At 38.7% G+C, this 105,128-nt stretch overlaps 6 protein-coding genes and 1 pseudogene across 7 annotated transcripts; 3 read left to right on the forward strand and 4 right to left on the reverse strand.

Annotated features, from left to right (window-relative positions):
- The first annotated feature begins 3,865 nt into the window (after nt 1-3,865).
- On the forward strand, nt 3,866-5,870 carry NST1 (NAC (No Apical Meristem) domain transcriptional regulator superfamily protein). Its single transcript, XM_077390076.1, has 3 exons — nt 3,866-4,314; nt 4,423-4,700; nt 4,990-5,870. The coding sequence occupies exons 1-3, from the start codon at nt 4,143-4,145 to the stop codon at nt 5,716-5,718; spliced, it is 1,179 nt and encodes a 392-aa protein (XP_077246191.1). The 5' UTR covers nt 3,866-4,142; the 3' UTR covers nt 5,719-5,870.
- Nucleotides 5,871-35,023: 29,153 nt separating this feature from the next.
- Nucleotides 35,024-36,163, forward strand: LOC143886116 (Glutaredoxin family protein). The gene has a single exon (XM_077390086.1). The coding sequence runs from the start codon at nt 35,162-35,164 to the stop codon at nt 36,032-36,034; it is 873 nt and encodes a 290-aa protein (XP_077246201.1). The 5' UTR covers nt 35,024-35,161; the 3' UTR covers nt 36,035-36,163.
- Nucleotides 36,164-37,124: 961 nt separating this feature from the next.
- LOC143876308 (transcription elongation factor 1 homolog) lies at nt 37,125-50,045 on the reverse strand. Of its 2 annotated transcripts, none has more exons than XM_077378050.1 (5): nt 49,903-50,045; nt 38,736-38,875; nt 38,242-38,312; nt 37,418-37,439; nt 37,125-37,322 (listed from the first exon to the last, which is right to left on the reverse strand). In XM_077378050.1, the coding sequence occupies exons 2-5, from the start codon at nt 38,846-38,848 to the stop codon at nt 37,262-37,264; spliced, it is 267 nt and encodes an 88-aa protein (XP_077234165.1). In that variant the 5' UTR covers nt 38,849-38,875; nt 49,903-50,045; the 3' UTR covers nt 37,125-37,261. The 2 variants fall into 2 exon arrangements, with proteins under 2 accessions (XP_077234165.1, XP_077234166.1); XM_077378051.1 differs by having other exon boundaries at nt 38,736-38,867; nt 49,903-50,019.
- Nucleotides 50,046-51,192: 1,147 nt separating this feature from the next.
- On the reverse strand, nt 51,193-59,937 carry LOC143892678 (protein LATERAL BRANCHING OXIDOREDUCTASE 1-like; annotated as a pseudogene).
- An 8,570-nt stretch (nt 59,938-68,507) lies between these two features.
- LOC143892684 (uncharacterized) lies at nt 68,508-69,182 on the reverse strand. Its single transcript, XM_077397479.1, has one exon. The coding sequence runs from the start codon at nt 69,180-69,182 to the stop codon at nt 68,508-68,510; it is 675 nt and encodes a 224-aa protein (XP_077253594.1).
- Nucleotides 69,183-72,961: 3,779 nt separating this feature from the next.
- Nucleotides 72,962-76,090, reverse strand: LOC143892691 (uncharacterized). Its single transcript, XM_077397490.1, has one exon. The coding sequence runs from the start codon at nt 76,088-76,090 to the stop codon at nt 72,962-72,964; it is 3,129 nt and encodes a 1,042-aa protein (XP_077253605.1).
- A 21,380-nt stretch (nt 76,091-97,470) lies between these two features.
- Nucleotides 97,471-102,122, forward strand: LOC143886125 (putative L-gulonolactone oxidase 6). Its single transcript, XM_077390092.1, has 3 exons — nt 97,471-98,393; nt 98,838-99,093; nt 101,112-102,122. Exons 1-3 carry the CDS (start codon nt 97,710-97,712, stop codon nt 101,930-101,932), a joined length of 1,761 nt encoding a protein of 586 aa, XP_077246207.1. The 5' UTR covers nt 97,471-97,709; the 3' UTR covers nt 101,933-102,122.
- Nucleotides 102,123-105,128: the final 3,006 nt, after the last annotated feature.

Below are 105,128 nucleotides of genomic sequence, written 5' to 3' on the forward strand. Positions count from 1 at the left end.
GATGTTAGGCACCATCGACGTCAATGAAATCCTTGTCTTATGAAACAAATCTGCTTATTTTTGAAATCTCAGTTGAAAATTCAGAAAACTTTGGTATGATTTTGAAAATTTTGAAAAGCATAGCTCACTGGAAATTCGTACCTACGTACGAATCTGGATCTGTTCGTACATCTTGAAAACATACGAACGGAGCAATAAATGTTTGTTCGTACAAATTTTACCACCAAGTTTGAATTCAGAAATTCATGGGAAACTTGAATTTGTACGAATTCAAAACCCTACGAATTTCACTCACAGTGAGAATCATCCAAGGCATGAGGGAATTCTTAGTCCATACAGTAAAGACTCTTCAATTTAAGGGAAATGATTTCAGTACTACTATGGTTTGATAAAGATGCGCGACACATCTTGTCGTTTAGTATTTAAAGCTAGTAAGAGCTTTTTGAGAACCAAAATATTCTTCTGATTGCTCTTTAATTACTAAACGATAAGATGCTTCACGCATCTTATCAAAACATGGTAGCGCTGAAATCATTTCCCTAATTTAAATGCCAATTTAACAAAATATCTAAAACTTCTCTCAAAGAAATAGCACTAACAATTCAATATTATCCCAATGTTGATGAGGCTAACAATAGGTAGGAAGAAAATGGGTTTTCTCCTAAAATCACTCTTTTTCTCCCTTGCTTTGAAAAATGCCCTTCTGTTTCCCTCTCCCATTGGTTAAAAATCATGTTATAATTGCCCTTTTTTGGAAATCATTCAGTGTTAATAAAAGTCTCAAATACCCCTCTTATTCTCTCATTTGATTGGGTAAAAATCACCATGTACTATCTTTTTGGAAATTGAAAGTGCTACAGTTATTCTTAGAGTAGTGCTAAATCGACCCCTAATGTCTTAAAAGCAACTTTCCCATTCATATTTGGAAACAAAGCAACTTTCCCAACAAGCTTCGTCCTTTTATTATTTATCCATCTATTGCATTTCTTTATTTGTTTCTTTACTATCTCATAAAAAAATAGTAATTAATTATAGTCATAGTCTATATATGGGTTTATTAGCTCCTCAAATAATCTTTTATATTTCCTATGCGTGGGCCTCTAGCATCTCATTCACCCTGTGTTAAAAGAATATGGCTGGGACATGTTTAATTCATGGGTTCCTGTGGTAGATTCCCTGGTAGTCTGAAAGAAAGAAAAAGGAAGGTGGATGTGGCAAAAGAAAAAAAAGAAGAAGGAAACATTCCTCACTAATTAGCTGTATCTGTTTGGTGTTTTGAGGAATCCAACATTCCAGAATAGTTCGTATTCCTGTGAAATGAAATGAAATGAAATGAAATGGAATGGAAGACATGGAGTTTGATTTTAACGCCGCATAAGAGATATTTTTTATACAACAACAACCACAATTTTGTTTTTGGTCTTTGCTTCCCATGCAAATTTACACGTCGAACACATGTATGGGTACGAGTTGAAATAATAATAATTAAAAGGAATATTCTCGTATGTAATACAGAGTGTTGATACTGAAAGGCTTTTGACAAATTTGAGGTCCCCTTAGAAAATGTCACCCCGTGAGACGTTACACCCCACCATATGGAAAAATCGTCAACTGTGATGGCGGAAAAAAGAGAGAGATCAATCATCTCTACAAACCCATTTTGATTTTAACGGAATTTTCCACTATCTCTCTCTTACCCAAAGTGATGTGGAGATCCACATCGGTTGATGTTTAACAAAAGTGGTTGCTCCATCAATTGTCGGCCAAAATCATTATTATCGATAGAATTTGCAGGACAACTGAGCATGATTAATATTGAGAAGGAAAAAGGCCATAACTGAATAAGATGGTGCTTCTGTTATACACAGAGGGAGAGAAAGTAAGAGTAAGAGTGTGCTTGTGTATGTGTGTGATTTTTATTTACATGGGATATGGAGTTATACCTACTTTATTTGATAGATAAATGCGTTTAAATTTAAACTTGTCATTGGTTGTCAAGTTCGTTGGGAATTGTAGCATCCAATGGATATGGTTCTGAATAAAGGAGTTTGGTTCAGAAAGTGTTGTGAGAGTATGAACCCTTGAAATGAAATTGTTTTCTGTCTCCCTTTACTTTTTTCTAGCTAATGGACACGTGTATGGGTGAGAGAGAGAGATTGGGTTGATGGGTATTAGCTAGGGGTACAGATTGGGTGGGGCCCAACCCGAACCCGACGGGTTCAACCCGAGTGAGATTGGGTTGATTGGTAATTTGGTATAAATTCCGAGAAATTATTTGGTGGACGGCCATGCATGAACGTAAAGTAGTGGCCCCACATGTTTTGGATGGTTCAAACCATTCGTTTGTTGGGCCCTGATGTAGATAGGGTGTGCCCAGAAATTCTCTTCCATAGGATGTTCCTAACCCTTTGATTTGTGAGGTTTATAGGAGACGGCATAGGATAAAAACCTCCATAGATCGGAGGGTTGAGATCATCCCACGGAGAAGATTTTCTGCTACATCAGGGCCCAACAAAACAAATGGTTTAGATCACCCAAACAATGTAGGCCCCACTGTTTTTTTTTTTGGGGAGTGGGGGTGCAGACCATCCACGATATAAATTCTCATAAATACCTTACGGGGGATTCATATAGTGAGACGGCAAGTTTGAGATGCAGTATGATTTCTAACGAACCAAGGTCATGCTGTATGACGTCGGCTCTTTCGTAACTTTCTCTAGAATGACATCAGGTACTTTGTCTTTTGTAAGGAGTTTCACCATATGTCCATGTTTTGTCTTTAAGGCGTCTCACTATGGAGTCTGGATTAATGCTATTATTAATGATTAATATGTAGGACCATAAGTGGGCGTGCATGTATCATCGAGAGGTTGATCTTGTAGACTATCATGAATCGACCCACATGGCTCTGGTCCCACCCCCAATAAGAATATCTCATCTAGAAGGTAGAAGACTACAAAAAATCTAAGTTTTATCTTTTTATGGTTGAATCCTAAATGAGGCTCCATTGATCAAGGGCTTGGATTATATGTGTGTGGTCTTAATTACAGCTACGGTCTCATTAGATATCTTACAACTAGAATTTCTCTTATTTCGGGCCATGTTCTTCCTCAACCGCCATACCCAGTTACATTGAGAATCAATCTCAATGGGCAAACCTTGAAGGAGAACCCATTGATTTCAAAGCATTTGTTTCTCCGATCAAAGTGTGGTCATCGGATTGAATGGTGTTCAATGTTCTGATCGACAGTTCAATAATCACGTCATGTGGCACAATTGGGGGACAATTAGAGATCGAAACGTGTATCGTATGTATGCAAATATCTTGGGAATTCTTATATAATCTAAAAAAAATTGAAAAACTGAAGCACCCAACAAAGAGACAAACACTAAGATCAATACGAGGAAAAAATGTTAAAAAAGTTAATAAATATTATATATTTCATAATTCTCCTTTGCAATAAGTAAGCTTCTCTCTCTTTCTCTCCATGATGTAGAAATATTGTTGGGGCCATGAAAGCGCAATGCCTCCGACTCCATCATCTCTTTGGTCTCTTGTTGTTGCGGTGGTTACATAAGAAAAACGAGTGATAAGGTATTGAGATTCTTTTGGGATGGTGTTAGTTTCAGGTCTGCTTTTCTCCAAGATTTTAAGGTCAAGTGTCGCCCTTCAGATGGAGGCCTGCCCCCTACACACACTAATGCTTTAGATGGGACCCATTCTTTGGGCCCCACCACACCAACCCAACACACCTCTCTCTCTCTCTCTCTCTCTCTCTCTCTAGGTGGGTGGTTCTTCTCGAACCTATTATATCACCCCACTCTAAGTACACCAAGCCCATGAAATATAAAACTTTTTCCTATGCATTTCGTCCTTTATGTCATGTGGATATAAATATTTCCCTTCATGCCACCTCTTTGCCCCACGTCTCCTTCTTTTCTAACAACCTTCTCTCTTTCTCTGTTCTTCTTCTTCTTCTTCCTTTACCTATTATCAAAAACCAAAAAAAATAGAAGCTGGGCCTTTGGGATGAGTTCCACCTAAATGCCTTTCAGCTTCCCCTTCTCATTTCTCATCTTCTATTAGTGATTTCTTCGTCTTTCTTACAATTGTTAGATTCTATCTACTACTTAGGGAAGAGATGAGTCTCTCCGTGAACGGTCAATCTCGCGTTCCTCCAGGATTCAGATTTCATCCAACGGAGGAGGAGCTCCTTCACTATTACTTGAGGAAGAAGGTGGCCTATGAGAAGATCGACCTCGATGTAATCCGAGACGTCGATCTTAACAAGCTCGAGCCATGGGATATACAAGGCGCTCCCTCAATAACTTTACTTTGTTTGTCTCACATTATTATAGAATATTGAAATCGAAGTTTGGGTGAACCAATCTTCTTCTCATGTTTATTTTATAATTATGCAGAGAAGTGCAAAATCGGATCCACCCCACAGAATGATTGGTACTTCTTCAGTCACAAAGACAAGAAGTACCCAACAGGCACTCGAACAAATCGCGCAACAACTGCCGGGTTCTGGAAAGCCACTGGTCGTGATAAGGTCATCTATAGCGGATTCAAACGAATTGGAATGAGGAAAACTCTTGTATTTTACAAGGGAAGAGCACCCCATGGCCAGAAATCCGACTGGATCATGCACGAATACAGGCTTGATGATCAGATCGACACCAACCCACAATCAAATGTAAGCCATCTTGCTTATTTGTTGTTTTGTAATCCTATAAGATATTGTGAAACAACCCATTACCCTTCACGTGTGGCCCCTCGTCTTCTGGGTTGGATGTACACATGGATTTTTAATATCAAGGAATTGTTGGGTTTTGAACTCAGGACCTCCCGTGAGGCAATAGCACTGATACCGTATGAAACAACCAATGACTCCAAAAGCTTAAGCTGTTAAAGTTGGTATTATCTAATTAACCATTTATATTTCAATAGATATTTTCTGATACATGTTATATGATACAATTCAGGCCTCCAACTTGGCGGGGGAGATGACCCAAGAAGACGGATGGGTGGTATGCCGTGTTTTCAAGAAGAAAAACCATCACAAGATCCTAGACAGCCCTAAAAGCTCATCAATTAGCAGCGAAATGAACACCCAATTACTCCATTCCAGCTCTGATGGCGCATTAGACCAGATTCTTCAATACATGGGAAGATCATGCAAGCAAGAAGCAGACCCAAACTGCCACAATAGCTTCAACAATTTCAACAACAACATGAGATTTCTCCGGCCAATCGAGACGAACATCGGAGTCCATGATAGATTCATGCAACTCCCTCCACTTGAAAGTCCAACTCTCCCATCTCTTCACAATGATTCAAACAGCCAAACTTGTTACACTCCAGTCAATATTCAAATCATCCAAGATGGAGAAACTTCTGATGCCAACCATATTAATCTGAACCCGGTTTACAATCCAGAACAGGGTCTTAGCGATTGGACCGTCTTAGACAGGCTAGTCGCATCCCACCTCAACGGCCAAGCCGAGACATCGAAGCAACTCGCGTGCTTTAATGATCCAAACCTCACCTTTTGCTCAATCCCAGAAAATGAACTTCCATTACCACACCACCTTCGTTCTACCAACAGATTTAGCTCTCAAGACTACAACAACGATATGGATTTGTGGAGCTTCACACGATCCTCATCCTCATCCTCAGACCCTCTTTGTCATGTGTCAAAACCCTCCATGTAACTTAAATATTAATAGTAGTAGAAAATGAGATTGTTGTTATTTTTAGTTCTTGTTATTCCAACATTATAAAATAATGTAAGATAGATAAAATATAGATATAATAAATAGAATTCAAGCTGGGGTGGAATTATCAGCCACTATCTTTTTCATAATCACTGTGTCTTCCATTTCCATCTAACTAATGCTGTCGAGGAATATGAAATTATGGTTGGTGTGCAATAACGTTCTCTCTACCTCTAATTATTTCCCATCTTTTACGAGTAATAGCAAATATTTTTTGCTTTGGTTTTTTAATTCCAAAGAAGGTATCAAAAGTTCACATTTGACCTCGACCTTGTATGTGAAAGAGATTGGGAAAATTCATGAAAACTCTTATGTCATTAGCATACAAAATACTCTCAATAATGGCAACAGGGATTCGGTCCGAGGACTACGACTACGTAAAGACAACTTTCCATGTATTCTTGGTTAGGTGAGAGTAGACAGTGAGAAAATTGAATAAAGAGAAAAGGGAACAAAACGACAAAGGGTTTGAATTTATGTTATGACTATCATGAACGATAATCATGGCAGGGAATAAAAAACGTTGGCTTCCTCCGTCGCAGTCAAGTCACTTGTCCATGACACCATTTTCGCTAATCATATGATTTGATGGGGTTTACTCCATCTATGGTTAAATTCAGTGGAATTCAGCTTAGCTTTCTAGTCCTTGAACCTTTGTAAATTTGATTCATGATATATATGTGGCTAGTCATCTGAACCATCGATCTTGCTGCCTGCGTTTGAACGATTGTGATCACCACAAATGTGTACCACTTGAACGAATGGGCCTGATGCTCTAATTGCTTGACAAGTGAGCCAAAAAAAAAAAAAAAAGGCCTTACTTACATCACCATTTGAAAATATTAGAAGATCTAAGTAGAAATGATTTTGATAAATCAATTCGAAAAATGTCAAGGTGGAGTTTTGGTGGTGCCATTGTGTCACAGAAGAAGGAAAGGAGAGGAAAGGCTAAATTTTTTCTTAAAAAAAAAAGATCTAGGGAATCTAGGGTATAGTTACATGTTAAAGCGAGTCGGTTAAGGTGGCCCAAATTATTAGATTTATTGAATGAGAAGAATAGGGGTTCAATTATTTCATAGATTTACTTAATGGGCTGGAGTGAAGGCAACTTTACAAAAGCAATTTGGTAGCCCTTCACTAATGTCCCACATGGGTTGACTTTAATTTTTTTTCTTATTTAACAACATATATTAAGAGAAAAGTGTCCCACATGAAGATTCTTGCCGTTCATAAATGAGATCCACGAGATTATATCAGGGTCATCGGCTGTCTTGAAGCATGTGAGGAGGGCAGCCAAGGAGAAGGCTGATCTGTTAGCCAAGAGGGGTGTGAATAGTGACTCTTTACAATGGTTTGATTATCAGCCCCCTTGATCAGCCATGTCTTGTTTAGTTGTTGTTGTGTTTTTTCTGTTTCTGCTTTCTTATCTTGTAATCTGTTCTATTGGGCTGTCCCACCTTGGGCTTCCCTTTCCATTCTAATATGATTCACCATTTCAAAAAAAGAAGAAGAGAAAAGTGTTCCTGCGCTGCAGCGCAGGGACGTTATCTGTGCTTAAGTGGTTTATACCTCCTCCCATTGGTTCGTTTAGAGGGTCCACCTTTGCGGGCCCACCTTTGCGGCCCAGAAAAGGCGACCAATGGGAGGCGTTATAAACAACTACAGCGCAAGAACACTTTTCTCTATATTAATGCATTTGTTTTGTGAAAGAGAGGAACTCCCAAATGCGTTTGGCAAAATTGCCAACTTATTCTCAAACAAGACTGCTAGGAAGACCCAAATCCATTTTGTTAATAAAAAACGACTAACTTTGCCATGCCACACGAGCACAATATAAATATATAATAAGGCACAGAGGGCGAATCCTTAGAAAATACCAAAACAGGAGTTCCTTTCGAGACTTGTTTTCCATTAATTAGCATTTAATAATTAGGGATTTGCTAGGCCAATTTCCACAAAGCCATATTTCGGCTCACTTTTGTAGGAAAGCAGCCACATGGGCTCCTTTTTTAGCAGATTTTGTCTTATTCATGTCATCAAATGAGGTGGCTGCTCTCTCCTGCAAAAGCGATTGGCAAAATGACTTTTCATGAAGTTGCCTAGCATAATAGTTAAGTGTGTATATGGTGTAAGCCCGTATAGTCTAGTATAAAAAAGTATTGTACGGCTTACACCATAGGATGATCCAAACTGTCCATTTGATGGGACACAACGTAAATAGGCTGTGCCCAAAAAATCATTCCATAGGATGATCCCAACCCTCCAATCTAGAGAGGTATCCATAACATGCAGTTCCTTTATCGATCGGAGGGCTAGGATCATCCTATGGAAGTGAGATTTTTTTTTTTGAAAGATGACAAATTTCATTAATATCCATAAAGCATTTGGGACCAGTAGTCCTATCCTGTGATACAAAATATTAGTTTGTCCTATGGAAGTGATTATGGAAACCACTCTAGATTGGAGACCGGTGGGATCATCCTATGGAAAAGATTTTTTGGGCACATCCTATTTATGCTGTGACCCATCAAATGGAGGGTTATAGTGTGAGACGTACAATACTTTTTGAAATATTGGACTATAAGGGCTTACACCATATAAAAACTCTTAGTTAAGGTATATCTCAAACAGTGCATCTCAATGCCCTGTGATAATGTGGGCCCTAATGATCTATCTTGCTACTTACATCATCATTTTGATCATATTAGATGATCCAAATAGGAAGGCATTTTGATAAATACATTGGAAAATGTAAAAGTGGAATTCGATGACGCCATTGTGAGATTGAAGAAGCAAGAAAACAATATGAAAAAGACCTAGAGAATCTAGGCCTCTTTTACATGTCTTCTCTAGGTCTTTTACATGTTAAGGCTGTTCTCTTTCCATGTAAAGGCCCAATCGTGAGAAATGTTCCTAGTGTCTTTAGTGTGAAAGAGATGGATTCTTTTTAAAGGGATTACGTAGGTAAGATTAGTGTTTGCCAAGAACACAGCCCAGTTGGAAAAACATGGAAAACAATTCTAAGGGATTTGCCAGAGAGGCATTTCGTGTAGCGGCTGTTGCATGAGAGAGCAGCCACATAAGGCTCAAATTTTGTCTAATTCATTTAATTCATCTGAGGTGACTGCTCTCTCATGCAAAAGTCGGCTTACAAATTGTTTTAGGCCCATTTCAGATCAAAAGAAATGGAGCCTACGGACAAAAAAAAAATAAAAAAAAAAATACTCAACTCAACTCAACTAAGCCGGCAGCCTACACAAAAAATAAAAAAATATACCAAGTGGCTTGTATCCCACATCTGATGCATTTTGCATGTGAATCCAAAGTGATGAAGCAAGTCTCCAACATACTACACGTTTTTAGTGTGTACAAGACTCCTCGGCGGCCTAGCCTTTTACGGGCAGCATCAAATTAGTCGGCCGGTAAATACACCATCCCTAAAACCTATACCGACAGACAAATTAATATTCCCTTCAAAGCTACTCAAGTTGAGAGGCAATCGTGTTTGATGGTAAGGGAATCCCTTGAAAAATCTAGGAATAGGATGCACAAAGGTGTCAAAAAGAAATTCACCGAGCCCAATGCTAAGAACAAGGCTGAGAAGGTGTTAAAATAAATGCATTGTCTGCGTGCACGGTATGGGCAGTGGTCAGTGGGGCACTAGTTCCTTTTTTTTTTTTTTGGCACATTTTGCACTTTTCTTAATTTTTCCTAGAATGGAAATGAGTTGCTGTTCATGGTCTTGATGACCGGTGTGCTCAGATGATGATTGATCCCGACCCAATACGATCAGGACCACAGGATTGTGCTCGGGCATCATTGGATGGTTGGACTTGATCGGCTGTGATCTGGACAGTAGGATAGAGTGGTAATGGTCAGTGCGTGATTGGGTGCTATCTGGACCATAGGATAGCCACTAGTGGTGCAGCAATGATCAAATCCCGATCGGGTGTGCGATCTAGGCCACAGGTTGGCTATCCAGATTGATCCAACTCGTTATGGGAAGGACAAAAATTTTATACAAGCCAATTGTCACTAGTGAGCCTTTCTGGCCTGTAACAACATGTGGGGAGTGTACAGGCAATTTCGCAAAACTAATACTAATGCCACATCTGTGTTGATTTTAACCTTTTTTCATTTGATAATAAGCTTAATCATTGCTTATATTACATTTGTTTTATGGAATAAAGGAACTGCGGATTTGCGTGGACAGAGCCTTGATATTTAATTGACAAGGTATGGTTCAAAATTTTCGGAAGAGGAAAACAATTACATGTTTGGTTAATGGAATACTTGTGGGCCCAGTTGTGTGAGAGGGACTGAGACGGAATGAGGGACAGAATTGAATGTCTACTAAGTGGTGAGAGAATGAAATCCCTAAAAACTAATGATTGCCTATTAAAACTTAGCTTTTTTTGTTTTTTTGTTTTGGTGGTTTCTATGAGTTTTATAATCTATTTATGCTCCCCTCACTCCCACCCTATGAAGTCTCTCTCCCATGCCCATCACTCACGAATAGCCCCAAAAATAAATATTTTTGGAAAAAAGTACGGAATGTGGGCCGATATTTAGTGAAAATACGGATTGCGAGCACCTTTTAAAACAAGAACAAAAAATGGGCTAATCTTCAAAATCGGGTTGGAAAAAGACCCTGATACCCTTCTGACATCAACATAAACGTTATTCAGCCTCCTTTTTCATCAGTGGCGTGTTTCACTAGGTTCTTTTGATTCGTCTAGTGTTTGAACTGACAGAAGTCACAGAACCCTGGGTACGTTTCTATCTTGGCCGTCGGAAATACCTAGAGACGGATGGATGCCTGATACGTGTTGAAAACCTTTTTGGAATGCTAGCGGCTCTATACACAGTCGGTTTGGTTTGGATTCAAATCTTTCTGTGAACCCAGAGTCCTTGGGTTCCTTTAAATCTTGGTCGTCGCCAATATGAATAGACGGTCGGATCCACGACACGTGGATATCAATATAAAACAGTGGCGTATTCTAATAATACCCCTATCTGTAACCATTATTCCCTTCTCTGTACCCATTATTTCGGCCGGCGTACCCATTATTCTTATTCCCCTCTCTGTAACCATTATTTCCATCGGCGTACCCATTATTTCCGCCGGCGTTCCCCTCTCTATAATCATTATTTCCATCGGCGTACCCATTATTTCCGCCGGCGTATCTATTATTCCTATTCCCCTCTCTGTAACCATTATTTCCATCGGCGTACCCATTATTTCCGCCAGTGTACCCGCCGACGTACTCATTATTCCCCTCTCTATAACCATTATTTCCATCGGCGTACCCATTATTTCCGCCGGCGTGTACTATTCCCCTCTCTGTAACCATTATTTCCATCGGTGTACGCATTATTGCCCTCTCGATCTGTAACCATTATTTCCATCGGCGTACCCATTATTTCTGCCAGTGTACCCATTATTTCCCTCTCTATAACCATTATTTCCATCGGCGTATCCATTATTTTCCGCCCGCGTACCTATTATTTCCCTCTCTGTAACCATTATTTTCCGCCGGCGTACCCATTATTTCTATCTTGGCCGTCGGAAATACCTAGAGACGGATGGATGCCTGACATGTGTTGAAAAGATAAGTGAAGAGATAACGTCTACCGTTCTAAGCAAAAAGATAAGTGAGAAAAGATAACGTCAGTGTTCCAAAAAGTACAATAACGTCGGGGTTCCAAAAAGTTTTCCAACACGTGTCAAGATCCATCCGTCTCTAGTTATTTCTGACGGCCAAGATAGAAACGAACCCAAGGTTCTCTCGGTTCAAATACACATTTAAATAAACCAAAAGAAGCCTCGTGAATCAGGCCAATTTAAGAGGCAGTAATGAAAAAGGAGGACTCTGTCGATGTCAGAAGGGTATCAGGGTCTTTTGACCACCCGATTTTGAAGTTTAGCCCTTTTTTTGTTCTTTGTTTTAAAAGGTGCCCGCAATCCTTATTTTCACTAAACATCGGCCCGCATTCTGTACTTTTCTCATATTTTTTATGGTTGCCAGAGAAGGCATTAAGTAATGAAGAAATCATAATATTTATGTTAATCTATTATCCAAAGATTGTCTAGAAGTATTTTAGGATCAAGTATAATTTGAGAAAGGAATATGATATATGGGCCAAGGTGTTTCGATAAACAAGCACTCCACTTGTTTGTCGTGTAGTGTTTAAGGGGATATCAGAGGATGTTACTGTTCTCAAAAAGCTCTTTAAACCCTTTCAATACTATACGACAAACAAGTGGAGCGCATGTTTATCGAAAGACTTGGCGAGATAATAATTCCCTTTGAGAAAATATCTCTGCATGCAATGGTGGATGGTGTTTGTGATGCTAGAAAGAGACATGTCATTACATACATATATAGAGACACCTAGTCTACTAGTTAGGTACCGTGGATCTCTGTTGGGCTGTCCATTCTCATATTAAAATTTGTTATTTTTAAATTCCCTTATCCACAACAGACTAGGTGTCTCTATTACAAGAAAACAGTATTACTTATAGAATTCTGTTAAGCAAGTTACACGTGAAAATATCTCATAAGAGAAATTATATGGTGCCAGACTGTGAAGTAGCGTCAAGGTGGTACTTCAAAAGTATCACCCTTGAGCCTTGATATTTGATCCAACAGCAGCCTCTTAAAAAGTGTACGGGTGTTAGATCAAATATCAAGAGCGGTAGCTTTTCGACGCTACTTGACGGTCGGGCATCACATAAAAACTCATATTTTATGTATGTGCAAAAACATTTGTTATTATGTATCCAACCTGGCCCTCATTTAATCAAAATCTGTTCTCGCCTTCAGTTAATAAAAGAATAAATAAAGGATATGCTGATCTCACTCGATCTCTGTTTTCTGCGTTCTCGTTACTGAGATAAAAGGCATGAAATCATAGATATTTTAGCTTATAATCCTTTCTAAACAGATTGAATAACCCACATTCGTTTCAGATTCTCTATTTTATTGTTTTTTTTGTCACTTTGTCTTTGTTGAAGCGTACATTATGATAATCGAGCTGATGGGTATTAATTCAAAGCTTATCTCTAATTTTTAAGAGGAATGCTAAACTCAGGGGTGCCCTTGCAAAAATGGGATGAAAGGGCGCCCTATTGGATATACATCACTATAGAGAATTTATAGTAGAGTAAATGTGAAAAGATGCATGTTAAATGCACCATCGCAAGAGCGCCCCGAGTTTAGCATTCCTCAATTTTTAATTCTCATTTCCGATTCTTGATTTGTCCTGCTAGGGAGACCCACGTGCTACTATTTTTCTTGACAAGTTGTCTGGCATTAAAGAATTTGGGACCCAAATGGATTTGTTATGAGACTAGTTATCTCGACCGGCTGGTCATTACAAGATCCGAATCAATAATCTTCTTGCTAATCATACATTCTTAAAATAGATGATATGTGTGTGTTTGTGTGTGTGCTTTTCAATTCCTTTGACAGACTCTTTATGAGATTAGTCACATGACTGGTTGCTCAGGTTCTAACTACATCATACTCCTCAGTGTGGATATTACGTTATTTGCCTGAAAGGATCATCTTTATGAAAATTTAATAAGAACCGTTGTATTACTTCACCAGTGAACGTACATATTTATAGAGTTGTTTACAAAATCAAATCTTCAAAGTCAAGGGATGTAAAGAGGTATAAATCCCCTCAATCAAGGGATGCACAAACATATAAAGAAATACAGAGAATTACATGATACTATACAAGGAATGTACACCAACATTTGGTGTGAGCTTTAAGTTCTGCTCCATTGGGGAATGTGAAGTCTTGGCTTTGAGAAGACCAGCATTGTTTAAAATTTCCAATGTATATTTTCGCTGTGAAAGAAATAACCCTTTCTGAGAACGGGCCACCTCAATACCAAGGGAATATTTTGCCAAGGTCATTGATATGAAACTTTTTATGTAAGAAGGATTTGAATCGGGGAATGATATATGGGTTATCGTTAGTGATGTTGATGCCGTCATTATATACCAAGATGTAAGTCTGACCTTTCTTAGTACGCTGAATAAATAGGGAATAATCTGCCTTAGATTGGGCAAAAATGGTATCGAGTAGAGCATGTGAAAACTTGGAAAACCAATTTCCCGTGGCTTGTTTTAGGCCATAAAGGGACTTGTTTAACTTGCGAACACGAAGCTCCCCTGTCGTGAAAAACCAGGTGGAAGTTTCATGTAAACTTCCTTGTCAAGATCACCATGTAAGAAAGCGTTATTGACGTCTAGTTGATGTAAGGCCCATTGACGGACACTGGGTTACAACGAGAAGGAAACGCACGGTGACTAATTTTGCCACAGGTGCAAAAGTTTCATTATAGTCTAATCCTTCACATTGTGTATCGCCCTTGGCTACTAAACGGGCCTTATATCGTCCAGTGGAACCGTCTGCGCAATGCTTAATTTTATACACCCAATTGTAGCCAATGGGGTTTTTGCCAGGTGGAAGGGTAGTGAAAGTCCAAGTGTTATTTTCCTCCAAAGCACGAATTTCGGCTGCCATGGCTTCTCTCCAATGGGGTTCTTTAACCGCTTGAGTAAATGTGGTAGGTTCTGAAACATGAGTTATAGTAGCTAAAAATGCACGGTGGGCAGGAGAAATGTTGGTATAAGATAGGAAATAGGACAAAGGATATAGTGTATCTTAAGGAATGCCCTCTGAAGAAGATGATGGAGGTGAGCTTGAGACAACAGTAGAACACTCGAAATCTGCAAGGTAACGAGGGGCGGTCCAAGGTCTTGTGGAATATTGATGGATGGGAGCCTCATTCAAAATGGGAAGAGAGACATCGGTGGGAGGAGGACAATTGGTGGTTGGGGATGGGGTGTCTAGTTATGTTGCATTGCATGGATTGTTTGGTGAAAAGCCAAGGTAGGTTAGATGAGGTATGATAGCATTATGGGGAGGTTTTGGTGCTAAAGTTTGAAATGGAAAAATGGATTCGTGGAAAACAACGTCTTGACTGGTAAAAACTGTTTTGGTATCCATATCATAGACTTTGTGACCACGTTGTCCATATGGATAACCAATGAAAACGCAACGACAAGCTCGCACATCGAACTTATGTTTATGATGTATATTATATATGTGCATAACATAAGCAACCAAAAACTCTCAAATGTTTATAATTTGGTGTAACTTTAAATAAAATTTCATGAGGACTTTTATTTTGTAAGAGAGGTGTTGGAAGTAGGTTAATCAAGTATGCAGCAGTAAGGACGCCTCTCCCCAGAAAGACAAAGGCACATGAGCTTGAAATCGTAAAGCTCTAGCAATTTCAAGTAAGTGTCTATGCTTTCTTCCCCCCCCACCCCCCATTTTGTTAGGGGTAGACACACAACTTTGTTGGTATGGTGAAGAAAGAAGAGCATGTCATTACCGAAAAATTCAGAACCCTTATCTAATCGAATGATGTGAATAGATGAGTTAAGTTGAGTATGCACCATATTAACAAACATCCATAAAAGGTAAGGTGTCCCAGATTTATATCACATACACCCTAGCTCACACACCCGGACCAAAGGAGGCTAAAAACTGGACGCCCACAAGATGGCACATTTCCCACACAATGGGCCACCACCACCCCTCATGCTTTTCTACGAGCTACACTTAATCTAACAAATACCTTTCAATTTCCCTTCTAATAGATGTCGATACATGCATGCCATATGCATCTCATTGCTAGTATGCTAAAACAGGCCAGTGAAATTAATGTCTTTGACCTGCCGAAGGGGGAAAACGCACATAGTGCAAAGAAACTGTAGAGGGCCTGCTCTCATCTGTGAGAGAAAATGGGACCCTCTGTTCAGTCACTTCCCAAACAAAATTTGAATTAAATTTGGGTCCACACCGTTCAGCGTGACATTGAAAAGAATATACAGTCTTATCATTTGCTATCATGCTTTTTTTTTTCTACCACATGAATAGCTTCTTACCAATATAATCTTATCATTATTGTCGTGTGGAGATTACCCATCCCTATCAAAAGTTTGAGGAAAACTCTCTCTCTCTCTCTCTCTCTCTCTCTCTCTCACACACACACACACACACACACACACACACACAATCATCTCACCTTCATAAACTTATCTTTCATTGCACCCACTCATTGCTTGACAGGTGACCTTTCATGTAAGGTTTGGCCGCACCCAGTGATGATGTGGGTTCTGCCGACGGACACTGTTGTGGTGAGGCGAAATGAGCATACTCTAACCCACAAGACCCACAAAAGGAGACCGATAAGGTTGGCGTGTCCCTAGTTGTCGAGGCCCACGCATTATTTCTATAGATGACCCTGTGGTGCATATAATAATCAGAGTTTTAAAATACCCCGTGTATTATTGACTTGCCCGAGTTGAATCCTTTTTACTAGCCGTGTTCTTATACGAGTCCCCTTTTTTTTCCTGCATAGTTAATCTTAACTCTTCTAGACCCCGAGTTTTGATCATGTCAAATGAGTACTCTAATGCGCCGAGTACTAGGGCCGAGTCAACAACGATTTACTTTGGCCGCGTTTTGGCCAACATCTACATTTTGTAACACTAATAATAGTAAAAATTAATAATCAATACATAATCTTATGAAGTTAATTGCTTAAATCTTATCAACAAGGAATTGATTAGGTTGGGTAAGTTGGCCCGGCCCCAGCTCCGTTTGGTTGCCAGTTAAATTTTAATTTGTCCCAGGAAATTTTAGTAAAATTTTGGTCCCATCCCATGTTTGGTTGCCTTTTAGCACTAGGTTTTTTTTAATCTGAATCTTGTAATGATTGCTTGTGTGGTGAATTTTTTAATCCCACCTTTTAATGATTGCCTTTTCATCCCATCCCAAAATAATCGCAGGCACAAAAATAAGTTTGAGAAGAATTTTTTTCTTCCCAACAGTTCAAGCAACCAAACAAAGTTTTTTTTTTTTTTACCACCATAGTCCGGTCAACCAAACATGGGATTTTTATTTTACCGGGATACTTCTAGGACTTTTTTTTCCCCACCAATCTCCTGGGATTTTTTTTCTCCCACATAAATCCTAGGAACCAAAAAAAACCCGGCAACCAAACAGAGCCTAAAAAGAGTGTTACATCTAGTTTTAGGAAGTGGGCCTATAGCCTTGAAATAAAGTAACCCTAGAAAGCTTTTATCTTTCTAAAACGTATTCATCTCTCCGCAAGTCTTATTCCTTTTGACAAACTTACAAAGGAATCAGAATCAAATCTCGGCGGATTTTGATGTGATTAAAGGGGGAAGATTCTTTTTTCCTCTTCTGTTGAAGCATTGCACCAAACATGTTTATGCTCTTCCGCTAAGCACCATACACCAAGAAAACATTAGAGTTACATTAAAAAAATCAATATCATCTTTGTATGGTGAGTATAATCACAAGGCTTTCCATGTATAGGTGTGGCTAATCTGATAAGGAAGTCTCATCATTTCGTATGCATCATGATTTATAGAATATATTATCAATTTCAGGTACACTATAGTCTTTTAGAATATTTATCCGTAATTATGTTTATGTCTACTTACTGTTTAATATTGACTACCAGATAGGGAAATGATTTCAGCGCTCCCATGTTTGATAAAGATGCGCGAGGTATCTTGTCGTGTAGCATTTAAAGGGTTGTCGGTAGAATATTACGGTTCTTAAAAAGAATTTAAGCCCTTTTAATACTACACGGCAAGATGCTTCCCGCATCTTTATCAAAACATTGGAGCGTGGAAATCACCTCCCCCGATATATTGCCTATAAATTAGGGGTGGACATGGTTCCGGTTCGAACCGAACCGAGCCGGCACATTTGGTTCGGTTCCAGCTATATATGGTTCGGTTCTGGTTCGGAAAATCTAGAACCAGTTGAAATTCGGTTCGGTTCTGGGTTTGGGATCCCGGAACCGAGAACCGAACCTACTTAGGCATTTGATAAAATCACCCATCCCCCTTTTAATTCACCCCCCTTTAACGTGTTCCTTTGCCTTTAAAATTTTAATTCACCCCCCTTTTACCGATTTGCTTCGACTTTAAGTCGTAAAAAGTTAAAAACCAACAAAAATCACAATCGTAAAATAAAAAAAAAAGAAGAAACCCTAGCTTTCCACTCTCGCCGCCTCCTTCTCTCCAACCTCGCAACCTGCAACTTGCCTTCATCTTCTCCGATTTTAAGTGAAAAACCAGGTATGCTCTGCTTTTATTCAAGGTCAATGGGTTTAATCTTCTTCATGTTCTTTTCTAGTTGCATGCCCACATGAGAAATTCAGAGTTTTAAGATTTTCAATATGCATGGCTCTCTGTGAGGGGTTTACATGGTTTTTCAGAGAAGAAAAGGTGAATATGTCATGAGATTTTTGTGTTCTGTGAATTTCAGAGGCTATTTTCTCATTGGGTTTTTCTTTTCTGTTATTTTCTTTCATTTTTCATCATATGTTGTGCTTTTATTCAAGGTTGGGTAAACCCAGAACCGAACCAAACCGATTATATATGGTTCTGGTTCGGTTCGGTTCTGGTTCCAATTTTAGGGAACCGATTATATATGGTTCGGTTCTGGGTATGCCCCAAAACCGAACCGAACCGAACCATGTCCACTCCTACTATAAATTATGCAAGGACTTCTAAACTGAAGGGCACTTTTGTGAAAGCCCACACATGAGGAGGCCCTATTGGATCCATGTCACACATCATAATTCATAACTGCACTGGAAAATGCAAAATTAAAGGAATGATAAATGCAATTGGACCCCGTGTGCGGCAGGGCTTTTGTAAGGGCACCCTTCAGTTTAACACTCCTCAAATTATCAATATATGTGGCATTTTAATCAATTTAAAACAAGGTATGGATTTGTTTGTGAATATGACTCTGGGTAATGGGCAACACCCGCAGCAAAGGCATTTAAGAGCTTAGGATCGCTCTTAGAAAATTTGACCAAGATTCCAGGAAATTAATTTTATTTTACTGCTGATATATTTACATATAGCCAAACAGAAATAAAATACAAAATTGGCTTCTGGCTAGTCTACAATCTGGTCGACGAAAAACAGTAATGGAATCTTAGAAAGGAACTTATAAAAACTTAGTTCACGTGGATAGTGGTGAGTTTCTTTCTCTAGTGTTGTTTAGCAATTTGAAAATATTTTTTAGGATTTTGAATAATTTATTCTCGCTTTCTTTCTAGTTCAGTCAACAATTGGATTTGGGTTTTGGTACCAAGCCTTTATATTTTCCTTTCAAAGGCATGCGAAAAATCAAGCTCTCTCTCTCTCTCTCTCTCTCTCCAAATGCACAAATTGCATGTACTTGCGTTTCTATAGTTGCTTTACCATTATTTATTTTCTTGTGTCATTTTTTGGTAGGTTCTTTTGTTTATTGTTCGTAATAAAACTCACTTATCTCATGTGTAAAATGACAATAAGATTCTCATATATTGTACAAAATGTGCTCAATCTAATATCAACATCCATTGGTTTGCGGTCAAGACCCACCACCAATAACACCAGTCAAACTACCACTGACGAACACATGGAAAAATCTAAGATCTTGCCCAAATAGGATAAGAAAAATATGCCAAACAACCACATTTACAAAAAAAAGCAAAGAATATAAACACAGACAGTCACAAGACGAGAATATACATGGTTCATCAGAATGGGTTACAGTCACGAACAAGGCAACAAAAAAGTCCACTATTTAAAATTAAAATAGTACAATATTACCTCAACACCAATAAAACCTCTAATACCACTAGTGAGCGTAGCCATTGCATTATAACAGTTGATGAACATGGATAAGTGTGTTATATAAAAGCCTTCCCCTTTTTTCATTTCAGGTTTATAAAACGCACTAAAAGCAAAGCCCTCAGTTGAGAGTCTCTCTTTCAATCAGACCTCGACGACGTCGGTTGGCCATTAAGAAACTCGAACTAGTGTAAATTTCTCGTTAGTAAGCACTAACGTAGGATCGCCTCACGATCACTGTCACAAGGTTCTAGATGCTCTGATACAACTTTGATACAGTTAGGATCGACGAAAACCAATCCTTTGGGTTGTGGAGGAAAAACAAGAAATAGAATTCTGGCCAAATACATAGAAAAAGCTTTTCTTCTTCAACTAAAAACTCCATTTACAAATGTTTGTCGGGCTCTTATAGAGAAAAACATGAGAAATGACGTTCAAGCTAAACCACTAAGGGTGTGTTTGGCGTACCGTTTGAAATAGCGTTTAAAATGCCGTTTTGCAAAATGACATTTTGGTTCAAAACGGCGTTTTGCCAAACGGCGTTTTCATGTTTGGTTGGCCAGATCAAAACAACGTTTTAAACGGCAAACAGATGTATTGTGTGTTTGGTTGCAAATGCCCCAAAACAGAGTTTTAGTGGTAAAATGACCAAAAACGGCATTGTTTGGTTGGCCTCAATGTAACTCAACTACTCTCTCATTAGGCCCAATATTAAAAGGTCATTAGGATCTTTTTCAAACACTATTAAAATTAAACATCATTGCCAAAAAAATAAATGGCTATACCTTTGGGCTTCTTCTCTTTCTTCTTCTCAACAGCCAGATTTGCCGGATTTGACGGACGAGTGTAGGCGCTGAGGCAGTGAGGCGTGAGAGGGTTTGCAATTTTGCAAAGTAGATGAAGAAAGTAAGAAACTAGGGTTTCTTTTAATTCTTCTGTCTTTAGAAAATCGAAATTAAGAGATCATATAATGATATCAGCAGTCCCTTGTTTTGAATTAAATATTAACAATTTAACAAATTTGTGTCCTCAAGAATGATATTAACACCCCCATTTTTTTGGTATTTGACGTAACGTATAAAACCGCGCATATACGTAAAAATGGATTTTGGTGAGGGCAAACATGTAAAAACCCACAGCCCAAAAACTCCGTTCAAAACGGTGTTTTGCAAACGGACCTCCCCCCCCCTCCGTTTGCAAAACACCGTTTTGAGGGTTCAAAACGGTGTTTCAAATGGTGGTTGCGCACCCAAACTCTCCCAAATGGCCGTTTGGCCCCAAAACGGTGTTTCAAATGCCAAACGATGTTTTAAACGGTACGCCAAACACGCACTAATAAGTTTAGGGACTTACAAACTCTTAAATAACTTAGAAACTCAAACAAAAGTTGATAAGTCAAAGAGCTAACAAACACAGTCAAATAAAATAGCTATAACTTACTAACCACTTGGCCAAGTTGAGTATCTAAATACTCGTTGGAAACATATTTCAAAGGGCTACAACTTCCTAGTTTATGACTTTTCGAAATTCTTCCATCTAATGGTACAAAAACGGGCTTGAAAATTGGCTAGAAACATTGTGGCTGGAATGCACCTGTATCAGGTGTTGCTTAATGGGAGCAACTTTTCCATCAATAAATTGGGCTATGGGTTTTCTCTAAGTGGTCCCGGATCTACCAAGAATAGTTGGTGATTCCATTGATCCAAGCTTAAGGCTTAGATAGATCTAAAAGCTACATCAAAATCGAGTTCGTCGTACTCGTCGAGGAGAGTCTTCAACGGTCGGATCACGTGCTTCGTCATTAGCTTTAATCTCATTATCATGGTATGAGGATCTACCATGCCCCACCTTATTCAAGATACGTTGTACAAGTCCCCACAAAGGAGCACTCCCTCACCATAAAACACGAGGCAAGAAGACAACCTCACCCACTAGTTCTCCCTTTTAGTGAGTACCTTGTAATTTTCATTATGTTGAGAGATATCTACACTAAAATATTTGCACTTCATTTTACACTTTATTTTCTTTTCCTATTTTCCTTTTCTTTTTCTGGATTTAAAGCTTTATTTTTGGTCTTCCTCTTCTTATTTTTTTATTTTTTTTTCTTTTTTCATTTCCACTTTTTCTTTGTTGTGCAGATGTTCTATTATTTTATTATGATTGTTTTGTAAAGCATCTCATATTCTAATATTTTTCATCACTTGAACGGACTAGTGTGTGCAATGCAGATGTGGGCCGAGATGCGTGGTCAACTCACTGGGGTTCAAGGGGTAGCATGCTGCTGCCGAGATTTTCGGGGCAATACCCTAGAATGAATATTTAGTTATAGGTTCCTATTTCTTTCTATTCTTCTTCTTCTATCTCCTTGTTTAAGGTTTATTACAAGTTTTGTTTTCTTCTTGTAATTTTTTCCTGAAGTATAGTATAGCTGCTGAAGCCTTCATAGAGAGAACAAATGATTGGGACTATCAAAAGAAGAAGATGATGAAAAATAAAAATATGAAAAAAATAGGGAAATACAAAACCGAAGAAGAAGTTGAAAGAAACGAAAAAAAGTTAAAAATTTGAGGTTAGGTGGTGAAAATGTGTTTTGGAGAAAAAAAATTAGTGTAAAACATTTAAGAGTGATAAAATAATATTTAATGCTCTAAAAAAATTTAGAGTTATAGAAATATATTTAGCGCTGCAAAAAAAATAATTTACGGCTATGGATTTTTTTAGCATCAGAAAAGCTTTTGCGTGGTTAAAGTTACATAAGAGCAATAAAATAAAATTTGTGCAATAAAAGTTATATAAGAGTTGTAAATCTGTTCTTTTAGTATTTTATAAAAGTTGTATAAAAAATTTTGGGAAATGATTTCAGCACTCCAATATTTTGATAAGCATGTGCTCCACATGTTTGTCGTGTAGTACTCCTCTGACAGCCCTTTAAATACTATACGACAAAAACTGCAGCGCATGTTTATCAAAACATTGGAGTGCAGAAATCATTTCCCAAAATTTTTAACATTTTTTTTGGACATATTATGACTGTGATAACTGCCAACTTCGAAGAATTTAGCCACTTTATTTCATAAAAGAAGAGGCAGAAGAAAAGACTAATTAGAAGAAGAAGAAGAATAAAATGTAGAGGTAGAAAAGAAGAAGAGGAAGTAGAGAGGAGAGAAAAGAATAGAAAGGAGAATATGGAAGAGAGAGATAGAGAGAACCACAAACCTTTCATCATACAAGTAAGAGTGAAAGGTCAAAAAGTTTTATAGGTATTTGCAACTTTTTCTAGTTCGACAAACCTCTATTGTTAATAATTTGAAAGCGAATCTAATTGATATTTTAAAGTAACTTTTCAAATTTAACTTGTAAAATTTTTACGTAAATAGGGCTGATTAAGTAGCCTGACTGTCGTTCGTAGTCGTGAAGTACGTTAACTCTAAGCAATAGGCCTAAATGCATTTAAAATTAGAATTTAATTAGTGGGTTCTTACATCACCGAGCATCATAAATATTAATCCCAAATTCCCATATAGTGGGATCTCACATCATCGATGACAAAGATGCAAAGATTATGAGATTGTATAATTTAGGGAAAACGCTTTTGAAAAGGGGGCTCAGTTATTGAAATGAAAGCTATTGTGAAAATGACAAAAGCCTCCTCATCTAACCCTGATTTTGCCTGGAGCTCTCCCTTTGTCTTGTTGGGCATGTGTCGCGAAAATAGAAACCATCTTTTTGACTAAAATGGGTTCACAATTTGCCAGCGGCTCACATGACTAAATATTCATAATTGAAAGCTTAAATGTATGACTTCAGTATCCACATAGATTGAGGCCTTCAATACGGTGGATTATCTTGTGGTGACCTACTTGATCAGGGCCTATGAAGACACCTTATTTAATAAGTTTGTAGGACTATCCAGTTATGTTGGGACTAGATACAATTGTGTACACATGACATGCATGAGTTCTAGAATCACCTTTCTTTCTTTCTTTTATTTTTTGGTTAATGTGTTTGCTAGAAAAAAAAGAAGAAAAAAAAAACAAACCCCAACTAGTTTAGGACAAAGCTTAGTTGAGTTGGGTTGAGTTGAGTTGAGTTGTGTTTGCTAGGAAAAAAAAACTCACTGGATATAGATGCCAGATAGTTACGTTTTACGAAAAAACATGAGATTTGCTAGGGACCATCGCAGAAGGCATTTATTGGACCGGCTGTTGCAAAATGGGAGGTTTGTGTTGGCGAAACCGAATCGAAGTAAGAACTTCAATGGAACTAAAACAAAGGATTTAGGATAGTTTTTAGGAGGCAAAAGGGGAAGTTTTCCGGTAAAAATCACATAAAAAGGAAGGAAACTGAGATCTTGGAAAAAACCCAAAATCGCGCGTTCAGTTGACCAAAGGAAGATTCATTCGGTCGACCGAACCCAATGGGTCAAACTGGAAAAAAATCCAGTATGTATGTATTGCTCGGTCGAATGTCAACTCTTGGGTTGGTCTTCTGGGGGGGTGTTCCGACAGCTTGGTTTCGCCCCGAGTGACGGGATTTTGCACAGCTAGAATCAGCTCTTCCGATCCTAATATGAGGATGATCATGATGTTAGGTGACTTTTGTGGAGTTTCGAATACCGTGGTTAGAGGTCTTTTGCGTGATGAAGTTCTCGATCAAAACCACTGTCAGTAGAGTCGTCCCTTATATAAGCTATTTCATATGGAAGATGATTTTTGTGCTAGATTATGCATGTACTAAGATTATATTTGATTGACCAGTAGTGTGTTGAAATACAAGAAGGCTTATGATATATTCATGATACGTAGTTTACTTCGAGTTACTTATCAATAGATTCTGAATTGTGAAACTACAAAATAGGCATGGTTACGCTAGTGTTGACTTGGAATAGTCAAGCTTAAGCAAGGGACATGAGTATGTCCAGGTTCTCCAGGAAATAGTAGTGGTCCCTATGGGACAATCTTGGATCCAGATGGATTGTCACGGTGACATCGGGAATTTTTCCTAGTCTACGTTGTGTCTTGGTACGATCCACATTTATTTTAGTCTCTTGCAGGTTTAGTGAGGATGATATCTCTCGCCGGTTTTACGTGGATATGATCTTCCACATGTTTAGCGGAGATGGTATCTCTCAGAGTTTGTGAGATTTGGTCACTCACAGGTTTAGTGAGGACATGATCTCCTACAGTATCACCCGGATAAGGTCTTCCACGGGTTTAGTGGGGACTTGGCTTTCTGCAGGTTAGCGGGGGAGGTACCTCGACTATATAGACTAGTGGGCTAGTTTCATTGTGCCATTTTATACAATAAATTCATGGAATGTCTGTGAGATTGCTTGATGCATGTGCTAATTCTCAAAGTCCATGATATTGATTCCTTATTGTCGATTTTACCTGTTTATGAGACTTGTTTATTATTGAGCGTTAGCTCACTCTTTATTACTGATGTTAGTAATGTTGAACAGCAGGAGATCTTTGTCTCGCGGAATAGGGAATGAGAAGGATGGACTCTAGGACTAAGCTTTTGATTTATTTATAGATAACATTAGACTTTCAGTTATTTTATTTATTTATATTATTCATTGTAGTCCAGATTGGACTGATGATTTGATTTCCACAATAGACTTTCATTTATGACAGTTCATTTAGTTTTGATTATTTCATTTAGTTTTGCTCTGTGTATTAAATGGTTGTGGAATGCCTTGCATGTGTGTGAACTCATGTTCATGTACGCTGGCGCAGGCACTCAGAGCTCCGCACACCTACAGGTAAAGCTCGCAAATATATGCAAGGCTAGGAATAGGATATCAAGCATGTAACTCAACTAACTGCCATTATTATCAGTCAAACATCCAAACTAACATGGTTCCAACGCTAAATTTTAAAACGATAATCAATCAAACTATAGAAGTCATCTCACCCTATCCCGATAGTCAATAAAATCAACACAGTATTTTATTCAATGTACTCACTGAAATAAAACAAAGGTGTAAATAAATCTAATAGATCCTGATATGCCTCCGCAACACTCCTCTTGATCTCACCCAAGTTCAGCTCTCAGGATCTATAAAATGTTCAACGGGCTGAGATAATGCTCAATGCATCATATGGGGATCCTTAGTGGATCCAGGCATGCCAAAAAGTATGAGACCAATGTATAAATAAACATGCATTCAATGAAATAGGCATAATTGGAAATCATCATGGACAACAACAATACATATGTTTAGTGCTTCTGAAACCCTTTTTTCCTCGAAACAGAACGAAACTAGCAAAATGCTACAATGAACAATCATGCATCGACACCACCTAGGTACCCAAGCTAGAGACCTCACTTAACTAAAAAATCGGTGGCACTGCTATTATCACCGACAACTCGATAATGTTGACTACTACTCGGACCGGCAGTCTGGGGATACCCTATAGGTATTGCTGAGATTTATATTTATACTTAGGGTTAATTAAGTTTACCCTAATCTTTAATTGACCCAAATACCCTTTTCAATTCCATAAATCCCCAAGATAGGTTTGGACGAATTTGCCCCCAATTAGGAGAATTCATTTGGGGTATTTCACAATCTAACAAGTGAGACAGATTTATAGTGGTACTTTTTGGTTCTCTAAATTACTTGTAAATCTAAAGTTTGGACTAAATAAGTTTTAAAGTCATTGATATAAAGGAGATTCAAATACATTAATCCTGATTGGTAGTGAAAACCAAATCAAGGGTGTAAATTGAGTTTTACTTTGTTATATGCTGGAGATAGTATTGCCAAAATCATTTGTAAAATTAAGATGCTCCAACTATCATCCAAATTGACTTAATTTAGCTCGAGAGTCTAGGCTAAGATTCAAGGTTAATAAGTTTATTTGTAAACGATGTCTCATTGAATATGAACCAACAACTTCTCTAACGAATCCCCCACCATTTTTTAAACTATAAAAGGTATGGAAAATGAAGTCTTACCCATCGGCTATTATTGTGATTAGGCTTTGCAATGTCGACAGGTCTTGTAGAAAGAAAACCATAGATCCCACTCCTTGACAATGATTAGTAAAAGAGATAGTGCTTAGCGTGCTTGTCACCAGCCGTGTGAATGCTAAAGTCCCACCAATTTTAGGCAAGCACTTTCTTCTCTGTTTAGTTATTTATGGGAAGATTGTCTTCTTATCACTAATCAGAAGACTAGCTGTTATGAGTCACGTAACACCTTATCCACTGGAAAAGGGATAAAATATTTATAAATTCAATGGCATAAATCAGTGCTCAACGATAAGCATAATTCATACAATTCAGATTTCTTTCATTCAAACAAATACTCATGCATTTGTATGCAATGATGCCACTGTTCATATGGCATATGACCCTAGTACATCCCAAGTAATTATCATGTGATAGTAGTTAATGGAGTAAATTAGTTTGATAATGGTAAATTTCAACAAATAGAGTTAAATCTAGATTTACAGTGGAAATGTTATACCCGGCCCCAGGGGCGGAGCTACATGTAGCATAAGGAGGGCAGTTGCCCCAGTTGAGTTGGGCGAAATCCTTAATAGGCCCAACTCAATTTGGCCTAACCCCCTTTAAAATTTGAACGCCTCCCCCCCCCCCCCCCCCCCCCCCTATGTATAACCCTGGATAAGCTTGCCCCCCTTATGCATAAATCCTGGCTCCGCCCCGGCCCCATGTGTGAAGTTTTTGTTGTATGGGTGTACTTGTCAAAATTGGACTTTAGTGTTGTTAAAGTTGTAAGGGGTGTTGTTATCAAAATGACCTCAGAATTTCTTACATTGGTGCTTCCCTTTCAATTTCGTTGGGAAAGAGTCCTCTTAGAACTCTAGGAAATCCAATGAGGAATGGGCTGATAAAATCCTAATTAAAAGGAAAGGATCTCTTTAAACTCTATTAGGCAATTGATTGTTTCATCTATGGTTTAGGGCAATCGATGAGCTTCCACTATAGGTGAACATTAAAAATGCAAGATACTCAATCTCCACCCTGAATCTTGTATAGAGTCCAACCCAAATCATGATAAAACAGTTTTTCCAAAGCATAAATACTACAATTTTCACATGACTAAAATACTATTATTTTGTGCTTCATTTTCTTACCTCTCACATAGAGGTGGGGCAGAGTAAAAGTCAGAACAACCCTGTAATCGTTATGAGTGCCATAGGAATGATATAAAATATTATACATCGGATAAAATTCGAGACATAAACATAACAAGTAAAAATAAGTTTAATTTACAAAAAAATGTGTTCTAGTTCTGAAATGACAAGTGAATGACTTGTTATTGGATTTAACATCCGTCTGGCGGTGTACGATGAAAAAGACCAAAATGTCCTCTTCTTCTGCTCTAATTTTCTTTGTTTTTTCATCTCCACCCCAACTTTTCCTAACTCGACCCTAAACTTTTCACAACTCAGCCCCAGCTCTTCCTACTTATTCTTCATATTTTTTTATTTTTCCCGATGTATTCCATTTTTCCTGACGTTGATTCTTCTTGTTTCCTTATTCTTCATTCTTTATTCCTCTTCGTCTTCTTCTTCCTCTTCTTTCTCTTTTTCTTCCGAGTTGCAGTGATAGCCTTCGGTGGTGGTGAAGACAATGAATAAAAAACTGAAAAAACTAAGGAAAAAGAAGAGGTAATTTTGTTCTTTTTGCATCGTACGATGCCAGACATACGTTAATTATAATAACGGTGTCATTCACCTGTCATTGCGGAAATAAAACACATTTTTTTCTTAAAGTACACTAAAAATAAAAGTAGAGGTTTTCCTAAAGTGCCCTAAAATTAAAAGTAGAGTATGTGTAAACAATACTCTAAATATTCTATGGGTATTAATATTGGCACTACCATGTTTTGATCATTGGAGGAACTCACCTTGTCTTTTCTATCTTAAATGGCTTTGGAGAGCTTCTCGAGTTAGTGCAATTATCAAAATATGGAAGTGCCAATATCATTAGCCTATCCTATTAAGCCTAACATTAATTGGGGATCATTGACATGATACCATATCACCGTGCTGTGATTTATCATTATTCATTTGTTGATATGGGATTGGTTGCAGGGATCAAAGCTCAACCCAAGCAACTTTCAAATGTAATCACACTCAAGAATTGCTATTATTTCGCAGTAGTTGTATCAACTTAGCCAACTTAGTAGTGTTTCGAATATTCTTCTACTTTATTATGAATTTTAGTGGGTACGAAGAAAATTAGAAGCTTTGCAAATGTTGTGGTCGGTAGTTGTTAAATGAAATACCCTACCAAGAGGGTGTAGACCATCTCATGTCTTCGGTGTTCACGACCACTTATTTTTCATGGCGAATCGAAGTAATGGGTCCAAGGGGCAGATTTTGTGTATCATGTGGGATGGTGTAGTGGGGAGACCTTTTGACATGGAATACAAGACTTTCTATGCCTTAAGACTGCAATTTGCATATTAAAACCTTTTCTCTTCATAACTTTAGCAAGTTGAGCCACATTCACAACTTAATATGGCAATGACAAGAGTAGCTCTATATATAAAGGGAAATTAAACATGTTTTGATACCTGACGCTCATGTTTCTTGTCTTTTATATTTAAGGAGCTGTAAAAGGATTTTTATGGTCCTCAAAAAGCACTTACGTGACAATTAAATGCTAAAAGACAAGATACATGAGCGCATGTATCAAAACATAGTTGTGCTGAAATCATTTCCCTATATAAATGGCAAAGGTGACGCCTTTTCAACGTCATGGGGATGCAACTACCTGGTTTATTTAAGGCTATGAGATCAATAATTTGCAAAAAAAAAAAAAAGAGGTGGAATTTGATTAGGCATTTTTTTTTTCATGGGTTGATTACGGCTCTTACCGTTAGGCTATGAATGACAGTGGAAAAATACATGGAAGAAGTACAAGGTGTTCTATAAACCAAGAAGATTGAGGGCCTCATCCTCTTAAAAAGATTTTAATAGAATTATTAAAATGGCTTTATATTCATTTATCTTTAAATGGTGTAGTTAATGACTTCTAAAGAAGCCTTGCTGTTTCATTTACAAATACATCAAGGGCCCATTTGGATGCCGAGAAGATTTTGATTTGGAATTCTTACATTTGCAGCCCTTTTTGCATTGACATTTGGATCCGGATCAAATCCTTTAATTTCCAATTCAGCCAGTGAAAAAAATCATATTTCCAAATAAGCTGTGGAAATAAGTAATTGGAACTCCACAGATCTGGCAGTTTCCTTCACCCTCTTGCCTCCTCAGCCTCTCCCCTACAGTAGGAAGTAACGCCCCCCTCCCCCCGCCCCCCGCCCTCTCAACATGAGCTGGCAGATCTATTCATTTTGTACTCAAAACTCAATTCCAAATCCAAATACAAAATATGAGGTATCCAAACGGGCCCTAATTTAAAGGGAAATGATATTTCCAACTAGGGCCCCTAGGAATTAGCTCAAGAGCAAGCGACAGAGCCATGAATTAGCTCCACGGTGCAGAGAATTGGTATTTCATAATCAATTAATTATTAGAAAGACAAAAAATCAATAGATGGCATTAATTTCAATTTAAATATCTTTAATTTAAAAAATCCTTTAATATTTATTTTTTCATGCCTAGAGAGAGTTTATCCCATTGTCCTTGTTGACTTTTCATATGGGACTCACGATAAGGAATTGGAGATCATCTTAGCCATTGAATATGTTATGGATCGTTGATCTTTATCATGTGCGGCCGCTAGGTTGGCCGGGTAGATACGCGCACCATGGTCGTAGTGTTAATGTGTCATGCTTTGTTCATAATACTTCCTTGAGGAGGAAGGGGAGTGGAGCCAGCTAAAAGCCCGGACGTAGAGTGGAGGGTTCCTTTCTAACCGGAGGTTTCGTGTTCATGTGCGTGATGTGACATGTTATTGTGATAATCGCTGGTGAAGCGTTGGCGCTAGAGTTACACGATAGGCAGGGACGACTGGTCCAGACTATGTTGTGACAGGTGAGGGAAACTATCCCCAATAGCGGCTGGGAGATGTTGATGAATCGTACGAGGATGGTAGGTCTGTATCCTGTACGCTTTATCTCCAGTGATGGGACTTTACGTGATCTCCCAGGTTAATGGAAGCGAACTGGTCACTTGGTGACATCATGAAGGGCTCCGGGCATTCCGGTCTGTGAAGGGAAAGCCTCACGAGGCGTTACTCGAGCAAAGGCCTTCGGCCCCTATGGTCCTTTGCCCAACCAGCCACTCGGCTCCTTGCTTTGTTGGGATGGGAAGTGCCGAGCACTGTAGCTAGACGAGTGGAATTGTCTCGCCCTTGCGAGTGTTGCCATGTGTCATCGGGTGGTTTGTAGTCTAGTTTCACCCCAACACGTAGGGTTAAGCTTATGATAAAAAAGGGAATTTGAATCAACCCGAACCTGACCTGATTTTATTATAAAAGCTCAACCCAAATTCCCAAAAGTCGACCTGAGTTGCACCTTTATGGGCAGCAAGGGATGAAAATTAGGCCTTTAGTGGGCTTGCCTCAACAAGAGTATAAATACTATGGAACATTGATCCAAGTCATTGGATATAATGAAAGTCGATTTTGGTATACATAGAATCCGAAGTCCAAAAGATGCTTTCTTCGATCAAAGTTGGGATTCAGGTGGGCTTATATCTCATTATGGATCTTTAATTGGGCTTGGGCCATTTTCCTTTCCTAATTACTAAGCTTGAATTATAAATTTTGATAATTCTAATCAATCTTCGCTACAATTGTGCCAATCTATGGGTCTGACTTGGGGTCATGTACGTGCAATTGAGACCATTGATCTTGTAGAACATCATGAGGTGACCCACATGGTGTTGGGCCCATGACAAACGAACAAACTATTCTTAAGATAAAGGACTCCAGAAATCAGTAAATGTGGGTGGGAGGATCAAGTGCCTGATCATACAATTAAGGTGTATCCAACGGCAGTAAAACCTGAATATAGTTGTGGGTTGAATAGACGAAATGTAATTCTTAGCATTTTCCACCAGCAATGAGTCCTTAGACGAAATGTCTGTCATAGTTTAAAAAACCCCATGGATTCTGTCACGCCCCGAACCCAAAATCCAGGGTCCGGCGCACGTGACAGCCGCCGCACACCGGTAGGGTCGCCCCCACAAGCATGCAAGGCTTCTTCACAACCAACTATTCTCAATATTTAGAGCGACTAATAAAAGCGGAAATTTTAGTCTCAATTAAAGCTCAAACGAAATACATATATAGGTCCAAAAGTCTAAATCCAAACAATTCTTATTAGACGACAATCACCTTAATAAAGTAACAAAAGTCTCTAACTCGAATAATGAAAGAAAGCAAGAAATTTCCTAAGCTCCAATCCAAGTGCCTGATTTCAGCAAGTCTACTGAAAATTGTTAAACTACATAATGAGCTAACAGCCTAGCCGGTTTTCCAAATCCAAGCCAGCTAATAGGAAAACGAAAACAATGCTGGTGCGGAAAAGAAGTAACATGCCATAAAATTTAGCCAATGCAGAAATTGATAAGAATCAAGAAAATCATTTATACATAAGCTATATAAGAAAAATACATGTTTTTACAAAAACAGTTCCAACCACTCGGTTATGCAGTTTTCCACTTTGAAATCAATGACAAAGAATATATATTTTCAAACACTTGGTTTTGCATTTTTCCACTTGGAAATCAAATACTTAACAGTCTTCTCTGTGGCCAATTTCCAACCTTATTGGCAAGTAGCGTAACCCAAGGCGAACACTCGTTCGCAGGACTCACAAGTCCAAAAGCGCGCAATGTAATATTATCAATAGCCAGAGGACTCCCTACTGGCCGCCCGAAATCAACCTTACGGGCAGATAAAATTTGACCGGTTTATGTGATCACGTCCAGTGTACTCACCCACTGGCAGGTTGGGCACTTGATACCCACCAGAGATCAACCTTACTGGCGGAATCCATTCCATACCAAGACTGTATACAAATATAGAGAGAAGCAATTTAATGTTTGCAATACCGTGCCATAAATTTTGTAGACGTTTCAAACCATTGGGGGCTCCCCCGTTCCAAACTATTGAAACCATATCATATATAAAATGCTTTTCAATAGTGTTTCATGAACTTGAGTTTCCAAAAATCATGTTAGTCACAAAGCTCTTTTCTTTCTTTCTTTTTTTGTATAGATAAGGAAGCATGTTAAGACTAAAGCATTTCATGGATAATGACAATTCAATCATTTGGAATGACATGCTAAAAGAAAACAGTGAGAAACCTTTTCAAAACAAGTTCCATCTAATGAACTGTAATAAAAGCTTGAAACAAATCTAAGTATATGAAATATACATAACACACTGACATAGGGTAGGATCACCTACTTTAAGCGTAATCTCCAGAAATTTCCTTTTGAAAGATTGAGGCCAAGACCCAAGAGTAGATCCTTCTTACAGTAGAGAGACGAGAAGTAGTGTAAATTCTACAATCCTTTGTCTACAGACATAACTCCTAGCCCGAGAAATATGGACAAAAGATGGTTAAGGATCCTTGAAAACAAATGGGGCAGTGGGTATCTTCAACGCTAGACTCTTGACGTGATCTACTTGGCAACAAAGGGCAACAAATAAAAAAGTTGTTCTAGGCTTAACACATGAAGTAAGGGAAAGGATTTTAAGGGACAATTTGATCTTTCAGGGGAGGTTTAGGTAGCTAAGGCATTTGATGGCTCAAACTCTATGCTGGATTTTGCGGAAGAACATGCAATGAAGACCCATAGGACTTCGATCCGAGAAGCAACAACAAAATGAACCCACGACAGCCCATGCACTCCCTTTTTTTTTTATCTGTTAAAAGAAGCCCAATAGTCAAAGCCAATTCCCACAAGAGAAATAATCTTCACATGATCAACGAACTGCCCTTGATCAAGGAGGCTCACGGTAGAGACTCGACTGAAAAATTAATTAATCATCAAGAATAGGTGATTCCATCAAGATATTCATCTCATATGATTAGGAAGAACTCCCTTCTACATCTAAATTTGAAACTAAAAGAAACAGTACCTCAAGCAATTCTTGGATGAGTTTTATGATCTTCAAAGGAAGTAATCCATTAGCCCTTTAATGAGATGACCACCCCACAACTTCAATCGTGAGCATTTGATGTCTTCAAATGTGAAAATGGATGAATGAATTCTCTCAATGTGATTCCAAAAGCAAACTCTGCCTTCCTAATCTCTCAATACATATATAGAGGAATAGATTTATGTTACAATTGTTAGCCGAATGAGAACGAATCTTGGCACTCCAAATTGGTAGGTTGTAATTGTATTGCCATGAGTAAATGGGTCAATGAAGGAAACTTGCCTATGACCGACCATTCCAACTTTAATTTCTAGCTATATCAGCCCAAAAATCCTAAATGGAAGTTACTTCCAATAAGGGATAGAGAGGTGAAAGATTACTACAAAAAAATGGAATCTCATCCCACATGAAAATAGTAACATTCCACTCCAATTAGCCTAGAATCTTCTCCTTTCTAATTTGCCCAAATGCCCAATTGATTCTTACTGGAATTAGTCCAATTTGTGGTTCACATGCCCTTTTTATAAGGAAAACATCCAAAAGAAAGTTGACCGACCCACATATAAATAGTAACTTTGCTTTCCCAAACATAGTCTTACTATGTAAATCATGTTCCACTTCTTATATTGGATACAAATCCAAAGAAAACTAGGCTTATAGACCCAGTCTCATTCGATCCCTCCGCAACTATCTGCAATCCAAATTAGAAATCGCCCCTTGATAAAATAAAATACCACAGCAATAATTTAGAAATAAGATGTGCTATTTGACTCTAATCTCAACCATCCAAACATCCATATTACTCATCTATTTAACTGATAAAAACACCCCATTTCAAATATCATAAGCTCAATTGTGATAACAACACCCATTCCAAGCAATTAATCCTAATCTCGATATTGGTAAAGACACCCATTAGAGAAATAGAAAAAAAAGAAGCTATAAGTTCAATTTGATATTAACACCCATTTCAAGCAATTAATCCTAATCTCGATATTGGTAACGACACCCATTTCAAGTAGTTAAAACATGATCAAGCATTGGGGCTGGGTGTTACAGATTCTAAATCCAAAACCAAACGGTCCAAACCCAATAACCCATCACTAGTCTTAGTAGATTTGATCTGGACATCACCAAATAGAAATGAGAGCCATGGTTTTTAAAACTACACAGTCTACACTCACGTGGGCTTCATGATAATAAAAAAACTATTTGAATCCATTGAGAGAAAATAAAGTATTACAATTTGAAAATTTAGAAAGACAGAATTTGAATTCTTCATACCCGGGAACCCTGTAGTTCCCTAGTGACTTTCACACAAAATAATATATGAAAATTATTGAAAAGTACTGCTTGGCCCACCTCACCTCACAATTAAATAAGGGATTGGGATAACTACCATAATGTGTTGAACAGTTCAGTTAATAAATTTTTTGAATCTCTACCTCTTCATATGGAGACACTGTAACAATCTGCAGTAGCATTCCCCTCCCAATTTCAAACTTGAAAAACAAACCCATTCAAATCGGATTGGGTTCTCTAAACAGTCATTTTCTGAGATGGGTTGTGCTTCTTCACAATTCTTAGAAGACAACAACGATTACAGACAGATCGGTGGGGCAGGAGGACTAGTAGGACCCCACATTGTCTCTCTCACCTCTACAAGCTATGGACTTCTAACCCTCGATTCCCTTCAACCTCAATCCAATCCAACCCCTCTTTCCGAGCCGGAGATCATCAATTCTTGGGAACTCATGGCCGGTCTCGACACCGATTCATTCCGCTTCTCGCCAATTCCAAAATCCCCACTCCTTCACACCGTCGATTCACCAATCTCTAGGCCGCACAATCCGTTGATTATAAAGAGCAATGTTCTTAAGCCATTGAATTCTGATAAAACTGACCTTCTCAAGCCAAATTCTACCAAATTCTGCTACTCCCTAGATGGGTTTGACAGGAATTGTCCTCCGGGCGGAGAGAACGCGGTAGTGATCTACACAACTACATTGAGGGGAATTCGAAAGACGTTCGAGGAATGTAATGCGGTTCGAGCGGTGTTTGAAGGGTGTGGGGTTTGGGTCATCGAGAGAGACGTTTCCATGGATTTAGGATTTAGAGAAGAGCTGAGAGACCTAATGAAAGGGAAGGAGGGTTTGATAGTTCCTCGGGTTTTTGTTAGGGGGAGATATATTGGAGGAGCAGAGGAAGTTTTGAGAATCCACAAAGAAGGGGGACTCTTTCAGCTTATTGAAGGGTTGCCTAAAAGTAGGACTGGGGAAGTATGTGATGGGTGTGGAGGAGTGAGATTTTTGCCCTGTTTTCAGTGCAGTGGTAGCTGCAAAATCGTGAAGGAAGACACGAGGATGGTGGTGAGAATGAGATGCTTGGAGTGTAATGAGAATGGGTTAGTGCTTTGTCCAATTTGCAGCTGAATCTCAATTTCAGTTTCTCTAATACCAATCCTCTTTTGAATGGTGTGTAATAGTGAGAATGGCATTTTCTTCCTGCTTTTGTATCTATGTCTGTTTCAGTAATTAAAATTTGTTTCTTTTTCTCTTTTAGTCTGTATCTGTTTTTCCATTGCTACTTTCTTTTTTACTCTGTTACTCCCCTGTTTTTTCTTCTCTGTTTTCGTATATCAATCCTCTTTTAAATGGTTATACTGGTGGAAATGGGGCTTTCTTCCAGTATGGTATGTATATCAATTTCAGTAGAAAAACTTCCAAAATGTGAAAGATAAAGATGTTGAAGGAAGAGGATGGACACAGATGCTTCGATCTTGCCATACGACTCCAAGGGAAGTGTTGTTTCTTTGCTGGGAAATCGGATGGGTGAAGTGTCAGTCGATGCCTGGGATTGTTTTCTACTATCGAGCGCCTAGTGAAGATGTGATGGTAGCTGCATTTGGTATATGGCTCCTAGAGGATAGCTTTCTGCTATCCGATGCTGAGTGTAGGCGCGGAATGATGTTAATGGTAAAGTGGGGGAGGTGCAAAACATTTGTATTTCGCACCTCTCCCATCTCTAGGTCACCACTTTACCTCTAATGTTAATGGTAAAGTGGGGTCTACCACCTCTCCCTAAACCTATGCATTGGAGTGGAGCCTGTTGGCAAGGGTTTTCACCCCGGACAAGATCACTATGCGCACGGAAAAGATAAAATCACATATAGAACAAATTTTTTACATCCGATCTTGTCCTAAACCCGGGATCTTAGGGTCTAGATGTTGTTATTGTTATGATATAAATAACAAAGATCTTTATTTGTAGCTGGAAATTAAACCGTCCGCTTGATCTACTCCTCGAACGGTTGTAAACGCTCTCAATGACGCAACCCGCAAGTTGAATCAATGGCTTCCTCTTAATTGCACCATGGGATAAGAACAGCTCTTGTTCTTCAATACTACTAATTGAATATTAGAACTTATGAGGAATAATAAAGAAAAAAGATGGAGCTTTGATGACCAAGAAGCAACAAAAGTTAAAACTTGAAAAGTAAAGAGAGAATTTGGGAGAGTGGAGTTGGCTGAATTTTCCAATTTGATTTTATCACATATTTGATGTTATTCTCAAAGAACCAAACTAACTTCCAATATATTTCACAATATCTTTATTAAACAACAGGCTTTTATTCATACTGTTTTTTTTTTGTAGAACACTTACGCCGCATCCTCTTCAGGGTTGTTAACCCGTTCACATTCGTCTATCCATTCACTGTAACTGCAAAATTAAAGTTTCCATTCAGAATACAAAATCAAGGGATAATAAGTAGAATTCCGAGAGATAAAAGTGGATACAGTAATCTAGTAACTTACATGTCAATGGGTTCCGTTAACGCTGAGAAAGGAAAGAGGAAACAAAAGAATAAATCAGAAAATTGAAGAGATTACTACAATGATGTATCGTTACATAAAAGCTACAGTCCATACAAAAAGAAATGGTACATAGGAAAGATGTCACTTTGCCTTTCTTTTTCCTTTTTTGAACAGTAACAGTAAGTTTATTGCTACAAAAATGAAGGCTACTGATATTTGCACTACCAAGTTTTTATAATGGGACGAACTCACCTTCACTTTTCTATTTTAATGAAGAACTCACCTTGTCTTTTATTATTTGATCAGCCGTAAAAGCTTATTACAATTCCCAAAGAGCTCTTATTAAAATAGAAAAGTGAAGGTGAGTTCGTCCCATTATAAAAAACATGGAGGTGCAAATATCGGTAGCCAAAATAAAACATACGGGTGCTAATGTACTAAAGAAAAAAAACATGAGCTGCAAAAACTTAAAAGCATACATGACTACAGAATGCTAGAGCCTGCACAAACAGCATATACTACAGAAATTCTCTCATCCTCAACCAAAAAACTATCCGCCCTACACCTAAGTGGATGCTAATGAGTTTCTAAATGATGAACACACCTGATACTCTGATAGGCAGAATCTTAATCTTTCTTGGGTTTGATTGTATCTTTTCTAACCAGGTAACTCAGCTCAACGAGGAGCTTGTTAGTAAAAACATTCAATGGAATCCAAGAGGCCTTATGCTCAAATTTTAAAAAGAAAACACAATTCTGTTGTATCATTGCTACAGCTGGAGTTGCACTGTATCGGTCTACAAAATTTAAGATGGTAAACATACCATTGACGGTTGTGCTGAAACTCTCTTGGCAAATTCTGCATGTGGCCTCCCCAATCAAATTCTTCATATCACTGAAAGAAAAAACATTTTACAGTCGCATAAAATAGGAATATCATTGACAACAGCCATAGCTAAAAACAGGCCAGTTGTATCAAAATAGCAATATCATGGACGGTGTCATAGCTAACAGCATGGCTTTAAATTTCGGCTGAAATTTCAGATTTCGGTTCTGGCCGACACCGAAAGTACAAAATTAGACTGAAATTTTTGGCCAATTTTCAAAATTTTTTTTTCAAAATTTCCACTTTTAGCGAAATTTTCGGCTGACAATTCCCCAAATTTTGGAAAAAAAATCAGCAAAAGCTGAAATTTGTTTTTTTTTTAACAAAATTTCGGCCTTAACCGAAATTTGAATCTATGGCTAGCAACAGTAGAAAGAATGAGAAAAGAAACGAGAGTTGAATAGGAGGCAAAAGAAAGTGAGTGATGATTACATGCGGCACTCAACGCTGCTTCCATGGTTGCAGAAGGGGCAACAAAAGACAGTATCAAGCTTGTCCATGCGCTTCTTAGGAGCTGGCTTTGCCTTTGATTTCCTCTTCCCCATGTTTGAACTCCGGTCCTTTCTGTATTACTGGTCAGATAAGTAAAGATGTAGTGAAGTCAAATATAACAAAATAATTAATTGTGCTAGGGTACTAAAAAGTAGTAAAGGACTAAAGCAATTTCCAAATACAAACAGATGTTCAAATTATGTTTCTGATTAATCAATTTATACATGGCTCTCTCAGGCGTGGGTCTCAAAGATGATCGTAGTGCTTGAGATTTTAGTGAATATAAAAAGGGAAGGGCAATCTCATAGAGAATCATGTTATTTTCTCATTAATCAGTTTAATAAATGGCACTCATTTGTGGTTTTATCAGAAGATTGAAGCTGCGGAGCCTTTTAATACAAACACAAGGAAATAGGCAGCCAAACGTAGACACATGCTAACAAGTAGGGTAGGTGCATCAGCAAAAATTCAAATTGGATAAGATTTTTTTTTCTTTTTTTTTTGGGAATGGTAAATTGGATAAGAAAGATCAGTCATTTTAATACAATTAGGCCCTTAAACCATACGAATGGCTTTGGCCTCACCTACATTTAAAGGAAGGATTGCTTGCAGAAATCCATAAAGATCAAAATTGTTTTAGTTTTCAGATACCATCCTTGTAAACTAATATAAATCAAGCTCGTAAAACAAACACAGCCAGATTCTAAACATAAACAAAATAAAAACAAACAGAACAGAGCAATTCTAGGAAAACACAAGGGTGTACCCTTACAGGTGAACAACTGCATCCCATAGCAACCAGCTTCAGTAGTCGTTGTACAGTGAAATGACAAAAATACCCCTACTCCAGGGGTCAGTTTCAAATACATGCCATCAGAAAAGGCTTGATAACTCATTTCAAGAACATAAATGAACCCAGGAGTTTCCCAAAACTCATCGACTTCATGGATGGCTAGAACTTGCCAGGGCCAAAACCGCATTTAACTCATCCAAGTTCCGAATCAATTCAATTTTTTTGAAGACTGTAAATTGGCAAATTTTGGTGAGTAATGATTGTAACTGGGGACATGGAACCATGCCTATTCTGTAATGGCTCATTATACGATGTACAAACTTCATAATAAACTCCGAGGCGGATGTTTTGGCTAAAGAGGGGGTAAATTTACCCGACATACGTTTCGTTTCTGTAACCCGAACGGCTATCGATTACCAAGTTTTGATTGGAATCAAACCCACATTGATTGATCACACCTAATGTCGCTTGCCTATGAAGTTATCAGGTATAACACATCACATTCAAGCGAGGCGACTCGGAGATTATAAGAGATCCACGGAACCTTGACGCACACACATTTGGAGTGAAATGAAGTCTGAAGACTCATGAAGACTAATGAAGATACAAGAAGACAAGAAGAGAAGATTAGTTAAGAAAATCTAGATTGTAGAATATCTTGCTTGGATTGAATGATTTTGGCACTTAGGGAGTCCCTAATTAACCTTGGACATGTCTGGAAAAACACTCCCCAAAGTAGGTTCAAAGTTCGTTGAAAATTCCCTACAGAAATATAAATTAAAGTTTCCAGGGAAATCACGTACTTCCGTCTGAAACCTGGACAATTAGTTTCAAATAACTGAGGGAATTGCGGACGTCCGGGAAATCCGCGGACGTCCGTCTGAAAGTTGAACTAAAAGACAAATAAGGCGAGCATTTGCCGGATGTCTGTCTGACGTCCGGGAAAACAGCGGACGTCCGTCTGAGAATTGTCTAGAAAACATAAGTTAACCGAGCAAATGCCGAACGTCCGAGAAACCGGGGGACGTCCGTGACGGAACTGGGCGTGTTATTGAATTTCAAACGGCACTATTTGCCGGATGTCCGGACTTCGTCCGCGACGCCCATTAAGACAAAAAATTAGGGTTTCTTTTGTGTCATTCATACACCATTAAAAACCCTAAATGACAACTCTTGCATTTTTTAGCCTCCATTGTCAAACCTTAACTCCTACCTACACTTCCTTTGCCTATTGATTGAAAGAGAATCTATATTTACTACTCTCTAGTGCCATTACTTTCATTCTTCAAGAGAGATTCATTAGGGATTTGTATATTGAGTAAGACAAGAGTTGCTTTATAATTTTCTATCTTTGTATTAGCCTAAACGAGAGGCAAGTGAGCTTTTATATCTTCTTCTCATTGTAAAAGAAAGGTTGTAACCCTTGGAGAGTTCAAAGACTCGTTGTTTGTAAGTTGGCATTGGGACCAAGTTGTGGTGGTGCGCGGAATAGTGAAGAAGCCCAAGGATGACAAACTTGGAAGAGTGGAGTAGGTCTTTTGCGAAGACCGAACCACTATAAATCTTGGTGTTCATTGTGGTGTGGTTCTTGCCACATCTCTCATTGCTTCTCCTTCTTGGTAATATCTTTAACTCTACTCTTTACATCCTCAAAGTAACTAGGGTTAAAATAACACCCCCCCCCCCTCTCTCTCTCTCTCTCTCCCTCTTTCTCTCTCTCTGGTTGCCTTGTTGAATTTCAGTTTCTCAAATCGATTCGCGTAATGTAACCCCCTTGTGAATTCCGAGTGTGAGGGTCCTGTAACCTTTGCTATCTTTGGGGACATCTTGTCCTCGGTTGGTTGCATTGAGTATTACAATTAATAAAAGTAAAAAAAAAAAAAAACTTCATAATAACTTGGACTCGGATCTGTTACACAGAATTGATTGACAAAGTAGAATAAAAATGGGAAGTGGGCATAAATATAAGAAAGTTGGAAAGATGAATACTCATTATAGCTAACACACCCATTACCTTTATTATTGCCAACAAACATTAAGTAATTGCTAAATATGACGAGGATACTTAATCCCAACAATATAGGAAGCTAGTAATATCTACAATATAGAATCCAATTCCTTCATTAACATCATAAATGGCAATAAATTGATATTTATAGAGTACAGTAGACCCTCTTATATTTTATACAGTGATAGACGTGAAATGATATAAAATAATGGGATATAAGCTTATAAAGTATTTCTTATACTTAATAAATAGAAAAATTAAAGTGTTTAATAAGATGATTGAGGAAAAGGGACATTACTATAAGTTTTCAGCAATTCAACATAGCTACTCCAACAACAACTTCCCCAAGCCACTGAAGAAAACTACTCATTATTTAGAAAAGGTTTTAGTGCCACCTCCCCCAGCTCCGTTGAAAACCACTTGTCTTTTAGTAAAGGCTTGACTGCCTCAGACCCCAACTCTGTTTAAAAAGGGTACGGTGTAGTATTTGTGGAATCTCTATATAATTTTATACAACTTGTTTTAATATTAAGTATAAATGAATTAAGATTATAAAGTACCAGCATTGGAACAGAGTTGATAGAACAACTCAATGATAAAATATTAGAGAATAAAGTTAATAGAGTATAAAATAGTAGTCTGATGTATGTAAAATAAAATAGTAGTCTGATGTATGTAAAATACCCAAAGAATGATTTTTGACCACCTTTAAAACTCTGTACACGATCCCATATCATATTGATGAAAGGCAATCTAAAACTTGTTAAAGTTGCCGGTATCCAAACCAATTAATAAAATTATAGTTGACGACTTGAAGTTGCGGGAGGGCATCTAGAACTTGATCTTTTCTAGTATTTCATTTCTGGATATGGTTAATGACTGGTTTGATAGTATGGACCATGATTGCCCTCAAAGGCCCCTGCATCTCAACTGCCTCTATAAGCAGGTGGATTGAACTTGATTTCAAATGGAGCAGCCGAAACGCCCAACCTTAGTGGCGTTTCCGTCCACTAGACTTAAATGGGCAAAATTGGAAAATTGTTACATTTTAGGGGTAGATTAGTAAAATCACCTAAAAACCTGGATTTGTTTTAGTATGAATACACATTAGGTCTCCTACTCTAACACTTTTTCTCCAGAGAAAACCCTAGAGAGAGAGATTTCTAGGCAAGGAAGTTCAATTTTAAGGTAAGAAAATTATGTTTGATCATTAATAATGGTGTTAATGGTGTTTAGGAGTGAATCTATTAGAGATCTATAAAGATCAACAACATCAAGACGAGATCGCCGATGTGTGACCCTTCCTTGATCGCCGGATTCGGTTCGAACAAATTTCCAACGATTTTCTTGATTCGTGGGGATCTTTGATCACAATGATTTCCACGAAAAATTGTCCAACGGTCACCTTGATTAAGAAATATGATTAGTATTTAATGTAAGATGACAATATATTTATCACGAAGAAAGATAAGTTTTAGGGAGAAAAACTATTAAAGTTCAGAGGAACCACGTATGTGGAAAAAATTCCAGATCGTGCTCACGGTTGACCGTGCAGTCGACCGTGGGAGTCGACGGTCGACCGTGCGGTCGTCCGTGGGAAGTTCTGGCAGGGTTTTGGGGATCAGATTCCCGGATTGGATTTAAGGGTTGTTTTAGGTTCTAATTGACCCAATGTGGTATATCAAATACCGACTTGAGATTGATAATATTAGTAGGTGTCGGATCGACACGATTTTGCGGATTTCACGTTTGTGGGAAAGATTAATTGAAATTTTGTTGATAAGTAACTTATCTTGATACTGGGGTTTTTGAAATCATGTCTTACATGTAATTGTGTTTTCGTGAGTACGTTCAAATGTTGTATTTTGTTATATATTCATGAAATCATGATCCTTGGCATATTATTTACGAAAATTGGATAAAGCATGTATGTATGTTCTATGTTGGAAAGTTGTTGCTTTGGTCATACTTGATTACACTGTTGGTTCCATGGAATTGATTTTGGCCTTTGGGTCGTGATTTTACCGTGCGTATTATTAGGTTAGCTACGTGCTTGGGAAGTTCCCGTGGTACCTTTGGAATCGTTACCTGCCAGTGGAGCTGTGGGACTAGTACGTGGTCATATAGAATCAGTCGAATTGCGCAATCTTGGGATAGTTATCGCGGTGCCTTAAGCATCGTTAACTGCCAGGCTGTGGCATTGGCCGTGACCAAGTTAGACCGATCAACATCTGTTAATGGTGTTGTGGCACTAATCGTAGTGAAGCCTACGCAATATAGTTGGTTGACGTATGATTTGGTGCATGTTGCATCGTGGTTTAACTTGCCATTTGGAAAAGTTATTCTCTTTCTCTTTGCATGAAATATGTTTTGGATGCATGCACATATCTTTGATAATTCTTAATGTTTATGATCATGTTTTACTTGCATGCTTGATCCACCTCTTATAATGATTTGGTTACTTGCTGGGCGTTCGCTCAATCCAATCTATTTATGTTTTTCAGATCATGAGGAATAAATGTAGCGTGTAACATGGATTTGGAGCGAGCGTGTCGCAGTTCAGTTGATCGTCTTCAGAGTCATTTTATTACTCAGAGAATTTAGCACAAACATTTATTAGTTATTTCATTTATCATTGAGACTTACGAGTTGGGATTTATTTGGATGGCTTTATGGTATTTAATTGAATACGGTATTTTTAGTTGCTCTGTGTATCTGTTTTATGATACAGGTGATGATGTGGAACTACTTGGCCTTGTGTACCCATGCTGGTGAGCCATGGGTGCACGACGTTGTCATAGGGACCCCAGTCCAGGGCACGACAGCACCAATGTCACTTCTTCGAACAATTTTGAATACAATCTTGCTGCCTTGCTGGTACCTCAGTTTCCAACTGTAGAGTATTGTTAGCTCATGTGTAGGCCCATGTGGTGATAAATCTACGATTGATGCAAAAGAAATGTCATTTGGTATGGCATCTGAAAGCTGTTAGAATTCACCTTATTTAAAACTTGGATTGGGGGTGATTCTAGTGCCACCATCTGGTGGCTTGAGCTGGAGAGTCCCCCCATCTGACAGTTATATGCTTTCTTCCAAGATATTGGGATGTGTTTGGCTAGTCAGGTCTGTTGAGGAAAAGATACCATTTATCGAGCCAAAATAAAGATTACAAGTGCACTTCGAGGGGTAAAGATTGCCCTTAAAAATAAGTCTCTTGAAGCACGCGACTTCTCAAGGCGGTCAGCCAAGTCATTGATGCTTCTAGGAATGAGCAAAAGATAAATAACCCGATTTACAGACAAAGCTCTAATCTCATCTATAAATCTGGCAAGACACCACGGCCTGTTGCTCTTTCCTTTTGCTCATGTCATAGTGTTTGCCCATGTGATAATGTTAAAAGATGTGCCTTCCACTTCCAACCTCCCCTCCACGTGGCTTATGAAAATAATGAATTCTTGGTGAAGAGCCTGTACCACAGCCTCGGATGAGTCAATGTTTTACCAATTGCTCTTGCAAAACAATAGATGATGTTATCCAAAAAGCCTCTAAAAGCCATTCCAATAAATGTCATAAATAGTTGCTCAAGAGCAACCATCAACATTACGCTTAACGGCGCTCCTCGGAGGGCTTTGTAATTACCTTTGCTTTGGAGATGAATCTTATTTTCCATGACAGCCAACTAGAATTGGATTCTTTGTCATCAAAGGACCAGGCATTTCTCTCCATCCAAATGTTCCACAACACAGAAGGAGTAAGACACCAAAGAATCAACCCAATAGAGCTGAGACCTGTTATCCACCAACTTACTGTCAAATCCTGTATCAATTTGGGAAGAACTCAGCTGATTTGGAACCATCTAAACACCTGCTCCCAAATGGAGGAAGCTACAATGCAATGGGTGAAGAGATGGGAGATGGATTCTTATTCTGAAGTGCCAAGGCTAGAGTCTCAGAGGTTTCCCTTACCCATATTCACCGTAAAGGAAAATACCGAGGTTGATGCCTTAGCAAATCACGGTTTCGTACGAACGTACAAGAGTGGCATGAGATGCCATTTTTGTAATCTCAAGGGGGAAAGTGCAAAAGGAGACTAACTGTTCAACATCAAAAAGGCCTCAGAATGACGAGGGCATAGACGGCAAAATGTTAGCTTCGGCTTAAGAAGATTCCATTATCAACGGGTATGGTTTTTTCTAGCAATCTACGAAGTGAATGCCATTTCAAATGCGCTTGTCCCTGCCAACCAGAGGAAGGTAAATAGCATCTATTCTATCCATGAGCCCCACCATTTTGAGAACTACTTTTAAAATAAATCCTTTGGAGAGGAAGATACCACAATGACCTCCCTTCTCTAACAATGTAGTTGTCAACCACTCTCATATCTCTATCAATATCTACCCTAAACAGACGTTGGAACAACTCCAAGGGTAGTGGGTTGTCACACAACATGTCATCCCAAGACCTAACTCTGTCAGCCATTCTTAACACTGAATATTATGCCTTTCTCAAAATATTCTACAAAATGAAAAAATGCGACATTAGAACCAGACTCCTTCAAATGGACTAGATCCAATTGGTATGCTTCATAAAGAAACAACAGATAACTTTCCCCTTCCTCAAGCCATCTGATTCAAGCACTTTGATTTTATTTAGTTCTTCCTCCATAAAGAGTTTGGTTTATCAAGTTTGAGATTTTCATTCCTAATTATTACTATTACCTTTAAAAAGAAGTCATGTCATGTTTATCCCACCCACATAAATACTGTAAAATTCCTCGTCCTTGCTAACTAATGTCCATTGAATCAATAGAAGAGTGTACGAATATGGACCGTGTTAAGTGGATGAATAGAAGGACCAAATAGAATATAGCAACATTACGAAAGTGATGCAATGAAACATATCCTATTATATAGCAACTCAACATAAAATTCTACACCAAATATATACATACACACGTGTGTGTGGTGTGTATGAAGTTCTGAAAGGAGGGACGAAGCTAAGAGGCTCATTATAGAAAGAACTCTGCACCCTAGCCTATACAGGACTCATGTCCTCACAACCAAGAACCATCTTCATTTTTTCTTCGGCCACAACCTTACCAACACAAAAACATTCAAATAAAGAAGTGAATAAAATGAATGGCATAAAAAATAAGCAACACATGCTTCGGGGAGTATGAATATTAACACATGAATACAAACAGTTTGTATACAGATTAATATGGTGAATTTAGAGTCTCATCACTAGACAAAAATGGCCATGATCAGCCTATCAATTGTATCCATATATAAAACAGTATCGCATAATGTATATAAAACCTTTAAGGCATTAGAGGCTGGGATGTGAAAATTGAGAGGCAGACAATTTAATGCAAATCTCTAATATAGAGAAAGTACACACAAAAACCATGAATAGCAACCATTTGGGATGGGGAAGATGACTATCCCCTAAAGGACCCTATCTGTTACCATAATTGCCTGACCAAAATCACAAATTCATTCCGGAATATATATATATATATATATATATATATATATATATATATATATAGAGAGAGAGAGAGAGAGAGAGAGAGAGAGAGAGAGAGAGAGACCTTCAAACTCAATTCAGAAAGCCTTGAAAATTTCATAGCCAGATTTAAACGAAGTCTACTATGGAAAAAGAAAGGGGCAAACTTATACCTCTATGACCAAGGATGATTTGAGTAAATGCTAGCACAACTTGAAATAAGAACCACTTCACTGAAGCGGAGAGCAAAGTAGATTTAAACAATCTCTATGGCAAAAGAATTACAAAATTATTCCATAATTGAATGCCATTGGCACATTCAAAAAATATACTTATAACCAAGGTTTTAAATTTCGGTCCTATCCGAAACCGAAATTTTAGCCGAAATCCCAAAATTTAGGCTGAAATTTGGTAACGGGCGCTCGAAATGTCGTTTTTGGGCCGAAATTTCAGGCAAAATTACCGAAATTTCGGCCATTTCAGCTGAAATTATGTAAAGGAATAAAAAATTAATATTTTATCTTAAATTTAGCAGAAATTATCCGAAATTTCGGCTGAATTTGGTAAATTTTGGCAAATTCGGTTTCAGATTGTTTCGGTTTCGGTCCTCACCGAAATCCGAAATTTCATTAAGTTTTGGTCCTCACCGAACCTTGCTTATAACTTCAAACTCAATGAAGAAAATTCTTCACATTTTAAAACCACAATTAAAAAAACTTCTATGAAAAATGGGGATAGACTTGCAGCCCTACAACCAAGGCAAATTTAAGTAAATGCCAGGACAACATTAAATAAGAACTTCTTAATGGAAGCTAACAGCAAAGTACACTGTAATCAACCCGTGATCAAGAACCCCAAAATCACTGGAAAGAAGACAAAATATATCGGAACAAATAAAGACCAATGACAACTCAAACACAACCGAACTTCGAAAACATGGCTTTTTGAGGCACAAAATTAATTATAAATCTACTTAAGTGGCAAATTGTTACACGTTCATTAGCTGGCAATACCATCTTTGTGATATGAATTTAATTCCTTATGTTTTAGTCTTTATATTTATGAGGCTGTCGTTAGAAAACCCTTGATAAAAGAAGATTGGGAGAATAAGGGGAGTTAATAGAATAATTTAGTAGATAGCAATTATGGGTGAATTATTTTCTTTCTCACGATGGAGGGGGGAAAGTTAGTATTTATTCTCATAATTTAAGGAATAAAGGGATTCCACATTTCGGTCAAGATCTAGTTACCCCAAGAGGACGCCGCGAGCAATATTTGCGTTGCCACAAAGCTACGCCTTAAGCAATATTTGTGTTGCTTTGTGTGTAATCGACCCAAACAGTGGGTACGTTGACTTCCATGAGCTACATGATGGTACAACACCACCTTTCATGCATCCATTGGTATGACACCTTTCCAAGCTGTATATGGCTGACCGCCTCCTATTCTTCCTCGCTATCCCGAACATGGCACAATGGTGGGTCGGTTGGACAGTGAGCTGTGTGACAGTGATAAGCGGCTGCATTACTTCAGAATACCTCGCAAATGCTCGTAATCGAATGAAAATGCATACGGACAAACATCGCAGTGACCGTGAATTTTCAGTAGGAGATTGGGTCTTCCTTCACTTACAACAATATTGCAAAGTTTCAGTTCGCGCTAATATGAAAAGTGCGCCTAATATTTATGGACCGTATCAAGTTTCTAAGCGCATCGGGCCATTCGCATACAAACTGGTTCTTCCTCCTATCTCTCGTATTTACCCAGCCCTTCTTGTCTCTTGTTTGAAGAAACAATTGAGTCCTTCAATTCACGCACAATCCATGTTTCCCTTCCAAACTGATGACGGTTACTAATACCCCAAACCTGAAGTGGTCTTGGACCATCGTATAATCAAGTGGAAAAATTAGGAAGTCACATAGCTATTAATCAAATGGCGAGACTTACCACAAGAGGATGATACATGGGAATCATGGCATACTCTCCGTCAGTGTTTTCCTTCCTTCACGCCATTAGGTGGCAACAACATCTTTACGATTTGAATTTAATTGCTTATGTTATAGTCTTTATATTTATGAGGTTGTTGTTAGAAAATCCTTGATATTAGAAGATTGGGAGAATAAGGGGAGCTGTCTTACTTAATAGACTTTTTTATTTAGTAGGCACAGCAATTATGGGTCAATTACTATTTTTCTCACGATGGAGGGGGAACAAGTTAATATCTATTCTCATAATTGAAGAAATAAAGAAATTCTCCATTTTAGCCAAAATCTGATTATACCAAGAGGATGCCCTTTCGCTCTTTTCCTGTGTATATTTACCATCTGATAGGGCTAGAACTTAACACAAATCACAGAAACCTAGAACCCATTAAAAAATCAGTCAATCAACCCTACATACCCTAATTAAATATCACCCAGAAAAGAATCCAACTAACCCTTTTCAAACAAATAAGACCCCAGATCAAATTAAGAAAAAAACCCAACTCAGAATAATCAAAACCCTAATCATTCCCAACAAAACCCTAATAAAGAAAACTACAATAGATCCCAAAAATAAGCATAAATCCCAAAAATACACCGACCCGGGTCAAGAACCCAGAACTCTCAAAACCCTAGCTAAGGATGTAAACCCTAGCCGAACCCATAATAGAATATCACAGAAACCCCATGAAATCAAGAAAATCAGGATGAATAAAGGAAGATTTAAAGAAAGACTTGAGACCAAGAAGAGAAATATAAATCAAACTAAAAAAAAAAAGCTGTGGACAAGAGAAAGAGGCGCTTAGGAAGCATATACCTGTGAGGGAGAGAGAAAGACACTCCGCAAATGACGAAACAAAATCCCGAATCTGAATTTTCACCCCTTTTTATGGCGAATTCCTGAGAGTCTACAAGTGGCGTGTGATATTTTTATTTTTTTCCCTGGGAAAAAACTTTTCCAAGAAAATTTTATCCCTGGAAAATGAATGTTTAGTCTTTGGTAAGACTTATTTTCTGTGGAAATTTCTTCTAAAATGGAAAATTTTCCTGCCTTGGGATGGACTATCCAAATCCGAAGTTTAATGCAAGGGATCTAGACATACAACTAGGATACATGGACATATTCTGGATCTTGATCATAGGATCCGAAAAAATTACAGAACGGATCTAGACTACTAATAAAAGCCAATGGGACAATCCGAAATCCGATATTATTATATTATTTTATGAAAATATCTTTCAATTTTTATAACAGTGGGTATTATTTCAAGGGTATTTTAGTAAAAATAAGTCATATATATTTTTTGAGCGATTTCTATTTTAAGTATTTTACGACGATTCACCTGTCTTAAGTCTTGAGACAACCTCTTCTTTTCCTTCTCTAACCATTGAATTTAAATCTCTAGTCCGTTGCATTGTCACCGTTGCAGCTGGCCCTCTTTTGAGAATTTTAACAATGTACAACGTAAGTAGGACCTACCAGGACAATCTGATGGACGGTCTGATTTCAATTGGATTGTGACTGAGACATGGGAAGTAGAATCCAAAGAACACTCCGAATCCGATCCAACCGACAAGGGATTTGAATGGATCGTGACTGAGACATAGGTGGATCCGATCCGAAGTGGATCCATTGGTTTTCAATGAAATTTGCAAACCTACTAGACTCTGAATTTTTTTTCAAGGAATATTAATTTTTATTGATTTTCCCTAGATCCAAACACACCCTATTCCTGAAAATAGGGAGAAATTCCACCGAAACAGCAAGCCCTACAATCCGTCATTGTTTGTTTTTTATATAACATCTTCAAAAGAAACTGGACATGAAATTTCCCATGAAGAATAGGGAAGTGATGTATCCGCTCCTTTTGATTACTTGGGACCAACCAAGTAATCAAAAGGGACGGATTTATCACTTCCCGAATAATAACCCCAACAAATGCACATTATATTGAAACCATAGACACTTTCAGATATATAGTGCCCGCTTATTCGCAGACATTAGGAAGTGTTCACAGACCTTAGGAGGTGTTTTAAATGACCCAAACAAAATATTACATATATAGGACAGAGCCAAACGAGGAAGCACATTGAGGCATTGGGGAGTCTAAGTCGAGAGATTGGTCTGAATCTTGCAGTAATCCAGAGTTTTCTTCCCTTTCAGCTTGTTGTTCACGTAATGGAGAGTGTAGGCTCCATGGTTGTACCCTTCTATACATGCATGGGTGGGTTTCGTCGACGAATTCTGGCATAGGGCCGAGCTCAAGGTCATACTTAGGAGCATACAATATAACGATCGAAAGCCGGTCTACGTCTGGGTTTGTCACTGCTCGATGTGCCACGCTCTTGTATTTTCCGTTGGTAAGAACCTGTAAAATTGGATAATTAGAAGATTCCGCGAAGCCCGACTGATAATAATTCATAAAGTTCAAGGGAGGGAGTTTCAAGGGCGATCCGCAATTAGTGACGCCGATAGACCAGCCAAGGAGGGAGTTTTAATGGCGGACTTGGAAATTTTTTATTTCATTCCACCTTGATTTATTGTGTGTACATTTTTCTCATTGGGTTGCCTTGTACTTGATCATCCTGATCTCCGGATCTTCCCGGGTTTCTTTGGATATGTAATTATTTGCCATTCCAAATATATATATATATATATATATATATATATATATATATATATATATATATATATATATATATATATATATATATATATATATATATATATAAAGGAATATGATTGTGAGCTTGAAGCTCATATAGCTTATATGAGCTTGAGGGCCCAAACACATGTGGGCCCACATTGTTAAGATGATCCAAAGCATTCATTTGAAAGGCCCTTACATAGATAGGGTGTGTACAAAAAATTAGCTCCATAGGATCATCCTAATTCATTCAAAAGTGGAGGGCAAAATGGACAGACACCGTTTGCCACAAATCTGCCCATTTTTGCCCTCCGCTTTTGGAGGGGTTAGGATGATCCAATGGAGCTGATTTTTGCTACACACCCTATCTATGATGGGGCCTTGCAAATGAATGGTTTAGATCACCACAAAAAATGTGGGACCCATGTGTTTGGGCCCTCAAGCTCATATAAGCTATATGAGCTTCAAGCTCACAATCATTTTCCTCATATATATATATATATATATATATATATATATATATAGGGAAATGTTATCAGCACTACTGTATTTTGATGAGGGCATGCCTCACTTTATTAAAAGTACGATATGGCCCGCACCGTAAGATGATCCAAACCATCCATTAGATGGGCCACAGCCTAAATAGATTGTACCTCAAATATCATTTCCATAGGTTGATCCTAACCCTCCGATATGAATGTTAGATTACTCCATTATTTATCTACGAGTTATTGAAACAGAGATTTATGTTGGTTGATTTATTATCGGTTGAACATTTTTGAGTGGAGATTTATTTTTGGAGAACTATTTGTATGACCTATGGATAATTAATCTGATTGTGAACTTTTGATGCTCTACGTATAGGTAATATTAAGAAGGTGATGCTTTGATATGTTAGCCTTGCACATATGTGCGGGTGAGCCATGGGCGTGCGGCGCTGTCGTGGACCCCAATTCAGGAGTCGTTGATGATTGAGTTTTGGAACTACAAAAGAATCACAAGGGTTCTTGGAATCTTAATCTTTGGAAAAAAGAACTTTGTTTCAAGTGAGTAATCTTTCCCTTATCCAGTGCTGTTATCCTTATTTATTTTATATTATTTTGAAATCAATTATTTATTTCCCTAAAAAGATTTCTGTACAACCTTCTTCATAAAAATTTAATGAAATTGGTTTTATAAACATGTTCTTATTTCCAGAAATATGTATTTGGGAAAAGTAAATAAATATTGTAATTCATGATATTTTGATAAACAGTGTTTTGTGTTGGACAATTTCAAATATTTTAAATAGAAAAGTCAAAGATGCTTTTGCTTTGTGTTTAAAATTTGGAGGGAAGATTCAAATTAAAGTTCTCCCCCTCTTTATTTGAAAACTAGAATCAATTGCATGAATGAGGACTTGAACCCAAGACCTTGATGTGTGTGTGAATGTTGTGCTCTCTAAACCAAGGCAAAATAAATAGTCCCACATAGGAGCTTGAGAGAAATTTTGTCATCCATATAAGATGGAGAGTTGGAGAAAGGCTTGAGCCTTCAAGGGGCTTTAGAATTTGTTGGATCTTGGGCTTTTAGAAGAGCACAAGCCCATGTGTAAAAAACACACCCGCGCGCGTGCGCCTCGCTTTGCCGGGCCGAGCCGTGGCCCGTGGTCCGAGGTTTGGGTTTAAATGAATGTGAGAAACCCGGATACTACAAGAAGGATTGTCGACATCGAAAGACTGGTTCATCCAGTGCTAAGGTTAATCTAACCGAGGCAGATATGATTGCAGCAAGAAGTGCTGTATGTGCCGGATATACGGCGGAACTTGGTGTCTGGCGCGCTCCTCAACAAAAATGGACTGAAGCTCACTTTTGAAGCAGACAAGACGATCCTTAGTAAAATTAATGTATTTGTAGGAAAGGGCTATAATGCCAATGGTTTGTTTGTACTGAATGTACTTGAAATTATGAATGAAAAACCATCTTCTTTTGCTTACATAGTTGAATCTTTTGATATATGACATGGTAGACTAGGTCATAGAAGTGCACATTATATTAAAAGACTTTGCAACTTAGGCTTAATAAATGAAAAGATTGAACCTAGTAAAGAAAAATGTGAAATTTGTGTTGAAGCAAAATTCACTAAGAAACCTCACTTTAATGTTAAAAGAAAAACTGAATTATTAGAGCTAATTCATAGTAATCTAGCTGACTTTAGAAATCTTGAATCTAGATGAGGTAAAAAGTACTATGTAACCTTTATAGATGACTACTCTAGGTACACTAAAGTATACCTTCTTAGATCTAAAGATGAGGCTGAAGAAGCCTTTATCAAATATAAAAATCAAGTGGAAAATCAGTTAGATAAAAGACTTAAAAGACTTAGAACGGATAGATGAACAGAATACTCTATAACTAAGTTCTGTGATGATAATGGTATTATCCATGAAACCACAGCCACATACCAACCTGAATCAAATGGTATAGCAGAGCGGATGAACAGAACCTTAAAGGATATGTTCAATGCTATGTTAATAAGTTCTGGTTTACCCTTAAACTTGTAGGGGGAAGCACTTCTGTCTGCGTGTTATATATATAACAGGATACCTCCAAAGAAGAAGGGTCAAATACCATATGATTTATGGCATAACAAGATGCCTAGTTTATCTCACTTAAGAGTTTGGGGTTGCTTGGCTAAGGTTGGAATACCTGAACCTAAAAAAAGAAGACTAGGACCTAAAACTTGTGACTGTGTATTCATAGGATATGCTCAAAATAGTACTGCCTATAGATTTCTGGTTTTAAAATCAGTTGAAAATATCCTAGAATATAACATTATAATTGAATCTATGGATGTTGAGTTCTTTGAACATTACTTCCCTATGAAGAAAGAAATTCCTAAAGAACCTAGTAATGTTTCAAGAAATCAAACTGAAACTGAAAAGGAATTGGACCCTGAGTTTCAAGAACTCAGAAGAAGTAAAAGACAAAGGAAAGAAACAAATCTAGGAGATGGGATGTTCACCTATCTAATAGATAAGGATCCTGTAACTTATACTGAAGCTGTAACTTCTCCAGATACTGTATTCTGGAAAGAAGCTATAAAAAGTGAACTAGATTCCATAATAGAAAATCACACTTGGGAACTAGTGGACCTTCCTCCTGGAACTAAAGCACTAGATAGCAAGTGGATATTTAAAAAGAAGCTAAGACCTGATGGGATAATTGATAAGTTTAAAGCATGGCTAATAGCTAAAGGCTTTAGACAGAAAAAGAAGATAGACTACTTTGATACTTATTCTCCTGTTGCTAAGTTGTCCACTATTAGGATATTATTAGCTATAGCTTCTATTCATAAATTGGTAATACATCAAATGGATGTAAAAACAGCTTTCTTAATGGAGATTTAGATGAAGAAATCTACATTAAACAACCTGAAGGATTCATTGTAACCGGGACATGAAAACAAAGTTTGTAAATTAATTAAGTCACTGTATGGCTTGAAACAAGCACCTAAACAGTGGAATGATAAATTTGATAGTGTCTTAATTACAAATGGCTATAAGATAAATGAATCTGATAAATGTGTTTATAGTAAGTTTAATGGTGATGAAGGTGTAATTTTGTGTGTATATGTAAATGATATACTGATTATGGATACTAGTTTGGACATAGTTAAATCTACTAAGAGATTTTTAATGTCAAACTTTGAAACCAAAGATATGGGTGAAGCTGATGTAATTCTAGGAATGAAAATCATTAGAAAAGACAATGAAATAATATTGTCTCAGTCTCACTATGTAGAGAACATTCTTAGGAAGTTTGGACAATATGATAGTTCACCTGCAAAGACACCTTTAGATTGTAAGGTTCACCTAAAGAAAAACAAAGGTGAGATGTTATCCCAAAAGGAATACTCAAGTATTATAGGTTCAGTGTCATATTTAATGAACTGTACTAGACCTGACATTGCACTAGCAGTTGGAAAACTCAGTCAACACACACATAGACCACGACATGAACACTAGCAGGCTTTGACTAGGTTGTTGAGGTACTTAAAATGTACAATGAACTTTGGACTGCATTTTAGGGGGTTTCCTGCTGTCTTAGAAGGCTATAGTGATGCGAATTAGATCTCTGATTCAAGAGATTCAGTGTTTACCAGTGGATATGTATTCACCCTTGGTAGTGGTGCGATTTCTTAGAAATCGGTTAAACAAACATGTAGTACAAGTTCCACTATGGAAGCAGAATTTATAGCCTTAGCCCTAGCAGGAGCTGAAGCCGAATGGCTCAAGAATTTTATGACAGATGTGCCTTTATGGCCAAGGCCAGTTCCCTCGGTGTTTCTACACTGTGACTGCCAAGCTGCTTTAGCCAAGGCCAAAAGTAAGACCTATAATGGCAAAAGAAGGCATATTCGCCTGAGGCATAATTTGGTAAAGCAATACTTGAGTGAGGGAACAATAGCACTCGACTCTGTAAGGTCGGAGAGGAATCTGGCAGATCCTCTGACAAAGCCACAGATAAACAAGGTGGTTTATGAGGCATCGCAAGGAATGGGGTTAAAGCTCGTGGCATGAACCATTAGTGATGGACACCCAACCAATGTGAAAAGAGATCCCTAGAATTTGGTTCAATGGGTACTAACAAGTCACCGGATGGTTTGTTATATTACCCCCTACTCCTAGATGCAAAATGTTGGAAGATAGTGTTCACTACAAATGAAAAATGATGAGTTATAGGCTCTTAATCAGTTCATAACTTATATTGGGTGGTATGTTACTTGCAGTGCATACTTGATGACTGACCTAAGTGAATATGGAAGTAAGGCCGCCTCCTATGAGAATTTAACGAGTAATTCTCTAGAACATTCATGAGAATCAAGAGGGGAACAAGGCCAAAATGTTCCAAAACTGTGATTGAATCACCAAGGAATCGATGGTAGGGTGTGGGTGACAGGTTAGTCGGTTACACCTACGAGGAAAGGTTGAAGGAGTCTAACTCTACCCGTACTCGGTAACGTAATCTATTTATCCTAAATATCGGTTGAAGTTCAAAAGACACCGGTATGAATCTGCTCTATTATTCTAACGTGCTCAGATACTTCCGTTTTCAAAACTGTAACTGTATTTTGAATCTTGTGGGGGATTGTTGGACAGTTTCAAATATTGTAAATAGAATAGTCAAAGATGCTTTTGCTTTGTGTTTAAAATTTGGACGGAAGATTCAAATTAAAGTTCTCCCCCTCTTTCTTTGAAAACTAGAATCAATTGCATGAATGGGGACTTGAACCCAAGACCTTGATGTGTGTGTGAATGTTGTGCTCTCTAAACCAAGGCAAAATAAATAGTCCTACATAGGAGCTTGAGAGAAATTTTTTCATCCATATAAGATGGAGAGTTGGAGAAAGGCTTGAGCCTTCAAGGGGTTTTAGAATTTGTTGGGTCTTGGGCTTTTAGAAGAGCACAAGCCCATGTGTAAAACACACACACACACACACACGCGCGTCTCGCCTCGCCGGGCCGAGACGTGGTCCGAGGTTCGGGTTTGGGTTTAAAGGTTATTTTTATTGCAAAAAACCGTTTTGATTTTTACCCTTTGGTTTTGATATGGACACACCACCTTAATTGCAAAGAACCGTTTAAAATCTTAACTGTCACAAAAATGACTGTTGGGGGTGTGTTTTAATGGTGGCTCTCCCCAACAGACACTTTCAGGTCTATAAAAGGGGACGAGACAGATTGTTTTGGACATAGAAATTACACAGACGTTTTTGCACATTCTGAAATTTATAACTCAAGGCTTTCTGTTATGTTCTTCTTCCTCATTCGTTCCGTTCATTCTGAGCACAGTTCCGTTGGTGATTCTGGGTGGACCAGTCAGCGAGTGCACGTAGACTGGGGCCAATTTCGGCTGTTTTATCTTAGAGCGTCGGTTCGCAAATTCCGGTTGCACCGGTAGGGGGCGGATACGATTCTTAAGGAGAGTGACCAGTGGCACGACTCGGCCTTATTCTTTTCAATCTGATCTTCAAAGGGTTTTCAACCAAACAGATAAGTTCTATTTTATTTCTGGTTTCCAAACAGAAAGAGTTTTTTCATTTCAAGTTGCAGATTTTTTGGGCTCGAATAAACCATAGATCAGATCCATTATCTATTTATCCAACATTTTGAAATATTTAACTTTTGATCAAGCATGAGAATTTTTCATTGAAATGTGTCTTAAACTTATTTGAATCAAATAAGGATTTTTTTTATGTATCTGTTGTAGTTGTTTTTGAGATATTGAAAATAATATGAAAATTTACGAATCAAGTTGCTCTAAGTCGACTATGTAGTATGTATTACCTGCCAGTAGTGCTGAAAATTGGAACTACACTGATACGTGATCACGTTCGACTAGTTGGTTTGGGGTTGGACACTGGTGTTTTTCAATGAGAAATTCTGAGAGCATGCTTTGTAAATATGAAAAATTATTCTATGGAAAAGTTGTAGTCCAAATTGTGGGATATGCTTAGAGCAGGGAGCGGCATAGAATTGGGAGGGAATGAGTCGAGAGAGCATGGAGAAATCCATGAAAATAGTGAAAAAAATCGCGCTACTTCAAATTGCGGTATTTTTTTTCCCCAGTTTTTCATGGGCTTTTCAGGCTCCCCTCACTCTCACCCTCTTAAGTCTCCTTCTCTGCCCATCTCTCATAACTGGCCCCACTAATATTCGACCTAAAATGGGCGTAAAACGAATTTTTTCTTTGGCCGTATATGGCTCAGTGCTCATAATATGTCCATTCAAGAGCCCATTTGTAAGTGAAAAATGAGCCCAAAATTTGTTTTGTGCTCATTTTACATCGAAAGAAACAAATGGAACCTAACCCAAATTGTGATATCTCATAACGATGAAAAAGATGATAATTGAGAACAAGTTAAAAGGGTTACTTCCATGGTATCTCCAAGGTTGACCACTAGCGCATTTGGGATGGGCTGGACAGAAACCCAAGTGTTATCCTTGAAGATTTGCAGACCAACTGAGCTTGTGTCTTGTAGCAACACATTAAGAGCAGTCCCATCTGAGTGTGGGCTTAGACCCAAAACAAGGTCTGGTCTCGCGCACGCAGGATAGTAATTCATTGTCACTGCTTGTACACAAGATCCAAACATTTCGTTGAATGTCTCTGGTTTCAGCCCAAGGCCCTTCGCAATATAACTCAACAGCTTCTGGCATAGCTCCCTCATGTGCTTTGAATACAAGTCCAAGGTCTCACTACAACACCATAAAATGAAAGAATAATGCTAATAAACAATGTTAGTAGATTTTACACGTAGAATTAGAAATCCATCGTTGGTACGGGTGCAACTGGATCTATTTTTGGGAATTCGGGTCGAGCTTTTACCATAAAATCAGGTCAGGTTCGGGTAGATTCCAATTCATTTTTTTTAGCAAAACCTCAACCTGACCCGAGTCAAGTTGGACACTAGCTAATCCTGGGCCATGATCATGGTTTTTTAAGTAGGTAAGCTGGGATTGAACAACCAACCTCTGGGTCAAAGAACAAAGCCTTAACCATTGAGCTAGAGGCTCAATCCCAGGTCATGATCCTGGTTACAAAGCCCGGATTGGGGAATTAATTCGGCTAGGCAATTGTTTGCAAAATTGAGGATGTGTTTGGGAAGAGTTTGTGCCAAAAAAAAAAAGTACACCACATATATCTATTATGTATCTCTACTTATTTGGAAAGGGGAAATAATTTAACTAATCCGAGATCATTACACTTGACCTTAAACAGTACTTATATAGAGAGCATGGGAGATTAGCATGGAAACTTAAAGATAAACATTGAATGAGATCATCCTAATCTAAGTTGTCTAATCTAATGATTTTGAGTCTCTTATGAGACTAACAAACAATAGTTGAATTCTCAGCATTTAATTCAAAAAATTCGAGGTTTTATAACTATGCTGGAAGAATTCATTTTTTCACAGATTCGAAGAATTTTGTAACTATGCTCTTGATAGATCAAACATACCTGAAGTTAGCAGGATTTGTGGGCCAAAGCTTAGGATCTCTTATCATAGGAGGCGCCAAACCTAGTGCGAACATATTGCACCAGTCCAGCTTCTGTTCCTCATCAAAGACTAATGGATGCCCGTATCCTTGATATGCTCCCTGGCGCAATGGATACTTCTCTTTCTCTTCCAAAGGCAACATGAAAAACTCCCTGACCATTCACTTATAACCTAGCAATGCTTAGGTGACACTTCTTTCATTTATTTTGTGCGTGATTACTATTTTATCTTCGAGACATGCATGATTAGATAGACGTCTTCTCGGAGATATATGTTCCCATTTCACATGATTTTGCTTAAAGTTCTTTGAAATAAATAAAAATGGCATAAGAGACCAAGTGTTCGCACTCGGACGAATTGGGGGTGCTCTTCGGACCTTTTCCATTTGTAATCAGGCACGGACCCATATATATTTCTGGTTATCCATTGCACAGAGGATTTGATTTTGGGGTTCCATGGCCTATCCATGGATGGCGACTCTGAGCTATTTTAGGTACGTCATGGTTTGGGGATTTATCCTTGGATCAAGAGGTATCTAGTTTGTATCGCCACTCGTGCTATGCTATGAGGGTGGCATCCGTTTCGAGAGTTCCTTGGTAGAGCTCTCCTTCACGTGTGGATGATCCAAGAGGGTGTTGGGGCTCGTTCCTCACCTCTCTCTCCGGATCGAGGTCCACAGGCTGGCGACTCTGCTGGGGGGAGTTCTTGAAACATTGCCTAACTCTGTATAAATGCCATTTTAATTAATTTTGAAGAGATTTGAGCTAAAATCATGTGAAATGAGAATTTAATCGCTTAGAATCCATGGGCACCAAACATGTGTTTACTATCAATAAAACACAACCAGCCGTGGCATGAGAACTGAAGATAGAGTGATCAACTGCACATTGCTTCATGCCATATCGCCATATCTCTTGAAAGGAGAGGAGCCGGAAGGGCTGGAAGGGGAAGAGAAAGGTCTGAGTTAGGAACTGTGGAAGGAGGCTCATGAGAAGATACAAAGTAGGACTCGGACTCGAAGAATGTGACATCGGTAGACATAAAGGACCGATGCAGGCAAGGACTGTAACAACAATAACCTTTATGGGTACGGAAGTACCCAAGAAAGATGCACCACTCAGCCCGATGGTCCATCTTATCAAAGCCAAGACCAATGTGGTGAACAAAACACACACACCCAAAGACCCTAGGGGTGATAGGAAAGGGATCATGACCAGGGTATAACACAGCAAAGGGGGAAGAGCCACCAAGAACCGAGGATGGAAGCCGGTTGGCAAGGTGGCATGCAGTAAGAACGGCATCACCCCAATAGCTCTTGGGAACTCTCATCTGAATAACAAGAGTGCGAGCCCATCGAGTAAAGATCGCATCTTCCTTTCAGCCATACCATTCTGCTGAGAGGTGTGACCACAGGAAGACTGATGGATAATACCCCGACTGGAAAGAAAATCCCGGAACCCATGGGTAGTGGAGAAATATTCTCTAGCATTATCTGTGCGCAAGCATTTGAGGGTACAATCAAACTGATTTGTAACCTTGGAATGAAAAGTACGAAAAGCAGAGAAAACCTCAGAACGATCTCGAAGGAAATGCAGCCAAGTCATGCGAGAATAGTCATCAATGAAAACAACAAAATATGTATATCCAAAAATAGAAGGAGTTCTCATAGGACCCCATACATCAGAGTGTACTAAAGCAAAAGGGCGCGAGGCCCGACTAACAAGCCTAGAGGGAAAAGACACATGGTGGTGTTTTCCAAGTTCACAGGCCGCGCACTGAAAAGACTTAATAGGAACAGAAACAATAGAGGTGCGCCATAAGCGCTCAATGCATGGACGACCAAGGCAGCAGTGCCACTAGTAAGCGTCAACAGAGCTGTGTAAAATGGTACGGGTGAGAACACCATCCAGACGATACAACACATCTACCTCACGTCCCCTACCAATCGTTCTCCCAGTCACAAGATCCTGAAATAAGCAGTAAGATGGACAAAATGAGGCATAGCAGTTAAGAGATTTAGTGAGTTGACTGACTGAAAGTAAGTTAAAGGGGGACTGGGGAACATAAAGTACAGAGAAGAGGGTAAGACCAGGATAGGGAGAGGTACTCCCAGTACCAAAAATGGGAGTAGTGCGGCCATCAGCGAGGGTCATAGACTGAGATGAAAGAGGGCTAAAAGAACTGAGTGATGATGAAGTACCTGTCACATGGTTCGAGGCTCCTGAATCAATGATCCAGGAGCTCGAGCTACTGAGAAGAGAGGCAGGAGTGCTACCTGGCTGTGCAAAGCCAGCACTGGGAGAACGGTGGCCAAGCGAAGGCGTTGAAGCTCATTGTAGTCGGCCTGAGTGAAGGATGGTACGCCCGGGCTGGATTCGGAGGAAGAAGCTCGAGGGTCAGAGTCGTCTAGAGTAGAAAGATGCGATGCTCGGCCAGCATGAGATGGCTGCTGGGGGCGGCGCTCAGGATATAGCACATAACATGTCTCATCACGGTGGCCCTCGCGTCGGCAATTGTGGACCCCGATCCGAGAGAGAGCGGTGGGGAACGGGCCCCACGCTACAGTCTCATGATCATCCACGTGAATGGAGAGCTCTACCAAGGAACTCTCGAAAGAAAGTGCCTCTCACAGCATGAGTGGCGATACAAAGGTGAGATACCTCTCGATTCGGGGACTAGCCCAGATTCGAGGCGTACCTTAAACAAAGAAGAGTCGCCATCCAAGGAAGTGGGCCAAGGATCCCATACTATACTCTGTTGCAACGGATAACCAGAGATTATAAAAAGAGGGTTCGTGCCTGGTTACGAATTCGGAAGGTCGAAAGAGCACCTCATCCGCCCAAGTGCAAACACCTGGTCTCTTATGCCATTTATTTAATAATTTTGAAGAGTTTTGGGCGAAAGTCATATGAAATGGGAACGAATATCTCCAAGAAGACGTCTATCTAATCATGCATGTCTCGGAGATGAATAATAAACACATACACAAAATAAATGAAAGATGTGTCACCTAAGCAAAACTAGGTTATAAGTGACATGCCTAATGGGTGTCTAAGTTCTGATGAACAAACACATGCATGACACACCAAAAAAGTATAAGGTCTGCGCAATAAAGTAAGAAAACACTGCAAAACATAGAACACAATTCAATTCTATACAAGACTAGACAAAAATGAGTCCTAACTCTAATGCGACCTGACTCGGACCAAGATGGCCGTCCATCCCAGCTGCTCTACGTATCCCGGCCTCGGGAAGAATCAGAGTCAACGTAGTTCGATGCCCTATTCTAAACTACTATGCCTAACCATCTAGAACCGCTATCCTAGACTCAATTCCACTAGACTCGACTGATTTTTAAAGTTTTTTTTTTGTACAATTGCTTAAGTTCATGTGAGTTGTAATTTTTAAGACTCTCTATATGCCCTAACTAATGCAAGTTGATTAGCCTTGAGCTAATGCAGGTGGGCCCTATATCCTATGTGTAACTAGGCTGTGCAACCTAAGGAAAACCATGGGCTGACTATATGCTTCCTAGTCTAGCCATCGGTTCGACTAAATGTCTAACCGATCGACTCAAGGCCTCCTAACTCTAGGGACACTCACACGACAGGACACACCATATCAATACAAATCAGGACAGACTCTTAACTCTAAAACACCCTAAATAGCTAGGACAGACTCCTAACTCTAGGGGAAGATCTTTTTGAAAAAGGGTTTGAATATTTTTGTAATTTTGAAAGGTTTGAAATGCTCATTTTTTAAAGGTTTGGCTGGACTTGGGATGTGAATCCCAAGCTGCACTACGTACCCTGTTGAAAGGGATCAAGCCAACGTAGTTCGGAAACAGAATTCCCTAACTACTCATAATGACTCAAGATTTTTAAGATTTTTTTGTTTTTCAGATGTTTTTGTTGTTTTTAAGTGTTTTTGACTCAAGGGGGACAAATCCTATCATCATAAGGGGAGGATAGACTCCTGATATCCCGCAAAAGTTGGACAGCATCCTATGCTTTGCGAGGGAAAAGAACAGAAACACAGCTCTGCAAGGGTTGGACAGCATCCTATACCTTGCAGGAGCGGATAGAAAAACATGATACGATGAGAGGTTGGATAAAATCCTAACCCCTATGATGATAGGATTTGATTCCTGAACAAGAGGACTGACTCTCTAGACTAAGGACGGATTCCTATGCTAGGGACTGACTCTGAAAATAGGATTCTAAGAAGGAGGTGCTAATGAGACAAAGCCTGTCTCCTAAAAGAAAATGAGATAAAGAAGAGTGCTAGTGAGACTATCAAACTAAGATAAAGCTCACAAGTAATAAGGAAAAAGAGACCTTGTGCATATTCGGCAAAGGTAAAACACCCAGCCGGGCCGGACAGCTACCTAGCCCTAGGGTGCAACAAATGTGCAACCCAATACCCATAAGGGTAAGGGTATGATGCCAAGCCGAGTAGGATGTTCTCCCAAAACCAAATGATGCACAAAGAGGAGGTTTAGCAAGAAAATGAGACTAGGTAAGTCTCTTAGACACATAGGTAGGATAGAGAAAAATGTTAGCAAGGAAAAAGAGACCTTGTGCATATTTGGCAAAGGTAAAACACCCAGCTGGGACGGACAGCTACCTAGCCCTAGGGTGCAACAAATGTGCAACCCAATACCCATAAGGGTCGGGGTATGATGCCAAGCCGAGTAAGGTGTTCTCCCAAAACCAAAAGACGCACAAAGAGGAGGTTTAGCAAGAAAATGAGACTGGATAAGTCTCTTAGACATAGAGGTAGGATAAAGAAAAATGCTAGCAAGACTGAGCAAGTCTCCTAGGATGGGCTTGAGCTATCACTTTCATCGCCCTTGCAACGAGAGGGAATTCTAATATCTAAAGAATTTAACAAAAATCTAAAAGACTGTGTTAGTCTATCAAAGAAAGAAAGAAAGTCTACCAGATAATCACAAATTCCATTCTATTCTTATAAAAATAAATCAAGTACTAAACAAAGAAAAATTTTCAATAAAACAATACACGATCTATAGCAATTATAAAATGATAAACAACATTAATTAGTCCAGACCAGCCGCTGGATAGCCTAATAAAGTAAAAACAATATCAAACACTTCAAAACCAACCACAAACCCCAATACGGGGACTCCAATAAAATCAGATGATGCCAAAGTAATCATCTGATATCAAATACACATGATAATATTTCTAATCCCGCCTTGAGATCAGACAGTACTCATGTCGATAATATCGAATAGAGTAGTCATCTGATCTCCTTCTTCTTATTAAACAATTTATTTAAATAAAAAAGGAATGAGTATAATAAGCTTTGAGATAATCTCACCTGAACAATCCATTTATCTTCAGAATCTAACTCAAAACTTAAGATAAAAGAAAATTAATAAATTCTCAATATTTTATACAAATTTTTTCAATGATATTTCTAATCTATACAAAGTATAAATTAAAGGAGGCATTTATTTAATATATGTAAGCAGCGAAGTATAATTAAATCTAAAAAAAATGATATTTGCTATTGTCAGGGTGAGATAAGGCTGTTAATATAAAAAAGGAAATGGCTACCATTATTAAGGTGATGAGGGTGTGCATATCAAATGGGGCATGAGAGCCGTCCATATACAAATGGAACAAAGGTTGAAATGTGCAGAAAATGATCCAAACCAGTGACAATACAGCGCAGAAATGTGCAGAAAGTAGACAGCAAGTATGTGTGTTTAAAACTGTGGGACAACAGCTGTGTAAAGTGATACAGTAGCATAGTGCTTCTTTAATTAATTAAAATTTCACCACTGTAAGTGTAAATATCTGCAGAAAAAAAACTATCAAGCAGTCTTACATTATAAAATGTACACTACTCAAACAAAATAATCGTAAAATTATTAAAATACAGCATTATGTGAGTGTGGACTGAATTTTTATAACCTGTAGTGCCAAAAGTAAAACGAAATACCAAATTAATATAGCCTGTAATGCCACAGATGAAGTAAAAAAAAACTGATTTCTAACAACTTGTAATGATACAGGTGATATAAAAACTGGTTTTGGATGATGAACAATAGGTTCTTGGGGTCTTTGGCGATGTCTTGGATTTCCTCCTCCTCTTAAACCATACCCATTAATATCAGGTTCTGAAACCTTTTGCTTGCTGAAACATTGACCCGTCTCTGATCTAAGAAGATCTAAAATCAAGTCTAATACAGAATTTCTATTGCAACAGAGAAGAGAAAAAAAAATCAAGATCACTATTTCTAAAAAAGAAAAGAAAATGGGTTTTTGGGTGTTATTACTGATAAGATGATTCAGACATCAGACAGAATAAAGTCTAAACCAGAACATGAGATTATGAAGAAAACATAGATCATATTTCATGTGATGTTAATTATCAGAGAGATTTGCATGAGAGAAAACTAATTTGTGGATTTGGAAAGGGGATTTTTCAAAATTTCATTTTTACAGAGAACAGAGGAGTTAAAAGGGGTAAATATAGGGCAAGAATTTAGGAGGGGATAATGAGTTGACTCTAAATAATCTCTTCTCAGGTAAAAAAAAAAATCATCTACCTTTTCTATTAAACCTCGAATCAAATGGACAAGTAGAAAATTATCTTTTATTCATAAAATAAATCAAATCCAGATGTTCCAGTGAAATTATAACAAACACAGACATATATCAATATTACTAAGATTAAAATAAGTTTTTCACATACCTTATAATCAAAATTAACATCAAAGAATCAGCATATTCACAAATTTAACACTGTATCAATAATTATACAGATTCAAGTCAAAATTAATACAGATAATTTCTAATTGGCAAAATTAAATATTTATGTATCATTTGAGATCTCAAAATATGTAAATGATTCTACAGCAATCTTCCTATATATATATATACATATATATATATATATATATATATATATATATATATATATATTTATTTATTTATCTTTTTACGCCAAATCTTATTCATACTAAAATTGAGAGAATGGATTAACTAACTATATAAATCTTGCCTACTTAATTTAGAACAACAATAAGACAAAATTACAGATCTAACAATTTAGTAATGAACAAGAAAAGAAAATTACCTCCAACTGTGATGTGAAGAGACAATCAGAGTTCAACAAATTTTATTCTTCCTCTTGCTTTGAGATTTCAGAGTAGAAAATCTGATCTTCTCCTTCTTCTTTTAGATTACGGTAACAATTTGATGGAGAAAATGAATTCCGAAACCTTCTCTACGATTCCTTTGGAATTTGGATCTCGATTTATGTCCGAGAAGCTCTTCTCTATTTTCTGAGCTTCGGTGGATCTGGCCGGAGAAAGAAAAAAATTACCGAAATCCGGCGAAAATGCTCTCTCTGTAGCTTTCTCTCTTTAAAAGGGGAAAAACGAAGATTCTTCTCTTCTTTACTCCAAATCTCTTTCTTCTCTCTCTAATTTTTTTCTCTTGAAACTGAAATGTTGAGTTCACCGGATCCGAATAAAAATAAAAATAAAAACCGGATTACATGGAGTTTTACCGGATTTTGGCGAGCATCACAGAGAAGATGAGAAAATAAGGTTTCTAGAGCTTTAGATCTAGGGTTTCTAACAAAAATCTAGCAAAGAAAAGATGACAGAATAGTAGATCCAACAAGATTGTGACGGAATACAATAAAAAAAATGAGGTCTGAGCTCCGGCAATCTCGCCGGAGAAGATGATCGGGAGGGACTAACAGAGAAGAAGATCGGAGCCAAATTAATGGCTTAAAGTAGGGTTTGTCTACTAGAAATGGGGAAAATGAAAATGAAAAGGATGAATTAACGATTAGGAACAAGATCTACACCTGGAAGTAACAGATCCGGCGCAAATCTCCCGGAGAAGACGATCGGAAAAGGTGAGCTCGCCGGCCGTAGATTTACCGGAGAGGATAATCGGAGAAGAAGAAGCTTATCGGAGAAGGAAAAGGGAGAGGGATTTCGGGATTTCGAAATTCTCAGATCTGGAAAAATTTCTTTTTTTTTAAACGAATTTTTTTTCATTTTTATAGGCAAAAAGGAAATTGATAACGGCACTACCATTTGTGATGAGCGCACGGTTGCGCGAAAAAGTGATAGGCGCACGGTTCTATCGTGTCCTATTCGGACCACGATCTGCACCGCTCCGGATAATTCACCTCCCTTATGCGCATTTACACTACAGCAAAGCTTCGGTCTGTTCGCTAGGCAAATGAGCTCGGATTTCGACAAAATTTTGCAGGGGCCTTGGCGGAACCCTAAGCTAGCTTGGGGACCCTAGTTGATTGATTTGGTTGGGTTTTTGCTCAAACATGGGAGGCTCAAGGTACGGTCAAAATGGGGTGTCTACAGCAATGTGTACAATATAAACGAGGGCGGCCACTATATCCCCTTCCACCAGAGAAATCCGAACTCGTGGTACTTCCGCCATCGCTAGAGTCATGGCCACGGCCTCGGCCAACCACCACGGGTAGACTGATCGCCTATGGCATAAGTTGTTGTAGCAGGACCATCAAAAGAAACAGGATTAATCGAGGCTCCTGAATCAATGATCCAGGAGCTCGAGCTACTGAGAAGAGAGGCAGGAGTGCTACCTGGCTGTGCAAAGCCAGCACTGGGAGAACGGTGGCCAAGCGAAGGCGTTGAAGCTCATTGTAGTCGGCCTGAGTGAAGGATGGTACGCCCGGGCTGGATTCGGAGGAAGAAGCTCAAGAGTCAGAGTCGTCTAGAGTAGAAAGATGCGATGCTCGGCCAGCATGAGATGGCTGCTGGGGGCGGCGCTCAGGATATAGCACATAACATGTCTCATCACGGTGGCCCTCGCGTCGGCAATGTGTACAATATAAATGAGGGCGGCCACTATATCCCCTTCCACCAGAGAAATCCGAACTCGTGGTACTTCCGCCATGGCTAGAGTCATGGCCACGGCCTCGGCCAACCATCCCACCACCACAGGTAGACCGATCGCCTATGGCATAAGTTGTTGTAGCAGGACCATCAAAAGAAACAGGAGTAAGAGAGGTGCCACCTAGGCACTGCTGAGCTCGCTGGTAGACCTCCTCGAGAGAAGGCATAGTGACAGAACCATAAATTTGCTGGCGAAAAGACATAAACTTGGGGCCCAAGGTCTCGAGGAATTGGACTACTCGGAGCTGATCTCGCTGTCGAGCGGCGATGGCTAAGTCAGTCGTCAGAGGCATGAAGACGTCGAGCTGCTGACAGTGAGAGACGAACTGGCTGTAGTATGTAGAAAGAGGGGTGTCACCACGCCGAAGATGCATCCACTTAGAATAGGTGGCACAAATGCGGGAGAGGTTACCCACGCCGAAAAACATAACCGCCGTATGATCCGAAATCCTCTTGGCAGTCGGAAGCTGCATCATAGTTCCGAAAATCTGTGGGATCATACTTTGTCAGAGAAAACTATGAATATAAGCATCATCCGTTTCCCACTGCTCATAGGTGGGATCCGAAGCCGCAGGAGGGTCACGGCGTATGGTGTAGACCTTGCGTTTGGCAATAAGATACACTTCCACGGCCACTTTCCAATTCATGTAATTGGAACCATCAAGCTTGACCGTGGTCATGGGGAGGAAGGTATCACTCGATGAAGAGGAAAGAGGGATAGAAGAGGAAGAGATCGTGTGTGTGAGAGAGACACCCGTCGAAAGGGGTTGCCCGAGAGAGGATTTTCTATATTAGGAGGGTCCATAGAATGAACGAAGGCGAATAGGCAACACACGACGACAAAGTAAGGGAGAAGAGAAATGAGAAGGCCTCTAGGGCATAAAGAGGCCGCTATGTGTGGTAAGAGAATGTGGCACGACTCCGACGACTGAGAGGAGAAAAAGAAGACATAATAGGGCCTCTAGGGCATAAATGGAGAAGATGAAAGGTCGGAGTCGTGAACGAAGAAGAAAAGAGGGGCGGAAGAAATTTAGACCATAGAGAGAAAGAGGGTTAGAAACTTAGGGTGGGAGAGTTGGGGATTTAAGGTTTTATGAGGGATAGGAAATGGGATTAGTCAGGAAAATTTAGGGTTTTGATGAGGGCAAAGAAGGTGAGGGTGAAAATCGGAAGAGAGAGAAAGAGATTGGGGTGGAAGAGAGAGAGAGAGAGAGAGAGAGAGAGGGGTTAGAGAGGAGGGGGAAAAACAGGGGCTGGGGCAAGGGTGGGAAAAACAGGGGCTGGGGGAGTGGGAAAGGTGGGTGAGAGAGAGGGCCTGGGGTGAGAGAGGTGGTGGGGCGAGGGTGGAGAGTCAGGTAGGGTGGCACGTGGTGGAGGGAGGGAGGAGAGAAGGAGAAGAAGGAGAAGGGGAGCTTCTCCAATGGTCCATAGGGCACAAAAACCCTAGGGCTTTGACACCATGTTGAGAGGAGAAGAGATTAGAGAGAAAAGGAAAAGAAGTGAAGTCCATTCCCCCCTACTTGATATATATATAAAGAGAACATACATATGACTACTATGCCCTTAAGGCTACATAATACACCTTCTAACACGGGTTTCTCAGGTTTTCGGGTTTTACGCTATTAAACCCGACCCGGACCGAGAAAACCTCGAGTTTCCAGATCCTAAACCCGACCCAACCCAAGACCCACCTTTTTTTAATCCGGCCCTTGCATTTTTCTGGTCGGGTTAATGTGGGTCAGGTAAAACCCGACCCAAGTTGCAACCCTAATAATAAGGTTGTCCAATTATCCTCCTCCTGTAGATTGGACTGGAATATCTTATTGAGTAATGCTACACAGGCATCACCAAAAAAATTGAATTGGACATTGGTAACAGTTACAAGAGCAACACTATGGTAAGAACTAATATCAGTAAGGTTCAGAGGCAAGAATTGATTAATTTCTAGCAAGAGATAATATCAAACCTTTGTATTATTAGAACATAACAAAATGAACTTTTTTTTTGTAAAAATACCATTGTACTAAATATCATTTTACTGAAAGAATTGAGAATCAAGGGTAGGAGTAAGATTTATAGAATTTCAGGATAAAACTGTTGGAAACTGCTTCCACATCTCCACTCATAGATTGTGCCTTAGCGTGATCATCTTCACTGAAGAGTCTTCAGGCCAGTAAATTTTCAGAATACCTTTACCCTCTTCATCATTATGTGAATTATTTGCACTAGAGAAGCAGATTTTTAAAGTATCATAAATTGAGAATAGAAAACCAACATATCTAGAATCTATGGGTATTGGACTGTTGACAAATTATTGGGCATTGATCAGACATAGTGCAAGGTGATGATTGAATAGAAATTAATCGGTGTGGTGACAAATTTACCATCGTGAGGCTGGGAAGGGATAAGAACGGACTCAAGACGCGAGAGAGAGAGAGAGAGAGAGAGAGAGAAAAGAGAACTTTCCAGTTTTCTGACTTTTCTTTCGGCAGTAGTTTATAATATAATAACAAAAACCATAAAAAAAAGAACTCACGCGGGATAAAAAAAAAGTAACGTTCCTCGGATTCTCGCCGATAAATCCGAACTAACACAAGATAAAAAAAAGAACTAATGCGGCTTTATCGGGTTTTCCGGTTTTACGCTATTAAACCCAACCCGAACCGAGAAAACCTCGGGTTTTCAAATCCTAAACCCGACCCAACCCATGACCCACATTCTTTGAATCCGGCCCTTGCATTTTCCGGGTCGGGTTAATGTGGGTCGGGTAAAACCCAACCCAAGTTGCAACCCTAATAATAAGGTTGTCCAATTATCCTCCTCCTGTAGATTGGACTGGAATATCTTATTGAGTAATGCTACACAGGCATCATCGAAAAAATTGAATTGGACATTGGTAACAGCTACAAGAGCAACACTATGGTAAGAACTAATATCGGTAAGGTTCAGAGGCAAGGATTGATTAATTCCTAGCAAGAGATAATATCAAACCTTTGTATTATTAGAACAGAACAAAATGAACTTTTTTTTTTACTAAATACCATTTTACTGAAAGAATTGAGAATCAAAGGGTAGGAGTAAGATTTAAAGAATTTCAGGATAAAACTGTTGGAAACTTCTTCCACATCTCCACTCATAGATTGTGCCTTAGCGTGATCATCTTCACTGAAGAGTCTTCAGGCCAGTGAATTTTCAGAATACCTTTACCCTCTTCACTTCGATCGCCAAAACCAAACGGCTTGAAAGCCAAGCCCAGGAATCAGTTTCTCCTTCTTTCCTTCCCAGCTCTCGAGGCATAGGAATCCGTTCCCTGCTAGCCTCCGTTTGAAGGGGGCCCGACCCTCTAATGTTGCGTGAGGAGTGCAACGGGATGGTCTCAAGAAACGAAATTAGAGACGGCAGTGTCATCATTTTGTGAATTATTTGCACTAGAGAAGCAGATTTTTAAAGTATCATAAATTGAGATTAGAAAACCAACATATCTAGAATCTATGGGTATTGGACTGTTGACAAATTATTGGGCATTGAACAGACAAGTGCAAGGTGATGATTGAATAGAAATTAATCGGTGTGGTGCAAATTTACCACCGTGAGGCTGGGAAGGGATAAGAACGAACTCAAGACGAGAGAGAGAGAGAGAGAGAGAGAGAGAGAGATTTGACGGGTGAAAAGAGAAGTTTCCAGTTTTCTGACTTTTCTTTCTGCATTAGTTTATAATATAATAACAAAAACCATAAAAAAAGGAACTCACGCGGGATAAAAAAAAAAGTAACGTTCCTCGGATTCTCGCCGATAAATCCGAACTAACACAAGATAAAAAAAAAGAAAAGAATAACTAATGCGGGTTTTCGGGTTTTACGCTATTAACCCCGACCCGGACCGAGAAAACCTCGGGTTTTCAAATCCTAAACCCGACCGAACCCAAGACCCACCTTCTTTGAACCCGGCCCTTGCATTTTTCGGGTCGCGTTAATGCGGTTCGGGTTTAGGATGCTGATAGAGTCCAGTTGGTTTTGGTGAAATCCAATCTGGTTTTCTGTCCAAAACAGAGGAGTCTAGAGGAAGAAGAAGAAGAAAATCAGAGGCGGGAAAAGAAAAGAGCAGAGATATGAGAGAATATTTTCTTGTTACCCTTTTCTGATAGAGTGGTCTCTTTATAAGAGAACGTCATCATCAGTTTGTTACATCTATCTGATTAGTTACACACTTCATTAAGGAAGTAATTAACTCTATCCTAACTCTCATTATTGACAATCTAATTCTCCACATAATCCTTCATCCAATGCGGCTTGCTTTTGGCTCGTGCTGCTCTGTTATACCCCTGCTCTGAATCAGTTGAATTACGTGGCTGCTCTGTAAGTGTATCATTGCCTACCCCTTGAAAATCAACCTTGTCCTCAAGGTGTAAATGGGGAAAATCAGTTTGGAGTGACTTAATATCTTCCCACGAAGTATCCTCGGGTAGTAACCCTGTCCACTGAACTGGCACCTGTTGAACAGCCTTATTATCTCGTAAGATAGTTCGTGTGCTGAGAATTCCCAAAGGTGAAATGAGGGGCTGATTGGCGACACCTGGGGATGGTAAGTCACAAACAACATTTGGAGTAGGACCATAATACTGCTTGAGCAGGGAAATTTGAAAAACAGGGTGAATGCGATTACCACCTGGAAGTTTCAATTTGTATGCAACATTACTCACCTTGGACTCAATTTCGTATGGTCCGTAAAACCGTTTACTCAATTTCTGGGAAGATCTTGTAGCAACAGAAAGTTGTCTATATGATTGAAGCTTTAAGAGGACCCAACTACCAACCTCCAATTGTTTATCAGTGCATTTTTGATCGGCCAAAGACTTCATTCGTGAGTGAGCGCGAATAAGATTAGTTTTGAGCCGAGTCAGAATAGTATCTCTTTGTGTCAGTTCTTCATCAGCGGCTTCTACTCGAGAGGATCCTTGCATATATGAAGGAATTGTCGGAGGCTGTCGGCCATAAACTGCTTCATATGGTGTCATTTTAATGGCACTGTGAAATGAAGTGTTATATGAATATTCGGCCCATAGCAAGGACGCCTGCCAATGTTTAGGATTGTCTTGAGAGAATGCATGCAGATACTGCTCATGGCAGCGATTTAACACCACAGATTGACCATCCGTTTGTGGTTGATATGCAGATGACATGGTAAGAGTGGTGCCGCTTAATTTCCATATCTCTGACCAAAACTTGCTAGTGAAGATTGGGTCCCTGCCTGATACAATTGTTTTTGGTATGCCATGGAGCTTGACATCGATGTCAGTGAAGAGCCTTGCCACTTTAACAGCAGTATAAGAGGAAGGAAGTGCTCCAAAATGGGCATATTTTGAAAGCCGATCAATGACCACCAAGATGACAGTGAATCCATTTGAAGGGGGTAAGCCATTGATGAAGTCCATCGCAATGTCTTCCCAAATTTGTTGTGGAACTGGCAGTGGTGAGTTTGAGCCGATGAACAATCTATGATTATGAAGGATGAAACCGTTTCGAAGTGAAAATGCCGAAGAAGCTTTTCCTTGTTCAATTTCAGCTCGTTTTGCTCGCAGTTCAGAATCAATATTGTTTTCCAACTGAAGTTGGCTGGTGATGTCAAAAATTGGGCTAGACAATGCCATTAATTGGGACAAACTTGAATGTGGCTTTGAATCTGGTAAACTTTCCTCGATTCTGGAGAGAGCATCTGCCGCGATATTGTCCTTTCCCGATTTGTACACGATTGCATAATTGTAACCCAGTAACTTACAAAGGTATTGTTGTTGTTCAGGAGTCTGAATTACCTGAGCCATCAGATTTTTTAAACTGTGATGGTCGGTATAAATGGTGAATTTTTGGCCCAATAGATATTGACGCCATTTTTTAACTGCTTCAGTGATGGCAAATAATTCTTTGACATAGGCAGAGGCAAGGGACATGGTAGGTGACATCTTTTTGCTAAAGTAAGCAATAGGATGTTTGTCCTGCATCAACACGGCTCCGATGGCGATACTTGAAGCATCTGTCTCTAAAACAAATTCCTTGGAAAAATCTGGTGAGGCCAATACAGGGACTTGGGTCAACAACGATTTCAGAGAATCGAAAGCAGATTGGGCCTCTGGGTTCCAGGAAAAAGCATCCGAACCACTACCCACTGGTTTAGTCCACGGTGGTTTCCATGATTTCTTCATGTCGTCATACTTTTGTTCATATATCCTTGCTAAGGACATAGCTTGGATCAGGGAACTTGGTTGTAAAACCATTAGTTCACGTTTGAGATCCCCTAGACAGCTCATTCTCGCTTGAGATTGATGTAAAGTATACTTGAGGCGGATTAAAATCTGATCACGTTGTGGAAGGTCGTCCTCCACTGCTTCAATGGAAGAAGAGCCTGAATTGTACGATGGTATTGTAGGAGGTTTTCTTCCGTAGAGTGCCTCGAACATTGTTCTTAGGCATTTCTTTGAATGAGCAAATGCCTTTTGAGCTTCAGAACTCCAAGGAAAAGCGTCTTTTTGTAAGAGGTCTGTGAGAGGGGAGGCTACAGTAGCATAATGACGAATAAATTGACGGTAGTATCCTGTCAGGCCGAGGAATCCGCACAAGTGTTTCAAAGAGGAGGGCCATGTCCAATGTTGCATGGCTTGAACCGTATCAGGATCAGATTGTAAGCCAAGGCCAGATAACAATTTTCCCAAATAGTCAAGCATATTTTGGCAAAATTGATATTTAGACAATGTGGCAAACAGTTTGTGAGCGGATGAACATTCCAGAACAGCTCCTAGTTCCTCTAACCATTGAATGCCCAAAATAACAGCAGCCCCTTTAGAAGGTAGGAGGACTAAATCAAATTGGAATTCAGGTGTTTGGAGATTGAGTTTGACATCAAGGCATTTTTTAGGACAAAGTAATGATTCCCCGTTTCCAATTAAAACTCTGAATGGAGTGGGTGGTACTATTGGCCATTTAATTATTTTTGCTACTTGGTCCTTCACAAAATTGTGAGTTGAACCATCATCGATCAAAACATGGAGGGAATGGTTAGGGCTTACCCTTGTGAGATGTATAGTACTTGGATTTTGTTGACCGACGAGTGTGGGGAAGCTGATTTCCGCTGGTTTATCCCCCAAATTTTCAGTTGAAGTGTCCTCGAAAATTTCATCATTATCATCCTCCATGATGCAATCAGGGACCTCATCAATGGCTTCACCTGTAGTTCGATGTAGGTAGGGGTTTTGGAGACGGGTCTGCAATTGCTTGATCAGGGCGACGAGTTCTTCGTGTTGTTGTGATTGAGTGAGACGTATTTCGTTGATTTGCTGTTGGCAGAGCGTGAAGTGCTCATCGATCTTAGCTTGTGCATGGTGATTTTCTTCCATTGCTGCTGATAGGAGGCTCAATGAAAGCGCCAATGATAGAGTCCAGTTGGTTTTGGTGAAATCCAATCTGGTTTTCTGTCCAAAACAGAGGAGTCTAGAGGAAGAAGAAGAAGAAAATCAGAGGCGGGAAAAGAAAAGAGCAGAGATATGAGAGAATATTTTCTTGTTACCCTTTTCTGATAGAGTGGTCTCTTTATAAGAGAACGTCATCATCAGTTTGTTACATCTATCTGATTAGTTACACACTTCATTAAGGAAGTAATTAACTCTATCCTAACTCTCATTATTGACAATCTAATTCTCCACATAATCCTTCATCCAATGCGGCTTGCTTTTGGCTCGTGCTGCTCTGTTATACCCCTGCTCTGAATCAGTTGAATTACGTGGCTGCTCTGTAAGTGTATCAGATGCTCTAAGATAAAACAACCAAAGTTGGCGCCAATCCACGTGCACTCGCTGACTGGTCCACCTAGAATCACCGTAGAACTGTGCTCAGATCAGAACGGAGGAAAGGAAGAAGACAAGCAGAAACTTTGATGTTTTTTTTTTCTGTAAAAAAAAGCTATATCCTCCAATGGTGCTGTTCTCTTCTTTTTATAGATGAGAATATGACTGTTGGAGGATAATTAATCACCATTAAAAGACCAAAACGTTTCTCTTTTAATCACCATTAAAAGACAAAAAACGTTTCTCTTTTAATCACCATTAAAAGACAAAAAACGTTTCTCTCTTAATCACCATTAAAAGACAAAAAACGTTTCTCTTTTAATCACCATTAAAAGACAAAAAACGTTTCTCTCTTAATCACCATTAAAAGACAAAAAACGTTTCTCTTTTAATCACCATTAAAAGACAAAAATGTTTCTCTCTTAATTACCATTAAAAGACAAAAAATGTTTCTCTTTTAATCACCATTAAAAGACAAAAACGTTTCTCTTTTAATCACCATTAAAAGACAAAAATGTTTCTCTCTTAATTACCATTAAAAGACATAAACGTTTCTCTCTTAATTACCATTAAAAGACAAAAACAGTTTTGGTTTTGAAAACACACCACAAGCACACTCACCAAGGTCTTGGGTTCAAGTCCCCACATGTGCAAAAGTCTTTTGCTTTAAAACAAGAGAGGGAAACATAATTTGAATCTTCCCTCCAAATTTTTTTTTAAACAAAAAGAAAAAGTATCTTTGACTTTTCAAATCTTTTTATTATTTTGTTTAAAAATTCTAACAATCCCCCACAAGATTCAAAATACAGTTGAAAATTGAAAACGGAAGTATCTGAGCACATTAGAAAATAGAGTGGATTCATACCGGTGTCTTTTGGACTTCAACCGATATTTAGGATAAACAGATTATGTTACCGAGTACGGGTAGAGTTAGACTCCTTCAACCTTTCCTCGTGGGTGTAACTGACTAACCTCTTATCCACACTCTACATTCGATTCCTTGGTGATTCATTCACAGTTTTGGAACATTTTGGCCTTGTTCCCCTCTTGGTTCTCATGAATGTTCTAGAGAATTACTTGTTAAATTCTCATAGGAAGCGGCCTTACCTCCACATTAGGTCAGTCATCAAGTATGCACTGCAAGTAACATACCACCCAATACAGGTTATGATCTGATTAAGAGTCTATAACTCATCCTCTCTCATTTGCAGTGAACACTATCTTTCATCATTTAGCATCTAGGAGTAGGGGGTGATAGTGTTAACAAACCATCTGGTGACTTGTTAGTACCCATTGAACCAAATTCCAGGGATCTCCTTTCACATTGGTTGGGTGTCCATCATTAATGATTCATGCCACGAGCTTTAACCCCATTCCTTGCGATGTCTCATAAACCACCTTGTTTATCTGTGGTTTTGTCAGAGGATCTGCCAGATTCCTCTCCGACCTTACAAAGTCGAGTGCTATTGTTCCCTCACTCAAGTATTGCTTTACCAAATTATGCCTCAGGCGTATATGCCTTCTTTTGCCATTATAGGTCTTACTTTTGGCCTTGGCTAAAGTAGCTTGACTATCACAGTGTAAAGACACTGAGAGAACCGGCCTTGGCCATAAAGGCACATTTGCCATAAAATTCCTGAGCCATTCGGCTTCAGCTCCTGCTAGGGCTAAGGCTATAAATTCTGCTTCCATAGTGGAACTTGTACTACAAGTTTATTTAACCGATTTCCAAGAAATCGCACCACCACCAAGGGTGAATACATATCCACTAGTAGACACTGAATCTCTTGAATCAGAGATCCAATTCGCATCACTATAGCCTTCTAAGACAGCAGGAAACCCCCTAAAATGCAGTCCAAAATTTATTGTACCCTTTAAGTACCTCAACAACCTAGTCAAAGCCCGCCAGTGTTCATGTCTTGGTCTATGTGTGTGTTGATTGAGTTTTCCAATTGCTAGTGCAATGTCAGGTCTAGTACAGTTCATTAAATATGACACTGAACCTATAATACTTGAGTATTCCTTTTGGGATACCAACTCACCTTTGTTTTTCTTTAGGTGTACCTGACAATCTAAAGGTGTCTTTGCAGGTGAACTATCATATTGTCCAAATTTCCTTAGAATGCTCTCTACATAATGAGACTGAGACAATATTATTTTATTTTCTTTTCTGATGATCTTCATCCCTAAGATTACATCAGCTTCACCCATATCTTTGGTTTCAAAGTTTGACATTAAAAATCTCTTAATAGATTTTACTATGTCCAAATTAGTACCAATAATTAGTATATCATCTACATATACACAAAGTATTACACCTTTATCCCCATTAAACTTACTATAAACACATTTATCGGATTCATTTATCTTATACCATTTGTAATTAAGACACTATCAAATTTGTCATTCCACTGTTTAGGTGCTTGTTTCAAACCATACAGTGACTTAATTAGTTTACAAACTTTGTTTTCATGACCAGACACAATGAATCCTTCAGGTTGTTTAATGTAAATTTCTTCTTCTAAATCTCCATTTAAGAAAGCTGTTTTTACATCCATTTGATGTATTACCAATTTATGAATAAAAGCTATAGCTAATAATATCCTAATGGTGGACAACCTAGCAACAGGAGAATAGGTGTCAAAATAATCTATCTCATTTTTCTGTCTAAAGCCTTTAGCTACTAGTCTTGCTTTAAACTTGTCAATTGTCCCATCAGGTCTTAGCTTCTTTTTAAATATCCACTTGCTATCTAGTGCTTTTGTTCCAGGTGAAAGGTCCACTAGTTCCCAAGTGTGATTTTCTATTATGGAATCTAATTCACTTTTAATAGCTTCTTTCCAAAATACAGCATCTAAAGATGTTACAGCTTCAGAGTAAGTTACAGGATCTTTATCTATTAGATAGGTGAACATCCCATCTCCTAGATTTGTTTCTTTTCTGTCTTTTACTTCTTCTGAGTTCTTGAAACTCAGAATCCAATTCCTTTTCAGTTTCAGGTTGATTTCTTGAATCATTACTAGGTTCTTTAGGAATTTCTTTCTTCATTGGGAAGTGATGTTCAAAGAACTCAACATCCCTAGATACAATTATAGTGTTATATTCAAGGATATTTTCAACTGATTTCAAAACTAGAAATCTATAGGCTGTACTATTTTGAGCATATCCTATGAATACACAATCACATGTTTTAGGTCCTAGTTTTCTTTTCTTAGGTTCTGGTATTCCAACCTTAGCCAAACAACCCCAAACTTTCAAATGAGATAAACTAGGCATTTTGTTATGCCGGAGATCATATGGTATTTGACCCTTTTTCTTTGGAGGTATCCTGTTATATATATAACAAGCTGAAAGAAGTGCTTCCCCCCACAAGTTCAAGGGTAAACCAATAACTTATCAACATAGCATTAAACATATCCTTTAATGTTCTGTTCATTCGTTCTGCTATACCATTTGATTCAGGTTGGTACGGGGCTGTGGTTTCATGGATAATACCATTATCATCACAGAACTTAGTTATAGAGTATTCTGTACCTCTATCTGTTCTAAGTCTTTTAATTCTTCTATCTAACTGATTTTCCACTTCATTTTTATATTTGATAAAGGCTTGTTCAGCCTCATCTTTAGATGGTTTTGATTGTGTAAGAACAAAAGCGGCACCAATTTGTTGTAGAGCAAACAAGATCTGTTGTTTCCATCTTTTATAGTTCAATCCAGTAAGGCGTTCGATCTTGGAAAAATCTGGAATGGTGTTGAGAATTATGTTCACAACAGAGGTGCGAACAACCGTTGGATTAGAATTCTCAACAGAGATGGTATCAACAGAAGTTGGGTTCGGATTATCAGAAGCCATATGATCAGATTTGAAGGATACGATTCTTAAAATTGTTGGACAAATTAGATGTTGTCCAGTAGGGTCTGATATATGGCTTGATTGAATCCAGAAATTAGAAATGTAAATAAATCAGTACTTAGCTTTTGTAGAAAACGTTTCTGTAAAACAGATCGAGAAAAAGAAGGCTGAGTCGTGCCACTGGTCACTCTCCTTAAGAATCGTATCCGCCCCTTACCGGTGCAAACCGGGATCCGCGAACCGATGCTCCAAGATAAAACAACCAAAGTTGGCTCCAGTACACGTGCACTCGCTAACTGGTCCACCCAGAATCACCGTAGAACTGTGCTCAGATCAGAACGGAGGAAAGGAAGAAGACAAGCAGAAACTTTGATGTTTTTTTTTTCTGTAAAAAAAAACTATATCCTCCAATGGTGCTGTTCTCTTCTTTTTATAGATGAGAATATGACTGTTGGAGGATAATTAATCACCATGAAAAGACCAAAACGTTTCTCTTTTAATCACCATTAAAAGACAAAAAACGTTTCTCTTTTAATCACCATTAAAAGACAAAAACGTTTCTCTCTTAATCACCATTAAAAGACAAAAAACGTTTCTCTTTTAATCACCATTAAAAGACAAAAACGTTTCTTTCTTAATTACCATTAAAAGACAAAAAACGTTTCTCTTTTAATCACCATTAAAAGACAAAAACGTTTCTCTCTTAATTAAGGGTTGAGCTTGATCAAGGGTCGTCCAGCCCGTTATAGGCCCGGGCCCGATAATATATTGAGAGAACATTTCCTACACACTTGTGTAGGTAAGTTACCTACACACTGTAGACACCCCATTTTGACCATGCCCTGCACCTCCTTGTTTTGTGCATAACTTCATCAAATCATTAAATTAGAACCCCAAATTTTACCTTAGAGCAGGTTAGGGTCCCACCAGGTTCTCCTTAAAATTTGTCAAAATTTGAGCTAGTTTGGGTAGTGAACAATACCGTGATAGAAGTGCAGTTCAAATCTGGAAAGGGGAGTGAGTTATCGCAATAAAGGTGTGTCATTACCAATTCCATGGCTGATTGCAATGAGGGTAATATCCATCTCTGTTTTCTACTTGAGACCACCCCTGTTGGTATAAAAGAATAGCCATAAACACTATAAGGGGGGCTGTCCGGGCAGAAAAAGGGGGTTTCAATATATCGTTTCCCTTTAATATATAAAAAAAATCAAAAGGAAGGGGAGGAGATTCTCATTTTAATATAAAATTCCACAGAGAAGCAGAGAGAGAGAGAGAGAGAGATCCGGCCCACCTCCGGCCATCTCCCTCATCTCTCCGGTCAGCTTCCCCGGCCATTCAAGCTACCATCTCCACCCTCCTCAATCCTGCTGCCCTCATCTTCTTCATTGTTTCATCCTTGAACCCATTCCAAGAGAGAGATTGCAGAGAGAGAGTGAAAAACCTATTTTCTTCTCCGATCGGTCATCCAAGCTCCGGCTATATCTCCGATAACCGTCGGCCTTTTCTCCGTTAAAGCCACCGCCATCTCTCTCACCTAGAAGCTCCGGCCGATCATTGCTAAATTCCAAGATCTGAGATCTGAAATCTCAGATCTGAGATCTTAGATCTGAGAAGTAAAAGGAGCAGAGAGAGAGAGAGAGGAAAAGGAAAACAGAGTGGGAGAGGGAGATCGCAGAGAGGGAGAAAGGGATTTTCTTCTTGAGCATCACCTCCGGCCGGAGCTCCATTCGACCACCATTACCATCGCCACCATCATCTCCATCTTCTCCTCTGTTTTTTTTTCTCTTCTTCTACAAAATCCAAAACCCTTAAACCCATCCTCTCCGGTGGGTTCCTCACCGGAATCCGGCCGTGCCTTCCCCAACCACCGGATTTCCGACCACCCCCCTACGTTCAAACCCTCTTCCATTAAACCCCTATTTCAAATCCATACCAGCAGATCCCATTCCCTTCATTTCTCATACCCAAAAACCCAAAACCCACTTCAACCCTCCCCATTCCGGCCATTTTCGATCCATAGCCACCCACCGGCCAGCCACCACCTTTACCCAGCTCCAAAACCCTCCATTTTTCTTCCACCGTAACCACCTCTACGCCTCTACCACCACCAAACCCTTCTACTCCGGTGGTCCCACCGGAAATTCCGAGCAACTCTTGCCAGCCGCCACCTTAAGGCCTCACTGATCTTCTCTATCTTCATAGATTTGAGAGAGGGAGCGACGGCATCGAGAAATGGAAACGAAATCAAGGATTCAAAACAGATCTGAGAGGGTTTAAGAGTAGAGAAGAGAAAGAGTAGCAAGAGAGGGAGAGAGAAAGGGAAAAATCTCGCTCAAGCCCTATTCCAATCATCTTTCTCGGCTAGGATTCCGGCAATCTTCTCCGGTCGGAAGTCATCTCCGCCATTTCTGTCATTTCACCGGAGCTCCGGCCAATTTTTCTGATCTGAGATCTGTTGAAGGAAGAGGTAAGGGATAATCAAAAGCATTTTATTACTTTCAAAGAAAGAAGCAGCAGTTCTTTTGATACCTTGATAATCCAAAGCTTCTTGCTCATTTTCTCTGTGAGTATTTCTTTCTTCTACTCTATGTGGGGTCGTTATTTGAGATATTTCATTGTTACTGATATTATCAAATGACAGAATGAAGATGATTAGAGCCCGGTTTTATTGTGCTGAAATAAAAAACTGTTGTGGTTCAGTTTCATTGTGCCTTCTATATCTAAATCTAGTGGCAGAATTTCCGAGATGTTTAGATCACTTTTGTAGTTAAAGAGCTTAAATGTTATATTGCTCATTCCTTTTATTATTGTTCCCTTGGTCTTAATTGCTCGTTAATCGATTATTGAGATGTTATTCATAATCCCCATGTGAATTGTGATCATATGCATCTGTACTTAATCTCAAATGTTATGATAATAAGATGTGATTTCTTGTTTGAATTGATTTGCTGGGTTAAACTCCTTTTATCTTGGATTTTGGTGCTGTGATGTTTTCAAAGTAAAAATAAATAAATAGAGCAAGTCAAGGCGAATCTGCTATGTAAGGATATGGTTTCTTTATTATCCGAATAGGTCATCATCATAGTTCAAGAATTTTTATGAATGAGTATGATAGCATTAGTTTTCTGCATCAGTTCAATTTGTAATTTCTGTTTTATGGGCAGCTACAAAAATTTCTTGTGTTAATTTTGCAAAGGTTTTGGAGCTGAGTTCATGACATGCTGTTTACTTTCATGGTTGTTTTATTATTATAAAAAAAAGTATATGATAAGACATTATGGTGTCCGTAGCAGCCCAACCTCAGGGGACTTGCTTAGTCCAAGTAGGTTTCCCCTCTTAGTTTAGTAGACTTACTTAGTCTTTTAGACACCATTATATGGTAGTTCATCTCTTCCTCATTGCAAGGGCAATGATAAGGTTACTTGGAGCCCGTCTTTGTGTTTTGTGGCTCACCATTTTTTTTTTGCACTTGAAACTGCACAAGTTGATGTCCCCTGTATGCACTGAAATTTTTACTAATTGGAATTATCATAATCTTTTGATATTTCTAATACTCTTCTTATCTTAAGCATTGAGTTAGGTTCTGAAGACAATAATGAATGGACTGTTCAGGTGAGATTATCTCGAAGCTTATCATATTTGTTTAATTTTATTTAAATAAATTGTTTTAGGAAAGAAGGAGATCAGATGACTACTCTATTCGATATTATCGACATGAGTACTGTCTGATTTCAAGGCGGGATTAGAAATATTATCATGTGTATTATGATATCAGATGATTACTTTAGCATCATCTGATTTCATCCTCATATTGGGGTGGTGTTTGTGGTTGGGCATAGAAGTGTTTGATATTGTTTTTGCTTTATTAGGCTATCCAGCGGCTGGTCTGGACTAATTAATGTTGTTTATCATTTTATGATTGCTACAGGTTGTGCACTCTTTAGTTGTAGATCATATTTTGCTGATATTTGATTTGTTTTTATAATAATTGATTGAAAATTTGAGATTATCTGGTATCCTTTTTCCTCTCTCTTTGGATAGACTAGCACATTCTTTTGGGTTTTTGATTAGATTTTTTTAGACACTATAACCTGTATTAGGAGACATACTCTGTCTCGTTAGGTAATCCTCCTTCGGAGGCAAGCCTCTTTTTTTAGCTTAACCTCAGGGAGGTTGCTTTGATTTTGATAAATGGTGTACCTTTAGAAGGCATGCTTGGCCTCATTTGTAGAATCCTCTCTGAGGTTACACCTCAATTTGTGCCTCTGTTAATTAGAGACCAATTTGGTCAATTAGTTGTCTTAGCCTTGCTTCCCCCTTGCAAGGGCATTGATAAGGTTGCTTAGAGCCCATCTTTGTGTGTGTTTGGGAGACCCGCCCGGTCTCATTCTCTCGCTAGTTCTCCTCTTTGTGCTTCGTTTGGTTTTGGAAGAACACCCTACTCGGCTTGGCTTCATACCCCTACCCTTATGGGTATTGGGTTGCACATTTGTTGCACCCTAGGGCTAGGTAGCTGTCCGGCCCGGCTGGGTGTTTTACCTTTGCCAAATATGCACAAGGTCTCTTATTCCTTTTGCTTGTAAGCTTCTCGTTAGTCGATAGTCCATTCGCATAGGAGTCAGCCTTGATTAAAGAGTCTTTGACTCATTCATCCTTTAGATAGTGTTATTAGAGAGTCTTTGACTCATTCGCCTTTTAGGTGGTGTTATAGGAGAGTCTTTGACTCCTGTTTCCTTCTCTTTTAGAGAGTCTTTGACTCATCTATCCTTTAGTTGGTGTTAGTGGAGTCTTTGACTCGTGTTTCCTTCTCTATTAGAAAGTCTTTGACTCATCTATCCTTTAGTTGGTGTTAGTGGAGTCTTTGACTCGTGTTTCCTTCTCTTTTAGAGAGTCTTTGACTCATCTATCCTTTAGTTGGTGTTAGTGGAGTCTTTGACTCGTGTTTCCATTTCTTTTAGAGAGTCTTTGACTCATTTATCCTTTAGTTGGTGTTATTGGAGTCTTTGACTCGTGTTTCCGTTTCTTTAAGAGAGTCTTTGACTCATTTGTTTGTGTGATGTTGTTGTCAGTGGAGTCTTTGACTTGTGTTGTTGTCAGTGGAGTCTTTGACTCGTATTTCCATCTCTTTTGAAGAGTCTTCGACTCTTGTATCTCTCATTTGCTCTCTTTTGAAGAGTCTTTGACTCTTGTATCTCTCATTTGCCATCTTTTGAAGAGTCTTTGACTCTTGTATCTCTCATTTGCTCTCTTTTGAAGAGTCTTTGACTCTTGTATCCCTCATTTGCTCTCTTTTGAAGAGTCTTTGACTCTTGTATCCCTCAGTTGCTCTTTTTGGAGAGTCTTTAACTCTTTTATCCTTCAGTTGCTTTTATTAGAGTCTTTGACTCATTTATTCGTCAGTTACTGCTATTAGAGAGTCTTGGACTCATTTGCTCTTATAATGGTATTATTAGAGCCTAGTTTCTCCTTTTAACTCTAGGGTTCGTCCCTAGATTGTTGTTTTGTATATTCCCTCCGGTCTTTGACCAAAAGGGTGAAAACATCAGAAATTTTAAAATCCATAAACATTGAAATCATTAAAAATCTCAAAAATATTAGAAACTTAAAACACAAAAAATAGTTGATTTGCTGTAAGTGTTTGATAGGTAGAGAGTTCATTTCGAACTACGTTGGCTTGATCCTCTTCCGAGGTACGTAGTGCAGCTTGGGATTTACATCCCAAGTCCAGCCAAACTTTTTTGTAAATAAATGTTTTAAACTTTCTTCAAAAACCTTTAAAATCTTGTTTTCAAAATATCTTCCTCTAGAGTTAAGAGTTTCTCCTAGATAGAGAGTTTTTAGAGTTAGGGTTTTTCTTTTGATAGGTTGTTTGATTGTTTGTTTGCTGTGTGCTTGTTTTAGAGTTAGGGGTCTGTCCTAGAGTTATAGGAGCGCCTCCGTCCGGTCAGTCGGCGATCCACATCGCCGAGTGATGACTAGAGTAAGATACGCTAGTCCACCTTTGGTTTTCCTTAGGAAATACAGCCTAGTTACACATAAGTTGTAGGAACCACCTGCATTAGCCTAGGGCTAATCTGCATTTAATTAGGGCATATAGGGTGTCATAAAATCCACAATTCACTGGAATTTAAATAATCATATAATAAACTTTAATAACTAGTCCGGTCTTTTAGATCGAGTCTAGGATAGAGGTCTAGGTGTCTTAGGCATCCTAGCTTAGAATAGGAGCGAAGAACTACGTTGCCTTGATTCTCGTGGAGGCGGGGATACGTAGGCTTCTTTGGATGAATACCAGACCATCCGAGGACTCGGGCTAATTCGTTTAGAGTCTTAGGCTTTGTTGTGTTGTTATTGTAGGATTTGATATGTTTTCTTACTTTATTGTAGTGATCTTATACCTTTAGCTATAGTTTGCATGTGTTTGCACATCAGAACTTAGACACCCATTAGGCTCGTCACTCATAACCTAGCTATGCTTAGGTGACACATCTTTCATAAAATTTTATTTTATATGTGTTTATTATTTTTATCCTCAGGAAATGCATGCTTAGGTAGACGAGTCCTGAGGATTGTTCTCATTTCACATGATTTTTATTCAAACTTCTTTGGAGTTATTAAAAATGGCATAAGAGACCAAGTGCTTGCACTCGGACGAATTGGGGATGCTCTCAGACCTTCCCCATTCGTAACCAGGCACGAACCCATATATATATTTCTGGTTATCCATTGCACAGAGGATTTGATTTTAGGGTTCCATGGCATATCCATGGATGGCGACTCTGAGTTTATTTTAGGTATGTCTCGGTTTTGAGCCCTGGTTCCGGATCAAGACATATCTCTTTCTTTTTATATCGCCACTCGTGCTATGCTATGAGGGTGGCATCCGTTTTGAGAGTTCCTTGGTAGAGCTCTCCACACACGTGGATGATCCAGAGGATGGTGTTAGGGACCAGTTCCCTCGCCGCCTATCTCGGATCGGGGTCCACACACACTACCTTAAAATACAGTGGAGGCCCACATTGTTTGGGTGATCCAAACAATTCATTTGAATGGTCCTCACATAGATAGGGTGTCCACAAAAAATCAGATCCATAGGATCATCCCAACCCTACGATTTGTGGAGGTAAAATGGACGTGTATAAACCTTCACAAATTAGTCCATTTTTTGCCTCAATAGTTTGAATGGTTAGGATGATCCTATAGATCTGATTTTTTGTGGACACCCTATCTATGTGAGGACCATTCAAATGAATGGTTTGGATCACCCAAACAATGTGGGCCCCCACTGTATTTTAAGGTAGTGTGTAGGTAACTTACCTACACAAGTGTGTAGGAAATGTTCTCTCTAATATATTTACTATATAATTTTTCAAGATTTTTTATGCCCTTAAAAATCAGTAGATATTAATTAAATAGGTTACTTAAACATTAATATCATATAGGCTATAGTTTGACATTAAATATGTTTTCTTTCTTTCTTTATTTTGCCCCTCTTCAGCCCACTTAATATGATGATCCAAACCGTTGAAGTATACAAATTGGGCCCCTCTTCAGCCCACTCCATATGAACGGTTTGGATCATCATATCCTATAGGCTATAGTTCGACCTCAGATTTATTAAATGAATAAGACAAAATCTGGCAAAAAATCAATCGGTGTGGCTTTTCTCACATGCCAAAGCCAACAAGTTTAATGGCTTTCTATGAAATTGGCTTTTCAATGCTTGCCTTATGCTTTTCTCGTGCAGAAAGTAAGAGGTGATGGGCAAGCCCGAACTCGGCCCGAAGCCCGTTGTGGAGTTTGGGCTGAGTTTGGGCAAGCAAAGGCCCAAACTCAGCCCGAAGCCCGTTGTATAGACATGGGCTGAGCTTGAGCACCTCAGGCCCACCAAAGCTCAGCCCGATTGACAGTCCTACCTACAAGGGAGCTGTGGCGCTTCTGTATCTTGATGCAAATGATTAGTTATAAACTCGTGGGCCCATTTCTCATAGTAAAATGCAGCCTCTCGTAATCTTAAAGTAATAGTTACCATTAAAACATTTATTAAAAAAATCAAATTTTCCTTGGGAACGTAAAATTCATTTTATGTTGTAACATAAAACAACATGCATAAGACAAATTTTTCCTCCATTTTTACATCAAAAGAAACGGAACCTTAGCCAAAAGATTTTTTATTTTTTATTTTAAATCTCAAGATTTGAGCCGTCCTATTTTTTTTAATTTTTTTTTCTGCCTTGCTGAATTGCAGAAAAGTGCGTGGTATATTCTCCTTGTTTTTTAGCCCATAGGTTCCCTCCTTCATGTGTCAAGTGGGCCATGCATATGGTGGACATCCAACGGCTATGATGAACGGATGACAGCATCGATCACTTAAATCACTAGCATAGTGCAATTACCCGTTTCCTGTTAGCTCCAAGATCTCCATACACTTTAGTGGTGGCCCACAAAATGGATAAAAGAAATATTCGTTCCCGTTTTCTACCTGGGACAGTAGTCAGAATAATGGTTTGAAATTTCGACTGAAATTTCCGAAATTTCGGATTTCGGTCAACACCAAAACCGAAACGTTCCGAAACCGAAATTCCCGAAATGTATCAAATTTCGGAAGAAATTGGAATTTAATAATAATATTTTCCTTCAGGATCTAGGTTTTCGTTGACTTGTACCAAATTTCAGTGAATCCCGAAATTTCAGCCAAAACCGAAATTTAAAACCTTGGTCATAATACACTAGAAGGGCTATCCCAAGTGAAAAAAATGGGACGATATATCACTTCCCTTGTCCTAATCAAGGAAGGGAGATACCATGCTTCCTCTTTTTACGTCTGTGGCCACCTCCCGCTAACGTCCTTCTGAGTAATTTTTTTATGGGTACTTATGAGTTATGACTACTCTTTTTACACTTCAAGCTGGTGGGCGGGGTAGAAAAAGGGGTGAAAATATCGATTTCCCAACTAATGACTACACAGATGGGCCATGGAGATGATGGGACCCATTGCATACTTTATTCCATTCTTTATCCGGGGGCCTCATGATCTGAAAAATTAGTATATTATTAAGTTTGATTTTGGGCCATGAAACATTCATGGTGCGGGCCATCATATGGATGGTTAAGATCAACCAACATAAGCGTTGTTAGACCGAAAATCGGTAACAGGTACGACAGTGACGTAAGAGCTGAGCTGGATGACCAGAGGAGCTGAGTCCTGAGGGACCGGAGTAAAGGGGAGCGAAGTGGCTGAGTCCTGCTATGAGGGCTGAGTCCTGCACAAAGGCAAGCGAGGTCAGAAGACCAACCCGGGTTTTACTCCGGGCAGGCTCTTCGACACTCAAGTCAGTATGAGCAGGAGTGCAGAGCTAGTCTAAGAGTGAAGGTGGAGAGGGTTTTTCGTATTACCCGTTGGTTTGAGCTTTGAACCCCTATTTATAGGGGAAAACCTGGTGAGGTGTCCAGGACAGGTCTCCTCGACAGGTGGCGGCCTGTGAGAGGCTGGAGTTCACCTACTCCAGGACAGGTGGCGGCATGTGAGAGGCTGGAACTCACCTACTCTGGGACAGGTGGCGGCCTGTGAGAGGCTGGAGTTCACCTACTCCAGGACAGGTGGCGGCCTGTGAGAGGCTGGAGCTCACCTACTCTGGGACAGGTGGCGGCCTGTGAGAGGCTGGAGCTCACCTACTCTGGGACAAGTGGCGGCATGTGAGAGGCTGGAGTTCACTTACTCCAGGACAGGTGGCGGCCTGTGAGAGGCTGGAGTTCACCTACTCCAGGACAGGTGGCGGCCTGTGAGAGGCTAGAGCTCACCTACTCTGGGACAGGTGGCGGCCTGTGAGAGGCTGGAGCTTTACACCCCATCAAGCGTGGCCCACAGGAATTCGTTTTGCATGTGGAAAGTGATATATTCGCCCCTTTTTTTACTTGGGACAGACCTGTCTATTGTACACATGGTGTGTACGGCCCTATGTCTCTATGAAGGGAGTACTCCTCGAGTGGGTGCCGCTTGCTCAATGACCAAACAAACCATTTATTTCTTAATCCTTATATAGAGGTACGGAGAAAAATCTACCCATGTGTTGAGTCATGCTAACACCCAATTTGTAGTATGAAAAAAAAATTGAAACGAAAAACAACTGTCTATATTTCATTAAGAAAGCCTCTACAAGAAGGTTTGAATCTTCCAATGAGGGTGGGTTTCGTTCCACAGTCCATCCATAGCAAGGCCAATAAATGGTTTGCTAGACTCACAGACGCAAGGGCGCCCCCATTGGTCAATAGCCATTTATGATAGCACAGAAAGTTATGATCATATGACTTACCAAGAATGTGCGTTTGGATTGCCTGAATCAAGAATTTGTATCGGCATTTGGTTCCAATTCAGGTTATTCCAGCGTTTGGTTTCATATGAAAAATGGAACGGGAGAAGATACTCGACTCCGATTGGAAAAACAAAGGATATTTGGCGCTTTTTGTTTCCCACCCAAGGGGGTGGTATTCTGATTCTTGGAATGGAGAGAAAAAAAACATCGTTCAATCTCCTCCCAAAAGCACTTGACCGAATCACATGAAAAATGACTAGAATACCCTGAACATAAAAAACGATCAAAATACGCCAATCAGGTTAAAATGTCCAACAAACCCTGTAGCGTGGAAAATTATTGAAATACCCTTATATCACGCAAGGTTTTAAATTTCGATTTCGGCCGAAATCACGAAATTTCGGTCGAAATTGGGTACTGGCCCACAAAATACCGTTTTTTCCAACCGAAATTTCGGTCGAAATTTGGTAAAGTAATAAAATAATAAAAATTAAGCTTTTATTTCGCCGAAATTTTGGAAATTTCAGTTTCGTACCCCTTTCGTGTCGGTTCCGACCGAAATCCGAAATTTCAGATTTCGGTCGAAATTTAAAACCATGATATCAGGTTAAAATGACTAATATACCCCTAAGTTGTGAAAAATGACTAAAATACCCCTATATAAGGTAAAACTGAACAAAATACCACTTAAGACATGGTATTAAATAAAATCAACCCATGATACAAGAATTATCAAAATACCCTGTTTGGTGTAAAATGACCAAAATACCGCTAAGTCTTGGAAAATGACAAAAACAGCTTTTATATTGGGTAGAATGACCAAAATACTCTTGAGTCGTGAAAAATGACTAAAAGACCCCAATAACATAAGCCACATATCGGATAAAAATGACAAGAATACCCTGGGTCGTGGAAAATGACTAAAATAACACTGATATAAAATAATCAAAATACCCCCTATTAGGTTAAAAGGACCGAACTACCCATGAGTTAAGGAAAATAACTTAAATACCCCTCTGCCGTGTAAAAATTAGAAACATACTCCTAAGTCGTGGAAAATGACTAAAATACCCATATGATATAAAAATGATCAAAATATGCCACATCTCATAAAAATGACCAGAGTACTAGTCAGTCATGAAAAAATGACCAAAATAACTGTAGTTATGGAAAATGACTAAAATACCCCATGACATGAACAATGATCAAAATATGCTAATCGGGTAAAAGTAAACTAAGCGGGATACTCCTTAGTCATGAAAAATGGCCAAAATGCCACTGGTCATGAAAAATGTGATGACCAAGCATGTTGTTGTTGCATATGACATGTGTGTTTTAATGCCTAGTCATTGGTATGATATTCAATTTGCTATTAGAGTGAAATTACTTTAATAGATCTGATTTTGTTATCTTAGTAATGATATTTCTATGGTGTTAGTGTCTTAGTAATATATACCGTTTTATATTTGGGATTATGCACCCCTCTTTTAACATGATTTGACGTCAAAAAGTGTTAAAGTTTGCCACAATTCATGTTAAAAGGGGCCGCATAATCCTACTGGGGGAGTGAAAAAAATCAGCTCCCTTTACATTTTAGTAAAAATGTCTTATTGATTAAGATATTATGAAGTACTAGTGAAAAAAAATAACTATTTAAAATTGAATTTTTGCTTTTAAGAGGTTTTTATGATCCCCTATCTTCCACCCAAAAAACCAACTTATCTTGAGATTAACTCAAGATTGAGTTTCGGGGCGTACAGTTTCTAAACATAAAAAAAAAGGCAATTAAGAGGGTCAAAACTTCGTAACTTTTGTTTTGACCATTAGATCAAGACATAATATATTACTAGTAAAAAGGCATGTGCACCGCACGTGCGGCATCTTAATGAACTATCCGATCGACTGCATATGAATTTAATAATAATCTTTAAGCAACAAAGACAAGTGTGGAACTGATACAATTTTTGAAATGTATGATACAAAAAAACATCAGATATGAGGAGCCACAAAAGTGCAGTTGCAATCTCAAATGTAAATCTATCAAAAGCATGTACAAACCTGTGTTCTAATGGAAATTATTGTTGAAACTACATATGTTGATGAAAACAATGAAAGTTTATATATGATTAACTCATTACATAGATTTTGACTATCACGGTTTGACTAATACATCATGTAGAATAATTTGTTGAACATTGATTTGAACAATTCCTCACTTTGGACTGAAAATTGGTCTCAACTTTGCGTCACCTGCATTTGCTATTTGAAGATTTGAAGGGGGGGGGGGGGGGGGAGGGGTTTAAAGGCCAAAGGGGAGTGATCCGATGACATCTCTTGGGCATTTTGTCAAAACCAGGACTTAGTTATTGGCTCACACTGTGGACAAAATTTTAGATGTATGTCTAATCTCAACTCTGTTCAGTCAATATAAAAACACTAACCGAACAAATTCACTAATTAATAGAATCATCCAGCATAGACAATGAATACTATAGAGTTATTAAACTATTCCATCCAAACAAATAAAGCATAGATCAAAGCTCCCTTGAGAGGGATATAATCAAAAGTCATAATTATAATTGTCAACAAAATAGAATACATGGGAAAAAAGATATACATAAAAGAGATAAACACACAAAAGCAAGAAAAGTAAATATTAAAGTACTGATATTGGAACTATCATGTTTTGATAACTGCACTAATTAATCTTGTCCTTTTTATTTAAACAACTGTCAACTGTTATTGCTTTTTAGAGCCCGTTTAAAAGGAAATACAAGCTAATTTTGTTTCATTATTAAAACATGGTAGTGCAAATATTACTACTGAAAGATTATTGTTCTTTTATTCTGTCAAAGGAATAAAATATTATCACAGAATTAGAATAATATATAAAATATTTTTTTATTATGTACTTAAGTACTTTAAAAGTAAAAAAAAAATAAGTTGCTAATTTAAGCAAAAAATTATATTATAGAAGAAAAGCAAACACTATTCGAAAAATAAAAATGAAAGGAAAAGCAAAATACTCAATATTTTGAAGGAATAAAAAACTTAATTTGTTCTTTCAACATCCAATCCAACATCATATAAAAGATTTTAGCACTACGTCTGTGTGGCCCTATAAGTCCAAGAACCTCCTCATCAATCATGACATCATAAATTCTGTCATCTGCAAAGCAAGATGGCCACCAATTTAAATTCAACATATGAAGAAAGGGAAGACAACCCCTCCTCGAAGAAAAAAATAGCCTAACAATAGCAATTTTTATTCGTCGAGGATAAGCAAATTAAATCACCCGTCTATCAAGATTTGATAGTTCTTAATAAATTTGTATCTCATCTCAAATGGAGATTGAATCCTGAACAAAAAGATAATTTTTGAGTTGGATGGATATTTCTTAGCTAATAGTAGGATTTTCTGCATAATCGAAAATATCAACCCATTTGCAATAGGTTCAACTAATATTCATATTAGGATTACATTATGGCTTGTATCAGTAAAATGAGTGAACCTACTCTTATTTTCTCTATTACATTTCTCTCTAATTCTATCTTTTGTGATTGAGTCAAACGAACCGTTAGATGTGTTCTCTAATTGGGTAGATATGTTTCTCGGCACCGAAACAATTTTGGCACTGCAAAAAGTGTTTCTTTGCACTCCAGTATCTATTTTACTTTCATACGTTTCTAGAAGCCCACGTAGTGAATGTAGTCAAAGCTACAGGATGCTAAGATAAAACACTTTCTAAATGAAAATGGTCAAAGACTACTAAGTTTGCTTATGGCAACGACTGATGGTGGAATTACCATCTAATACATGAGAGATTTTGAAAGAAACCACTAATTTTTAAATATTCCCTATTTTTAGCACCTAAAAAGTACAAATTTCATTTCTCGCATTGGGTGTCTGTAATCATCAAATAACATATTGAAACAAATTACCATCTTTCATATTTGTCTTTCAACAATTTGGTGTTGAGAAATATTTTAACAGTTTCATGCATACAATTATACTTTCTTCAATGTTTGTCATATTGAAGAGTCGTTTTCTTTGTCATATTTTGTTGTTCATTATTAGGTTGGAACTTAATTATAGCTCCAGCATAAAAATTGATGGACAGTTAATACATCAATTACTAAAATCAATGGCTATGCAACATATCACTCTTTAATTTAGATTATTTCTCCTCCATTAAATCAATACTCTTATAACTTGGATATAATTAAAGAGTCGATTTGGGGATCTTTCCTCTCTTGAAAATTAGGGACTCTCCCCTCTTTTGAAGATAATTTCTCAGCACAAAGAAAAACTCAGATCAGAGACATGATTTCCAATCTCTGCATAAAGAAAAAAATTAGACCAGAAACATGATTTTCAGCCTTTTTTATACTAATCAAGGGAAAAGCAATTGAAACAAAAAAGTGAATCAAATAATTATAAGTTGAGTTTTACGGAAAGAAGACGGATTTTTTCTGAGAAATGCCTTGATCTTCTGCAAGTAGCAATAGTTGAAAAGCAGGGCCGGGTCTGCTCTTGTCTCTTTACGGGGCGGAGTTGTTACGAATGATAAGGAATGGAAACAAAAAAGAGATGAGTAGAAGAGACAGTAGATTTGCGGTCGACGGAAAATGTTATTTTTCATTTTGTTTGTTGGTCAAATTCAATTCTTATAACCCATAAAAAAAAATTGAATTCTTATCATAGATGAACCTAATTTAGTTTTAGTCACAATCCAATCACTTAGGCCCTGTTCGTTTGAGATTATGAGTTGTGACAACCGATTGTGAGTGTGAAACTGATTATTGGAGTAGAATTTGAAAATTATTTTGAGTCCAATAATTGGTTTGGTGCTTACGATTGGTTGTCATAATCTCAAACAAACAGGGCCTTATTAAGATTGTGATTTTGGATTAGGATTTGATTAATTGAGAATCATTGTGTATATAAATAGAGAAGAAAATTGATTGTATATATATAAACATCCACAAATTGAAAGATTAGGATTTAAGTGAATGAAGCAATAAATAAGGGTGGTGATAAATTCACCCCCTTCTATTACAATATTCACCCCTTATTGTTCAAAATGGACTGTACAGCCCACACCATAGGATGATCCAAACAGTCCATTTGATGGCCACAAATTAAATAGGTTCTGCCCCAAAAATCATTTCCCTAAGATGATCCTAGCCCTCCGATATATAGAAAAACTCCATATAATCAAACCTCAATAGATTGGACGGCCATGATCATCCTATGGAAATGATTTTTGGTACATTGTGCCCATCAAATGGACGTGTTGGATCATCATATGGTGTGGGCTGTATAGTCAATTTTGAAAAATAAGGGGCCCCAAAAATCATTTCCATAGGATGATCCTAGCCCTCCGAGATATAGAAAAACTCCATATAATCAAACCTCTATAGGTTGGACGGCCAGGATCATCCTATGGAAATGATTTTTGGGGCACGACCTATTTACATTGTGGCCCATCAAATGGACGGGTTGGATCATCCCATGGTGTGGGCTGTACAATTGATTTTGAAAAATAAGGGGTGAATATTGTAATAGAAGGGCGTGAATTTATCACTGCTCATAAATCATAAATCAAGATAGTTTGCAAACAGGTGGCAAGATACGAACAAAGAAACATTAAAGAAGGTGCAGCTGGCTTTTTTTTTGGAAGTATCTGCAGAGGCATGGGAGAGGCAGAAATGACCAAAAACACACAACAAAAAAAGGAGAATATATGAGGAATTAATGCAAAGATGTACAGGACATAGAAGGAATTAATGCAAAAGAGTGGAAGAACTTAACCCATGATTCACGCTTTATATATAGTATATAAGTATATAAGGATTTATTGAAAGTTTGATTCATTTCGACGTTAGTCTGGATAGTACCAAACGCTAGAATCGTAATCACGATTGGGATCGCTATTCCGTTTACAAGGGAATTGTAATTGGATATCCCCGATTCCCCCAATCCAAACCCATCCTAAAGCCCATCCTAAAGTGGAACCTATCTGAAGTGGATCCATTCACAATCCAACTCAGGCTGCTTTCTTTTCCTTTCTCTGTGCTTGTTAGTATTTGACTTATCCTGGGCATATCATAAGGCGAGCTTGGGGAGTAATAGGAGCTGTAGATGTTTAAGAGCAAAAGCACAAGAGATGAAGTCTTTTAAGCTATTTCAAAGGGCACGATTATCTTTTTTGTATTTCTTGTCCAGACAGGGAAAGGAGACGATGATTACGCAATGGGCAATAAAGATAGGTGGTTGTTGAAGTGAAAGACAACTCCCCCATTTGATTTGCATTTAAGTATTTGTCTTCCCCCATTCCATGACTGGGCCAACTTCCCTTCAAAGGCCTGTACGATTCACGTAATATCTACTTCTAGTCTTAAATTAAATACAGTCTTCATTACAATCCTCTGTAATCCATATTGCCCTCACCATTCATCTTTATCCAAATCAACAACAACACCTCTCTCTCTCTCTCTCTCTCTCTCTCTCTCTGCTTTTGCCTTGCTTCATGTGCATTTTTCTACTGCCAAATGCCAATGAATGATGTAAGAACTTTTCTTGCTTGACCCCATTTGATTTGCATTTAAGTATTTGTCTTCCCCCATTCCATGACTGGGCCAACTTCCCTTCAAAGGCCTGTACGATTCACGTAATATCTACTTCTGGTCTTAAATTAAATGCAGTCTTCATTACAATCCTCTGTAATCCATATTGCCCTCACCATTCGTCTTTATCCAAATCAACAATAACACCTCTCTCTCTCTCTCTCTCTCTCTCTCTCTGCTTTTGCCTTGCTTCATGGGCATTTTTCTACTGCCAAATGCCAATGAATGATGTAAGAACTTTTCTTGCTTGAACCCACCTCCACGCCATGTATTATTGTTGGGTTTTTCCCCTTTCATTGGTCTACCATACATCAACCTCTATGTATGTAAAACATACACTTCAGATAAGCAATACCCACCACACACAGACTCTATGACACCGGAATCCGGCCTAATGAAACGTATTTTCCGGTGGCAATGCCTGTTTGTTTTGTTCCATTTGACAATATGTAGCCCACCAGAAGACCCAGTAAGATGCGTCACCGACACGACGAAGAATTGCACCATAACAAATTCGTATGGTACATTCCCTGATAGAAGCATATGCCGCGCGGACGAGGTAGTCTATCCCACCTCCGAAGAAGAGCTTATCGCGGCGGTGGCAAAGGCCACAATGAATAAGAAGAAGATGAAAGTGGTGACTAAATATTCCCATAGTATTCCAAAGCTTGTTTGTCCCGGAGGAGACGATGGGGTTCTTATAAGCACCCGATTTCTCAACCGCACATTGAGTGTAGATCCATCCACTATGCTGATGACTGTGGACAGTGGTGTAACACTTAGAGAGGTTATAGATGGAGCGGCCAAGGCCGGGTTAGCGTTGCCTTATTCGCCTTACTGGTGGGGCTTGACTATGGGAGGACTTCTTGCTACGGGTGCACATGGGAGCTCGCTATGGGGCAAGGGAAGTTCCGTTCATGAGTATGTCGCAGGGATTCGTATCGTCACACCAGCGTCTCAGACCGAGGGGTATGCCACGGTCCGATCACTTGCTAATGATGACCCCAACATGAATGCTGCTAAGGTTTCTCTAGGGGTCATCGGAGTTATTTCACAGGTAAGTGCTTTTTTTTTAAAAAAAATTGTGCACTAAGGTCCCTGGGCAGAACCAGCAATTTTATTAAGGGTTTTGTTAACTAGGGCACTGGTTAAGATGGATTGGAAATGGTATTTTACAATCGTTTTACACATGTTTTTGATAAAAATACACATTTTTTGAGGCTTTTTTATCAAAATATGTGTAAAATATCATTTCCAATCTACCTTAAGGCACTAGTTGGCAAAACCCTTCTTTTCATACTTAAATGTGCAATACAATGGTCACGAGAAACCCATCAAAACAGGACTTAAAGACTAATCTAAAACAGATCCACACTAAACTAAGATCAAAATCTTATTATGGAAAACCTATATATTGTCCTCAGATTGGGTAACATGCGGTGTGGTGGGTCACTTATTTCTTTTTGTGTGTGGCTGTCTCTCTATTTCTTTCTTTTTGTAGGTTACCCTAAAGTTGCAACCACTTTTCAAACGGTCAATTACCAATTTGGTGAGCAACGACTCGGACTTAGGAGAAAAGTCAGTTAGCTTTGGGATTCAACATGAGTTTGGGGACATGACATGGTACCCTAGCCAACGTAAGGTGGTCTATCGGATCGATGACCGGATAACGTCCAATGCCACCGGGAATGGTCTCATTGACTTCCCTGGATTCCGTTCTACTTCGACAGTAATGTTGGCAATAATAAGATCAGCAGGTAAGTAACAAGGTCAATTAATATTTGGCGTTAGACTATGTTACCTCGTTCATCAGTTTGCTTGGTTCACAAGTATATAACTTTCACATAAACCCCATTCATTGAGGGTATAGGCTTCTTTGGTTTGCTAGTAAAGTTTGCTTTGGCACTGCCTTTGTTTTATATCATGGTTTTAAATATGGTGAAGTATTGCCCGATCACATTTTCTGGTCCGTCGACCAGAAATTGGGTGGGCCCTCATTGTTTGGGTGATCCAAACCATTCATGAGATGGACCTAACATAGATAGGGTGTGCCCCAAAAATCATCTCCATAGGATTATCTTAACCCTTTGATTTGTGGAGGTTTAAAATGAACAGATTTGTGGAGGTTTAAACCCGCCCATTTTAACCTCCACAAATTGAACGGTTAGGATGATCCTATGGAGATGCTCTTTGGGGAACACCCAATCTATGTGAGGGCCCATAATATGAATGGTTTACATCACCCAAACAACATGGGCCCACTATATTTCTAGTCGATGGACCGGATAATTAATCTTGTCCGACAGACCAGAAACACGTTTACCTATCTATCTACCTATCTATCTACACACACCCCCATCTGTATCGGCACCTTTTTGAAAAGAATGGATTGGCTGATATATTGCAAATATTCCAAAATATTGGAGATACATGCGTGATGTATCAAAATCGGAGTGATGCTGACATGGCCTATAGATACTTCAAGGTGTATATTGGAGTTCCAAATAAGAAAATTGAAAGAAAGAACTATTTGCCCGACACTTGGACCATGTTTGCCAACCATGAAATTTTTTTCCATGGAATATTAGTTTATCAGCTGGTGTGAGTATTGGCCCCAGTTGGATGGCTTGATGATGCAGTCTTGAATGTGATTATAAGAGCAAGGTAAGGGAGCTTGGGAGATGCACAGACATGTGTAGAGCTCCACTAAACACAGATGAAACACAAAAATAAAGACTTATATATCTCAAAACAACTTGCAATAGACTTGGTATTCTTTTCCCTTTTTCCCCTAGAATATGTACAATTATTACCCTTGAACCTTTACCCTTGAAGCTTACCCTTGAATCTTTAAGCTTGCAATCTCTACACAAATCACTTCATATATACCGAAGACACTTCTAAAATAGCTATATACTTATTAAACACTTTGTTGTAGTCCCGTTAAGTCCTTTAGGTATCCTAAGTAACATCATAAGAAATTCCCATTGATTCTCTGATAATCTAGCCTAGACGTACATTTAGAACTCTAGAAAACATACAATGACTTACATTTTCTACACATAATAACTATTCAGTTGACTGCAAAGACCTTTCACAAAACCTTAAACATTGATTTTGATTTACAATTTCCAGCGGAGAGAGGGGTAGGTAGGGTGGGAGAAGGAGAGGCTTCTGAGGACATGAATGAGGAGTGAGTGAAAAGTGCCTAAAAAACGGAAAACTATGTTGTATTTTGATTGGAATTTTCCCCCTTAATTTTTAGCCTTCTCTTACCCTCACCTTTCTCAATCCCTCCCAGGTCTCTCCCTCAATTTTTTTTTTAATGGCAGATCTCTCCTTCTTCTGTTCCACTGATTAAGCTAATATTCCGTAGAAAAAAAAAAATTAATGGTTGCGCACATGACCTTAAATTTTATCTTGCCACCATTGTTTTTAAAACCAAGAAAAGAATGTGGCCACAGAGAGGACCTCAAAATATTATAGATAGAACTAAGAAATCAGGACTAGCCGCCTTGCCTCGAGAACAAAACAAGTGGAAAAACAGAACCCTAAATAGAAACACAAATCTAATTTGCTAATTTCTTGCTACCTAATTTGCTAATATTTGACAAATTATAGCCAAACATATTATGAACTGGTTCGCAGATTCGCATTATGGTATGTTGTTGAGCAAATCAAGTAACATAGAGCATTATTCCCTAATTATATTACTTAACATGTTTCAAGCTTTTTCTGCTAATGTGACTCTTTGATGGTTGTGATGTTGATAAAGAGGAGGGTCTAGAGGCGACGAACAACGCCGATTTGAAGTGTAGCAATTCAAAGATAACAACGTCGACCCTCATGACCGCCGCATATGGGCTTACGAACAATGGCGCCCTGTTCACAGGCTACCCGGTGATTGGATACCAAAACCATGTACAAGCCTCAGGCAGCTGCTTAGATAGCCGCGAGGACGCCCACATAACTGCATGCCCTTGGGATCCTAGGATTAAGGGCACATTCATTCATCAAACGACAATATCCATTGGATTGTCCAATGTTAGGAACTTCATTCAAGATGTTCAGAAGCTAAGGGACTTGGTTCCAAATTCCATGTGTGGTGTGGAACTCTATAATGGGATCCTTATGAGATATGTAAAGAGTTCAAGTGCTTACTTAGGCCATCAAGAAGATGGGTTGGACTTTGACATCACTTACTACAGAAGCAAGGACCCCATGGTCCCTAGACTCTATGAAGATATACTAGAAGAGGTGGAACAGATGGCTCTCTTTAAATATGGAGGGCTACCTCATTGGGGAAAAAATCGTAACCTTGCGTTTGATGGTGCGGTGAGAAAGTACGACAAGAGCGTAGATTTTTTGAAGGTGAAGCAGACATACGATCCGATGGGACTGTTCTCTAATGAATGGACTGATCAGATTCTTGGGATAAAGGGTGGAGTGAGCATAATCAAGGAGGGATGTGCACTAGAAGGTTTGTGTATATGCTCCGAGGACCTCCATTGTGCCCCTAAGAAAGGCTACTTTTGTCGCCCTGGTAAAGTATACAAGGATGCCCGGGTATGTACACGTTTAACAAGCCCTCGTTAGTGAATCTTAAAAAGAGCTCTTTCATTTTTATAAGAGCCATTGGTTGATTGTCTAGCCAAACTAGGATCATCTAGTACCTCATTTCATATGGGACAATCTTTACAACTAAAGTGCACTTGTAAATAGTAATCCTTTATTTTAAATAACTTTCGTAACTTCATGCATAATAAAAAAGTTAATCTTCATAACAGTGGCTTGTTTAATTATGATAATGATAATGATGGACAAGCCCTCTTCCTGTCTATCGGGAGTGTAATACTTGACTTTCGTTGGTTTCATTCCAACAGTAATTTCTTAAATCTCTATGATTATTTCTTGATTGAACGTATGCCTTATCATTAAATTGACTGAAATAGGAGAAGATCACGAGTTAAGACTATTTTGGATCCCTTGTTTCCAAAGAGAGAGCTGTGTTACCAAAGGTGCCAGTTGTATGGTGGCCCAAACCAACACGATCAGACTACTTAAGCTACTATGGCCTGGAAATGGATGGGTAAGAAAAAATGAGTGAAGGAGAAATTATTGTTTTGTGGCCATTCTAAAAGATAATACACAAGATCAATTGGCAATTGAGTGTTTACGTTGAGATCTTGATGAGATGAATCAAAGTCATCTTGATCATTCTTAGGTATTTTTTCACTCGTGTGCTCATTATCTCCTCCTCTTTACTAATTGGGCCCTCGAAATATCCATGAAATAAGTTTGCATTAGTCATTTCATGACAATCAGCCCCTGTCTGGCTTTTAAAAAGGAGTGCTAGACTGGGACACCCAATCCCTACCCCACATGCAGGGTTGGAGGAATCATGTGACAGGGGGAATCCTCATATCATTGCTCTTAGAAAAGATTTCGCAGAAGCAATTTTGCAGTCCCTCTTTTTTAGGAGAGAAGTAAGCGTTCATTAAATTAATGATAAGATAAATTCAGCTATGAGGTGGCTCTTCTCTCTTGAAAAAGAGAGGTCACAAAATTGATGGATTTGTGCAATACTAAGTAGATACTTAGGCCACGTTTGGACACCTCATGTTTTTGTATTTGGATTTGGATTTGAGTTTTGGAACAAACGTACATCAGATGCTCATGTTGTACTAGAGGGAGGGAGGGAGGGAGGGATGTCTTGCTGCTGCTGCAGTAAGGCCGAGGAGCAGCGAGGGTGAACGTGATATTGATTTCCAAATAATGTCCTGCATAACAGATTTGAAAATCCGATTTTTTTCCACTGCTGTAGCTGATTTGGAAATCTGAGGATCTGATCCAGTTCCAAATCTCAACTGCAAATGTGAGAAATTCAAATCTAAATCTTGTGTGTATCCAAACCTAAAAGATTAATCGAGACTAAAAACACCTCAAAAATAGGAAATGGCCTAGGTGGGAATCATAGGAAGAGATATGATTTAGCCATTCGAAAAAATAAAAAATAAAAAAATAGAGGAAGAGATATGATTTAGGGAGATGACATCCTCACTCTTGTTCTCGCCGTGGCACTCTTGACTTTATTAAACAATTCTTGGGTTAGATATTGACAGCTTGAAATTTTTAATATTTTTTTAGGGGTCGTTTGGATGAGTGTAATTTAATTGGAGGCATAAATTGATTTTATCATAATTTGATTCCAATTAAACTAAATATATTTGGAGTCAAAATGTTTTAGATTGGTCGGTGGCATCCTTCATTTTTTTGTCAAAATCTAATTACAATGCTTGGCTGGCATCTCTGCCTTTTCCAAAAAATATTCTAAATTAAGTATAAAGTTTTGAAAATTATGTACGACTTAGTTGGCCCCATTGTTAAAATATCACAGACAACTTACAATCTCATTTTCAATACCAACATGATCCATAGAAATAAGCCTTTTGTTCAAGAGAACATAAAAAAAACCTCTCTCTCTCTCTCTCTCTCTCTCTCTCTCTCTCTCTCTCTCTCTCTCTCTCTCTCTCTCTCTCTCTCTCTCTCTCTCTCTCAAGTAGCTGGAAAACACCAACACCCAAGTTCTCCTGCCAGCTAATATTATGACCATTGTCAAGAAATTAATCTAAGATCAAACACTCCTCAAGCTCCATACGAGTATATTAATATAAAAAAGATATTACAATCAAGAGCACAAAGCTCCACCCAATCCATCATTGTTGAAAATTAAACCTATATTTTAATGTTTGCCGACAAATCTTATGATTGGTAGATCTTTGGCTGTTGGTGAAAATTCCGCGCATGCAAATCCGAAGATATCAAAGCATGCAAATAAGATTCGTGAAAATCCTCTTGTATTGTTTTTCTTTGTATTGCATTTATGGCATTGAATGTGTTAGGTGTTATGTTATGTACCTTCAAAATGACATACATTCTATATAATGCATGGTATGTGAAATAAAAGATACACGAATCTTAACATCTCTCTTTCTCTCTCTCTCTCTCTCTCTCTCTCTCTCTCTCTCTAGCTTTCTCCTCATCCAGTAGAAGAAATACACTGGTGCAAATATCATTTTTGAAAACGAGAGCTATTTGAGTGGTTACTACAGAGTTTCTGATTCCAACATCTGGTATAAGAGCTAAATCGAACATGGCGTCAAATTCAATCCAATTGCAACTCCCAAAGCTAAATGGAAAAAATTATGACTATTGGTTTGTTCAATTGAAGGTATTCTTTAAATCTCAAGATTTATGGAATTTGGTGGAGAATGGCTACACCGAAGTAGCCGACCAAGCATCATTTGAAACACTAAAAAATGAGGAGAGAGATTCATTGGTGGAGAACCGGAAAAAGGATCAGAAAGCATTATACGCGATTTTCAAGCCGTAGAAGAATCAATATTTGGAAAATCGAATGCAGAGACAGCAAAGTAAGCGTGGGATATTTTGTAAAACTTCTACAAAGACGATGATCGAGTCAAACGGGTGCGGTTACAGACGCTCAGAGGTGATTTCGAGTCTTTACGCATAAATGACTCGGAAACCATCTCGGCGTACTTTGACCGTATTCAATCCGTTGTTAACCAATTGAGGGTTAACAGTGAAGAACTCAAAGACACAAGAATTGTACAAAAGATCATGCAATTTTTAACCACAAAATTCGAGTATATTGTCGCGGCAATCGAAGGATCGCATGATTTATCAACCATGTCAATGGAGAGATTGATGAATTCGTTGTGCTCACAAGAGCATAGAATGAACCAGAAGGCTCCCATCTCAACAACGGAGC

This window comes from Tasmannia lanceolata, unplaced genomic scaffold, assembly GCF_043159265.1.
Source record: "Tasmannia lanceolata isolate RefF3 unplaced genomic scaffold, GAP_Taslan_0.1 ptg000002l, whole genome shotgun sequence".
NCBI lineage: Eukaryota > Viridiplantae > Streptophyta > Magnoliopsida > Canellales > Winteraceae > Tasmannia > Tasmannia lanceolata.

Bases quoted from the DNA above. Each gene is read 5' to 3' on its own strand.
- NST1 (XM_077390076.1), top strand. From the start codon at position 4,143: ATGAGTCTCTCCGTGAACGGTCAATCTCGCGTTCCTCCAGGATTCAGA. The intron at 4,315-4,422 runs GCGCTCCCTCAA...ATAATTATGCAG, and splicing joins CGAGCCATGGGATATACAAG to AGAAGTGCAAAATCGGATCC. The intron at 4,701-4,989 runs GTAAGCCATCTT...GATACAATTCAG, and splicing joins ACACCAACCCACAATCAAAT to GCCTCCAACTTGGCGGGGGA.
- LOC143886116 (XM_077390086.1), top strand. From the start codon at position 35,162: ATGGGTTGTGCTTCTTCACAATTCTTAGAAGACAACAACGATTACAGA.
- LOC143876308 (XM_077378050.1), bottom strand. From the start codon at position 38,848: ATGGGGAAGAGGAAATCAAAGGCAAAGCCAGCTCCTAAGAAGCGCATG. The intron at 38,313-38,735 runs GTAATCATCACT...TTTTTCTTTCAG, and splicing joins AGCAGCGTTGAGTGCCGCAT to TGATATGAAGAATTTGATTG. The intron at 37,323-37,417 runs GTAAGTTACTAG...TTAATTTTGCAG, and splicing joins TTAACGGAACCCATTGACAT to TTACAGTGAATGGATAGACG.
- LOC143892684 (XM_077397479.1), bottom strand. From the start codon at position 69,182: ATGATGCAGCTTCCGACTGCCAAGAGGATTTCGGATCATACGGCGGTT.
- LOC143892691 (XM_077397490.1), bottom strand. From the start codon at position 76,090: ATGGAAGAAAATCACCATGCACAAGCTAAGATCGATGAGCACTTCACG.
- LOC143886125 (XM_077390092.1), top strand. From the start codon at position 97,710: ATGACACCGGAATCCGGCCTAATGAAACGTATTTTCCGGTGGCAATGC. The intron at 98,394-98,837 runs GTAAGTGCTTTT...TTCTTTTTGTAG, and splicing joins TCATCGGAGTTATTTCACAG to GTTACCCTAAAGTTGCAACC. The intron at 99,094-101,111 runs GTAAGTAACAAG...ATGTTGATAAAG, and splicing joins GGCAATAATAAGATCAGCAG to AGGAGGGTCTAGAGGCGACG.